Consider the following 144,179-nt stretch of genomic DNA (forward strand, 5'->3'; position numbering starts at 1 on the left):
ATTTTTATATTGAAATTTTTCATGAAATTGAATTATGATTATTTAAGCTTCTTATTAATTATTTTTTTTTACTTTCCACAGGTTTTTTTTTTTTGAATAATTCTACGCTTGTTCATGCTTTAATATAAAATATGGAAAAAATTAAATTTCCAAAAACTTACTTCCAATCCTAATACACAATCTTGGTATGGCAAATCTCCTGGCAAGGCATCAACTGATAATTTTCCTGAGCTCAACATGACATCACGGAAGTTGATTGGCGCATAGTAGACTGTGCACAAGTCTTCCTTCTCTTGATCAACGTTATTTCTGCAAAAAATGAACAAATTTCAGCAATTTTCTAAATTTCAACTTGAAAAACTTACAAATCCATCGACAATGGTCCTTCAATCCATCTCAAACTTGCCAAATCTCCCTTTGTCAAGGCATTAACGTAAGCATGTTCGACAGGAAGTGTTGGAATAGCTTTTTGGTTCTTCAATCTCAAGTGACGGAAAGTTCCCCAAGCTCCATTTTTGTAAACATTTGAGATAAGATCCTTCTCAACTTGCGATTTGTACAATTTTCCATTGAAATCAAAGGCTTCCGAGACCTTATCTTGCACAAAATAGAGACGTGCAAATTTGCCGCCAGCTTCATTTTTGATGCAATTCATGAGACCAACAGCTCCGAAAGTTTCTTCGCCTTGCACGACGATGTAAGTGTAAGTTTGGGTTTCTTCAGCAGTTGCCAATGCCTTCTTAAGGTCATCAACCCATGAGAAATTCTTCTCAGTAATGACAAGTTTTTGCGTTTTTCGTTCGGACAAATCTTGGCGAGGGCGCAAAAGTACGAAAACTTTTTGATCGCACGTTTGAGACATGACAACTTGTAAATTGTTTTCTTTGAACAATGAATCGCGCTTTGAGGCATTTTGATAAGCTGTTGCTGATTCTTCCAACAAGACGAAGCATGTTTCTTTGATCGAAGCTACAAGTGCTTTTAATAATTGGGATCCATTAGCGCTTGAAAGAACATCATGACCGATAGCGAGATGACATCCAGTCTCAAATTGATCCACATTGTCGTCCTTAACAACCAACTTGACACCACTTTCGGCGAAAATTTGTGTAAATGAATCACTTTCTTGTCGTTGAACGACAACAACTTCGCTCGATAATGTCGGTTCGCTTTCGATAAGGTCTTGAACTTGCAATGCCAAAGTATTTTCCGCGGATTTATCGTACGCAACTTCGACAGTTTTGAATTTCAAAGCACCTGAACTGTTCTCCAAAGCAAGATGGACAGCTACTGATACGGCATGTTGCTTCGCGCGATCATTATTTTCGCACAATCCCTTTTGATTTTCATTTGGAACGAATAAATATCGCTCCAATTTGGGGGATGTTTGTGTTCCCGATCGACGAGGAGCCAAAGCGCACTTCATATGACGCATTTCAACACCGCCAGCTTTGATAACATTGATATCTTTGTACATGTAGACCGGAATGACGCAATTTTCGGTTGACTGACATTGATTTATCCAGTTCATGTGTTTCTCCGGGTTGATCGTGACACGACCGATACGCGTTGGAAGGTACAATTCACGTAAATCCTTGCCGAGAATACTGAATTGCAACATTGTATCCATGAAACTGATCCAATTTCCTTCCCATTTGAGTTCGCCCAAGTTGCCACATGAATCGGCTTTCGTTACGCCACGGAAGAGACCTTGATAGTCATATCCACGTAAACGAAGTTCTTTGTAAATGTCAGAAGAATCGAGTTCAATGTTGACTTTATCCTCCAATTCCAAAGGTTCCAAGGGAAGTTCTTCTCGTTCGATGTCTTCGGGCACGTAAATTTTGCCGGAAACAGCCAACGTTCCACTTTCGCAAATCTCAAATTGTCCCGTGCCATTAAAGAATGTAATTCCAAACTTCACAGAACCCTCTTTCGGCATAATTGTGGCACGATGGAAGACAACGTTCTCCATCACGACAGCAGCTTTGTCCAAATTTTGGTTGTGCATCTTGGCAAACATGCGCCAAACGAGTGTCATGTATCCCGTTGCCGGGAAAAGAACACGACCATCAATTGTGTGACCCGCAATGAAGGCATCTTCATCTTTAGCCAAGTTTACGTCAACAACTGCTTCGCCGGATTGCGTATCAGATCCGAATTTGGCGAGGAACCATTTTTGCGAGTGATCCCATTTGATCAGGGAATTCAACATGGGCGTTCCATTGCCAACGGGATACGAAATTTGTCGGTATAACTTCGAAACGAGAGGTTGAGCTCCAGCTGCGTACAATTTTCCGAGGTTGGAAAGCAAAAAGGTGACGTTGTCATCACTGCCGCGTTTCATCAAACTCAAGTTTGTGGCTTCCTTGCCCAAAGAACGCTTCAAAATTGCTTGCAAAAGTCCGTGAGGAGCGATTTCGATGCAAATTGCATTTTTGGGAATGTGTTGCAGCGCAGAGTGGAATAATACGGGCGACAATAGATTGTTGACGTGATAAGCGGCGGAGCTTTGTGTAGCGAGAGGCGTGTTCCAAGATGATTCAGGGATGCTCGAACTGATCCAGCGTGGTGTGCGGTTTTTGGGGTTCGGGATGATTTTGTCGAGAGACTTGCGGAGACGAGGCGCAGCGTCAGCGATGTATTTGCTGTGGAAAGCCATGCCGGAGGATTTGACTCCTTTGGCGAAGATTCCTTCGGCGGTGAATTCTTCGACGACTTTTTGAACGGATTTTGGGGGTCCAGAAATCTGTTGAGAAAAATTTTGCATTAGAAATTTTGATCGAGAAAGCAATTTTTTTAAGTCGATATAATAGTTGAAAATGTTTTGGATTTTCTTTCGTCTAATTTTTTGAAAAAATTCTTTTAAATCTCTCGAAATTGTTAGATCTTGAAGTAAAAAATGTTGCTCTATAAATGAGCTACAAAGATTTAGGAATCAAATTTTAGTTTAAAAATGAAGTTTTATACTTTTAAATGAACACTTAGCTCTCGAAATCAACTTTTTTAGATCTCAAAATGAACAATTTCGATCTCGAAATGAACTTAATTTAGATTTTTAAAACAAATCAAAACTTACCGTAACACTGTCTTCACTGTTATGACAAGCTGGAATAACATCTTTGGGCAAGCGTTTGTGACATTCTTCCCATGAAAGCCCAACAGCAGCCATAGCACCTTCCGACAAATTTGTATCCAGAATGCTTCGTCCTCTCCAATAAGCAGCTAAAACTGTTTGTTCAGGCGTAAAACATCCATCAGCATAAGCACAACCCAATTCTCCAACACTGTGACCAACCATGCCATCAGGCGTCATTCCAACGTGTGTCAAAACATCCGTAAGTGCAACTTGAACAGCTGCAATTGACACGAAAGAGTACAAGATGTTATCAAAACGCGATTCGTCACTTTTTGTAAGGATATCAACGAGATCCAAGCCTTCTGGTTTCAAAGCTTCAGCACACCGATGAATGCTATTGCGAAAAACTTCGACTTGCATTAAGTCTTTTGCCATGCTTGCCCATTGGGATCCCATTCCGGAGTAAATGTACCATAATGGGCGTTTCTCATCTTTGCAATCCAAGACTTCGCGTGTCACTGTATCACCTTTTAGCAAGGCATAACCTCGATAATAATGCGCTGAAATGGCTTTCGAGTGAATTTCGTTCACCAAACCGAGGAATTCTTCATCATCTTGATGTTTCGCAGCTTCATCCAAAATGGTTTCGATCGCTTCTTCGGTACGTCCCGAACAAACCACGAGTTTGGGGAAATCATCTTTAGGCGTAACGACTTTCGGTTTACGATGCGATTTGAGGATGACATGAGCATTAGCTCCGCCGAAGCCAAATGAGTTGACGCCGATAATGCCGCCTTCCCATTTGAGGTTTTTATCGACGACCTTCATGCGACCATCGAGTAACCCATGCAAATCAGGGTTGGGTTTCTTGAAATGCAAATTGGCGGGAATGACACCTTCGTTCATGGCAATCAAGAGTTTCGCGAGTGAACAAACCCCTGATGCGGGTTCACTGTGACCCATGTTTGACTTGACAGACCCAATGAGCAAGGGTTGTTTGCGATCCTTGCAGAAAAAGTCACAAATTGAGTTGACTTCTTGTGGATCTCCAACCTTCGTGCCTGTTCCGTGAGCTTCAACGTATGTGACTTCACTCGGGTTCAAACCGATATCTTGATATGTTTCGCGAATGAGACGATTTTGCATGTCGCCACTGGGATATGTGATGCCTTGCTCCTTGGCGCCATCCGTATTTGTTCTGACATTTAACACGCTCGAGTAAATACGACGCGCATTGACAGCACGTTGCATAAAAATGACAACACAACCTTCAGATCGCACATATCCATTGCCACTTTCGTCGAAAGCTTTGCAGGCGCCATCAGGACTCAACATGCCCAAACGTTTGAATTGCAAAGACATTGTTGGTTTCAAAATCAAACCAGCTCCAGCAACAATCGCAGCATCACAACGTCCCAAACGCATATCTTCAAAAGCTTGCGCCATGGCAAACAACGAACTCGAACAAGCGGTATCAACGGCATAACTGGGACCCTTTAAGTCAAATGTGAATGACAAGCGATTTGCGAACATGGCACGAGCGCATCCCGTGAGACCATAACCGTTGACCAAATCTGGATCGCCGCACCAATATTGCTCCGTTTCCGAGTTAGAAACGCCGATGTAAACGCCCGTGCGGGACCCACGGATTTCCTGAGGATTGATGCCAGCATCAATGATGGCTTCGTGTGTGCATTCAAGCAACATACGAAGTTGAGGGTCCATGCATTCGGCTTGTTTTTGATGGATGCCGAAAAATTGGGCATCCAAGTTCTCGAGATCTTCGTCCTTGATCTTGCCAATGCGCGTTGGCAGATCGTGCAAACCAGCGGGCCAGCGACGGGGCTCGTCATTCACCATATCAACGCCATCGAAGAGGTTTCGTTTGAATTCTTCGATGTTAGAGCTCTCGGGGAGGCTGAAATAAAGAAATTTTCATGTCAAAAATATTTTAAGGTAAGTTTATACAAAAATTTTTATAGTTACTAATATGAAAATTTAAAATTTTTTAAACAATTTTTAAGAAATTTTGTCATTTAAAGAAATTTTTTTTTAATACTTCTTTAAAAAGGGTCAAAAATTTGTAAAATTTATGATAAGTTAAAAAAAAATTATTTAAGAATAGTTTTACATAACAAAATGAAATTTATTTAAATTAAAAAATAAAACATTTTTTCAAATTTTTTTTTTCAAAAATTTAAGATTTTGAATTTAAAAACTGTGTTAAAAAAACTTAAATTTCAACAAAAATTCGGAAATTTTTTATATATTACTTTATAAGCGTGAATTTTAATTTTTAAAAAAGTTTTTAACTTACCGGCCAGAGAAGCCCGTAATGCAAATGTCATCCTGCGGAGCCCGTGGCATGTACCGTCCAGCATTCGTCGGGTCCATGCCGAACATGGGATGTTGTCTGTTGTCAGATGTTACGTCTTCGAAGCGAGCAGGCATGTTGCTGTTGTTTCCTTGAGTGCGTCGTCTTTGTTTGTTTTGTCTCCGTTTGCGCGAAGGAATGATTGAAACCTTATTCACTGAATAAGGTCACTTGATAAAAGTACGGGGGCTTTGTGGATTCTGCGGAAAAAAAAGAGAAATGTGTCTATTAGACTTCACGTCAACTGCGATAATGAATTTGCGTAAATTTTCAATCATCACGTTTTCTTATCACCGGTACAAATCGAAACACGTCATAAATTGCTGTTTTTGTTATTTACAGAATGTCAATTAACGACACACCGCTATAACTGAGGATGTCAGCAATCGATCCCTTATCTCACACAACTACAGCAAAAACCTTGACGGGATTATCAGCTAGTTGGAAAAGTTGCGATAAGCAAAGGTTGAGGTGTGTCAAGGACATTGGAGTGGCGATGGATTAGAAAAATTCATCCAAAGGCAATAAAATGGCAATGAGGCTAAAAATCCAAGTTGGAACAAGTAAGTAAGTATAATAGAGATTTTGATAAAAAGATACTTAAGAAATTTTTTCATAGATGCTTAGGCTTGTCATCATATCAACTTTCTACATATCTTTCAAAACTCAAGCTCACGAGGATAGAAGGTCTTAAAAATCTTTAGATATTTTAAAATAACCAAAAATAACAATAATTTTACGAAAAGATCGAAAAATTCGAAATCTATGGATATTCTGTAATTGGGTACTGTTTGTTTGTGTTTCTACTTGCTGGCTTTGCCAGCCATAAAATAAAATAAAAATATTCTGATGCTGATTGGAGAAGAAATTTAGACACAAAAAGAATCTATCTACAAATTTACAAATTACGACTCAATCTTCATGTGAAGCTGAAAACATTACGTTGTCAAACCTAGTCAGCTTTCTAAATTAATCAAGGAGTTTAAACCAGACCAGAAAGAAATCGTGATCAAAATGGACAACCAAAGTGCAATTGATATTACAAGTTCAAATGGTTTCAGTAACAAAACAAAACACATTGACATTCGATACAATTTTCTAAACGTCAGATTCAGAAAGTTTTCCATAATTTCGATCTCGAACATGCTCGATAATAGTTAACTTGCAAACGCTTTACGTGCAAAAATCTTCCATTACAACCGCAATCGTCAATATTTGATCAGATTTACACACAATAACAATCACAATTATTTTCGTAACAACTTCATAAAAATAATTAGCTCCATGATATCCATTCATCAATCATAAAAAAAAACCTATTACGTCTGATGTTGTCTGCAAAACTACTTGAAATGCGAATCTCCGGACTAAAAATAACTTCTTTCGGAAAAGAACCACAAACAAACCTGTTGCTGTCAAAGCAATCGAACAAAGTAATTTAAAGTACATTTTTTTTTGTTAAATTTTGTTCTGTAACTGACGTCAATGAACACAAATACGAATGTTAAAAATTATTTGAAGAGCAAAAAGTCGCTCGTGGTTCATGAATACATATTTTTTTGCGTAATCTACACATTTTTTACAATGACGACAACAAAATGCATACTAATAATATTTGTTCTTGGATGATGTTACGTTTTGTCTTTGTCACGGTTTGCTAAGAACAAGAAGATAACATTTTTAAACGTCAGTTGTTTTATCATCAATCCGTTATGTCGATGCTTACCATCCTCAAGTAACATTTTTTGTTTTGGTTTTTAAAAACAAAAGACCTGGCGTTGTCATTCGGTAAATACTAGTAAGTAAAGCTCAATGAGCTTCAATAAGATAATTGCGCAGCAACAATAACAACTACCTATTTTTTTTAAAGTGAAAGCCAAACCGAATATTTACCAAGAGATTCTTTCACTTAAAAAAAATACTTTCGAGCGGTAATTTTTGCAAAGACTCGACCAGATACCTTTTTTATCTAGATACGAGCGCATTTTTATCGTAACTGCGTAGTATTTTGGTTATACAAGCAGCTACATTGTAAACAACTTTCTTTTTCCAAAAAAATGCGCGGCATTATGAAATGAGCACTAAATATGACATACTTGTCGTTTATGACCCCTAATAGCGCAAAAATAATAAACGAGTTCGCATGAACTTAAAAAAATTCAAGTTTAGTTTCTGTCTGTCAGAAAAAAATATTAAATAAAAAAAAATAAAGTTTGCTCATTTATATTTACATTTATTATATCTATTTGAGAAGCATTAACCAGTTACAGATACAAATCGCATGACGTAGATACGAAATTGTTCTAACAGCCTAACTTCAAGCTCAAATAGCAAAAAAAAAGTAGACCCGGTTCATTTTTTATTGTCCGCATGTTAATCGCGTTTTTTGTTTTCATCTTCTATTCTGATAAATTTCATGTTCACGGTTAATGACTACTACTATTGTATACGTAATAATTTCGCATCTTACGATCATACGTAAAACACCGGTTTATATACAACGTGGCTGTTTCTACATTCGAGTATACTGAGAATTAATATCACCTGATTCTTTCACATACAAAAGTCTATCGACACTCAGCTTCCTTGCGCATATGTACAAAAATACACACCTTTCTAAAAAAAAATCCGACTTGTTCATATGGCATAACAAAGAATGTAAATAAATAATAATTCATAATAATGATATAGTAAACGTATTTTATACATTATTTTATTGAAAACGACGTAATACCCGGTGAATTTGTCATAAAAAAAAAACAACAATTCGATTAAATCATTCAAATGTCGTGTAAATAACTGCAGTCCGCTGTTAAGAAGTGGTCTAGTGATAAACATTTGATAGTCTGATAAGGAATTTAATTTGACATGCAAAGTAATTTAAAGAGTTGATGACTGTATTTGATGGCAAATAATTTGCTGGAATTGTGATGCAAGTAAAGTATCTGAAAAATTCTCGGAAATGTCAAGAATTTCTAAGGTTTTTCAATTGCTGTTTCAAAGAATTTTGTGGCTTAACTGAAAAATTTCCTCATGCTGTATTAAAATTTGCTATGAATGGAATGACATTCTTTAACAAAGTAAGATTTTATTTTAAAAAATAATTTTTTATTATTTTTTTTTTTAAATTAAAATTATTTAATTAATTTTTAATGAAAAAATTTCCTTTTTTTAATTTTTTTTTATAAATTCGAATTTTAATAAAAATTTTATTTTTTTTTTTTTTGATAAAAATCAAATCAAAAATTAATTAAATTTTTTTAAAAATTCTTGATTAGATACATTTTCAATGATTTTTTATTTTTTCATTAAAAATTAATTTAATAATTTTTATTAAAAAAAATATATAAAAAAATTATTTTAATCAAATAAAATCTTAGTTTGTTCAAGAATGGCATTTCATTCATATAGCAAATTATTATTGATGTAAAACTTCAAAAAAAAATAGCTTTCAAGGATTTTAAAGAGCTAAAATCAACTTTGAATCAATTAATTGATCGACTAATTAATTTTGTTAATTTTTATTTCCTACAGCTCGCAAAAAAGTGATCCATAAAAAAATCTCTTTACTTTGTCTTTGCCAAAACATTTTGCTACGTCACCAGCTAACGTAATAATTTTTTACTCTCATTGCTTATTAATTACTATGCAAATGATTCAACTTCGAGATTAGGTATTCTCGTTTAAGAAATATCATTGACGTTCTACAGGTTGTATTACGCAAAACTTTCAATATCAAACACAAATAAAATTTTTCCACAGAAAAAAAGCTATAAAAATAATGAATGGAAGACACGTTAACCAAAAAACGAATTATCTCACGATTATATGCGAAAAAATTCGAATTGCACTGAGTTGGCATTATTCACTCAGATGCCAACAGCGAAAAAATTGAATTGAATTTTCTTATCACTTGGGTTTTTGATTAATACTCTAATATTGCATAAGAGTACTAAAATTTAATCTTCTTATTTAAAAAAAAAATTGTACACATCACAACGTGACAAAAAATTATGCGGCTTTTGTAAATTTCATTTAACATAATTTCTATTATTGATCAATTAAATTTCATTTTATTCCGCAATAATAAAGGAGACATTTACCTTTTGTATTGCTTATTACTTAATCTTTACAAATTTGTCTCAATTACTCGTTTGAATAGCGTTTATCATCATTTATTTTAATATTACGCATGTAATTTGCTTTAGAATCCTTGATAACGTGATGGATGAATATTTCCGCATAAAAGTTAGATTTATAGGTTTACATCGAAAATCAAGGCAAAATTTAATTAATTAGTAATTTTCCACACGTTTTTACTGATAAAATAAATAATTTAATTATTTTAACTATTTTAATTAATTTAATTTTAATAATTTATTAATAATTATTTTTAATTTTTAAAAAAATATTTTAAATATTTTAAAAAATTATTTCTCTTTATCAAATATTATTATTATTAATTATTTCTCTTTGTTTCTCGTTAATTTTAGTTATTTTTAATGATTTTTAATTAATTTTAATACTTTTAATAACTAAGGAAAAATTATTTTTAATTTTTTGAAAATAATTTTAATATTTTAAAAATATTTTTTTTAAATTGATTTTAATTATTTTTTTAATTTTAATTATTTTTTAAAAATAATTTTAATTATTTTTAATATTTAAAAAAAATGTTTTTAAATTGATTTTACTTATTTTTTAACGAATTTCGATATTTTTAAGTATTCTCAATAATTTTAATAATTTTTATTAATTTAAATTATTGTGATTTTTTTTTCTAAATTAATTTTAATATTTTATTTATTTTCACAGACAGACACTTTTCACTACCACTCAAAACGTATTTTACGAAAAAAAAATATTTATGCTTACCTTCCTAACTAAGAATCCTTGTTACGTCGTCGTTCTAAAGTTAATTTAATCCAAGTCTATTTTTTTTGTATAAAAAAATTTATACAAATCACTATCACTTTTTAGAAAGAGAGTTCTTTATTTAATGAGCTTCTATAAATATAATCACTTTCAGTTAATAATTTCTTTTTTTTGCTTCTTTTTGTCACTTTTTTGCAGTATTTTTTTGTGATGTGATAAATTATTATTAGAAATAATTACACTAAATCATGCGAGATTTTTTCTGTACTTTTTTCTTGCAAAGTACACTTTTTTTGTCAAGCTTCCTTCTTTTTATTTTAATTATTTATTTATTTTTATTAAGGAATTAAATCCGCACGCTCCTGCAACCAAATAGAAACTGAAATAAAATTGAAAATGTTTGATGATTTTGGGTTCTATAGCAAAAGTGTATCGCGTATATGTACAATGGAACATGCATCGTGAACGTGTAAATCTACATAGAAGTGAAATGATCGTATGATTTCGTATCGGCTGATGTTCTCTTGCATCTACGAACGTACGGCTGGCGTTTCGCGTGAATGATGTGTAGGTCGTGTTTCTTCTTTTTTTTTGCACTAATATTTTTTTTCTGTTTATTTTTTAACTCTGATGGTCAATTGAAAGAGACTTGGAGGTAATTAAGGATACTACGAGAATTGTTGAAGACACAGTTTCCCGGTGAGAGTGTGACAAATGCGTGACTTTTTAAATTAATGACAACAAAGATGACTCAAGAATCGATTTGTGTTGCGCCATACAAAACAGTTTGAAGCAATTTTTAGACAAAAACTTACCTTGTTGAGTAATAATTTTACGTTTTTCTTTGAATATGACACTGGTCAATTGATTTTATTTTGCTTGAAAAGAGTGAGAAACCGCAAAAGGATATTTTAGTTCGGTACTTTCTGTCAGGTTGTCAGTAAAAGACTGAATTTTTTCTCCTTTCGTACGACAGTTGAGCGTTTTCCGCACGGTAACTCACAATTGTTGTTGTTGTTTTTGTGTCTATGGTTGCTACTATCACTGGAAAATTGTCTTGACCTTGAAAAGATTTTTTATTTTTTTTTAATATTTTTTGCACAGGATTTTTTTAAATTTAATTCTTATGTTTAATAAAAAAAATAAATTTAAAAAAAATTAAAAAATTTATGTGAAAAAAATTTTTTTCGCTCAAAATTAATTTTAAATTAAATAAATTTTAATAAATTAAATAATTATTTTTGTAATAATTTAATTATTGAATTAATTAAATAAAGTTGAAAAAATAATTTAAAAAAAATTAATTTTTAATGCAAAATATTTTTTTCTCAAAAAATAATTTAAAATAATAAATTAATTAAATAAATTAAATTAAATTAGAACTAATTAAGAAATTAAATTTAATTAGTTGAATAAAAATATTAAAAATTAATTTTTCAATATAAAATTTTTTTCTCACAAATATAAATTTAAAATTTAATTTTAAAACTATTTTTAAATGTAATTATTTTTTTTCTCAAAAATTAATTTAAAATTACAATAATGAAAAATATTAAATTTAATTAAAATTAATACAACTAATTTAATTATATTATTAATATTAAATAAATTAATTAAATAAAAAATGCTAAAAAATAATATTTTTAATATAAAAATAGGATTCTCTCTCTTAATTTTGTAAATAACGTTGACGACACTCATTTGCACGAAAGTCACTCAAAATCGCTCTCTTCCATAGTTTTACTTAGTATGAGGACATACATACAAAGGATACAAAAAAAACCGTTTTACGGAAAATTATGTCAGCTGACATGACACACATACATAAAACGACGACGTAACTAACTAAATTGTATAAAAATACGGAAAACTGGCAGCTTTCATGCATTAATTATTATGCGAGGAGTTTAAAAATAGGAAGGACATGAGTCGTTCACCTCAAGGTAATTGCTTCATACGAAAAAAAAAATAAATGTGAATAAACTCTTTCCTAAATTTTTTATGTCATCACTTATTTGATTTAATTCAGCAACAAAATAAAAAAAAAAGAAATCATTCAAAAAAGTCGTAAAATTTTTCTATCACTATGCGCGTTGTTGTTCGTTGATGATGCGAGCTTATCTTGAATTAAATTCATTTTTTTTTGCTCAAACAATTTAATGAATTTATAAAAAGATCAATTTAAACGGGTATTAGACGTATTAGATAATTTTTGTATTTTTGTCGTATCGTCTGATTCTTGTCTGTTCGGTTTGCAACCAGTTACTTGGGTAGATAGAAAGATGTCATGCAAGTTGCATGTAGATTAGCGTAGATTGTGAACATCTGTTTTGACTATCTTTTGTGGGATAGTCTATCTTGAAGTGATTATCAGAATTGATTTGCCGGTATATGACAACGGATTAATAGAAATTTTTTTGATTTTTTTTTTTAATTAATCTAAGCAAGGTCATTGATAAGAAGAGCGAATGTGGAGTTAAGAACTGAAAAAAGTGAAAAATAAAAAAAATAAGAAACAAATTTTTTTTTTTAATTTTTAGTGTTTGATCAAAATTAGCATAAAATGAGTCATAATGCAGAATTTTAGATTTTTTTTGACATTTATTAGTAGTTTGACAAGGTGTTTGAAACGTGTTTGTGTTTAAACTTTTATTTTAAAAAAATGCAATAAAAACTCGAAGAAACAAATAATTTTATTTTAATTTAATCGATTTTAAAATTTAAATAAAAATAAAAAAAAATCTTTCTTTATGATTTTTTTCTCTATCTAACAAAATTTTTGTCAAGAAATATTTTTTTAAATTTTTAAAATTTTTGGTTGAATTAGGTAAATAAAAAAAATGAAAAAACATTTCTTTTACTTTGATTTTCATAAATGAAATCTTAAAAATATAATTTTTAATTTGCAAAGAATTATTTACAAATTATTTAAAAATAAATTTATTTAAATTTTTTATTTATTTTTAATTTATTTTTTTTTTAATTTTATTAATTCATAATTTATTTGTAAAAGATACTCCTAGATTTATTTATTAATTAATTAAATAAATTTTTAAATTAATAAATATAATTTAATAATTTTTTTTACTATACCTATAAACTAAAAAATATAAAATTTATTTTTTTAGATAATTATACAGAAAAAAAATTAAATAAAAAAAATAATTGATAAAAAATTAAATAAAAAAAATTAAATAAAAAATTGAAATTAAACTAATTTTCATCTCAAAACAATTTTTGACATAAAAAATTAAACTAAAAAATTTAATAAAAAAATTTAAATAAATAAAATTTAAAAAAAATAATTTCAGTTTTAATTATAAAATTCTCTTAATTTTTTTAATACATAAAAATTTCTTTATTACATAAAAAAATCTTTTTAAACGTTATCTCTTCAAATCTGTAAAAAAACCAATTTCCAATAGATTAAAAAAATAATAAATCAATAAAAAAAAACTCCGTCACTGCCTGATATTCCTTATCAGCGGCTATGCAACACATAATCGTTATCAGTCACAAATTCACGTACAAAGCGAGTGAAAAGTTGTATAAATTGTATAATAAATATCAAAAATGACACATATACAAAGCACGACCGTGACCTAGACCAGCGAGCGAGTGATTCCTCATCTTTTTTGCGTGAATTTATATCAGCTGAGCAAATAAAAAAAAAAACTTTTTTTTTAATTTTTTTTTTGTTTTATTTTTTTTATATTTATATATTTAACAATAGGTCCAACATTACACAAAAAATGATGTTCTGTAGTGTTTGTAAGATATTTTTTCTGTTATTTTTTTAGATGATTTATTTATATGTATCTTTATTTATTTTTATTTTTTTTTTATTACAACTATACAACTATATATTTTTTGTAGACCGAACAAAGTTTTGGAAATATTTTTATTTTATTTTAAATTTTTGCACAGAACTGTTACAGTTTATAGTAGGAGAAAATGTGTGAGTTAAGAAATTTTTTTTACGAAAATATTCCAAAACTTTGTTCATGTCTGACGAGTCATTTATTATCTTTTATTTTATGTTTTTTTTAAGGTAAATGTATATATTTATATATATATTTTTTATATATTGTAACGACACAAATAAATTTTTTTGCTCCAAACTCTGCTTCAACGGTCTTTTATTAAATACTTTTTTTATTATTTACTTTTTTTTATTTATTTTTTGTTTGTGTTTTTTTATGAGGGGCAGGTTTTTTGTCTTTTATATATTTTTTTTACTAAATTTTAAGTAGATTTTGTAATAATATATTTCTAACGGTTTTTTGTTCCGCAAACTTAAATTTTTATTTAATTCGAAAAATAAAAAAAAGAAATAAAATGGCAAATTTTTAACAATTTCAAAAAATTTAAACTAATAAAAATTAAAAATATTTTTTTTGCACATCAAATTTTAACGGGGACACTTAAAAAAATAATAAAGCGTGTCCCTTTTATTTTTTTTTACATTTTGGGGGAAGCACGAACAAATTTTTATAAAAATTTGAAGCCCAGCTTCGAGGTGCGGACAACATTTGTGCATCATTGCTCACTAAAAAAAAAACATAAATTCTTCAATAAAACTAAGGAAATCTAACATATTGATCTAAAGTTGTGTCGATTTTTGTCGTCCTGTTAGTTTGTACTCGGATTTGGATATTGAAACATTGTTGTGCGATCTAAAAAAAATTAATATTTTGTTAAAAAATATTTTTTTAAAGGAATTTTAGTGAAAAAAACTTACCGGAGCTGTTAGAGTGAATACTTGTTTTCGGTTTAGGTGGCAATTTGGGTGTAGATGATTGCATATTTGGATCGTTCGGTGATGTACTGGAACTAAATAATTTTTTTTTAATAAAATTATTTTTAAAAAATTAATTTTAAAATTAAAAAAAAAATTAAATTAAAAAAAAATTTATTTTTAATTTTTTTTTTAATTTTAAATTTTTTGTTATTTTTTTATTTAAATTTAATTTTCTTCAAAAAATAAAAAAAAATCTTACCTCTGCCTTCGGTGGCTGACTACGGGGGGAGGAAGTTGTGGAACAGATTGTTGTTGAGCAACACAATTGAATTTATCACTCGACTCGTTATTGTTACTGCCGCCGCCGTTTCCGCTCAAAAGGAGATTCGGTGAATTTGACGCGGATCCGGGGCACGTGCTGTTTCCGCCGCCCGCCGAATTTGGCGTCATTTGTGACGTCGATGTCGATGGCGAGGGCGTTAGCGGCGCACTGCCCAGATTATTTGTCAAATTCTCTTTGGCGGCACGTTCCATCGCGGAATTTCGACGCAGCATGATGGTACTCGTGGATGGCAGCAACAAACTGCTCTTGCCCGTGCCCAAGTTGTTGTGCATCGAGAGATTTTCCTTGGTGAGTCGCGTGCTTCCGTATGTGCGAGGCGGCAATGGAGGTGGACTTTTATCACGAGGTGGCAACTGAAATGAGAGAAAATTTATTAGATTTTTTCTTGAATTTTTATGAAATTTTAAGTTTTTATGAAATTTTGAAAATTTGAATAATTTTTTTTTAAATTTTGACTTTCACTCAGTTTATTTTTTTTTATTTTTGGGTGTCAATTTTTATACAATTTAATAAATTTTTTAAATTTAAAAAATCATGAAAAGTTTATGCAAAAATTTTAAAATTTTAAAAATTTTTCAAATGTAAAATTTAATTGATTTTTTCAAAAATTTTGTAAAATTTTTCAAATAAAAAAAATAATTTACAAAAACAATTAATAAAATTTAACAAATTAAATAATTTAAAATTAAAGTTTAAAAAATATTTTAAAAAAAAATTTAAATATGATTTTAAATTTTGAAAATTTTAAATTTTTTTTGAGTAATTTTTAGCAATAATTTTTTAAAATTATTTTTTAAAATTTTTTTTAATTTAATTTTTAAAAAAAATTTTATTTTTTTTTTTAAATTTTAATTAATTTTTTTTTTTTTTTTAAAAATTTGAGTCTTTTTAAATTTATACAATTTTTAAAATTTTAAAAGAATTGCTTCAAAACTTTTTTTATAAAATTTTTAATTAATTTTTCGATTTCCAATTTTTTTTTTTAATTTTTAATTTTTTTTTTAAATTTTTGTTTTTTTTTAATTTTTTTTTTTTTTAATTTTTTTTTAATTTTAAAAAAAATTTTAAAATTTTTAAAATTTTTTCTAATTTTTTTAAATAAAACATTGAATTTTTTTTAAAAATTTTTTCAAATTATGATAAAATTTGATTTTTATTAAAAATTTTTTGATTTAAATTTTTTTTAAATTGATATTTTTTTTTAAATCTCAATTTAGATTGAAAAAATCATTAAAAATTTTTTTCTTTTAATTTTTTTTTAATCAAAATGATTTGTTTTCAACTTTTTATGTATATATTTTTTTTTTTGAAATTAAATAAAATTTTACATTTTTTCATTAAAATTAGAATAAAAGCCTTACCTGTGGAGCATCCGGTGCCTGTTGTACATGATGTGATGTCTCAGTTTTCTGAATGCGTGTCGTTTGTCTAGGCGGTAACGGAGGCGGATTATGACTACTGAACTGATTTTGTGCGACATGCGGCACATTGACATGCGGTGATATCGGAATTGGACCTATGGAACTGTTGTGGTGGTTATGCGGCGGATCACAACTAATACTATTGTTATTGTTATAAATACTCGTGTCGCCCGCCGACGTCGGATATTGCATGAAGAGTTTCGGGCTCGAGGGATTAAAGCTCGCTGCAGCACTCCACGGAGACATGCCGCCCGTTGACGACGACGCCGAAACGTCGCCCGAAGCCGTGTCTTGATGCTGCAAGAGTTGCGCCTCCGACACCGACGACGATCCGCTGATTTTGCGCGGACTAACGACGGGGGGCGCTTGCGACGGCACGAGGATACCGCCAACTGGTAACACAGTCTCTATTGACGCGGAGGAGCAGGAATTTTCCTCGTTTAGCGAATCGAGCCCCTTGTTGCTTTGCAGTGTGCCACTTCGCCCGCCCGACATGTAACCCGAGTCGGAGTATCGCGGACTGAGAATCGGCTTGAAATTTTCACCGCCCGTGAAACCCGGCATCGACACAACGCTATTGGAGCGTCGAGGAACTTCTGGAGGACAAACGCCCGTATGACTACTGCCGCTAATGTTAATTGTCGCCGACGAAAGGAGAGACACGGTATCGCCGTCGCCATACGCATTCGGCGAAATTGTGTTCAAACTCACGTTGGATTGCGACAAGAAACTTGAACTCGCTGACGAACCGGCACGCGTATGATGAGGATGGTGATGGTTGCTACTCTCCGAAATCCGAACGTTTGCGAACACGGAAAAGTCGTGCGCCGACAAATTTGAGGGCGGCGAATGTTCGGGTTCGCTCGTGGGACCGCGTGGAATGAAGGGAGTGATAGTTGATGTGGATGTAGAGAGACCAAGTCCGCTGCTCGAACTGATGCTTCCGCTACTTTGACTGTTGTGACGATTACTCTTTGTGTGACTTGGCTTGATGCCGGGCGATTTTAAGCTGAGATCGGGCCAACGACGTGGCTAAAAAAGAATAAAAAATGTTTTTAAAGGAATTTTTAGGATTTTTTTTTGAAAAACTTACAAATTTCTGCGGTGCTTTACATCCACGAGGCTCAAGTCGTAAGCTCTCTTTATACAGGTAATTCTGTATGTCAGTGACTGACTTGTCTTTGAACGGGTCGAGAGTCTCCAAGAAATTCTAAAAATACAAAAAAAAAATTCATTTTATTTCGTTGAAAAAAAAGAAAATTTTTCAAAAAAAAAAATATTTTTAAACAGTCGATATTAAGCAATTTTAAGAAAAAAATAATAAAAAATTAAAAAATAAAAAAAAAATAAAATTTATAAAAAAATTAAAAAAAAAAATAAAAATTAATTTTTAAAATTTTTATTAAATTAAAACAAATTAAAAATTTGATTAATTAATTTCTTGAATTAATATTGACAAATTTTTAAATAATTAATTAATAATTTAAAAAAAAATAATTAATTAAAATATTTTTTAAATTATTATAAAAAATAGATTTTTATTTTAATTAAAAAAAATTTTTAAATAAAAATAAATTTTAATTTTTTTAAAATATTTAATTAATTTAAATTAAACTATTAATTTTGAATTTTTAAAAACCAATAGTTTTTTTCATAGCAATTATTGATAAAAATTATTTTAAAAAATAATTTAAAATTGATCAAAGTAGAAAATAAATTAAAATAATAATAAATTTCTCAAAATTTATAAAAAAAAAATTAATAATATTTTTAATAATTTTAAATAATTTTTGATTTTTTATGAATTAAAAAAATTATTTAAAAAAATTGAGAAAAATTTAAAACTCACCCTTATCTTTGGATCAATTTTCAGACAATACGGTTGATTTTGATATTGTTGAATTTCTCCCGTAATTTCTGCCACGCGACGCCTCTTCGAAAAATTAATCAAATCCGTGCCCGGCAAAAAATCCGGATTCCCTTCCTCAATGTGCAAAATATTTGTCAAATACATCCCGAAAAACGGAACGCACGGCGGATTAATAGACCGCAACTTGTCTTGGTACTTGCGAAAGTGATCGTTATTGAGTTCCTGACACTCCAACAAGCAGTTCTCACAGCGTTTCGACAAACCTTGGAATGTTAGTTTGAGACGATAGACAGAGGCGGACAACATTGCCGACACTATCGACAACACACCGTTGAAATTGTTCAAATCCAGACAAACCATCATCACTTCTATTGCACGTGAAACGATCGCGACGCGTTCGTCGTAGTTCTCCGCTTCGATAATGGACTTTTCGATCCATCGTGTGAACTAAAAGGAAAATTTTTTGTAAGTAATGATCGATAAAATAAAGAGGAAAGGACTTACGTTAGTAGTGTGTTTGATTATTTTTAATAAATTCGGACTTGTAGTTTCCTTCTCTTTTTTGGTCCACACAGATCCAACCAGCTCTGATGGTTTTACCTGAAAATAAATATTAAATTTCAATAAATTTGATCCTTGATTTGTGATAAAAAAAAATATTTAATTTTTCTTAATTTTTTGTTTGAAAATATAAAATTGTTATTGTAATTGTTATAAAATTAAAATGAATATTTGGCAATTCTTTTTAATTTTTTTTTTATTTCAACTTTTAATTTTTTTACAAAATTGTAATTTTTTGTTCAATATTTCGTTAGATTTCTTTTTTTTTTTTTTTTTGAGGAAGTGAAAATATTGAAAAAAAAATTTTTTGTCGAAATAATTAAATTAAATCCAATCATTAAAAATTTAAATTAAAATTTATTGTTTTTCATGCAAAAAAAAAAAATAATAATAAAAAATGAAAAAAAATTCTAAATTAAAAATTTTGAATAAAGAAAATTTTTAATTTTTGAAAAACAATCAAAAAATTAAAAAATAATTTAAAAAAAAAAATATTTAAATATAAAAAGAAGAAAAAAGAAATATAAAAACAAATAAAAATTTATCTAAACAATAAATAAAATTTAAGAAAAAAGTATTTCCAATATTTTAATGGGTAAATAAATAAATAAAAATTAAATTCTTTAAAATTATAAAAATAATTTTTTTAAATCTAATATTGAATTAATATTGTAAAAAGTTACAATATTAAAAAAAAATTAAATTAAATTTTTTCATTTTAATTTCAACAAAAAATTTATTTAGTATTTTTTCTAAAAAAATAAACAAATTATTTTTTTTTAAATTTAATTTTTTAAACCTTTTTTGTGTTGTAAGAATACCTAATTTCTCAAAAAATAAATAAAAAAAAAAAAAAAAATAAAAAATAAAATCTCAAAAATTAAAAACTAAATTTAGCAAAATGTGGAAAAATTAAATTTTAAAGCTAAGTTGTTAAAATTTTTAAATTATTTTTAAATTAAAAAAAAAAAAAATTAAGGAAATTTTTCACTCACATTTTTGTACAATTCAAATTCTAAAAGTGTCAGTTGACGTGCAAGTTCCAACGGGTGTAATGTCAGTAGGTTGATTTCGTTGTCGGGGACTTGTAGATGGTGTTCAATGGCGGGCGGACTATGACCGAATGCGAACGTTATTTGTCTGTGATTGTCGTCACAAGCATCATTCTACAACAAAAAAATTAAATTTTAATAATTTTCAAGAGCAAAAAATTCAAAAACCGTTTTTTACCTTTTTCTTTTGAATGATCCGCGACACGGAATCGACCCACTTACGCATCGACTTGCCCTTGATGGTATCGAGAAAATCCAGCAGCATTTCCAGCAACTGCGGATCCCTCTCGAAATCGTAGTAATGATGATCAACCCAATGCCGCAGCACGTTCAGCACGCGAAATTGCACCGGCTGCACATATTCCTTCTTGTAGCGTTTCCAGTCTTCGCGTTGCAAGTTTTTATGCAGCTTTTCCGTTTCCACATCGCCCGAACTGCCGTCTTTGCCCGTGCATTCGGTGTACACGAGATTCGGTTCGGGTATGTCAAAACGCTCGATCAGCAGTTGCAAGAGATCGCGCGGCGAGCAAAAGGAGCGATATGTCGTAAGGAAAGTGCGCACAAACATCGGATCCGCATTCATATGGTAGGTCAGTCGTTCCACGAGCTTCACCAGCGTCGCACCCTTAATTAATGGCACACTCGACGAGCCTTCGCGCCCCTCCAGCACAATGTTGCTCGTGCTATCGGGCACCGCAAACTTGTATAATTCAGGACTAGGTAATTTCAGCGGATGCTTCTTCTCTATCTCTAACAATATATCTCTATCTAATAATCTCTCTAGCATTGGTTTCGTGTTCAGCATTATCAAATCAGCCATCCAATCACATTTATGACTTGCATTCTTGGCAATTAGCACGACGCTCTGCGGATCGCGCGGCGACACCTCGAACGCGTGTTTGAGGTCTTCCGTGTCGGCACGATCGATAATTTCGGCGCGTCGAATGTAAATCTTCTCCTTCAACCGAAAGTCGTAGTTTGTGGTGCCGCCTGTCACGCCGGGTCTCCGATTTGTGTTCGCCTTGCAAAGCACCAAAAGCCCGTCAAAGAGAAAAACTTTGCGTTCCGTCATCCTTTTCCCGGAGGACATTTTCGCCAAAGTATCTTCCCGTATGAACTCGTTGCAATTTTGGCCGACATCTTTGTCCCAATGCTCGACAGTCTTTTCCATTTCTTTCGTCTTCTCCATGGCGAGTTGTTTGCGGGTGCGCGAGTTAATCCGTGCCATGCTGTCTTTCGGCATCGCCGACACAATTGCCTGCAACTCGATTTGCAGCGGCTTGAGTAATCCCTGTACTTGTTCGAAGCTCTCGCGATCCTCCTGCGACGGACTCAGCTGCAGCAGGATTTTTATGTAGTCCAAATATAAAAAAGCGTGTGCGATGGGCCCCAGCAGCAGCTTCGGCAGGTAATACTTGACTGCCAATCGAAATCCGTGGGCAGCAGTTTGCAAGGAATTCGCCTCCGGTCTCTCGAGTAAATTAATTAGTGACTGTTTTGCTGCTTCCGAGGTGACATCACGACTGTATTTGATGTAAACATCGAATTCCGCAGCTTCGGCGAGCTCTTCGAAGCAACTTCCGATGCAGGGGGCTTGTTCCTGGGACATTTCAAGCACGTCCTCCAACGAGCCAAGTAGCGTGACAGTTACTTCGTAAATGTCGAGGATGTTGGAAAAAATAATTTCTAGTTGGTCTTTCGAGTGGGGAAACACTCGCATCAATTCCTCGCGAAAAATTCGGATTATCATGTGAAGGTCGCGCTGATACTGTTTCTCCTCGTTAATGAGCTCCTTGACAATTTCCTCGTAACTCAGGCTGGCACGTGGCGTCGTCGGCGGCAGCGGACTGGGAGATAAACTGTGATTTTCGCCACTTTCGCCTTGGTAGAACATATCCATGAGCACCTTATCCGCACACATTGCCAACTCAATGTCCTCCTGCGAAATTTCGTCATGCTTGATGTTTCGCACGTAATTCCCCGCCAACTTTAAAATGTCGGCGGAAATGTATTCCAGGATCGCCACAAGGAAAAGTGACACGGAACTGTCGATTTTGTACTGCAGCACGTCCTTTTGCAGTATCGAGTGGATTTTGTCGAAGGGCAGCACGAGTTTCTTCTTTTTGCTCTTGTCGACGGTTTCGCGGGCCTCATTTAGGGCCCACTTGTCAATCGGGTTCGGAAATGTCTTCTTTACGCGATCTTCGACGTCCTACGGAGGAGACACAAAAACACAAAGGTAAAATGGCGACGAAACATTTTTCGCTGCAAAATGCACTTGCCTGGATTGTGTGGGGCGGCGGCTTTGCCACCAACATCGCCAACAGTCGCAAACAGAGTCCCTCGACGTAGCACACGGCATCATCTTTGGCCGAGAGCTTCGGATGGACTTGCTCCAACACCTAAAAAACAAAAAAAAAAAAAAACAAGAAGAAAGATTTCTGTGTGAGGCTCTGTGCGCTATACGAGATAATATTTTTGCAAAAAAAATCAAAGAAATCCCGATTTTTCCCTTTTTCCAGAGGTTTGAAGACAAAAACCCATGGAAAAGGAATTGAATTTGCGTGGAAAGGGCAAAATTTAGGGGATTTTTCGCGGATTTTCGAGACAAAAGAGAAAAACTCACTTTCTTCAGCGACGCTATGAATAATCCTTTCCATTTATCAATGTTCTCGAGATCATTGTAATTACCACCTTCTGCCTGCAATGATGCATTTTGACTATGAAACATACTTTTTACTTAACACTTAGACGCTTAATTTTTTGATTTATTGAAACATTTGACGAGCCATTTAAAACACAGTAAGACATGAATCACCGATGACAACAACAATCATGACAATCGAAATGTCACATGAGTTCCAATTCGTGCCGCATTTCCGCTTTGGTGGCGCCAAACAGGATATGACAAATTGAGACGAATGAAATTGATAAAACAGCTGATCGGCACCAGCATGCAAAAAATAATTCCTGCCGGCCCCAGTGAGCATGGGCAGGAATTATTTTTTGCATGCTGGGGCTGCTCAGCTGTTTTATCAATTTCATTCGTCTCAAAGCATTTGGAGTACTGTATTACGACGAACAACAAACTCCGAAGCCGTGGGTTGTGATCGCCGGACGAAAATTGAATTAGCGTACTCACAAATGGATACCCCTGGCATTTGGCGATCACAACCCACGGCTTCGGAGTTTGTTGTACGCCGGATCACAACACATCTGTCAAAGTGACAGCAGAAGCCGTTGAGCTCGCATTGTATTTTTTACGCGAATTTTTTATTTATTTTTTACGCGGAAATCGAGCATTTATTTGATATATTTTGTACAAAATGCCCCTTTTTGGGCCCATTAAACGGACTTATTCGAAGAAACAGAATGCAGTGACGAATGGCGGCAAAGAAAATGACTTTGGGGAAAATCAAGCGCCGAGAATCAACATTCAATTCAATAGCAGTTTCGAGGACTCGCTGCTGTGGAAAGATTCCTTTGATAGGTTGCTGGATGATAAAAAGTGAGTTTTTTTTATTTTTTTTATAAAACTTCTTTTTAAATAAATAATATTTTAATTTAAAAAAAAAATAATTTTTAATATATTTTGTGATAATTTAATTTTAAAATTCTGCTTTTATTAAATCAAGATTCAATAGTTTAATTGAAATTTAAAATTAAATTATCACGAAATAATTTTTTTAATTTAAAATTTTAAAAATTATTATTTTTTTCATCAAAAGAAATTAAAATTATTGAAAAAATAAAATTATAATTTTTAAAATTTTAAATTAAAAAAAAAATTGGTAAATTTAAAAATAGAATTTTATGAAAATTTAAATATATTGAAATTTTTTTTCAATATTTCATTTAAATTAATTTTATTTTTTTGTCTTTTTATTTTTAATTTTTTAGTATACATTTAGATAAATTAATTTAATAAATAATAGGTACATAAAATTTAAATTAAAAGTTAATTTAAAAAAAAATTATTTAATGAAATTCAAAATTTTTATTTTAAAAATCTAAAATTATTTAAATAATTAAAATTAAGAATTTTTTGAAATTAGTAAATTTAAATTTTTTTTTCAGTTTTTTTTTAATTTATTAATTATTAGAATTTTTATTTTTTATTAAATTTTAATTATTTATAATTTTTTAAAAAATTAAATAAAAAATTAATTTATATAAAAAATTAAATAATTTTTTGAAAATAAAACATTAAAGAAAACAATATTATTTTGAATTAAAATTTTAAATTAAAAAAAATTACATAAAAATTAAATAATTTATTAACTTATTTTATTTAATTTAATGCTTGAAATAAAATAATTAAACTTTGAAATTAAAAAAAAATATTTAAAAATATTTCACTTAAAATTAAAAATAAATAAATAAATATATTTTAAAATTAAAATAATTAAAAATATAATATTTGAAATAAAAATTGAATAATTTAATTAAAAATTAATTTAAAAAATAATAAAAATTACATTAATTAAAATGAAGAATTTTTTAATTTAATAAATTTAATTCTTATTTTTCATTTAAATTTTTCATTTTTTTATTTAAAATTTTAGAACATTTATTCATTTTATTAAACTTTATTTTATTTATTTTAATTATTTTTTTTCTTTGATTTTTGTAAATTAATTTTTAACATAAAATAAATAATTAATTTATTTTAATATTTTTTTTAAATTTTATTTTTTAGCGTTCTTCGTGAAAAACGAGTCATCAAGAAAAGCGTCAATGCCAGCTACAATCGCGACAGCAGCAAAGAAGACTTACCCGAACTTTTCGTACGCGGCAAAAATGGAAAACGCAAAACTTCCAAAATAAAAGTGCCAAAACCGCCTGCTGCCCGTAAACCGCGCAAACGAAAGAAACCCACTCACATCGCGATCGGAGATGCTGTCGTCTCAACACCCGTTGGCGGCAAAAAAGCCAAAAAATCCGACAATCTCGTCTTCAACTTGTCCCCAATTGGCCATTCAAACATCCGCTTTGCTGAAATTTCGCTGAATCGAAGCAATTTCCTGTCGCCCCATTTGAAGAAAATCGCGACAAACAACTCTAGTCGGTTATTTTTCAACCCAAAGCTGGTCAAAAAGATGGGAGAACGCAAGATCGAAGTGAATGTCGATCACGAAAGTATTAAGGAACTGATGAAATCCTTCGTGCAAGTTGCCAAAAATTCACAATCCGTACATGGCAAGTCCGTAATTGAGCTGAATCACACCACAGACGACGAAATTTTGGAAGAAGTCTTGAAACGAACGACTCCGGAGACGTTAATTCATCTCGCGCTTCTACCGCAAACGAGTGTGACGGAAGTTTTGGAGCAAAGTATCCGAAATCCGTCGTTTACACATGTCACACAACGTCGCGGTGGCAGCGGGAACATTTCAAGTACTTCAACGTTTTATGGTTTCAACGAATCCAGCGTTTCGCAACTTCCTTCTAGTCCACATTTGCAATTTGTGACGCATCGACGTACCAAAAGTAACGAAAAACGCGAGTCAATTCTCTCGGATTTTCATGGATTTAGTGAATCCGAGCTAAGTTTGAAGGATTTTACGCCAGATAGTGTCCGAGATTCACGAAACGACGTCACCCAAGCAATAAATTTGTCAAAATCTCACATTCCCGAACGGATTTCGTTGAATTATTTGAACAAAACGTTGCAAATTGTCGAAGAAGAGCTGGATATCACAAGACAAAATATCTTCGAACGAGATACGGCTGCAAAAACTGACGACGTGCCAATCATTCACATCGAAGATTCGCCGAGATGCATTCGAAATGACGTCACGCAAGGAGTTTTCCCTGAAAATTCGCTCCTCGCGTGCAACGAAACCCAAAAAATCCCATCCGACATTGGGACTGATGTTAGTGTGATACCAGCGACGCCCGTTCTTGTCACCAAAAGACGTACTTTGAGGCCAAAACCTCTCGTGCCCATCGAAAATTTATCTGTGATCGACTGTACTCCCACCGAAAAACGTGCCACGCGACGACTAACCCGCCGAAATGTCCTTTTTGATCGTGCTTCCATGCAAAATGTCGCAAAAAGGAAACCAATTGAACGCAAAACTGTCGCGTTCGATGATCCAAATGGCGAAAAATCACCTTCAAGACTGCGAGAACGAAAAACTGTCGCCTTTGAACCTCCGAATAACTTCCTTTCTGTACCGAGTTCGTCTCCTTCGAGACTTCGACAGCGCAAAACGGTCGCTTTTAACAAAGAAAAGTCGCCGGAAAGCCGAAAAACCGTCGCTTTTGACGAGCCAATGGAAGAAAGTCAGGTCGTAGAGTTGCCGTCACTTCAGTTGGCGCCGGGAAAATGGAGAAAATCGCTCGCGGCGTGGAAGAGAAAGACGTTGGCGATGAGCATTAATGCCACGAACGAGACGACAAATGTGACAAGACTGAGCAATCGAACTGACTTGAGTACAAAGAAGATTTCGGGAATGCGGAAGTCGGATGGAAGATGGTTGAGTACGAATGTTGGCAGGATGACGATACGAGAAGATGACGAGGACGAAGAAGAAGAAGAAGAAGGAATTCATGAAGAAGAGCAGAAAAGTGATCAAGGTAAGGATTTTTTTTTATTTTTTTTTGTAAATTTTTTTAAATCTTTGAAAGTGAATGGTTTTTTTGTTTGAACTTATGATGAGAAGTGTTGAATTTATGTGAGAAAAAAAAATCTTGAATTAAAAATTTTTGAGATTTTACATTCTGAAAACGTAAAAAAAGGAGAGAATTTTGCGAAATATCTTAGAAAAAAAATTTTTTTGACATGAAATGAAAATTTTTGGTATCATATCAATGATTTTTAGTAAAAAATCATAAAATTTTTAAGAAAATTTTCGATTTTTCAAATTTATTTTTCTCATTTTTGACATTTTTTTACGATTTTCTTCTAAAATTTGCTCAATTGGTTTAAAAAAAAGTCTTTCGTTTTTTGATCAAAAGTTCGATTTTTGTTAAAAATAAAGATTTTCAGTAAAATTTGAAAATTTTTTGTCAATTTTATAATTATTTGTTTAAAATAAAATTAAAAATTTTTATTTTCTGTCTGAAACTTTCGAAATTTTTTAAAAATTTGCTTAAATTTTATCAATTTTTTTAAAATTTAAAGTTTAAAATAAAATTTTTTTTATAAAATTTTTTGAAATACTCAATTTTAAATTTCTTTATTTAGATTATATAAAGTTTAAAAAATTAAAATTTAAATTCTTTATTGAATTGTTTGAAAAATCGACTTTTTTTGTGAATTTTTAACTGAGCTCATCTAACATTTTTTTCATACTTTGACCATTTTTCGTTTTTTGGTTAAAATTATCTGAAATTTGAGCATTTGTCAGAAAAAATTTTTAATATTTGACTTAAAGTTCTAAAAATTTGTGAATTTTTCGTATAAAATATTTTAAATTTAACTAAAATTTTAAATTTTTGATTGAGGTTTTTAAATTTTTAGGAAAATCTTTTTTTTTTGCCTAAGATTTTCAAAATTTTGATACAAAATTTAAATTTTTTGTCCAAAGTTGGCTGAAGTTTGTTCATATTTTTATTAAAATATTGAACTTTGTACTGAAATTCGAATTATTTTTCCTAATTTTCCTAATTATTTTCAAAAATCATTCAATTCTTGACTGAAATTATCTTAAATTTTAAAATTTTATAATTATTTAAAAAATTTTTTGATTTTTGATTTAAATCATAATCCTTGAATTAAAATTTGTTAAAATTTTGAATAATTTTCGTTGAAATTTCATGGAAGAGTTTCTTTAAAATCTTTAAATATTCACAGAAAGTCTTTAAACCCCACAAAAAACTAAAAATTTCACAATTTTTCAATGAAAAATCCTCGAAAAAACGAAAATTTCAAATAAAACTTCCCATTCCCGTCACGTGTGGCGCTAATAACACCCCCACTGCACATTCCATTACACATCGCACATCCCAAGACGCACAACTTTTCGCGTCCCCAGCTCACAATCAAATGTCGGTACGTGACCCAGCTCACAGAAAATGATTTTGTACATTGCCCAGCTCACAGAAAAAAATTCTGTACAAACACTATGCTCACATACGGGTTTCTGTAGCGACCAATCACGTCGCATACCCGCACATACAGAAATTTGACGCTTGGCTTGGGTGGCTGCAATTAGTAATTATCGTGCAAAAATCCCTTAAAACTCGAGGAAAACTTCCTATTTTCAGTTTAAAATTTTAGTTTTGTTTCGTAACAACCGCAAAATTACGGAGATCGCGTCCCAGAAACGCCCGAACTCTCAGTAAACAGTGAAAGAAAAAAAGGTTGCCTCAGCGCCATTTAAAAAAAAAACACACAGAGCAAACGAAAAAAATTCGAAACAAGTGAAAACACGCAATTCACGCAAAGAAAAGCAATTTCTCGCTCAAAAACCGACCAATTCGGGAAAAATCGAAAGCAATCTCGTCTCGAGGACAATTAAACTTGCAATTTACGTGTGGTGAAAGTTTTTCACTGTGTCTGTGTCCGTGTCGTATACCGAGCAGACTTAATTATCTAAAGGAATTACATTTCCGCAAAGCGAGCCAGCTAACAAACTAACAAAGCGATCCAGTCCAGAAATTAATTGTATGCATCTTAATTTCAACGAAAAAGGTAAGAAATTCTCGAATTTCCGCGAATTTTCGCATGAATCAGCAATGACGACAAAAAATTTTGAAGAAAATTCGTGTTTTGTGTGTGACGTTGTGATTCTCGAGCATCGATGGAGCAACGTGAAGCGTTACCTTGGTTTTTTTCATTGAAACCAAGGGCGGATTTGGGGGGGATCCCATTGCCCCCTCCTATTTTTGACCCAAAAACGACTGAAAAACTTAAAAAATTACAAAAAAAATTTTTTTTTAATTTTTTAAGTGCCCCTCTGGATCCGCCTCTGACCGAAACAGTCTGTCCTTTGTACTTTTGTTATAAAATTTTTCTATACGACGCTCAATGATCGACGTACGAGCAAGAGCAAAAAAAAAAGTACCTGGAAACCCGCGTCTACACTTAAAATGGCGTGTGTAATGGAATTTTTTGTTTTCGCAAAAAAAAAAACAATGAAATGAGGAAGAAATTGATTTTTTTGACGAATTTCCTTTGAAAATTTTCCAAAGTTTTTAATTTGAAGGCAATTCTTATCAGTAAAACGTGAGTTTAGATCAAAACTTGTTTATTTATTATTTTATTTTATTTTATTGACTTGTGGCTGTCATTCAAAAGTGCGTCAAATAATTTTTATTTCTGTTTTGAAAGTGACTCAAGTTAATCCGTATCGAAATAAAAAAAAAACTTTTGTACGTGAGGTACAAGTACGCGAATGCCCTTAAAGATGTAGATTGTGACCTGACATATTTAGAAGAGAGGTCGAGTAATGAAAAATTGAAGAAAAATAAAGGGATTGGGGACTTGAGCGTATTTTTTTGATTTTTAATTATTTTTTAATTAAATTAATTTTTTTTTTTTTTTTTTTTTTTTTTTTTTTAATTTTAATTTTTTAAATTAATTTTTTAAAAATTATTTTCGATTTTTTTTTAAATTTAAGAATTTATTTTAAAAAAAATATTTTTTTATATTTTATAATATTTAATTTTAGTTAAAAAAAAAATTATTTTTATTATTAAAAAAATATTTTTTTTTAAATAAAATTTTTTTTCTTTGTAATTTATTTTATTAAATTAAAAAAAAATATTTTTTTTTAAACAATTTTTCATATTTTATTATTTAAAATTTAATTTATTTTTTAATATTTGTAATTAAATATTTTTTTGTTGCTTTTTCGAGTTAATCTGATCAAAATTTATTTTTTTCTAATTTTTTTCTATAAATATTTTATTTGAATTAAATTGTACTTTATTTTTTTAAATTAAAATATTTTTTAATTTAAAATTAAATCATTTTTTTAGAATTTTTTAATTTAAAATTTTGAATTAAATTTAAATAATTTCTATCAATTTTACTAATAAATTTATTAATTTTTTAATTTTACAATTTTTTTTATTTTTTTTTAATTTTTCAAGCAAATTTTTGAATAATATTTCAAAATTAAATAAATATTTTTTTTTTATAATTTGATAATTTTTAATGCTCAGACAGACAAAAAGCTCATAAAAACTAAATTTTGTTTCGAAATGAATTAAAACAAAAAAACTAACGAAAGAAACTTAATCTAAAAATCATCTGAAAACGACGACGACGAACAATTATATAGAGACGAGATCACGAGAGTTTGAATGAAGAAGAAATGAAGTAACAGTGCATGGAACTCCGCATCGTACGATAAACGCTCAAACGAAGAATTATGATACAAAAAGGAAAATGAGAAAATGAGGCAAACTACGTAAAAAAGAGGAACAGAAAGAAATAATCACCACATCGTGATGCTCTGTTATTATTTTTGTGCCGTACAAACCCGATGTAACGATCAAATTGTAGAAACAAATCGAAAAATCATTCTACAGGTCCCTCATTTATTTCACGTTGCTCTCTCATTATTCGTTACAAATTCGTTCAATCTTATTAGAAAAAATGTTAGTTTAATCAGGGTTTCAATCAAAAAAAGAGAGATTTTTTTTTTATTTTTCAAATGAAGAATAAAAAGTTAATTTCGATAATCTGACGCGATGGAATGCGCGAGTAGATCGGTTTAGTGCGCATTTCGTAGCGACCTTGTTATCAACAACTTCCTGATTTGTTCTCACAGTCGCTCGTAAAACGTGAACTTTGCTCCAGAAAATAAATAAATTTTCTCCGGCGACCTAGTCGAGTGACAAGTGAGATAAAAGAGACGCTTGACGTGAATTTATGTCCGGTTAATGAATTTAGAGCAAGAGAATTACTTTCTTAATTGATGATTGAAAGATATTCAAACGAATATTACGCCCATTGAGGCAGATGCAATAATCGAAAATGTTTTAAGTGGTATGAAAAAGTATAATTTTCAATAAAAATTATCAGTTAAAGTTCATTTTACGAACTAAAGAGTTCATTTTATTAAAAATTTTGTTCATTTCGAGATCGAAAAAAATTATTTAGACCTAAAACTTTCTTTCGAGAACCTAAAGCCTTATTTAAGAGTTAAAAAGATTATTACTAGAGCTAATAAGTTCATTTCGAGATCTAAAAATTTCTTTTCGAGATCTAAAAATTTCTTTTCGAGATCAACAAATTTTTTTTCGAGATCGAAAATTTATTTTTTGATCAAAAATGATTTTTTTGATACGTAAAAGCTCTTTTCAAGATACAAAAGAGTTCATTTTACGAGTTGAATGAATATTTTGAGATAATTAAAATTAATTTAAAAACTTAAAAATTTATTTCGAGATCGAAAAATTTCATTTCGAGAACTAATTGGTTCTTTTTGAGGTCTAAAAGCTTTTTTTTTAGGCTTTAATGAATATTTCAAGTTTTTTTTGTTCATCAGAAACATGAACCTCTCATTTCGATAACAAAAAATTTGAATTCGAGATCGAAAAATTTTATTTCGAGATCGAAACAAATTTTTTTGAAGGTACTTTGTTCATTTCGAGAACAGAAAAATTTCAATTGAGAATTGAAAGTTTATTTCATGAGCTAGAAAATTCATTTTCAGGTCCGAAATTTCATTTCGAGATCTAAAAATTTCATTTCGAGATCGAAAAAGTTCATTTTAGAATTAAAAAATTTTAGATTTGAGAAAATTTGAAAGATTTTTGATTATTGTATCGGCCTATTTTGATCTAAATCGTGAATGTGTGTGACATCGATTCAATTTCCGAACAATTTTAACGTTTCTCTCTTGTCTTTTTTTCTCTTTTCACGCAGAATTGGTATTGGAGCCAACTACAGATGAAACGTGTAATTTGTCAGAATTATCGTTACGAGATTCAGAAGCAGCAGACTCTGATCAAGAACAAGAAGAAAAAGGAATCTTCCGCAGCAACAACAACGAAAGTTTCACTCGCAGCAACAGCAGCTACATTGATGAATCGCGGCGCCATCGTTCGTTATACCGTCGACAATTATCAACGCGTGCCCGCAAAACTAGCGTCTATGAGCGCACCAGTTTCCTCTCTGACGTCGTTGTTGCCTCATCGCCGCCGCTTCATTTCTTCCGTGCGTCGCCATCGGATGACCTCTTGCTAATTCGTTCGCACGTCACTGCGCGCGACGTCGTCCTACGACTCTGCAAGCAATCGCACCCTCTACCATTTGATGAGCTATATTCCGCGCAAACGCTCCATTGTTGCCGCAAAATCGGCGAAGGTGTCTACAGCGAGGTGTTTATGTACAAGAATCAGGGCCGTACCATCGTGCTCAAGGTAATTCCCGTCGAAGGAGATCAGCTGGTGAATGGTGAGCCGCAGAAGCGTTTCGACGAGATCCAGTCGGAAATTGTCATCGCGAAGGAGCTGAGTGACTTGAGGACTTGTGCCGACGACGCGGCGTACATGACCGATGGTTTTGTCGAAGCCGTCAACGTACGTTGTGTAAAGGGACGCTATCCGGACCACTTGATCGACTTGTGGGAGTTGTACGATGAGAATCGCACCTCCGACAACGACCATCCGGAACTCTTCAAGGACGACCAACTCTTCATTGTGCTCGAACTCGCCAATGGCGGACAGGATTTAGAGGCTTTTCAGTTTGATAATGCCCAACAATCGCATTCGGCTTTCTTACAAGTGCGTAATTTCCTAATTGTTTCCTTATTTTTTGATGTTTTATTGTTTTTTTTTATAATTTTAACCTTTTACGCTGGATGGGCGTAAGTCCAGTGCATATTTTGTTATTTTTACTTATGACTAGATTTACACTCATCCAATGTAGGGTGCGTTTTGTATCGTTTCCTAATTATTTTTTTGTGATTTTTTAACCTTTTTGTTCCTTTTCAGCTAATTTTTATTGTTTTTTTGTTGTTCAGTTGCTTTATTTTTGTTTTTGTCGGTTGGTGCGGTGAAAGTCTAGTACGTGTCTTTGCTCTTGACAGCTCATGACTAGATTTTCACTCATCTATCGATGAAAATTTTTTGCTTCGTTGATGTGATTTTAATTTATTTATGGTTTGTCGTGCTATTTGTTCCCTTTTTATATTTTTACATTTTAATTTTTCAAACTTTTTGTCCGAAAAAAAATTAATTTTAAATTTTTTTAGGAAAAATTTTTTATGAAAGAACTAAAAGTTTATTTTTAGGTTCAATTTTGATTTATTTTGAAAATTAAAAATTAAATTTTGAGATCAAAAAATTTAATTTCGAGATCTAAAAATTTGAAGTCGAGATCTAAAAGTTTAATTTTGAGCTAAATATTCATTTTTCAAAATCAAATTTTAATTTTTAACAAATAATTTTCATGTTAAGCTCTAAAAAAATTATTTTGAGAGATAAAAATTGAACTTCGAAATATTAAAATTTTATTTCGAGATCGAAAAAATTTCATTTCGAGATCTAAAATGATTTTTTGATATTAATATTAAATATTCGACATCGAACTTTAATTTCTTAAAAAAAATCATGTTTAGGTCTAAAAAGTTAATTTCGAGAGCTTAACATTTCATTTCGTAAAATTTAATTTCAAGATCGAAAAAAAATTTTTTTAAAGCCTTGTTTCAAGTAAAAAAAAAAATAAAAATTCAATTTTATTTTGAAAAATTTTGTTAAAAGACAAAAAGATTGAAATATAAATATCAAAATCCATAAAAAAAGACAAAAACTAATACTTTCCTTTCCCTCCCACAGGTCGCTATAACCTTAGCAATTGCCGAAAAGCGTCTCGAATTCGAACACCGTGACTTGCATTGGGGCAACGTTCTCCTCTCGCACACCGAAGCAACGCATGTTACCTTCAAGTACAACGGCAAAACCATTCAAGTGCCCACATTTGGCGTAAAAGCGACAATTATCGACTTCACCTTGTCTCGCATGGTAGCAAAGGGCGTTCGGCTCTACAACGATTTGGCGCACGACGACGAACTCTTTTCCGCCTCGGGCGACTATCAATTCGACATTTATCGTTTCATGAAAAGTCGCCTCGACAACTGCTGGGAACGCTTCGAGCCGTACACCAACTTGTTGTGGTTGCACTACATGGTCGACAAGCTGATCAACGGAGCGCGCTACAAGCACAGCAAATCGAAGAAACATCGTGCCGCCATCGACCAATTGATGCAACTACGTGATGAACTTTTGGATTACAAGAGTGCCGCTGACTATGTTGAATGCAATAACTAAAAAAAATTAACAGACACCAGCAAGCAACAAAAAAATTACTTCTCACACCACGGAATGAAAATTAACAAAAAATTATTATATTTATTAATCTTATCATCTACTAACCCAGAGAAGCAAAAAATAATATATATACACACGATAAATACACAAAAACTCATATATTAATGCAACTATATTTTATATAATTGTTAAATGAATGTTTATGATTATATTGCTATATTATATTGAAAAAGTATATGAAAAGTATAGGTTAAAGGGGCGAAAATACTAAATATTGTTAAAATACTAAAAAAATCACAAATTGAATTCTTTCTTAAATGCTAACACAGAATTAAAAAAAAAAATATTTAACAAAAAAAATTAATTGTAGAAAAAATGGAAGAACGACTTGTCGTTTTTTGCACTAATTGCAGAAAAAATCAGGAAATTTTCCACAAAAAATATGAAAAAGTTGTGTTTAGAACAAAATTATTTTTATATAGTTTACCGTTTTCGCTCATTTCTTCCTTTTCATTAGAAAAAAATTATTATTATTACTTATCAATACACGAAAAAAGAATTATTAAAAATTATATATTAACCAATAATAAATTAATGTTTGACGTGTTTAATCAAAAAAATACAAATAATCGAGTTTTATTTTTTGAAAAATTTTTTTTTCAGGTTTCATTCGATTTTTAAGGATCGTTGCTCAATTTATTTATTTTAGCCAACAATTTTCTAAAGCCTTGTTTCGGATTTAAAAATTTTATTTTAAAGAATTTTAATTTTTATTTCGTCTTATTCAAATCAATTTAGAGAATTTTCATCAATTTTTTACCTTTTTTAAAATTTTTTAACTTTCATGATAAATTGGTTCGTCTGTGATTTTCGAAAACTGAACTGGAAAAAGTTCATTTTCATGTAAAATTGACTTTGTGATTTTATTTTATCATGTGATTTTCGATCAAAAAAATTAGTTAGGAATTGATTTTTTTCAAAATTTAACTTGCCTAATATAGTTTTTTGCTGAAAAAAATTTTTTAAATTTTAGATCAAAAATGGATTTTTTTTATTTTTATATTTGAAAGTTTGAAGGAGGTTGAAAATTTATTTGTATCGAAAACTTGAAATTTTTCCTTGATTACCCAAATATAGAAAAATTTCATATTTTTTGAGATTTTGAGTCAAATTTTAAATAATTATGTTGAAAAAATTTAAAATGTGTCAAAATTTATACATTTTGTAATAAGAACACTTTTAATTGATAAAAAAAATTAAAAATATCCGGTATCCCGATAAAAATTTAAACAAAAAAAAAATCGGGTAAATTAAAGTTATAAAAATTTAAAAATTTTATTTATTTTGACGAAATTTTTCGCATTTTTCACTAAATTTTTTATTTATTTTAAATATTTTTGTTCGAAAAAATGACTTTTTCTATTAATTTTTTTATAAAGGTACTGAAAAATTTGTTTAAATAATTTTTTTGAATCTTAAAAATTTAATTTTCTATTTTTTTAAATTTTATTTTGTTTAAAAGGCGGAGGAAAAAATAAATTATTTTTAGAAAAGATTAAAATTTTTCTTAGTTTTTGCCATTTTTAGACTCAAAACAGCTTAAAAACTCATTCTGGATGTCAAAATTAAGCAAAAAAAAATTTTTTTTTAATTCATTCTATGTCAAAATTCTTAAACTTTATTCTTTATTTTCATCTTTTTGCACAACTTCCAGCTCCATCGGCAACTGATCGCCCCATCTACTCCGTTTGCCCAACTGATACGCTTGCTTGCCATGCTTTCCCGGCGTAAAGACAACTTCTTGCAAACACCCTTCCTTCGTGCATATCCGACAGAACGTATGCCTTGGCTTTGCTATTGTCGGTCTGACACATCTGGGCCACGCCACTGCCGGATCATCTTCTCTTTTGCCATTTTTCTTGAAAATTACGTACGAAAATTTGTCTTTTCGCGGCTCGTTTTGGTTGAAAAATGGCAACGGAAAGTATTTGACTTCAAAATTGCACGGAGATTTGTCGTTTTCGTCTTCGAAACGGGGACATAAGCCTTCTTGAGGGCACTAAAATACAGAAAATCCATTAAAAAATGTCAGAATTGATGAAATTTCAGTTTCTTACAGGAGCAAAAAGATATCCTTCACCTTGTTCATCGTCATCCCTCAATGAAGTAATGAAACTTCGTGCCTCATGTATCAGTTTAAAGCCGGTATTTGTGCCTAATTCGATGAGAACGAGATATCCCGAGCACCGAGCCCATAAATTTGCTAAAGTTTCAAGGCGAGCTTTTCTGTTTGGCAATTCGATCAGTGAAAAGGCACTCAATACCAAGTCGTAAGATGTCTAAAAAATTAAAAAAAATTAAAAATTGATTTTTTTCTTTGAAAAAATTAAATAATTACCGTTGGTGCTCCCAAAAACTGTCGATAAAAAACATTTTTCAGTGAAATTTTTTTATTTTCGTCACCTCCTTTGAGAATCAATTCCGCCAAATCGTTCATGGGACCCGACGAATCCACATTAAAATACTCATAAATTGTATTTTTCCAATAATTCGATGCAGCCCACGTGCCAGTGCCAACTCCCGAGCCAAAATCGAAAAAACTCGCAGGTCTAAAATTCGGATCGCGTCTTATGATTTCCTTCAAACAAGCATTTATCGCCGCATAATCTGCCGCACTTCGCGCGAATAAGTACATCCGAGACCGATATTCGTCAAATTCGAGAGCTTTCCACGCAAAAACTCGACTTTTGAGGATTTTTTTCGTTTCGGCATCGACATTCTTCTGATATCTCCGGAAATCGTCTTCACTCAGTTGCGATGTGTCAATGTTGAATTTTTGTTCGACCTCCAATTGAATGGCTTTCATTCGCGAACGGATTTCATGTTGTTCCGCAGGGGCATGACGCGCTTTGAGATAATTGTCCAGAAAAACTGCGTCTTTGGTGAGTTGTTTTGGCGGATGGTCGCCAATTACTTTTTCAAATGTCGCGGCAATGTGTTCAGGTAGCAAAGTAGCTTTCAGTTGATTCGCTCCCGGATGTTTTCGGGCTACAATTGTCTTGCTACTGAGATCTTCTGTGAGCTTTGCATCGATTACGGCTTTGACTTGTGGGCGATATTTGAGTTTTTGTGGCGGTTTTTGGTCTTCGTCGTCGTCGAAAGTGGGTTCCGAGGCAGAATTTGCTTGAGAATTCAAGGTAGAATTTGCTTGAGAACAATGCCGGATTAAAGGCTGCAAAGAAACATGCTTGAAGTTAATTTTGAGTTTTTAATGGGTTTTATGAAATTTTGCGGAACGACAACTTACTTGAAGACTCGGCCTGCGATAAATTAGGCGTTTGACGAACATGTTCGGTTAAATTATGCGAAAAATCACTCAAAATTATGCGAAAATCAGTTCAGAAAATGTTTTTTGTTTACCAAGGTACTTATAAAAAATTCCGTTGTGGTGCTGAAGGTGAACTTAAAAATCCAGTTGTGAGCCTCAGAGACAGAGATGTACCGTTATAGGGCTCAAATGAAGGAAATTTTAATTTTCAAAAGAAATTTTTGATAATTTTTCAGTAAAAAGAAAATTCATTCTTAGAAAAAAATCTTTAAAAAAATTAAGGATTTTATTAAATTTTCATCCAAATTTTTAAAAAGATTAAAAATTATTTTTTTACGATTTGCATTAGAATAAGATTAAAAATATATCTAAAAAAAAATTAAAAAGCTTAAAATTAAAAAAAAAAAGAAAATTTAAAAATTTAGAAGCTAAATAAAAAATGTTTTCTTAAAATTTTAGAAAGTTCAAGGAAAACTTTTAAACATTTTGAAATATTTTGACTATTTTTGAAAGTTTTTAATTTAAATTTATTTAAATAATTAAACTAAATTTTAAACTGAAAAAAAAATAAATGATTCAAAAAACTAAAAATTTGAAAAAAAATTAAAAATTTTACAGAAAAAATGAAAAAACTTCGCGCGTAAATTTTATTGAATCATAGTTTAGCCCAAAATATTTTAAAAATTATTTTCAAGAAAATTGTTCTAAAAATATTTTCAAAATTCAAGATTTTGAAACATTTTTAGGCTTCCTGATACATATTATAAAAAAATAATTAATAATTTTTCTACAAATTTAGATTTTTTTTCTCAAAACATACGAATTTTTTATATTTTTATAAAATACTTACCTGATAAAATAAAATATTCATAAATTTTTTTTTTCTTAAGATTTTTTTTTAATTTTCAAAATTTAAAAAACAAATAAGTAGTAAAAAAAATTGAACTTTAAAAAATTCTTAAAAAGTTCTAAATTTTTTCTAACTAAGTTTTTCTAAATTTTGATAAGAAAAAAAATTTTTTTGACCTTTCGGAAACTTTTTCGATATTGGGGCCTTTCAACTTTCTTTAAACTACGTCCCTGAATTTTTAAGACGAATGAAAGTGATTTAACTCCACACAATCCATATCAGTCCAAAAATAAAAACACACAAAAAATAAATTTTTAAAAAAATGTACCGAATAATCCGAACCCAAAAATTACTGAGAAGCACTTTGAACCTGTGCCCAGCAGCTGGTTACAAAACAAAATCCCTTCCTGACTTGACACAAAATCGTTATAAGGTCCAAAGATTGAACTACACGAAGCCGACTGATAAGGACATTTCCTTCTTTGAATCCGTTCTTCAAGCCCCGAATGTCCTCACTGACGCTTCTGAGACTCTCGGATACAATGTCGACTTTTTAGGTAAGAAATTCACGCAATTTTTGATGTTTTTTCACCTCAAAACTGTTTCAGGCAGCGTCCGTGGTCAATCCAACATCGTTCTGAAGCCGAAAACGACGCAAGAAGTTTCCGCAATTTTGAAATATTGCAACGAACGTAACATCGCTGTGTGTCCCCAGGGCGGAAATACGGGTCTCGTGGGTGGTTCGGTGCCCGTTTTTGACGAAATTGTTCTCAGTTCGACGCGCATGAACGAAATTGAGGCAATTGACGAGTATTCGAGTAACGAAAAAGCACGAAATCATCGAGAAAAATTACTTGAAATTTGTTATATTTAGATATTGTGACGTGTCAGCCGGGTTGCATTTTGGAAAATTTGGATGCCAAAGCGGGCGAACATGGAATGACGTTTCCGTTGGATATGGGAAGCAAAGGTTCGTGTAATATTGGCGGCAATGCAAGCACAAATGCGGGCGGATTGAGAGTCATTCGGTATGGAATGCTGCATGGTTCGGTGCTGGGCTTGGAAGTTGTCTTGGCAGATGGGACAATTTTGGATCTCATGTCAAATTTTAAGAAAGATAACACAGGTGACTTAAATTTTTGCTTAAAAATAGGATTTTTAGACCCAAAATTGATTTTTTTAGGATATCATCTGAAACATTTGTTCATTGGATCTGAAGGAACGCTTGGATTTATCACAAAATTGTCAATTTTATGCCCGCAAAAGTCAAAATCAGTGAATGTCGCCTTTTTTGGAGTCAAAACTTTTGAAGATGTCTTGAATAATTTTGTGAGTGCCAAACGTAACTTGGGCGAAATTTTGTCGGCATGCGAATTGATCGATAATGAATCGTTAACGTCATGCACTCAAACGTATAATTTGCAGTAAGTTTACCTTAAAAGACATCAAAAATGTAAAATTTTGCTAAAAATTATTTTTTTAAATTTTTTTTTAAATGAATTTTTTAGAGCAAAATTTAGTTCTAAAAGCTGAAATCAATTTTTTAGAGCAAAATTTAGTTTTAAAAGCTGAAAAAAATTTTTTAGAGCTGAATTTTGTTTTAAAAGCTGAAATCAATTTTTTAGAGCTAAATTTAGTTTTAAAAGCTGAAATCAATTTTTTAGAGCAAAATTTAGTTTTAAAAGCTAAAATAATTTTTTAGAGCAAAATTTAGTTTTAAAAGCTGAAATAATTTTATTAGGGCAAAATTTAGTTTTAAAAGCTGACATAAATTTTTAGAGCTAAATTTAGTTTTAAAAGCTGAAATCAATTTTTTAGAGCTAAATTTAGTTTTAAAAGCTAAAATAATTTTTTAGAGCAAAATTTAGTTTTAAAAGCTGAGATCAATTTTTAGAGCAAAATTTAGTTTTAAAAGCTGAAATCAATTTTTTAGAGCTAAATTTAGTTTTAAAAGCTGAAATCAATTTTTTAGAGCTAAATTTAGTTTTAAAAGCTGAAATAATTTTATTAGAGCTAAATTTAGTTTTAAAAGCTGAAATCAATTTTTTAGAGCAAAATTTAGTTTTAAAAGCTGAAATCAATTTTTTAGAGCTAAATTTAGTTTTAAAAGCTGAAATCAATTTTTTAGAGCTAAATTTAGTTTTAAAAGCTGAAATCAATTTTTTAGAGCTAAATTTAGTTTTAAAAGCTGAAATCAATTTTTTAGAGCTAAATTTAGTTTTAAAAGCTGAAATAAATTTTTTAGAGCTGAATTTTGTTTTAAAAGCTAAAATCAATTTTTTAGAGCTGAATTTAGTTTTAAAAGCTAAAATAATTTTTTTTTACAATTTTTTACAATCAATTTTACCTTTAAGGTGTCCGATCGACAACAATTTCCCGTTTTACATGCTCATCGAAACAAGTGGCAGCAACGAGAAGCACGACGAGGAAAAACTAAACGATTTTTTGGAGAAACAAATGTCAAGTAACAAAATTTTAGACGGCGTGGTTGTCAATGAACCAAGCAAAATTAATGTAAATATCAAAAAATTCTTAAAATAACTTAAAAATTATTAAAATTTCAAACATTTTAGAGCATGTGGCAACTTCGTGAAAAAGTCCCATCATCCCTCGTTGAAGGCACATATTGCCATAAATACGACATCTCACTTCCCTTGAAGAATTTCTACCAAATTGTCGAAGTAATGCGTGAAAGAATCGGAAATCATCCAAAATGTCGTCGAGTTACGGGCTATGGGCACATTGGAGACTCCAATTTGCATCTAAATATCCAATGTGAGGAATACGACAAAGATTTGCACAAAATTATTGAGCCATTTGTGTATGAGTACACGTCAAAATTGGGAGGCAGCATTAGTGCCGAACACGGAATCGGCTTTCTGAAGACTCAATATTTGCAATATTCGAAAAAACGGGAAGCTGTGCAACTGATGAAGACCTTAAAAAAGCTGTTTGATCCGAAAAATATTTTGAATCCGTATAAAGTGTTGCCGGAAACTGTTAAAGATTTGTAAAAAAAAATAATTATTTTGTTGTTGTTGACTATGAGATTTATATTTTTATGTAAAAGAAAATTATTTTTTTAAATTTAAAAAAAAAAATTTAAAAAAAATAAAAGTTTTATCTTAATTCCAAATTTTTAAAAATTAGAAAGAAAAATCTGAAAATTTATTGAATTTTTTTTTTATAAAAATTTTGTTTAATAAAAAATTAAAAAATTTAAATAATTAATTTGATAAAAAAATATTAGGCAGAAAAAATAATTTAATTTAATTTTTCATTAATTTTTTTTTTAATTTTATTAATTTAGCAATTGAAAACGAAATTTTAAGAACTTTTTTCAGTTTTTTATAAAATTTATTTTTAAGTTTAAAGCGCAAACTATTTTCAAACTGTCAAAATAATTCAAACTGCGCATAACTCCTATCAAAGCGCAAAGTAACCGGCGAGTCACGTTTCAATATTTTGTTTATTCATCATTTGTTGTGAAATTCTTAAAAATATAAAATTCTGTAAAAATGGAAAACATTAAAATTACCTCAGAAGAAGATCCTCGTGAAATAATGAATTCAAAAATAACCAATCTGTTGACTTCCGGGGTCCATTGTGATGTTACTTTTCTTTTGAAAGATGAAAAAGGAAAATTTTCAAAGATAAAAGCTCACAAATTGATTTTGTCTGCTGCCAGCGAAGTGTTTGAAACAATGTTTTATGGCGAAGTAGTGAAAAACAACGGAGTTAAGCAAGAAGATCAAGTGGAAATCAAAGATATTTCTGCTTTGATCTTTCAAATGTTGTTGAAGTAAGTAAACAATTTTGGACAAGAATACAGGTTATTTTGAATTTTTGCTTTTTAGTTTCATCTATGGAAAGAAAATTGAGTTTCCCAGTTTTCAAACCCTCGTTGAATTTTATGGGGCTGCTCATATTTACATCTGTATGGATGCCATGAACTTCGCTTCTGAGGCAATGCTGAAAACATTGAGTTTTTGGAATGCTCTTCCTTTTTTCGAGACTGCTGTTTTGTATGACCTTTCGTATTTGAAGGGTATTTGTATCGAGGTAAACAATTACATTTTCATTTTTTTTATTTCTGGTTTAATTAATTTAATTTAATTTTTTAATTTTAAATTTTAAATTAAAAAAATAAATTAATTTTAATTTTTTAAAAAAATTAAATTAGACCACTCCAATTTTTTTAAAGCCCAAAGTCTAATGAGACGAAATCACTTAACTTATGTTTTAAAAATTAAAAAAAAATGTTACAAATTTTTTTTTTATTTATTTAGTTGAATTGGTCTATTTTTTTGAGAAAAAATTCTCAGTGTAGATACATTAAAAAAAACAAAAATATCAATGGTCAAAAATTCAACGAATAGGTATATATCATTTTGTATAAGGCCATTAAATTTAATTATTTCACTTTATGTCGCCCCCTCCGATTTTGCCGAAAAAATTCAGGGGGAAAAAATAATTAAAAAAAAGGAAAATTTTTGACATTTTTTGGTACTTTTTGATTAAAAAACGATAATAATGTCCAGTAAAAATTAAAATTATATTATATATGAACTTAACTTGCTTTAAAAACGCATTATCTATCGAAAATTTGATGAAAAAACTTTTGAGTCATGGAAAATTTTTTTACTTTTTCTTAAATTTTTATTTTGTGAAATTTTATTAAAGTTTTGACTTAAAAACTTAAAATAATAAAAGTTAAAATTATTTTAATGTCTTCAATCAATGATTAACGTTCAAAAACGTCAAAAAAGGAGTAAAAAAAAATAATTTTTTTTTAATTTTTTTTTCTCCCCCCTTCATAAAAATCCACATGCGACATAAAGTGAAATAATTATGGTCCCATTTTGAAAAAATATATTTGGGACTAAAAGTTCGAAATAAATTTGGAGTGGCCTTAATTAAAAAATTAAAACTGTACCTACTTAATCTTCAGAAATTTTTTTTTAAAGTTTTTAGAATCTGACAAACAAAAAATCTATGGTAGAACGAAAATTACGGGTCAAAAAATTTTGCCACATATTTAAATTTTTGAACCCTAAATTTTTTTTTAAGTTTTATAAATTATAATTTTTTTCATGTTTCTAAACTTTTTATAATTCTTAACAGGTGTTCACCCAAGAAACAAGCAATATACTAAAATCTTCTGAATTTTTATTCGTGAGTCCTGATATTGTCAATTTCATTTTTAAACTGAAAAACAAAATTTTGGATTCGGAATTGGATCTCGTTTACGCACTCGAACGATACATTCATGTCAATATGAAATTTGACACTCAGATTGAAGAAAAAGTTCAACCAGCAATAAATTCCATTGATTTTTCGGCTTTACCTACAGATGAAATCGTTAGAACATCTTTGCTTACGACAGAGGCGAAAAAGGACTTGATTGATGGGAATATTAATAATGATTTGTCTAAAGTAGTTCCTTCCATTTCAATAAGAAAAATGGCTAGAAAAGTACATGCAGTTTATTCGGAAAATTACTGTGCTTTATGTCCAATTCAACGTAATCATTCACCTTGGGATTGTTATCATAATTCGGAATGGGCAGAAAAGATTCTCGAAATTTATGAAAAGTACAACCATACTTTCGTGATGGATTACAAATTTAATGATCTAAAAGGAATTTATGAATTATATCGAGAATATTGTAACTTTAATGAGAATTTGTATTAACACATGTAAGTTTTCAATAAAACTTTGAATTTGTCAAAAAAAAATAATAAAAATAAAATTTACAATTGATGATTTCAATTCGCTAAATAAAAAAGTAAAAAAAGTATATAAAAAATTAATAAACAATCCACTGTCAAATTTAATTTTATAAGAACAACTTTTTCAAGCGTAATCTAGTTAAAAATTTTTATCATCTCACGTTATCAGTCACTTACCTTTCCACGTTACAACAAAAGGCACAACACAAAAACTTTTTTCTTGACTAGCATTCTTATTTTATAATATATTTTTCTTTTTAATTGTTTTCCTAAATTTTATCAGTAATTTATCTCTTAACTTTAGTAAAAATATACAAACTTATGTTTAATAATAAACGAAAAGATAAAAAAATTACTATTTAAAAAAAATCAAAAAAATATATAAATATTATTCGAAATTTTTTTTATACAAAAATTATGCGATCTCCATTACTGAGGTAACATTTTGCTAAATAATTTTCATTTTTTTTTTTATTTTTTCTACAATTAAAAATTTTTTGACTAATGAAAATGAAGAGAAAAATTAGGTTAGTAAGTAGATATTGCGATAAATTATATAAATAAACATCAAAATAATATAAAATTATTTAATAAAAAATTAATATGGCTGTGTTTTTTCTTGCATTTTTTGTATAAAATACATTTTAAAAAAAAATAATAATAATTAATAGTTTACAAAAAATAGTGGATTTTTTCTTAAATTTAATTAATAAATTTTCAATTCTAATATCTTAAAAGCTACTAATATAAATGATGATGCTGTTTTGCGCCCGATAATGCATCAAATTTCTCCTCCCTTCGCGGACATCGGCCTTCATGTGTGATATAATGACCATAGTCACAATGAGGTCGCTTACAAATGCCACGAGAAATGCAACTAAAAAATATTAAAAGGTAAAATTTTGAGAGATTTTTAAAATTGAAATTAATCACAAACCTTCTTTCTTCCATGCTAAAATGCTCCTGCCCTTTGCGGATCATCTGGCACTCGTGCGACAAACATTCGCATTTGCAGTCTCCGTTATCTTCTAATACTTCGGTGAAGATACGTGGGCACTGGCACTGCTTTGGTCGCGTAATGGGTGCCGGTGCAGCTCTCGATGACGCTACGACAGACTTGAGAACACAATGGCACGACGTGTGATTCTCAAAAGATTCGAAAATTTGTCGACTTGTTCCATTTAAAGGGAAATTCACCTAAAAATCGAGAGAAAAAAAAACTATAATTGGAATGATGTTGTGCGAAGAATGAAAGGAAAGTAAAAAAGGTAAAATATAATGAGGTAGACACGAAAATAATGTTAAAAAATTAATAGGTGAAAAAAAAGATAAAAGCGATTTGTGGGCGTCAACTCATCATCATTGTTCAATACTTGATATTTTTAGAAGTCAGACACGGAGAACATGCATTTTAACTTTAGTTTGTTATTTTCGACTTATGACATGTTTGTAAACTTAGAGATTAAAAATCGTGATAACAAAAAATTATATTTTTGATTGACTTATTGGATCATCTTTTTTTCTCTCTAAAATTGTCAGAATATATCAATAAGAATCGGTTCAGTAATTATTTAAAAAAAATTTGTTTAAATAGAAATTTTAGGCTGTTACAATTTTTTGTTTAAGCACCCTTTTGAATTTTAAAATTAATCACCATGATAAATAAATATGGAGTGATGTCAGGATGTAGAGCCTAGATGAAGACATTGAGTCATAGACGAACTTAAAAAATCTTTGGTAAGTGAAAAAATTTATAATTTACTTTTAAAATTCGTGACCGGACATTTTGTCTACTAATTATATATTTATTAATATTTTTATGCTAAACGCACCTCAAGCTAATGTTTATTGAAGAAATCGCCTCCGTGACAAATGTCGAAGCTCTAACCAATCTTCCTCAAAGGACGGGTTCAGCGGAACATCAACCGAATCCAGAACGGCAATTTTTTATAATAACGAGAAAGTCAGAATGAAGAAAAATGCTTGAACAAGAGGAATGTACAGCGAAAGGATCGCAAGCTTATGGTGAGATTACTTTTTTTTGCTAAATGAAGCAATTTACTACCCCAGCCTGCCAAAGACATTAATGTGATTTTAATCATTGGAAAAATAAAGTAGAGAGGTAAATAAAGCAATACGCCGTTGGAGGTTGGCATTCCATGTTCTAGAAAACGTGACAAGCTATCAAATCAAAATGACACAAATAATTTTTAAAAGTGAAACAATGAGCAAAGTTTTTCTTCATAATTTCATTTTACAAATACGATTTGTGCAAGAATGTATGATCGAATTGTTGGTTCCTTAAAAGGAATAGTGATTTTAGAATATACCAAGGTCATAGGTTTCCCAAGTCCATAAGTGGAAGATATACAATTTTACAAATCTTTTCTATTCATCAATAATGTAGTAGGGCTTTTAAGATTTAAAAAAAATTAAAGCTGAAAATTATGTAGAATATTATTTCAACTATATTAAATTGCTGAATTTTAATTTACGTAAAATACTTGAAAAAAGCCATCAAGCCAAATATGAAATTCTAAGTTTTATCTACATTCTAGATTCGTTTGCTTTTAGAACTTTTAGAAATTTGGATCGGCCTAATTGAAACACAAAAACAAATAAAAACCAACATTAAATATTTCACCTCACCGAACAAAAGACAACGATTGTAAATAAAACACGTCTCTTTTTTCCATATTAAAAATAAAAATTTAAACGTCATAAATTCTCAAGTCAAATTTCATCATCTTAGATAAATACTACTCAAATGTAGCTAGTAGTAACAATAATAGGAGCACGCAAGATAAAACTTTGTAAGTATGTCCGTCTGGGTTGCATTGTCTTTAAAAGCTTTAAAAATTTAGGCGTACCCTTTGAATGCACTTCTTAAACACTTAAGTAGTTGTTCACTGAAAAAAAATCACTGAATGAACAACAAATAGAAGAAACGACGAGAGATAACCCGAAAAGATAAGCAAAGAGATGAAGAGGAGTTCATTGTATTGTCTTCAGTTTTTTTTTGCCGCTCATTTCTGGTAGTTTTTTGTGTATCATTTTTGTTGAAGATAAAGTCGAAAGTAGTAGGCACGGAGAAAGATCCAACGATAAGACTTACCATGAATGCAAGCTCAATCCATTCTTTGGTGTTTGCGACACACGTTTTGTCCACGGAAGGACAGCATGCGGTATCGTCACTACATCGATACAGGATCGTGCATCGTGGAGTGTAAAGTCTCGTAGGGTCTGTTGAGCTCGGGAATACTTGTGGTTTGGGGTCTTTGCAACGAGTTTCCATCAAGTTGCGTCGATAGTGATCTTGCCATTCTTCTACAAAGGTAAAAATTTGAACATAACCTCAATTTCGAAATTCATAGAAAATTTTCCTTACCTTTTCTACTGGCCTTTTGTGACTCCACGTGCATATTAAATTGCTTCCTCACATCTTGCCTCGTCCCGAAATTCCTAAATTTCAAATCCGTCAAGTCTCCTGGATTGTAATGCTCGTGCTGCGGCGGATCATTCTGTATCTGTCGTGTATCTTGCTGCAATTAAATTCAAAAGATGTTAAATGACGATTAGTTTAAAATATTTTTCAAAGGTGTTGCTCTGTGTAAAGAAGAAGTGCTTTTTGGAATCTAATCAACATATCATCAAGTTACAAATTTTTCTTATATTGTCAATTAATCATTAGGTTGGTGTCGCACGACAAAAGGTTTTGAAGGTGAATCTGTATTTATCTACAATAAATACAAATTTAAATGATGATGAAGATCATAAAGGTGGATTAAAAAATCCACCTACTCTAACTGAGGAAGTTGTCATTGAAAAAATGTCTTCAGTTCTCACAGAAAAGAAGAATCTTGATCGGAAGTGCAATGATTCACGATAAATTCCAACTGAATTCTTTTGAACAGGCATGTCTTGGAGTGCACAATTACATGTTTGTTGAATTAATGAATTATTAAATACATAAATACGCTGATAAATTCATGATTTGGGCCCTTCGTGATTTGAATATATTTTTATCTAGTTGGCCGTGACATAAATTAATTTTTTATTTTCTTCATAATTCAATAAATAAAAATATGTTTTTCTCGCAGGGTATTAAGAACTACTGCTTAGTTTTTCTGACAAATTATTTATTTACAAACCAGAGTTTTTTTTTTGTAACATTTTGGTGACAAATGACGTGAAACAGGTTCACGAACTTCACCTCATCAACATAAATTTTTGTTTTAATTTCAAAAATAACAGAACATTCTTTGTTTGTTTATTTTTGAAAAAAAATAATTTAAATGTCTCGAACTAAGCCAAGCTAATCATTGTTAAAGTCGTCTGCTTATTAATTTTTAATAACTGACCTAAAAATATAACCAAAGGACAAACATTTGTATTTTTTATGGTGAGTGAGTAATTACTACTTAAATTTGCTACCTATGTAATTTGTTTGAACATGTGTTTAACTCTTTTTTTTATGGATTAAAGGTGACACTGACACCGTCGCGTTTTATTTATGATAATTAATTACATGACAAAATAGGATAACCTACGAACGAGTTGAATGCTGGTCTCGTGGGAGAAAGAGTTGTTTTTTTTTTCAATTTTTTATTAGCATAAGTAGTGGAATGTTTTGACACATGAACAGCAGGATCGAGTAAATAAAAGAGGTACAAAGGCTTGTCAATCCTGAGCTAGAAATAATTGACGTTTATACACTCCCTCGTTATAAGGTAAGTTGTAATTTTAATAAAGCATTTCATTCACGTATTTCATGCAAATTAATAGGCATTAACCTTTGGTGCATTTCTGTTCCGTGTATGAGTTGAACTGGTTTCTTTGGAAGATTTGAGGTAAGATTTTTAATTTTTATCAATAAGTTTGACATTTTTTATTACTTATAGAATCTGGACCAGAAGACGTTGAAGACAACGCGGAGGAAAACATCTCTTCAAAATAACTTAATTTTTCAAATGAAAAATTCTTAAGAACGTTAGCCATTTTTGGAAATGTTAATGGACCAAAAGTTCAAAAAAAAATTATTCAGAATCTATAAATGCTTTCAAAAAAGCGAACATTTCCATATCACCAAAAATACATGTATTGTTTTCCCATGTCGAAGTTTTTGTTAAGAGATTTTGGACTTGGTTTTTTTTCGAACAAGCATCAGAAGCGATTTATCAAAATTTTAAGGAACACATCATACAAAATTTTCATATGTTTGATTACACGATACGACAGAAACAGGAATAAATTAAAGCGGCGGGTCAATTCAATTTTAAATATTAATTGTCTCACCTTACCTGTATTATGAGACTGAAGTCTTTTAATTTATTTTCAAATAGAGTGGGGTTAGCTGTTCCTTATCCTGTTATATCCATAAAAAGTTCAGAGCTCTCCAGTTCTCTGATTTCTCACCAATGCGGTGGACAGGCGTAGGTCAATTACTTTAAATTGTGTTAAAATGTTCTTTGTAAGGATCACCAATTATTGTAATGTGTGTTTTTATATAAATATTTATTTTAATTTTAATTATTAAATTTACAATTTATTTTAAACTAATTTTTAATGTTATTATTTTCACGACCTCCGTACGACTGACTGTTTTTTAGTTTTTGCAATAATAATTATAATTAAAAATATTTTTTTAAATTAAAATTTTACAAAATGAATAAGAAAAAGTACTTTTGAATTATTCAATTTAATTTAATTATTTGATTAATTAAAATAAATTTAATTTTAGTAATTCAATAATTTAAATTAATTAATTTGGTTTTAAATTAAATAATTCAAAAATACATAATATTAATAGGTAATTATTTTTTACTTCATATTTTTTTTTAATTCACAAAAAATTTAATTAAATTAATTTTTTTATATTTTTTTTTAATTTAAAAAAAAATTTGAATTATTTTATTTAGTTTATAATTTAAAACTTAATTATTAAAATTATTTAATTAATTTAAAAAAAATAAATTGTATTAAACTAAATTTTTTAATTTAAAACAATAATTAAGATTTTTCAAACTTAAAAGTTCATAAAAAAATTTGTCCTCTAATATTCAAAGGTCACGGGAGTTCATTAATTTTTTTTTTTTTGTAAAAAATTTCATGACACACCATGTTCTGTTTTCCAAAAAATATCAATCAACGAAGCGTATGTTTCAATCTAAATTACAACAAAAAATTGATAAAGTTGTTACAAAATGCATCAAATGCAACTATGTAAAAAAACTAATTTTGTTTTTATTAATTTTTATTGTAATGGATTAAGAAATACTTTATCTAATTAGTTCCAAATTCAAGAAATGCATTTCTTTTGTTCCATCCGGTACCAAACAAAAAATGAATAAATTTTTATGAATCCAATAAAAGTACTTAGCTCGCTTCTTTTCGTAGATTAGCTTGTTAGTTGGTAAAGTTTTTTTTTTTTTGAAGAAATGCTAACGAACAATGTATCGATTCAAACGAAAGTAAAGTAAAGTAAGTGAATGATGGATTACTGTGTGACCACTATGGGTTAGTTGCACTCCATAAAATGCATCGATATTATAAATTACTGTAAGTAATAATAATAGTTATATTATAGTGGAATCGCGTGATGAAAGCCGCTTTTATGACGCATTCTTTCTTTTTGTTTCTTTCCTTTTAAATCATTTTAACTTCATAACATGTTAACTATGCCCAACTAATATCAACCCATTAAATTTATAACGTGCTCAAAAAAGTTAAGGAAAGAAATTTCTTTCTTTTTTATTATTAGGGAAGTGAAAATGTCTCATGCCTTTTTCGACATTAGAAGCGAACGTTGCAATGAAGCAGTTACGGTCTGATTGATTGAAAAAAGAAACATTTCAATTTACATTTTAATACTAAAATAAACAATAAACAAAGAAGCGCCACAAATTACCTCGACTCCTCCAACGCCAAAAAAAATCATCAAAAGAGACTCATTGAACATCACAACATAAAATATAATTTGTTTATTTATTTATTCTTTTTTTCACAAAATAATTTATGCGAATGGCCCACATTTTCGAAAATGATTTTATTGTTGAAAAATAAAATGTTAATATGTTCCGGAATAAATTTCATGCCAAATAATGCGCGTAACATGCACTACTAAAAAGTAATTTGCATAAAAAGAGGCGATCCTTTAATTTATTTTCAGTTTTCGTGCCACATAATGTGAATTATATTTTTACACACAGCGGCTTGACCGAGTGAAGATCAAATGAAAAGTTATCTCTTTGATTTCTTTCTTATTATTATTTTCAAAATAATAAAATAAATAAATGCAACACAAAATAATGCATTGTTGTCAAACATTGTGCCATTGTTGCATACATGAGTGGAGATAATTGGTTCCGAAAAAATTTATCGAAAAAAATTTATATGGGTTGATTGTTTGTTGTCTTTACTTTGTCAGTCAGTCAGTGATGACACGCATGTAATACGCCTAAAAATGGGAAGTTAATGAGTTTTCGGTAACATAGTTGATAAATATTTATGTAAAAATTGTTCGATGTAACACTGATTTGCATTTGATGCATTTTGTAACAACTTTATCAATTTTTTGTTGTAATTTAGATTGAAACATACGCTTTGTTGATTGATAGTTTTTCAATAAAACAGAACATGGTGTGTCATAATTTTTTATCAGATTTTTTGGTTGTTTCATTGTAAATTTACTACTTTTTTAAATTATTCCAATAATGAAATCTACTAAATAAAAAAGAAAATAAATAAAGAGTTAAATTAAATCGAGCTATTCTATTATCATTAGCACTTGTAATTAAGAATTTTGTTACGTGTTTAACGATTAACTAACGGCGAAAGAAAATACATCATAGGAATCTGGTCTTAACAGTTTTTTCGCAAAATATCAAATTTAATTTCATTATTCCTTCAGCCATCAAGTACAAACAACGTAAATGAAAAAATAGTCCGAATTGCCTTCTGCAGATAAAACAGTTTCCGATTCCAAATAAAAAGTCTTCTCATCAAGTTTTATATTCTGCACTATTTTCCAAGTTTTGTCATCCTATCAAATAATACTATAAATTATTTTTTTTAAATTTATGAAAAAAGCTACTTCAAAAAAATTCTAATAGTGTTACATTAAATACTAAATATACTAAAAACTGGTAAATTGATCGAAAAATAGATGTTGACGGTTTTTCTGGCGTAGATTAAAACCGATAATAAGGATTTTCAATCAGTAATTTTGATATTTTAGGATTAATTATTTATTTATTTATAGATAGTTTTTTATTTTCGATTTATTACTTTTGGTTTACATTTTCAAGTCATTTTTTGTAAGAGTTTTCCGCATTGGCAACATTGTGTCAGTAGAAAATTCGAATTAGAAGCTTAAGATTTTTTTTATCGTGAATAAAAATTTATTTATTTATTTTTTTTGATAAACTCTCAATGAATTGAAAAATTTAACGTTTCTAAGTAGTTTTTCTCGGTTGAAATTATTTTTTGATAGACATGTAATGGCCAATGGTTTTTAACGACACTGGTCGTAGCAACCTAAAATAATTTTAATTATATTTAATTCATTAATTAATAAAATTGAAAAATTCAAAAATATTTTTTTAAAAATTACTTAAAGTAATTTATACAAAAGTTAATTTTATTTAATAAAAATTTTTACTGTAAAAATAAAAAAAAAATTAAAATTATTTTTAAAAAGTTCTACTAAACAAAATTCAATACAAATTTGTCGTCTAAGCGATGACCTACAAAAAATCCCAATTATGCAAAAATTTTAATCAAAATCCCATAAAACTAAATATTTCTCTGTATGAAGAAAATCACTCACAAAACAAATGTCTCGTGTACGTCATAAATTCAATAAATAGAAAAAAAATATTTGTAATGAGTTAACAAACATATTTTTATCGCTTCTCTAAACGTTTTATTATGATTACAACGCGCCGTCTCCAACATCTAAGTTCTCTGTTCAAAACTGTGTTGTAATAAATTTAACTTTATTCAGCATGTCGTTATTAATAAAACTAACAATATTTTTTTATGTTATTATAATTGAAATGATGTTTCATTTTAATTTCTTTTTATTCGAGTGAATTCCAACTGCTTCCAAAACTGCCTCCCCAAAAATATGTTAGACAACATTTATGGTAATGCCGTTAATGTGCAACAAAAATTAATTACGTTCCAGATTATTAATTAGATCATGAGAAGCAAATCTACATGATTTATTATGTGATGACTTTATTTTTAATAAATAAATTGAGACATGAAATTTTGTGACGTAAAATAAAAATAATATTGCAGTCACGAAATTCTTCTTTTCTTTTTTTTTCTATGAAAGCGATTGACTCATTTGCTTGGATGGCAAAATGCTTTCGCGATAAAATCGTCTCCAACGGCAATTATTGACCATAATTTAACACAGATGTTAAAAGAACCGCTCTGCTATTAGTGGCTTGGTAATCACTTCATTTTGTTTTTATTGCAAACTCGCAAATAATTTCCTTAAAAGGCAAAGTCAATCAAGTAAACTGCAGCACGTCCCAATGGTAGTAATAACCATTAAGCAGAATTTAGGTTTATCGAAAATTTAGTCAAGTGTGAAGAAAAAGATGAAGAGGAAGTGTTTGGGCGAATTTTCTTAAAAATTTTGCCTAGACGTGAGATTTTGTAGAATTATTAAGAACACATGAGGAATTTATATAAATATGTATCGAGTTAGGAGCAATCGTGACGAATGCAGAAGACGAAGAAGGTTAACACGCGTCTCGACTTGACTACAAAGCGATTATCGAGTGAATGCGCGAGTCGCTTGTTTAACGATATTGTTTAAAGAAGAACGTCAAGAAAAATGAATAACGTGCATTTTATGATCTTGTGTTTGTTCAACTTTTGAAACGTGTAGACATAAAAATTTTTCTTCTTCTCGTGTTTTTACTTCTCTAGTTGTTTGATGATTATTTGTGCATTGTTGCATTGCTGCGTCGAGTTGATGATTAATGTAATGATAGGCTCAAATAATTTACTGCATCGTTTGTCTTCGTTCTTCGGTATTGATATGTAATTGATACATTTCTTTTTGACTGGTTGTCGTTGCTTTTTGATGTTTTTGGTTTGTGATATGAACCAAATTAAACATTGAAGGTCAATTAAAGGTCAAATTGATTTTTTTACTCAAAAGTTAATGAAGTATTGATTTTTAGAGCTTTCTTATTACTAAATGTGTGACTTAAATCCTCTGAACTAAAGAATAATCGACTCATTAAGCGAAAAATGGGTCAGATTGATCCCTTGAGGAATCACATTGACCCCTCAGGAGTCAAATTGATCCCTTAAGGAATCAACCTGATCCTCTTTCGAGTTGGTCATCCGCCGATCCAAAAAGTTGAATTCTTCTAGAAATCACGTTGGTCCCTTAAGAGATCATTATGAACCCTTAAGAGGTGAATTTGATCCCTTCAAGGGGTCAGATTGACTTCTAAGGGATCAAAATGATCTCTTGAAGGATTCAACTTTTTGGGTCTGTGGATCACCAACTCGAAAGGGGATCAAGTTGATTCCTTAAAAAGATCAGATTGAACTCTCAATAAAATAAATTGATCTCTTAAGGGATAAAAAATTTCCTTAAGGGATCAATTTGACTCCAGAGGGTCAATGTGATCCCTTGAGGGATCAATCTAAACCGTTTTTGCCCATAGAGTTGTGAGGTATGGTTTTATAAATGAAACTTGGTTTTTCAAAATTAATATTTATAATATTTATTGAAACTAATTTTTATTGATGTCATTAGTATTGCGACCGTAGAGTGACTGAAGAAATTATTTGTTTTTGAAAATTGAAAATTAAGAATTTTTACTTCAAATTTTCAAATAATCACAAACAGAAATTTTCCTTTCTCAAATCGGTCCCACAAGAAACTACAAAATTCCCTCTATTCTAAACCACAAATTGCTTTATTTTTACGTTAAATTCCTTATTGATTCGCAATTTATAACATAATAATCATTACTATGATAATCACGAGTACTTCAACGTAACGGAACAGAATACCTAAGAATTGACGACAAAAAATATGCTCATTACTTTGTTCTCTGTTGTGACTTTTTTTTTCTTCGTTTATCCAAGGTACATACGTTAACGATCGGAGTTGCTGACATGGATCATGTTGAGCGTGTTATTGATTCATCTTCTCATGTCGATGTCGAACAACGAATATATGTTACGTGTCAACACACACTAAAATAAACAAATTGACGGTTGATGCTCAAAGTATGTGTCTTCTTATGCAATTTCGAGACAGCGATGCGTCGACATGCAGACTCGTAACAAAAAAAAAAGATCGAGTAATTATTAGTTTGGTTAAGTTCTGAGGCGATGGGTAACCTTACGGATTTCAACGATTTTTTATTAACGTCGCACATCAATCAGCGTGTCATCAATTGCCTTTGAAACGATCAATAATGTCTTGGCATTTGCATGATTTTTTCTAGTCAAGATTTTTTTTTCTGCAGAAGTTGGTTTTTTAATGCAGTTTTTGTGCATTATTTGTTCAGTTTTCAAGGTTTCGAATTTTTTTTATATTTTATGAATTTTATTAAAATTTTTAAAAATAAGATTCAAATTTTTAATCTGAAACATTTTTAAAAATAATTCAGAAAAAAAATATATAATAAATTAATTTAATTTTTTAATTAATAATTAATTTATTTAAATGTTTTAATTTTATGTTTTAATTCAATAATAAAATTTTAATAATTAATTCAATATTTTTAATTTAATTTAAGTTTTTTCAAAAATGTTTCATAAATTTAAAATATTATTAAAAAAATTTTTTAAATTAATTTTTTTTAAAGTTTTTAAACTTATAATTGATTTAATTTCTATTAATTAAAAAAAAAAATATTTTTTATTCTTGAAATTTTTTAGATAGCTTCTAAAAGTTAAATTACAAAAGTTTTAAATTTCATTTTCAAAATTTTTACTGATTATAATGGTACATTAATTTAAATAAAAATTTTAATTAATCAGATTGAATTAAAATTTTAATAAAAAAAATTATTTAAATTAATTAATAAAATTCAATTAATATTTTAATATTTTTTTTTTATATTTTTAGACAAACCTATAATTTTCTCAATGCATTTTCGTTACATTTGCTCATGTTAAAATATTTGACATTATTTTATGTTGTAATTATGTTGTGTGGTTACAACCTTGAATGCACTATGAGAACAAAATACCACACAAAAAATGTCTCTACTTTCTTCATTTGTTCAATTTCGATGCATTGCGGTTTAAAAATAAGATCTTCTATCCCGCCGCAGATAGAAGCATGACATACGCAGTGCGATAAAACACCACTTTACATGTTTTCAAAAAATAAAAAAAAAGTGTTTCTTTTGTAGAACACACACACACTAGAGCATACCCTTTGTTGACAGAAACATTTCATTATCATGATACAGATGTTAAAAAATATTTTAATGTCGCGACTTAGAACAATGTTTTTATCTGTTCGGTGCTTGAGAAAGGAAGTTACTTGAAAAAATGAAATTTTTTCATAAAAAAACTTGTTTTAAAACACCTTCGTCCGAGATTAAAACTACTGAGTCAGCTTGAAATTGGAAAAACAAGATAATAACTGATAATGAAATTAAACATAAACATGTTCAAGTTTGTACACAGAAGCATAATAATTTCTTGTATCATACTGGAACACATGAGAAAAGCATAAAAGACGTTCACTTGGTTGACTCACGTATATCGCGCGACTTTGTTATGTCATTATTAACATTTTTGTTCGACAAAAATTTTCTTTTTGTTCTTTATGCGGCTCTTTAAGCACTCAACAATCCTTGTAATTGTTTCGTTTTTTTTCTCTCTCTTTTGCGTTTTGTTTTGTCACATACTTGGCTTGATTAATCGCTTGTGACAAATGAAAGAGATTGGAGAATGTAATTGTCCTTTTCACGATTTTTTTTTTCGTTTCATTTCGTTGACAGCTCACCGGTTTTACCGTTTTTTACTTCATTTCAAGTAAAGTACCTGTTTTAAATTTTTTATGTGAAATCATGACGCGACGATCAAAAAATTATAACTTTATTATTATACTGAAGTAGTAGTTTTTAATATAAAAATAATAATACAGCAACCCACTTCATTTCTGAATTTATGATAATTTTATATGGACATAAAAATATACGATTATGTTCACACCTAATTTACTTTTTTTGAACATTTATGAAGTCACTCGATTTATGTTTTCTCATTGACTTGATTAACGATGTTCGATTTATTTTTAGGAAGTTTCATAATCGTAGGAAGCCAATACGAATTGCATTTCAGAAGCGTGTCAAATAAATGTCAGAAACATATTTCCAGGAGTGTCAAATTGTAAAGACAAAGTGATCGGTCATAAATAATTTTGCTTGCTGCACATTTATTGTCATTATTAATTATTACTTTTATTATTATTGACCTCATCAATTTATGGGCATTTTTATGCAAATCGATGACTAAATAGTAGAAACTTGTTTTTTCAAGTTGCAATTCTCCGGTTATTTTTAATTTATTTTATTTCACTTGGTCCTTAAAGATTATTAGCAACATAAAGCTGAGCTCATATTTGCTTACTTACAACATTTATCAATTCAGTGTCAATTAGTCAAATGACTTGGACATACAAATTACACAAGCATTTGTTTCAAGCATTTTTTTTTTGTTTTGCTGAGAGACTTTTAGTCACTGTTTTCGTTGCATTTGAATAACAAAGAAAACGCAAGTGTAAAAAATTGCACGGGATTCTGATAAAAAAAAAGTTTTAAAAGGTAATGGGAAATATGTTTGGACCACTAAAGCGTATTTTACAGTATTTTATAATATTTTAGTTATTTGGGTAAGATATATTTCTTTTTAGTAAATTTAACAGAATGTTTTTCTTTTTCTCATTTCAGGTTCCAAATAGACTATTTCAAAGAAAAGGACACTAACTTATTTATTCTGATACCAAGAAGTTGTGGTATTGATGGATCATCTCGTTTGTGGACAGCAATTTTTGGCGAAGCAAAATGCGGTATTTGATACAAAAAAAGAAAAAATAATCAATGAAAAAAAATTAAAAAAAATTTAGATTGAAAGCAAAGTTGAATCCTTTGAAACAAGAAACATTTTAGAGCCATTTCTTCAAAGTCTTTTGACATTGAAGTGGACCTCCTTCCCCATGCCTTCGTCAAACTTAACTAATCAAATGTAACACTTTCATTTAACTTTTTGGCGAAAAACAAAAACCAATGAACAAGAATCTTAAAATGGAAGAAAATGGAGAATCTTAGAATGGGTTTAAAGTATTTTCGGGGACAAGTATACAGAAAAGGAAGCGGAACATATGTAATTAGATTAGAAATTTGAGCACAAGACATACTTCTGTGATGTGTTATCTTGTTCAGAGCCAACTCATGAGCTCGAAAACTTATAATTAATCTAAATTTCTGGAATCTAGAAACAATTGATTAAATGCAATATAAGGAAAATTAATTTTAAACGACAAAGGTCTTTTACCAAGTATTTATTACAGTAGAAAGCTCCAACAGTCATAGCTTCGAAACAAGAAACTACTAAGAATTTTGATATTTTTAATTGTAGTGTTGTATGGATGCCCTACTTTAAATGTGACTTGTATCGTTTCGAATCCATTCAAAAGCAGTTTTTGTTGTTCTGCTTGCGTGAATTTGGGTGGCAGGATCCATTCAAACTGCACCGTTTGAATCTTCTCAACATGACGACTATTGAGGACCGCTTCCGAATAAATTACGTCACTTTCACTCATGACATACTGAGGTCCAATATTTTGTCGAGCGTCATAAAAATAAATTCGTTGAAAGGACATATTTTAGAAATCCGAGACCACTTCAACAAACAACTACAACAAGAAAATACTTTGATAATGCCCCCATCGTACGTTTGTTCTCAACTCACGGACAGACGTACCTTAAAAAGTTCTTAAAATCTTTCGAAATGCTCTTGAAAATCATTAAACATAAAGTAACTAAAAAAATAATGTGAGCAATAAATTGCATGTATTAGCATTAATCATTGTATCTCGAAGCAAAAGCAATTTTTTAATGTATCTCAAACGTCATTAAATTTTCCCAAGTAGAATTCTCTCAACAGTGATTCAGATAAGCAATAGCTAGAAGTGTCTATAAATTCTCTTCTACTTTCGTCATCAATATAGTTGATGTTTTATTTTTGCTCTTCACGCAAATAATGCAAATATCCATAAATTAGCTGACATAATATGTCAATCACATGAAATAGAACAAGAATTTAATCAGCTCGCAATAATTCTTTTGATAACTCGTTCCCGAAAGGAATTTATCTGATCTGATGTGTGTTTTTTTTCTACTCCTCCATAATTATATTGGATGTGACTAGCAGGTGAACTAGATTAGTAAATTGGAAATAAAACAAGCAAATAATTTACATTGACATGCAATACAATATACAAATATTCGATTGGTTTTCGTTAGACAGGATTATTTTTTTTATGTTTTATTGCAATAATGCGCAACGAACATGACACAACATTTCCGGCCTAACTCACTCGCGGGGCGTTACAACCTAATAAAATAAATGTGCATGCCAAATTTTCATGCTTGTAATAAAATGAAATTACACTTTAAGACAACAACCAAAAACCAATAACTTTTTTTTTCTCTCGTTTTACTTTTTTTTTCGCAGAGAGAGACCAGGTTAAGTCATTCAACGATGTTGGATGTGAGACGATGCGATATGGTCTGGTTGCATGTCGCTGTCGTAAAATATTATGTTGTTTCGCTGTTCGAATTCGATAATAATAAGTACACGAATATTATTATTCATCTGAGAGATCTGCATAAAATATTTATGTTGCTTTTTGACGCACACACCCATCCACTTGGGGACTCGCATGTTTTATGTCCAGTTTTTCACTAAGATGATATCTTTTCGTTTTTTTTTTATTTTTTGAAAAGAAAGTCATCTTTTACATAAATTTTCATGAAGAACCGTTAATTGAGTTTCGCACTACTTTCATTTCGCATCACACGAAAAAAATCTGGGGTGACGAAATACACACTTTTCCTTGTGGTTGATAAATTTTCATAATTATTATTGTTAACTCATGCGGTAAAAAGCAGAGGTGTATATAGTTAGCAGGTCTCGTTAAAAAAAAGTAAAAAATTATTTTATGATAAATTTTATTATTTTCTTTTGATTTAAGTTTTGGGTATTTTATGGGCGATAAAAGTTTGACCAAAATCATAAAATTTTGTAAAATTTTTTGAAAAATTATGAAACTTAAAAATTAATAAAAAAAAAAATCACTAAACTAAATTTCTTTTCTTATTTTTGATATTGTTTTTTTTTTGTAAATTAAAATTTTTTAATAATTTTTTTTTTTTTTTTTTTAAATTTTAATAACTATTTTAAACCAAAATTTTTCATTTTTTTCCAATTTTTAATTTTTTTGCAAAAAAAAAAATTTCTAGAATTTTCCTGCTATCAATTTTTAAAAATAGTGCGCCTCTGGTAAAAATTTAGAAAGAAAATTTAAGACACAAAACGCATTTTAACTATTTTTAAACACTTTGTAACACATATCAGTGTCTCGCAAAACCGCTGCCTGCAAATAAATGCAACGAGAAAAATAGAAATAAATTGTATGTAATAAATGTCTGAAGCTGCGCATGCAACCGGGATTAGATTATGTCTCTCATTCTCTGACTAATCTCGCGCAATATTTGCACGTCGAATACTTTATTTTATTAAGATATTTACACTTGTCGCCAGAATCAACACAGAAATTACGTAAATTTTCGCAAAATGTAATAATAATGGGTTACTTAAAATAAACTTCACTTGACTCATAGTTTCGTGAATGCGTCTTTTAAAAGTAGTTCGACATCTGAGACGATGTTCTGTCAAATATTTTTACGCCGTAAATTGATTGGCATTGACCCTTTTACCGCAACTATCTCCGGCAACAATTTAGTAGTAGATGAAATTAAAACAAATAACGGTTTAAACTCACAACATGAAGCAACAATATTTTTTGAGATATTAAATGATTAATGCGAACCTTTTCTAAAAAAAAAACAGTTTCTAACAAGAAAGCACATTGAATGACCTGCATCAAAGGGAGTGCGTTAACCTTTAAATTCATCATCTGTTTGTTTATGTGAATCGGATGTGAATATGTGGCTGGATTGGAAATACCGAGTAATTGCATGCGATCAGCAAACCAGACCTTGACTTCGCATGAAATAAGTTCACTATCAACCACCTTGAGCCATGCTGGATTAATAAAAGATCTCTAATTGAGATGTTTACTATTTATTTATACAGGCAAGTCATTATTAACTATTACTGCATGCATCGGCATCACAAGCAGCATCAGCATATAAATACCAATTAAATCATAATTTATATCTTTTACTAAGTAGAAAAATTTATTGCAAAATATATTGCCTCCTGCTAAATTGTTGCCGCTATTATTACCTGATTTCATTTATTTCATGAACAAATTGCCAATAAATTAATTAACAAATCTGGCAAATTGATTGATAGAGATCAACTGATTGAAATTTGTTTGTGTTTGCTTAGTCATTAATTAAAGGCAGAGATGGTTAACGTTTAGAACTTCATGGAGCTTCATTTTGTTTGGATTGGAAATCAGGTAAGTTTTTTAAAATTTCGAAAAAAATTTAAAAATTTTGAGTATAAGCCCTGGTTTGAGCTATTTTTTTTTTATTTATTGCAACAACAGGTTTAAAACCCTTGGCTACATAAAAACTAATTTTCATTTGGGGCGAAAAAGCCATTGGAGAATCCGCCGGCATAAAAAACCCATCTTTTCAAAAAACATTTATTCATAGTGTTTCGACATCCTTCTCAGAGTAAAGGTCCTGCATCCTTCTTGCGACGGCCACCGCTAATCAAAATAATCGAGCTAATCAAACTTATGAATCCATAAACTTACTAAAAAAAATTCAGTTTAAATTTTCATAGGTGTTTGAAAGTTCATAACCTTTTTTTTGAAGCTTTGACAATATTAAGTCTCTTCAAATATAATTAACTAAATATTGTTACTTTTTCACGACATGTCACACCCGCCACTGACTCCGGAGTTTATCAATTAAAAACCTATTCAACTTCTCAAACAAACACACACTTGACTAGCTCTTGACATTGTTATCTATCAATCATCATTCACCACATAGTCGGTACATGTTCCTTTCAAATGTGCGCGCGGCTCTCAATTAATTGATAGTCAGACGACTAAAAAAAGATTTAATTATCGTCTCTTATTTTTCCATTTATTTGCATGTGTGTTTTCATACTGCATCGAGGCATTGATTGTCGTAAATTGGGAGGGATTGATAAATTGTAATCTCGTGAGTCATTTGACTTTCAAAAAATTTTTCGTTAACTGAATGATTTGTGGGTGGTTCATCTAACAACAAAATATTGCATGCAATTTTCTTTTGTTAGGTGCACCTCGCAGCGAAACGGCATTCTTTTGAATATTATTCATCGCCAAATGAATTCCAAGTGTTCTTTTTTTTCACTCTTTCAATTAACTTTCTTCGCGAATTTGCATTTTTATTCATTATGATTTCTAGTTGATTTTCATGTAAATTGAGAATCAGCAGTCAATATTTAGACTTGCACTTGTATCGAATTTAAATTGATATGAAATTAACATGCGTTTAATTAATGTTTGTTTAAAAGCGTGTGTGTGGTCCGGAAATTTCGATTAATTGTGGGCCATTCTTCTTTAATTGTTAAAAATTGATGTTTCGGAACAAAATATTTTTTCGCGGGACACAAAGGTAAGATTTTTTTTATAATTTAAAGTAATTTATCTAAAATTTCAGTTTTTTTTTGCATTCCATAGGTACTCAAAGCTGCTTTGTATCAATGTAAAGAAAATTCAAAATGTTTCATGGAAGACGAAATGCTACAAGTTCTATTATCTCAGCAAAGACAAAGAACGGAAGACAAAGATTTAAGCAAATGTATTTCGAGAACTTGGAGATTAATGGTTTGCTTTTTACCTCTAGTAAAGTTGTCTCGTCAACTCCAATCAAATCTTCACTGAGATCCGTTAGCAGATTTGCGCAGGAATCATCGACAAAACCCTCCTCGCGCCCTCCTTGACGTTCAATTTAAGTATTTTGATGTCTTTGGTCGTCCTGATGAAGGAAAGTGGATGACGGCAATCAACGACGAACTCGTATCTCCCAACGAAAATGGAACTTGGCTGTATACGAAATTTCGGCATGTCAAAATTTTGAGCCTCGTCCCCGATTTTCTGATAGAACGTGTCAAAAAACAAGCTCTGCTAAATTTTGGCTAGTCCGTAGAGTAAATATTCATAGGGCAAGGGCTCTGAAGTTTTCCAATATTAGAGTACTTTCGGAAGATAGTCTGTGTGAAAAAGAACGCATAACGAGCGAAATGAGTGACTTTGTACGGGATGTCGGATCCCAAAATGAGTTTGTGTGAAGGAAATGCCGGTTTTATGATTGCGTTTGATCTGTTACCGTGTAAACGGCGTGTGTGCAAAATTTTGGAGTATGAACCTTCAGATTAAAATGATTTCCCAAATTTACTACTCAGTGGATGGATTGGAAACCTTTATAGTTTATTACAATGAGTAAGACTTAATGAAACGTGACCATATTCGTTTACGACAAAATACTTAGAACTAAGTTACATCATAATTGGATAAGGTCGGAGCCTAGTCTATAGCATACTTAGTCTTTAACTTTTCAAATTGACAAAATTGACATTTACATGCATTCAATTTAACATTTTTAGATTTTTTTGTTGTCTTTTTCAAGATCAAAATAAACGTCTTTCTTCATGAAATTTCTTCTGCGAGACATCAACTTTTCACAATCTCAAATAGGGAATGAGAACCTGTCTGTCAGAAAAACACCAACGCGCGCCGTTCAATAGGGCATTAAATAATTTGCAAAAAAAAACTGTTTATTCTCTCTTCTTCTGTCGACTTATTAATCGCCAGACTGACTCATAATAATAGTTTTACGACTCCATCATAGAACGATAATAATAAAATTGAAAGACGACTCTCTGTGTCAGTGTGTCACAAATGCAGCAAGCAAGCAATTGAAAGATAAGATTTCCCCTAAAATTAAGTAGTAACTTCCATTTAACAACAATAAAAAAAAAGTATTCACAAAAACTAGGGAATGCCAAATAATCTGATAACGTAAAATATTTTCGTTTTTAGGGTTCTTCTCTCTTATCAGATTAATGATTTCATTTCACTCCAAAACGAATAAAAAAAACTATTTCTGTAGAATGACGCGTCGTCGTTCGTTTAGATTAAATTCCGAAGCATGTACGACTTACGACTGACTGATAACGGAAACGTGAATCAGTTGAAGTGAAATGAGTCAAATCATGATTAATTACTAAAGTGGCGTCTTTCAATGTTGTTAGGTCAAATCGGAGGCCCTTTTATGGGAAAAATTGTTTCAAAGAAAGATGAAACCTGAGTCGCATTGTACCTTTCATTGATATTTATAGTTTTTTGATGAATTAAAAAAAATGCCATGAATGACGTGTTATATTTCTAATCGAATCGATTATATTCATATACGTGCCTTTTATTTCAAACTGTCATCGATAATTTGAAATATTTATTGTGGTATTATTTCATTTCTTGTTGTTATGTTTAGATTACGAAATGTAAATAAAAAAGGCTTGAGTATTGACTGTTGGTCATGAAATGCGCTACTGTTTCTATACTTTGTTATTTATGTTAAATATTTGCAGAAGAACTTTTTTTTCATTTATTTCGTATCACGACACGGCATCGAACGTGAATTAAATTCTCATGAATTAATTCGCGTTAGTTCCACCTCTCAAGCGATATTTCTGTGCAATTCTTTTTTGTAGAACAAACCATGACAATGGATGGTCTTGGACACCCGCAGACCGATAGGAGGCAATTTTTTTTTTCATTACCAATTCATTCACGGTCTTTCGTAGTCTAGGGAAAAAATGCATTTTGCAGGTCAATGTGCTAAGTGTGGTTGCTTCGATGTAGAGGAGGTAGTAAAATTTAAAGCATTTCTTTTGATGCATTTTATATTGTTACTTGCAAAAGCATAAAATATGAGAATTATCTTAAAAATTTAAATGTAAATGTTGTGTCTTGAGGCAGATTTTCATCCGCGCGCAAATACCGCGGAACCGAATTCGAAGGTGAATGTGTTAGGCAGGGATAGTTTTGAAAGGTTTTTGTCCTTTGAACGAGGAAATTTATATTTTTTATCAAAAAATTAATTTTTAATTTTTTGAAAAATTTTATTAAAATAAATTTAAATTCATAACTAAAATTATTTAAATTGAATAAATTAATTAAATATTAAATAAAAAATTAATTAAATAAAAAAAAAAAAATAAAATAAATTAAATTAAATTAATTAAAAATAATTAAATTATAATTATTTCAATTTAATTAATTAAATAAAATTAGGTACTAATTAAAAAGTAAGAATATTTAAAATTAAAAAATTAAATTAAATTAAAAATATTTGTTTAAAATTATTTTTCTAAACAAAAAAATTAAACAAAAATTAATTTAAAAAATTAAAATGTTGAAAAAAAATTTTTTTTATCAGAAAAAAAAAATTAAAGCTCATTCATTTTTCAAAAAATTCTTTAAAAAATAAAAACGATAAAAATTGTAAAGATTATAAAATTTTCTAATAAAATCGTGAAAGGATGCCAATTCAAATGCCTCACAGGTGAAACAATAGAAATCCATAAGTAAGTCAAGTAACTGTTAAAAAATTCTCTTTCTACTTCTTCTAATCCAACTTTAGGTTTTTTTAATCCCACAAAACCGACTGTCATGTGAACGTGCCAAAATCCCGTCAAAATATGTCGATTTTAAATTAAAATTCTTTTTAATTAAACAACATGACTCAAAATCAATAAAATTTGCATAATTCAACATGAAAGCATTTGGCAATTTAAATTGACTTGCATTCCCATAAAATCGACCAAAAAATGTGTAAAAACACTATCAGGCCTCAGCACAGACATTCCAATCAAAATCTATACTTTATCGGGTGTTGCCAGTGTGTGACATTCATTTGATTGCACCTCCAACACTGTGTGTCGTTGCTGCATGTTTTACAAGTTTTATGGAGATTGGCGCGTTGTTTGATAAATATTTTATTGCTTTTTTAATCTTTTAATTGCGTGCAACAATAAATAAATGATGATGTCGATCCAATCCTGTGACAATATGCAGAATACAAAAAAAAAACGGTAGTGAATTGTTGTCAGATATAAATTATATTTATGTCGCTATTTAAATTTATTGAGCTTCTCTTGTGACACTTGCTTCGTGATGTGCAGGGCGAATAGTTTGTAGCAATATCAAGCGATAATTAAAATTTATTGGGTTCAAAATTACGCGTTTCTAACATTCTTTCACAAGCGTGTGATAGTTCGCTTTGAGAGAAACGATTAAAAAAATGTAAGTGAAAAATTTGCTAGACAATAGAATATTATAAAACGTTATAAAAAACCTTTTTATGATAAATTAGGACTCTACCGACTTTAGCGGATTTATTAATATTTTTTAAGCAAAAATTATTTGTTTTTTAAAAATTTTTATTTGAAGTAAATTTTTAAATTTAGAAACATTTTATCAAAAAAATATTTTTTGAGCTTTTTTTGCAGTTTTAATTTATTTAAAAAAAAATTAAATGTTTTTCATAAATTTTCAGTCTATATAAAATTTTATTAATTTTTTAAAATAATTTTTCTCCAATTTAAGAACCTTAAAAGTTTTTTTTTGAAATCTTAAAAATAGTTTTAAAAAAATATTTTTGTGATTTTTTTAAATAAAATAAATTTCAAAAATTCTGAAAAATGTCAATACTTAAAATATTTTTTTTTAATAATTTATAAATAAAAAAAATTAAATTAAAATTTAAAATAAATTTATTAATTAAATTAAATTTTTAAAATTATTTAATTTCTAAAACTAAAAATAATATAATTTTATAAATTTATTTATTTTATCAAGCTTTTTTTTTTAATTTTAATTTATTTAAAAAAAAATTAAATGTTTTTCATAAATTTTCAGTCTATATAAAATTTTATTAATTTTTTAAAAAAATTTTAAATAATTTTTCTCCAATTTAAAAACCTTAAAAGTTTTTTTTAAATCTTTAAAATAGTTTTAAAAAAATATTTTTTGTGATTTTTTTTTTAGAAATTTTTTTAGATTTTTAATTTTAAATAAAATAAATTTCAAAAATTATGAAAATTAAAATAATAACTTAAAATAATTTTTTTAATAATTTATGAATAAAAAAAATAAATAAAAATTTAAAATAAATTAATTAATTAAATTAAATTTATAAAATTATTTAATTTCTAAAATTAAAAATAATATAATTTTAAAAAAATTATTTATTTATTAATTATTTTAAAAATTATTTTAAGCAATCGGATAGACAAGCCAAAAAAAACTTTTTTTCTGAAAAAAAATTCATTAATGCAAAAAAGCTCTCAGATGCGGAATTTGCAGCAATTACTCGGTTGCCACTTTGTCTGCCGGTTATTTAATCTAATAGTTAGCATAACAGTGGCAAAAAGGGAATTCGTATGTAGGTACCAGAGACCATAACTAAATAATTATCAAAACATCGTTGAGAGAAATAATTTGAATAAATTTATCTCGTACACGCTTAGGTTTCTATGCGAACAAAAATAATATTTTAATGGCCTTAATCGTGTGATAAATGGTTATTTAGACAATATTTTGTTTACGATACATTGTTAAAAGGCAATATGGCATCAATAATTACTTTAAAATGCATTACCCTTAATTCGTCTTTGATGCTAAATAAAATTTTTGCTGTGCATTGAACCTTGAGACTTTTTCATGGCGGATGATAGAGTTGATCAGATTAGCAGAGTTAATGGAGATAAGTACATTACCTTTTTAGCTGGGACGTATTTCTCGCTGCTGCTGCCGGGTTGTCGTTCGGGCGCTAGATATCCGTTGTCATAAGTGCCTTCCTCATCTGCCTGGAAATCTGCGTCGTCGTCATATTCGACATAATCATCTTCGGAAGGAGCTTCCGTGGTTGTCGTTGTAGTCGTCGTGGTTTTGTGGAATCTTTTGCGTTTCTTGTACTGACTTATTTCCCGTACAATGTCGTCAAACGTTTTCTCCTTGGCCTTTTGATAATGACTCGACTGGATGTTGCGATGGTTCCGCGTCGATTTTTGATCGTACCGCGATTTGTTCGCCGTGTTTGGGGGTCGCTTTGTCGACGACACGTGATAATAATTCCGATTGGTGTCGTATTCGCGCGAACTGAGGAAGTTGCGAACACTCTCGATGGGACTGCGCGTCGTAAATGCCTCGGTGGCGAGTTCGTGCGGTCGCCGATGATGCTGAAGATGATGATAATTCGAATGTGTTCTATTTAAAGCGTGATGCCGGTGATGTCTTAGTGGGTGATGTGTCGTAAAGTGATTTTTATTAAAATTATTTTTATCGCCATAAAAACTGCTTGAACATAAATTTATGATCGTTAAAAAGTAAAACAAGCATAAAATTGTTGATTTTTTGCCAGTACTTCGGGAAACTAGAGTTCCCGGGTCTCGGGTCGCTGTCATCATCTTCGTCGCCGAAGAGCATGCAATAATTGATGATCTCATTTTTCGTCGCGCTGTGTGTGTTTTGATTTGGGGCTGTCACTTGTTCAAACTTTAAATAATGTTTCGAATCATTTGTTCTCGCGCTGCTTTTTGTTCATGCCGCTGAAAACATCACTTTGTATGAAATTTATACTTGAGCGCTATATACCAAGTTGATAACCTCTTGACATTTTATTAATTAAAATTTAATATTTTTTTTCGAATTGAAAAATGTATCCACGGTCGAACGTACGTAAAATCACGTTTTCAATAAAAATTTTTAATTTTTTTCACATAACTCTTGTTCTTCTTTCTCAGTCATAAATCTAATTTAAGATGTCTAAGAATGACCATTTAATTGATTTTTATTTAAGCCTCTTATGTCACTTTAAAATTTTTTGCATTCACTTTTTTTAAATTTCTTTTAAAAAATATTTTTTTTTTTTGACACAAAGTGGGGGAATCCAAATTTCCCTCTGAATTTTTTTTTATTTAAATTTCTCTGATGAATTTTCTTTTAATCTTTTAGAAAAAAAAAATTTTCACAAGTTTCGTTACACGCATAAACTATTTATTTGACACAGATGTACAAATTTTCGGTCGTAACAAGTAATAAATTATTTTTTTATAAATATTTTATGAACTGTCTTCGCATTCAAGAATTTCACTTTTTAGACAGTGTTTTAGTTTTGCGAGACTTTGAGGAAATATTTTTTTAATTTGCTGGATTTTTTCTAACACGCGTGTTTAATTTTTAATTGTTTTTTTTATTGTTTTTTTTTTCAATTAATTTTTGGATTTTAAATTATTTTTTGATTTTTTAATAAAAAAAAATATTATCGAAAAAAAATTCGTAAACGCAAGTCGCACACACGTCTGCACCGGTTAAATTTATTTTTATAACTGACAAAGAGTGATACGGCATCGAATTTTTGTGTACAAGTCTGCAGTAAACGTCGTACAGGCAATACGAGAGACATATATAATAATTTTAGTATAAAAGACACACTTTGCTTACGGAGACCGGGAATAATACGAAAAAGAGTACGAAGCAAATACAGCGATTGCATATTTCTTTCATTCTGTGGTAGAGGAGTCGTCGGTGTGCGAACATATGAGAATTATTGTGCTACATGCTTGGAACAATAACAGAGAAAAATGTTGCGTGAAGAGAGAAAGAAAGTTTCTGGTTTGAAGCTCTCTTGCCGCTTAAAATTATTTTGAATTTCGGGTGAGTTCAGTAAGTGAATGCAACGTGATTAAAATGCAGATGTAGTTGAAAGTTTTTTTATTTTCCAAAATTATGATAAAAAATATTTAAAAAAATAAAGTCAAGACAAATTAAAGTTTTTAAGAGTTTATTTTTAATTTTTGAAAATTTTAAATAATAATTTTCTTCCTTAAAAGTTTTAGTCTTATTTTTAGTTAGTTTTAAGTTTTAATTTAATCTTTATGACTCGACGATTTACGCTACACTGACGATATTTATGACGTACGGCACAAGACTATGACAACTGCGGAGAGGTGCAACTTTGTGCCGTTTGATCAGCGACAGAATGCAACGTGATTAAAATGCAGATGTAGTTGAAGGTTTTTTTATTTTCCAAAATTATGATAAAAAATATTTAAAAAAATAAAGTCAAGACAAGTCAAGCTTGAAGCTCGAATCAAAAGATCAACGAGATTTTCGAGCTTTAATAAGAATTTCTTAAGAAAATTTTATTAATAATAATTTTAGATCCTTAAAATATTTCTACTGTTACAAATAATTAGTTATATTTGTAAAATATTAAATTTAATTTTTTCAAAAAATGTTTCAGAACCTAACTTTTTCCGAAAATCCAAGGAGGGAATAATTTGATAATAGTTTTAAAATATAAAATTATTAGACTAACATAGAAAAAATTAAAAAAAAATTAAAGTTTGAAATTTGCCAAAAATTTTCAAGTTTCAAAAAATTCGTTAGACATTTTTTAAAATTTTTTTAATAATTATTTTTTTAATAATTAATGCCGCTCCAAATGAAAATCAAAAATAAAGTCCGATGCCCCATTTTAAAAGTCGAAAATCCAATGAGGCAAAATAAAAAAAAAGTTAAAAATATAACCAAAAATGACCGTTTTTTGGTGTATTTTTATAATTTTTCAAGAAAATTTTTCAATTTATTCTAATTTTTGTTTTAGAAATCATATTTTATCATAAATTTTCTTCTCTAAAAATATTTTTCATAAAATTATTAAATTTTTTTTTCAAAATTTTTTGACAGTTATTTTTTATGAAATTTTAATTTTTTACTTAAAATGATCTAAAATCAATTTTAATTTAAAAATTACAAAGAAGATAATTAAAAAAACAACAAAAATGCTGATCAACGATCAAAAATTTTTTTATTATTTTAGCCTTTCTACAACTATATTCATTATTTTTTTTATTTTATATTTAAATTTCTGTATAATTTTAAAAATTTTTATTTTTTTTTAATTAAAAATTTTGAATATAACTTGAATAAATTTCAAATTACCGCATTTTTAAGAAAAAAAATGCGGTATTATTTTAATTAAATTACCAATTTTAAAAATTAATAAAAAATATTTTTTTTTAATTTTTCGAGTCAAAATTGAAAAAAAAAAGATTTAAACTAATTATTATGTTTTCTGCCACTGGATTTATTGACTCATCCGCTCATTGAGCAAACGAAATTCCTGGCTAAACATCCCAATGTACTCTTTTTCATTTTTTGTATAGTAAAATTTATAAACCAAGGCCCAATTATCTGCTTCCATCCAATATAACGGAATTAAAGCCTTAAGATCCAAGTCCCAATTCTTTCTGTCGCGTGGCACATATGCAGGTCCATATTCCGAGAATTGCGGTTGAAAAGGGCAACTATACTTTAAATCTTTCAAGTACCTGCGAATAGTATGTTTGAATATGCTATTAGGTCCAAAAAGAAAGTCACAAATCCTGTGATGATTTCTTATGTTTAAAACTTTCCACATTCCCGAATAATCTTGGTACGAAAATATTTCCAGAACTGACATGTCGTTCGTAATTGGAAGTTTAGATGTTATATTGCCCGTAATCATTTGAATTGTCTTGTTCTTGCGCTGAAGTCGCGTATAGCACTCGAACAAGGGCAGGGAATTGTCACAGGATACATTGTTGATGACCAGTTGAGTGATGGGAACTGCGGCTTCTGCCATGAAAATCCATCCTATGACGAGTGGAAATAAAATAAAATAAATTTTCATTATTTTTATAATTTAAAAAATTTTTTCTTAATTTTTTTTTTTTTGTTTAAAATTGGATCAAAGTAGGTTTAAAGGTAAATTACTTTTGACGTGATTAACAGAATTTTGCACTTTTATAATAGACATTTATCAATTTTGAATCGAATTTTCCTTCACGTGGAGGAAACTGATGCCATTTCTTCATCCATAAAATACTAATTATCGCTTTATAATCAATTGCAAAAGTCATCATTAAAGGTAATAAAAATTCAATCTGATTTCGATCTTCTTTTTTGTCATCACAGAATTTCCTTTACGAGATCTATGACTAAATTAACGTTCTAAATTTTATTTTTTTTCTTCTGTATCCGAAAATCTATCAATCTGAATTTTGAGCTGCCCTGAAAAACAGATCACAAGTTCCAAATTTTCCAAGTTTCCAAATATTATTCTGCTACTGACCTAAAGGTGGCGCTGCAATTTATTTTTTTCATTTCCGGCACCGATTTTTTCATTTCCGGCACCGATTTTTTCATTTCCGGCACCGATTTTTTCATTTCCGGCACCGATTTTTTCATTTCCGGCACCGATTTTTTCATTTCTTATTTATCATCAAATCATCATTATCATTTATAATTTGATGTTGAAAATTGAAGAATTATCATCAATTTTTTCATTTCTCATCGAATTTTTAATCGAAATAATAGATGGCGCAGACTGATTTTTTTTGATGCTATAAAATAATTTCAAAAGTGTTCTATAAAGGAAAACCGTTATTTTTTTATGATGATTTTTCTTTTTCTACTTTTTTTTACAGATTTCTTTCGAAGTGCGCACGTTTATTTTTTTTTCTTTGTATCTTTTTATTATTGTATAGCTTTTTATATAATTGAAACGAACCTTGAGAAATATGTAATGAAGTGAAAAGATTTTCTCGTCCTCTTAATGGTTGTATTAAACTGATGATTGTTTAGGATACTAAATTTTAGCCTTGCTATTATTTTTTTATTTTATATAATTTAATTTTAATTTTTATAAAATTTTAAAAATTTTTAATTTTTTTATAGAAAAAAAAAAATATAAAATATTTTTTATAAAAAAATAATTTAATTTGAAATAAGAAATAAAATTTAAATACTTTTTTTTGAATCGTCATTTTCTTTTCCATTTTCTTAAAATAAATAATTTTTCCATATCAAATTACTTTTCATTCATTTACTTAATAAAACGACCCTTAAATATTACCCTCATTTTTCCTAAAATGATTACTCACGTTAGAAAAAAATAACTCAAGTGTAAGTCTTAATGTTACATAACACATACAAGTTGATTGTCATTCGTACAACAGCAACAATAAAAGACGGAAAATTCTTTTATAAATTGAAAAAAAGTAAAAATAAAAATAACAAATCCAATAAAATGTTTTTTTTCATTGTGCGATGACATTTTTTATCCAAATAAAATTGCGATACGAAAAAAAGTATAACATGAGGTAATAAAAAAGTTTATTTTTTTTTCAGTATTTTATATTAAAATTAACAAATTTATCATGCCCTATCCAGAGATAGAGTTTTCTTAAAAAAATTAGGGGAGGAGAAAAAAATTTATCGATTTTGTGATTAACTGTAAAAGAGTCATTTTAAACGCATTTTTTGTCAAATTCCAACAGAACAAGTGTTTGAGTGATTTTCCATTGAAAATTCAATAAAATAAATAAGAAATAAAAATATTTCTCAATTTTCGATTAAATGTTACGAATTTAGACTAAACTAACAAAAACTGGTAGCAAAACTTAATTTATTATGTTTATTGAATTTGTTCATTATTTATTGTTGAATTTATTGAATATTTCTGAAATGCACTTTCTCGTTTCCCAGCTTTGTTTTTGTGGCAATTTGTTTATTTGTTTGCTTCAATTATTAATTAAACTTCTCTCTTCGTTTTATTTAATTTATTTAACATATTGCAAGTAATCGAGGGAGTGTATCATGACGATGCATTTTGTTTGAAAAATAAATAGAAACGATTATTTCGAGGCAGCCACAAGAAAATGATGGATGAAACTAACAACAAACTTTTGTGGCTTTCCAAAAATGATCGCAGACAAAAGTTATTGTTGTTATAAAAAAAAATTATGTCGATGTCCAACCTCCAATTTTCTCCCAATCATTATTTAAAAATCTTGTTACCTTTGTTAAGTGGCCCGCTGACATAATATTTTGACAGATATCATGCTTATTTGACATTTCTTTTGTGGCCTTTTCATGTTCTCTTTTCATCATTATCATTAAATTTTTTTTTTTTTTTTGAAAAAATTCACAAAAGCTGTTAACAAACCAAAATTATTGTTTGTATTTTTGATTAATTGAGGAAATAATTTACTTGCCTTTTTTATTGAAAAAAAAAAATAGTAAAACTTACCTGAATTTTTTTTAAATTTTTTTCCGTCACATGTCAGATGCCAAAAAATTAGTTCAAGTCCACACAGAATAAAATTTTAACAATAAAATCAATGCAACCAATGATTGCTCTTTCGTGCATTTAACAGGTTTGTGATTGACTTGATTCGTCTGATAATATGGTGATGAAAAAAACGTTCAGTGTAAACAAGTGTTATGATGCATGCGATAAATAATTATTTTCGATGCAGACAAAAAATGAATAAAATCTGGCTATTTTCATATGGTTTATGGCAAGGTCAGAGGTAACAAAAGAAAAGTTTTTGTAAAGTGTATTATTAAGTTTAATAAATGTTAATTTTTTAATAAAACGGAAGTAGGTCGTTATTATTATTTAATATTTTAAAGAGATAATTTTTGGTTCACTTTTCATTCAGAAAGTGGTATGAATCATTCTTTTGTGTCAAAAATTATTATTAAAAAATTAATAATTTTGTCTGAGTGAGAGTTTTATTTCGGTTCATGTCACGTTTGAACTGAATTTTTATTACAATCGATATTTTTCTTTATTTTTATTCATGATGCTCGACAATAAAATATTTTTTTCTCTTTTTCGTGTTTTGTTTAATATTTTTTCAATTCGATGACGTATTTATATCAGAAAAAAATTTAAGAGAAATTTAATTTTTTTTTTTAGCTTTTTTGTCTTTAAATATTTTTTTATTTTTAATTTAATATATAAATTTTCGTTAATTTTTAAAATTTTAATGACTTTTTTCTCATTTTTATTTTTAACTTAAAATTAACTTTAATTTATGACAATTAAAAAAAATAGGTTTAAGTTCATTTAAATTAAATAAAATATCAAAGTAAACAAAAAAAAAATAATTTTTTTATTATAATTAAATTCTATTTATTCTATAAATTCTATAAATAAATATATTTTTAAAGTTTAATAGATTTTTTCTTTATTTTAGTTTATATATTCATTAATTTAAAAAATTAAATAAGGCCGCTCCAAATTTTTTTCAAATTTTTTGTCCCAAGAACTTTTTTTCAAAATAAAGGGGGGGAAAAAATAAAAAATACTTTTTCATGCAAAATGACAAAATTTAAACAATTTTTCATCAATAATGAATATTTTAGTTATTTTTGTGGTATCTACATTGAGTATTTCAAGGTAAAAATTTAAATAAAAAAAATTCGTAAAAAACTGTCAAAAAATTTTAAAAAATAATTTTTTTGAAAAAAAATTTTAGAGAAGAAAATTTTTGTCAAAATACGATTTTAAATAAAAAAATTCTTATAAATTAAAAATTTTTTAAAAAATTTTGGGAAATTCCTTGAAAAAAGACCAAAAAACGACCAATTTTTATGAAATTTAAAATTTTTTTTTTATTTTGCCCCATTGGATTTTCTTTGGAAAATACTTTGGAAACGGGGCATGGGTCAAAAAGTTCAAAAAAAAATTTGGAGCGGCCTAAATAAATAAAAATAACTTCAAGAGACTTCAAAAGCTTTTAAATAAATTTTTTTTACAGCAAAAGTACCAAAATTATCTAGCAAAAAGTCAAAGTAGCTAACAAACAACAATAAATTGACACAAAAAAAAATAAATAAAAAAAACTAGAGGAATAAAAATAAGGGTCAGTGGTAGTTCTCAAAGAAAAAACTCACAAATAATTCAATTCCCCTAAAAACTCTCTACCGCACTGTCACCTAATCGCAACACAATGTAATAATAAAAATACATTCGAACATGAAACAATTTAAAAAAACAAACAGACAATAATTGAATTGATTTTCTAGTATGTTGTACAAATGTTGTAGCTCCGTACCGAAACTTCTACTACTCGTCGGATTATGTTTATCTGTTTCAACTTTACTATTACTACCAGCATTTTCTTTACACCATATAATATTCTCTTCTCGCACATAATAAAAAAAAGGTAAATATTCTGCAACTTTTGCCAATAAATAAAAATATCTCGCGGAACGAAAATATATAATGCGCAGAGGAGAAACGAGTTCCATTTATTCTCGACTTCTTCTTTTTCTTGCTGTTTTTTTTATCATCAGGCAAGGCAAGCTCATCATTTTATTTCAATTCATTTAAAATCGAATAAAATAAAGCAGCAGCTACCGAAACATTCTGGGCTGTCTGTCTCTTTTTAGCACTCTGAAATAAATTGCAATGGAAGATGCCTCGTTTTTCTCGTACACAAAAATATTTTTCTGCTTATGCTGCTGCGCGTTGTTATTTTTCGCAGTAAATAAGCTGGAGATAGCGTATGGAAGAAGGAAAACAAGAGAGAATGACAACTAACAAAAAAAAAATAAAATAAAAAAAGTTCAGGTTTTCAAGTTGAGATTCACTTCATCGTATTTTAAAAGTTTTTAAAGATTATTTTATTTTTTTTTTAATTTTTAAGCATTTAATTATTTAAGATAAATTAATATAAAATATTTAAAATTTTTTTTTTCAAAATTAAACTAATTTTTATTAATTTATGAATTAATTAAAAATTTATCAAATAATTAAAAATATTTTTTTTTATATTTTGAGAATTTTTAATTTTTTCCAAAATTGGTTCTAAATTTTTAAATTTTTTTAAAATAATTTTTAATTTTATTTTACGTTTGTAAAATTTTATTTTTTCTATTTTTTTAATCAATTTTTTTTTTTAATAAATTTTTTTTTTTCTAAATTAAAATAATTTTTAATGAATATTAAAATTTTATTTTTTTAAATTTATTAAATTTTTATTTTTTTCAAATAAATTTTGTAATTTTTTTCAAAATTAAACTAATTTTTATTAATTTATAAATAATTAAAAATATTTTTTTTATATTTTGAGAATTTTTATTTTTCCAAAATTATTTCTAAATTTATTTTCAATTTTTTAAATTTTATTTTGACGTTTGTAAGATTTTTTAATACTTTTCCATTTTTTTCAAAAATTTTTGAAAATTTTTTTAAAATAATTTTTAATGAATAATTTTAAAATTTTATTTTTTCTAAATTAATTATTAAATCAATTTAATTTTTTTCAAATAATAAATTTTGTAATTTTAAATTTTATAATTTTTTTTTACAAAATTTTATGAATTTTTTTAAATAACTTTTTAAAAAGCATTTAAAACTTTAACAAATGCTTAATTGAGAGTATTTCTTTATTTTTGAGATTTTATGAAATAAAGCTAATTTTTATGGTTTATCAATAGTTTTGGATTTTTTTTTTGGATTTTTATAAAATTTTTCTTTTCATATTTATCAAAATTTTATGAATATTTTAAGAAATCTTAGAAATAAAAAAAATTCTGAATTTCAAGATTTTCAGTATTTTTTTTTATAAATTTATCAGACATTCAGTACATAACCGCAATTTTCTCCGAAATGCGGTAAAAAAATATTTGTAAGTGAAGTGATGGTAAATGTTGAAGTTCATTTGGAAAAAGAACGGAAAGTCAAGGAAACAAACAAATAAGTGTTCATGTTAGCTGTTTACTTGCTTCGCTTCTTGTATATTTATGTATGTATGCCCTATACTTGTGTTTGTATGACCGCTACACGGTTCGTGGGCAATCTTGTTTAATTTAACAGTAGCAGCCGGTTTGACGCTTGGTGCTTTGCATTATTCATGATGCGATGATAATAATGATGGCAAAGTAAAGTAAATAAGAGTTTTCAACTTTCAACCATGTTCATTTTTTTCGTACAGAATTAAAGCAATTAGATTCGAAAATTTTAGTTTTTAGAGGAAAAATGTTGTCCTAAATCTGTGTCGTCCTGTGGAAAATTTTTGTTGGATGACATGAAAAAGGATAAGGCACGTTTTGTCCATAGCATACAAAAAAAGGCATTAACACTCGCCTTTGTTCCATTTGCCAAGCTAAATTATACCTCGAGATTATTCTTTCTCATGTTCCTCTTCTTCATTCCATTTATTTATTTTTTTTGTGTGTGCCTTATGTACGAAGCCTCATTTCTGATTTTGTGCATTTGTATGGGTACGAAACCGGTACGAGAGAGCGAAAAATACATAAAACGACGAAACATTGACTTCATTTTATTCCGCATGCCGCTACAGACGTGTGTGTCCAATCAGAAAAATCACACATGGTGTCAGTGTGTGCGTGCGCGACAACGATGAAATTTTAGAGAAAATATGCGCGCGAGTGTGCGAACGAAAGAGACGACCGGGAATTTCTCTTCTTTATCGATATTCTGGAGGTGTCTCGATGGGAGGAGCTACGGGTTTTGCATTTGTATTGGTATGCTGCTCTATGGGGCTCTATACGAGATTAATTTTATTTTATTTAGTTGAACAAAGTATATCGAGCGAGGTAGAGGTACATTCTTAATTAACGTTGGTATTTCAAAAAAATATTAAAGTGATCGGTTCGGAATAAAAGAAAATCATAAATTAAAAATAATCAGAGTGATTTTTTTAATTAAAGAAAAAAATTTTGAAATAAAATATAAAACTTGAAAAAAAATTAATTGAAAAAAAAAAAAAATAAAAAATTTTAAAAGGCTCATTTTGTAAAATGTTGCTGAATAATGACTGCAATAATGCCCCAATTGTTATCCCAAGCATTATCTCACTTTCCGCTTAATCACTTGGTAAAATATCAAACGAATCCTAGCGAAAAGTGTTCCGATGGTGGCATGTCTCCGTTATCAGAAATTCACTCCACGTCGGTTGGCACGTCTCTGAAAGAGTCCCAACATCCCGATAACTTGGACCATTTACGCATCTCGCCGAACAGCAACAACAACAATAATAATAACATTAGTGAAAATAGTGTTAGCAATAAAATAATGGAACGTGATACTTCCGGGCACGAAAGTGACAGTGACGTAAGTGTCGGGCAGGAAAACGAGTCTGACGATAGCCCAATGAGCGTCAACACGAACGTCACGAAGGAGAATCGGCGTCGTGATAGCGTCGATTTCAGCGAAGAAGGTGTCAGCAATGATTCCACGCGTTTCGCTTCGCAACTTTGTAGTCCTCAGTCCACAGCTCCGTCATCGGCGAACGAAGAACCTCGCGTTCCCACAATTTTGCGACCTAGTCCCACACGACTTCACGAAGAATTTCTCCGAAATTCACAAATTTACGCCGAAGAACTTATGAGACAGCAGATGAGTCTTGTGGCAGCTGCCCAAGCTTCCACATTTTCCACAACAGCGCAGCTTTCGAAGCTCGTGACAGCTCGCACCTTATTGGAGGAAAAAATGGGCTTTCGACCTACGGCATTGAGTAATCGCCCATTAAATCCCATTCCAGATCCCTCAATTAACTTCAGGGGCATTCACAATCACTTGAACGCCATTTCGCAAATAACCCAAAATCTAGGTGCTTCAAATACGGAAAAATTTACATCGCCAAGTCCTTCGGATACGTCGCAATCGCCGCCAGTTATGCACACGCCAATTCACGCGAATCACGCCATTCATGCGGCCGCCATGTTCATGAATAACAATCTCAAGGATCACTTGAATCAGGACAATCTCAAGTTTAGCATCGATAATATTCTCAAGGCGGATTTCGGGAGACGCATTACCGAGCCGCTTATGAAGCGAAGTGGCAAAGGATCTGCGGGAAATGCAAAAAAGAGTCAGAAACAAGAAGAATTGTTGTTGAAACAACAAATGGCGCGACAAAATAAGAGACAATCGCCACCGATGTCGCCGCAAAGTAGTGTTGGAGATCGCTCGGAGGGAGCTCCGATGGATTTGACGGGAGGCGAAATGGATCGTGAAAGCAATAAGAGTTTGTCGCCATCGCCGGCGGCGGGACAAGGCTCCTCTGGTGGAGGCGGAGATGGAAAAGGACCTATTGTATGGCCAGCTTGGGTTTATTGTACGAGGTAAGTTTCATTTTTATTTTTTTTTATTCGCAAAAAATTTTAAAAAAATTCTAAAATAAATATTTAAAGATTTTAAATAATTTTTTAAAATAGATTTTATTTAAACTAATATTATTAAATATTATTTTTTATTAAAATCATTTAAATAAATTTAACTTTTTTTTATATATTTTATTTAATTAAACTAATTAAAAAAATAAAATTTTTAATTCAATATTTAAATAAATAATGAAAAAAAAATTAATAAATAATTAATATTAAAAAAAAATCTAAAGAAATTACAAAAATTAATAATTTAATTTTTTTTAGATATTCTGATAGGCCGAGTTCTGGTAAGTCAAAATTTTATATATCAAAAAAAACAAAAGTATTCGATATCAAGAAATTTACACCGAACATGTACTTTACTTTATAAACGCGCAAAAACAAACAAACCCCGTCGGTTTAATTTTAATTTATTACACATTTTTTCTTTAATCATGTTTCTCATGTACAAAAATTCTTCATTTAAAATTTTTATTTTCGGCATTTTTCGTTTAAGAATAAAATTGTTTTAAAATTTTTGGTCAAAAAATGTCACTCGATACATATATTAAAACATTTTTTATGACTTTCGCATAACGATTTAACAAAAAAAAATAATATCTTAGACTGAAAAGCCCCAAAGTTCTCCCACACACATGTACGTTATTGCGTTTTATGGTTACCCGCAACCCACAAATGTTTTAATGTATAATGGCTAAGAAAGTCATAAAATAATTATGTTATAAATTAGTTTTTACTAAAAAAGAGACAAGTTTGTGTCGGATTCCTAGTGTGAGATGGAGCTTAAAATATGTAAAATAACTCTTTTTTTGTGATAAATTGGTTGTTTTTCTTGTATTTGAATAAATTCTAAACTTGTTATGCTATTTTGATAAAAAGCTATTAAGAAAATCCTTTTTAGATAATTTTCCATTTTAATTTATTTAAAAGGTTTTTATTGGTGAATTATGAGACAAAATAATTTATTTTTGGGGATGAAAGCCATTTGTGGTTTTTTCAAAAAATTAATGGATAATTTTCGGTTAATAAATAATTAAAAAACAATAAAATTGCACCCAAAATTTTAAAACAATAAAAAACAGAATTAATCGCCTCATTATTGTTCGCATCATCTTTTGAGTCATCATCATCATAAACGAAGTGAATTTTAATTAACATCATTTACATGAGATTTTTCGACTGCATGTGAACTTGTGTGTGTTCTCAACGAAAAAAAAATCCATAAAAATTATTATTATTATTTTTAATAAAAAAGCAACAGAAAGAAAGAGAAAAAATAAAGAAAACTTGTGTTTACCAATTATTAATATTAGTAACATTTTAGCACCTACTAATTGTTTTTCAACATCGTTCAATTTAAATAAACAAGAAGCAGATAATTTGTTTACCACACATCGCTTTTTTCTCTACACTTTGTTTAATGTAAAGCAAAGCAAATTTAACACACATACACAGATTCTCGATCGAATATTATTTAACGTAGAGTAGACAGACGCATTGTTTCTAATCTGTTTGTTTTTCTTTTGTGTTTGTTTTGTTTTTTCTACAGTGCGATATTTTTTTTTAATAAATGAGCGTTTAAATAATTTCTTTCGTCTGTTCGTTTTTGAACAAGAGATTTTTTAAAAATTTACTTTAAAATTTTTTTTGAGATCCTTGAAAGCTCGTTATTAACAGAAAAATATCTTTCAAATGTTACATTGTAGCTTACAAAAAAATCAGAGGTGTAACTACTGAGTTACAAATTGGAACACAAAAAGTGGAAAAAAATTTTTTTTTTGAAAAGTTAAATCTTTGCTCTTAGTTTTCAGATTTTTTAAGAGGTTAAATTTAAAAATTTTTTAAGGATTTTTACTTACAAAAAATTTTTTAAAGATTTTTACTTACAAAAAATTTTTTAAATCATTTTGTGAGTGAATTTTCTTCTGAATTTTTGATTTTCGATTTTTCAATTAATTTTTTCGATTAAAAAAAATTTCAAAGGAACCCAAAATTGCAAATTTTTTATATTAACGGACCTGCTTAAAAGCTTCCTTGCCATGAGACCAACAACCAACTGCCACTCAATAACTATTTAAAATATTTTTAATTTGAAATTATGTCAATAAGTAAAAAAAAAGAGTAAAAAATTATTTTATTAAATACCTCATAATACTTGACTGACGAAAAAAGAATGCTTTTAAAATGTCCCGATACTACATATATGTGTCGCGTCGTCGTTGTCGTAGAAAGAGCGACATTGTCATTCACAGAACGACATATAGGTACAAAAATAATATTAAATACAAAATCATGCAACAATGCAATGCCATGTTCTTATTAGCTTATGAGCTCCGATATACTACTGCAAGTCAATTAAATAAATTATAACTTAATTTTAAGTCGCTCGTCGGGATTGTATCGCATTTCATTTTTCAATTGAAACGATAAATACACAACTCCGTCACATAAAACATTGTAGTATTATCAAGCTCTCTTCAATCGAGGCGAGCCGATTATTATTGTTGTTATTTATTTTTTAAAAAAGTTGCTGTCGTCGTCGTCAAATGCACAATGGAAAAGCACATGAGTGATGTGTGACTAAAGTGAATTGTAAAGTAAAATAAAATAAACAAAAATCAAAATTGTACAATTAAATAACTAACTAAGCTCTCTTTTTGCTCTCTCTCTATCTCTCTGTGTGTCTCGTAACTACTTGAAAACTCACATATGGACTTAACTTGCAACATATATATGTTTTGATTTGTTGAATAAGTTGTTGATGTAAGACAAGAAAAGCAGTGTTGTTTGCACAATTTAATCGCGCACTGCCACAACATAATTAAAGTATTTGTGTTCGGATTAGCTGATATGGTCTTGTGAACAAATCATCGCTACTTAATTGCGTTAATAACTGGATGACAATGTTATTATCTCGATCTCAGAGACAGACACTGTGGGGCAAGAAATAAGTAGTGTAAGAGGAGATTGATCTAGAAATGTCAAAAAAAATGTACATAAATTAACATGATGATGAATTACTATTATTGAGAAAAGAAGCAATAATTTTATAACAATTTTTTTCTGAGGAGGTCTTGCAAGCAGTTTTGAAGGAAATACTTAATTATGAAAATGTTTTTGAAGACATTTTTATGTATTTTTCGTTGTTTATGATGACGACGAAAGGAATTCCATTCAAAGCTCATTGGAAGTCATCAAGATTTCATCAAAAAAGAATATGCAAGTTTTTAGTCAGTGGCGTAGTTGAAAAAGTTGTAAGGGGGTTGTTACTACTTCTTCATTAAATTAAAATTATATCAGTTTAAATCATTCAAGATCTTTTAGTCAACAAATTTTCTCGAATAAATAAAATTGAGGTTCTTTATTTTTATTCACATTAGTCGTTTTCTGAGATCTTTTAAATATCTTTATGGTTATTTAGCTTAAATTTCATAATATATCCAATAGAAAAGGTTCTCTAATATTTAACTTTTATTTTTCCAATGAATCTTTGAATATCCAAGTCTTGTAGTTTTTCATAACTGCATTAGTTTGTTCTCAATTACAGTTTCTCAGTTTTTCTCTAATATGAGAAAAAGTCTTTAATAAAATTTGTTTGAGCAATTAATCTGTCCTCTTTGTTTGTAAATATATTTCGAGACACGAAAGTATTATTCTGATAAAACAAAATTGCGACTTAATTTTTTTTTTTTAAATCAGTCAAATTTTATTTGTCAGTATTTTTTCATAAAAAAATAATATTCATAGTTCAGTTCAATCAGTGAACATCATCGGAAAATTTTTGCAACTATCCCTGGTCGTGACCAATACTAATTGCTTTACGTAGCGCCAAAGTTGAATAGCAAGAGCAATCAAGCCTTTGAAAACTCAGTCTGCGACTTCGGATTTTCTGGACTACCATAATGCATCATGCCAGTGCGTAAAAAGTGTACAAAAAACTTAAATAGTTCAACAATTACTTGCTTTTACCTCATCCTCACCTTTTATCAAACGAGCACTAAGTTTTTACTTGCTTTCATCTTAGCTATTTTGACTAGGAATATCTCCATATTTGAAACAGTTACCACACTACCAGAAATAATTTTTGTTGTTCACAAGAAAGCTCACTACAATGCTTGATATTTCGTTTGCACATTTTGCACATTTGGCTTGTCTAGAACCTCATCCTCACACTTCCTACAGAAAACCACGAGGTACATTTATTCGAGGTACATAAAAAAGTATTTAATATGGTTTTTAAAAAATGCGCATGTAGAACGAAACTGTAATAATTAAAATTTTAAAATAAAATTCCATAATAAAATTGTAATATAGAATTCAAAATACTTACCAGATTTTTCAAAATTCAAGTTGTACATATTTTAACCATTTTCCACAAATTTTATGACAACACCTATGAAAAGTCCCCCCATCTTAACTACGCCTCTGACTCTTAGTGATGAAGATGATGACAAAGACAGGTGTCTCATTTTCGTATCAAAGCACTATCTTTCCTCAAATTCCAATGCAAATGATCAACTTTTTTTCTTCAAATTTATTTCAATGTATAAATATTTGACGAATACCTTACAACAAAAAAAAAGCGTAACAAAAAAAGTTACTCCAGTTTTAATCTTATTTATTTTATTTTTATTTGTACATCAATTTTCGTTGTTGTTCGTATAATAAACAAATTAAAATATTTGTTTGAAATGTGCATGAATTCACCAGAAGCGATTGCCTGACAAAATAAAGGATCAAAAGGATAAGAAAAAAAATGTTTATCTTCAATATTTTATCGAAACATTTACCCAGGCAGAGCAAAACAAAGTAAAAAAAACATTAAGAGAGAACAAGAACAAAATTTATCGAGTGCCCACTGGAGATAACCCTCAAAAATTTACTTTCGATACTAATTAATTGAATATTTGCTAATAAATATGTTAAAATTTTTTCTCTTGCCAAGTTACACGAAAAAAAAAATATTTAATTTGATACAAAATTCTATAAAGTCGCTACGATGACGACAACGACGTTGTAAGAGAGAAGCAAAAGCAAGCAAGGAGAAAGAGAGCGGTACTTGAAATGTTTTAATTTTTATTTCGCTTTTTCGCCTGGGTGGTCTGAGCCTATAAATCTTTTCATCTCTGTTTATTTTTGCTTTAAACGGGCAATAAAAGCAATAATAATATTAATTCCCTGATGTATCATTTACAAGTGGGATACCATTTAATTTTAACGACGATCTGCATTAGAAAAAAAAATATTTCGTTTTTTTTACTGTTTCTGTGCAAGATGATGAGAAGCAAGAAAAAGGATAATTTGATTAAGATGTCATTTATTTTGTTTTTGGCCTCCAGGGACTCGATGTGATATATTGCTTTCAAGTAGCAAAAAAGTCTTAAATTTTGATGCCGAAAGGATTTCAAAAAAGACACAAGAAAAAAATTGAGACATCAAAAAAAAAACTGAGAATCATCGAAAAAATCAAACAAATTCTTTGACTTTGGAATTCAAAGGTGGTCTTAATAACTTTATTTTCGCTCTGTTACTTGTTTGGCTTGAATTGATATTATTACTACTACGCACGATCAATATTGTTATGACTTTATTTTTACTTCTATTGCTCCTCTGTAGACGAGAAGTTCAAAGAATAATGAATCAATATTGGAATAATATTGATATTTCCGTATTTTTCGCTTTACGCAGTGTGTAGTCCAAGTACTGAGACAAGGTCGCTCGTTGAACTAAAGTTAACGAGAAATTACTTGAAACAGCTGCTGTCTTAATAAAAAATTAATTTTAGCGGGTTTTAATATTTTTAGTAAATGTTCCAATATTTTAAAATAATTTTTAAATTTTATAAAAAAAATAAAAAAAAAATCAAATTTATCATTTTTATACTCCTCATGAGAATAAGGTATGTCAATACGGACAAACGGACAGTACAAAATTCTAAATTTATTTTTTAAATAATTTTTTAAGAAATCTTTAATCTTTAAAAATTTCTTTTAGGGCAAAATTTATAAAAAAAAAAATAAAAAACAAACAATATCAATTTAAAAATTTAAAATAGTTGAAATAAAATTTTCGTACTCCTCAAATCAAATTATAACAGACAGACATTTTTTTTTTAATTTTAAATTTTTTTTAAAGACTTCACAGTAAAAATAGAAATTTATTTTTATGATTTCTGATCAAAAAAATTTTTTTTAACCATTTTCATTCATTTTTATTTTATATCAAAAAGAACTTTATTCTTTGCTCGATCGTGCTGTGCTCTATGCCCACTCAAAAAAACAATTTGTCTCTTTTATAACATTTTTTTCTTCTTTTAAATCAAGGTACACGCGTGTTCTTGACGACGATGACCACATGCACTTAACAATAGAAAGAGATAATATTTTGATGTCTTTATTACGAGACATTTCTCTTCGTTGCCGCATCGTTCTTCATCATTTTTATAAGAAAACGATGTGACAAATTATTCCCGAAAATTCTTTATTTTATTTTCTTTAATGACTGAACAACTTAAAGAAGAAGAACCGAAAAGCACTGAAATTAAAGAAAAATGACAAAAATGCATTTCTCAAGAATAAATTATTGAGTTGTTGTTTGTTGTCGTTTTTTTTTTGGGAGAGTATCAAATTCTTCACTTATTTTGTGTGATTTTTTTTTTTGGGCGACGACCATGATATCGGATACTTTGCGAAAAACAGCAATAAATTAGAAAGACACAGAAAAAATGTTAATTTGAGGAATAAATAATAATAAAATTATTCGTTGGTGACCTCGGAGACATCTGTCAAAAATTGTTAACAATTACTGTAATTACTTTATTTTCGCGTGGAGGCAAGTCTGGCACAGTGGGCTTAAATTGAGTCATCTTGAAAATTTTTTTAGTTCAATTTTTTTTTAAATTTTAAGGAAAAATCATGATTTTTAAGGCTTTTTTAAAGTTTTGGAACACTAAATGCTTGGTTTGGATTAATTAGAATAAATTTTCATTTATTTTTTGGAATTTTTCTGAATTTTTGGACCACCGTGCGTCTTGGTTTGTATTTTTAAACTGCAATTAAGTACAAGCAAGCCGTGTTGTCATCATAATTGTCCCATAAAACTTGTTTATTTTTATTATTTCGCTCTATGTTCAGTTGACACTTACCTCACGTTGCAATCGCAGGCAGCGAATTTTATTATAAAATATACAAAATCAGACTCAATTATTTAAAAGGACAAGACAAACACACACATGAACGTTGACATTATTAAAATTTTCACACCTCATTAGCAAACAATTCAATTGAAAAATAAATAATAATGTACCTCGTTCGCTTCTCTCTCAATTTAAATAATAATAAAAATCGCGTTGCCATTCGCTACATTCCGACATTAACACGATATTCTACATAAATTTTACATCAGAATTGTCATTTATTGTTTATGTGGCAAAAATGTAACAATGGAGGCTTATAAGGCAATCTCGCGCATAAAATAATGAGAAAAAAAATGGAAAAAAAATCCTATCGATCAACGGTGAACATTGAACTCGATTTCAATCGAATAGCTGATGCCAATCCAAACGAAAAATGCACTAATTTTGCTTCCATCGCGTCTTTTACCGCAGCAGATAGATAGACAGACATCTGAATCCGAAGACAGGTTGAATGACAGTGGTCTTTAATAATTGGCATTTGTGTTTTTGTGACAATTGACATTGTTTTGTACACCATTTTTTATCGCTATTTTCGAATCGTTTCTCCATTTTTCTCAAGCTTTTTAAGAAAGTCTCATAGAAAAAAAAACTTAAATCTCCGTGAAAAATCAAGAAATTATTAAAAAATAATTTTTTACCTGAGAAATTTGTCAAATTCGTTACTCCCCCTAAATATTGTGACTCGGAACGTTTATTTGTTGTGACTTGTGTGAATTATAGGATAGAATTAATGTTTTTCTTTTTGTAGTGTGAAATATCACCTTAGGGCATTCATTCGGGATTTCTTCAAAGGCGGCTGTCTTTGTGCTGCGGATTAAAGTTGAACACAAAAGAGAGCAAATCAGTTCTATTTTTGTGTGGAAGTAGGTAATGTAAACAGTGTTGTGAGAGAAATTTAGAAGAAAATGAGATCAGTTTGAATAATTTTATGGATTTTTGAGTCAAGGTTGTTTCCGGTGACTTTCAAATGGAAAAAAATCGGATCAAAATAATTTTTCTAAATTTTAAAAATATTTTAAATAAATTAATTAATTAAATTAAAAATAAATAAATAAGGAATTCAGTTCATTAATAAAATTATTAAATTAAAAAAATTTGAATTAATTGTCTTGAACATTTTTTTAAAACTTTTAAGTTATTATTCTTAAATTTCTTTAAATGAAAATAATTTAATAATATTTAATTAATATTTTATAAAATAATTATTAATGAAAATATTCAAGAATTACATGAAATACTAATTATTGAATTAATGAAAACTATTTTTTTAAAATAATTCTCAATTTTTGAATAATAATCGGATAGAATTGATTCAAATTTTTTTTTTTTGTCAATTTTCAGATTAAAAAAAACTTTAAAAATTTTTTTATTAAAAAAAATTGTTAATAAATTTAAAAATAAAAAAAAATAAAGATTTTTAAAATTAAAAAAAAAATTAATTAAATAAAATATATTTTTTTATTTAATGAAATTAATATTAAAAATTGTTAATTATTAATCTTTAATACTTTTCAAAACCAGAAAGTTCTTATTTTTTAATTTTCTTTAAAAAAAAATATTCTGATTGAAAAAATTTGAAAGTTAAGTTTTTATAACTTTTTTTTTTATTAAAATTCGAAGTTCATTTAAAATATTTTAAAAATTCCTAAACTTTATATTGTAAGCTTTCATAGATTATTTTAATAATTATTTTTTATTTTGAAAATCACCTGAAAATTAAAAAAAAAATAAATAAATTTAAACTCCACTGATTAAAGTGTAAATTTTTAAAAACTTTATTAAATTTAAACTTTAAAAAAAATCCTTATTTAAATTAATTTAAATATTTTAATAAAATTTTTTGATTAATTAATTTTCAAAATTCAGTTAAATATGGTTTTCATGACAATATTTTCTATAAAAAGTCAAATTGTGACCCAATTATTACAAAAATATTTTTTTTTTTCGTAAAATCAAATGCATTTTCTCATGAAATATTTTTTTCATTGATGACTTTGTCTCCAAGACACATTTTTTTTCTTCACACTAAACGGCTCATTAAAGTCTTTCTTGTTGTCTAGCTTTTTATAGACAAGACGAACATCAACTAATTAGTGCGATTGTAATGTATGTTGTTTATTATTTCAACGCGTTCATCAACATTATTTCAGTTCAACAAAAGAAAAACAAAACAAAAATAAATAAACAGATGTGTGTGTCTTCGCAAGAATGAATTTTGTGGAATAACGCAAAACAACGTCATTCAGTGACTTTTTACAGCAGCTACCCCTTTCGCTGCCAGTGTCGACTCAAAATTGCATGTCTAATTGTTTCGTCTAATAATAATTATGTGCTCGAAGGAATTGTCATGCATTCAGACTTTTTTTTTGCTGCGCTCATTCATTCATTGCAAAAGTTGCCCATTTCTGTTAAATTAAATGCACGTACAATTTTTGCGCTGCATCGACACAAATCCACACACACTTTGGGTGGTCTAAAATATCAGATGTGTGGTCTTTATTAATAATCGAGCTACACGCGTACGACGAGCTACGTGCCGTATAAACGTTGTCGTCAACAGTCGTCGACGTCGCTTAACATGTGTAACGTTGTCGATCGCTGTACGAGACATAATTGAGTCATTTTTTTTTGTGTTGAATATTTTTACGTGTCTATTATGCTCTCATTGTGGGTCAAGTCAAAACATGTATTATTGTTGCCAAAAAAAAAAATAAATTTGTTGTTGTTTGACCTTAACAATCACTTTATTATTTTTTTTTTGGCAAAAATTAAAAAAAAAAATTACTTGACTTCTTCACTTTTGATCATTTTTCATTCATTGACTGGTGTGTGAGAGTTTTTTCGGCGATAACATCTCCCAACGGCAGTTTCTCTGAGTCATTCTTAGAAAATTGAGACATAAAAAGAGACGGAATAAAATTTAAAAGATAAAGCAGAGAACGACATAAATTGTAATTTGAGTCACTTTTGTGTTGAATAGTTAAAGCTCGTAATAAAAAGGGATTTATTAGTCGAATGCAACGAAAATAATAAAAAAAAATTTATTAATGAAATAAAAATTAAATAAAAAACGGTAGCATAGCGCCTTAATGTCTAGGCCGATAGAGAAGAAAAAAAGGTTATTTTAAAAAAAAATTTGATTTGGGATGAAGATCACTCCTTCCTTCCCCAAAAAAAAAAAGTTGATTAATAACTCAAACAAAATTAAATCAAAGGAATTCGGATCGAATAAAAATTTGCAAGATAAAGGAATTTATTTTTTGACAAAGTATTTGCTACTGTATTGATGTTGGCAGCAAATTCTCTTTTGTGCCAAAATAAATTTCGACATAAGCAAAATTTGATAAAGTAAAAAAAATATAAATAAAGTGGATAATTAATGATGGTCCATTTAATCACACATCTTTGTCACATCTCTACCGTTGAAGACATAAATTTTATGGTTTTAATTGAGACCACCTATCAAATGGCCTTCACGAAAAAATCTTTGTGGATGATTTGCAGGAGATTTGAATTTTTTTGGCATAAAGGTTAGTTCAGGTTGCTTAAAGCAATTAATTACACGGAGATCCGACAAGTTTAGACATTTTTTAGTTGGAGATAATCGATCAATATTTTTGAAGGGAGTCGTATAACAAGAAGTGATGACAAATTCTTTTTAAAGTGGATCATAATTCATAATTTTTTTTGACATTGAACATTTTTTGGTTCTTGGTTTGAGCGCATTTTGAATTTAAAATGTTGCAAAATTTAAATTTTTATTAATTTTTTTTTAATTAAAAAAAAATATTTAAAAAAAATAATTTTTAATTAATTTAAAACTAAAGTTCTTTAAAAATATTTTTTTCTAATTTTAATGAAAATTAATTAAATAAAATTAATTAAAAATATTGAAAAATCAAAATGTTTTTTTTTTGTTTTCTTTACTGAGTCAAAAATTTTAAAAAATTAATTAAAAATAATGAAAAGTGAATTAATTTTTATTTTTAAAATTTTTTAATTAAAAATTAAAAAAAAATTTAAATTTTTATTAATTTTTTATTTTTTTTTTAAATTAATTAAATTTTAATTAATTTTCTTGTCAATTTTCAAAAAAAAAGTGAATTAATTTAAAGATATTTTAAATTAAAATTTATAATTAAAAAAAATAAATTTTTTTTTAAAAATTTAATTTAATTTAGGTATGTTATTATTTTTTTTCTTTTTTTTTTAAATTAAATTAAATAAATTTTTTGACTAAACAGTTAATAAAACATTTTTTTAAATTTTTTTTATAAAAATTCTAACTTTTAACATTTTTAACTTTTAACAGACAGACAAAATTTTTTTTTCATAACTGGCACACTTCAATTTTTTTTTTAAATTAAACCTTTTTCAAAACCACAGTAGCACATTTTTTCATAACAAAACAAAAAAAAATATTTTTTTTTAAAAATGATTCCTTTTAAAAAGAATTTACCTTCAATAAATTTTTGAATGCCCTTTCATCATAAACACAACAATAATAATGATGGTTTTAGGTGAACAAATGTCATGTTATAAATTTTATATGTAGAACAGGTTGCTTCTGTATTTTTTTCGTTAATATTATTTATTTCTTCCATTCTCCTCCTCGTTGTCGTCGTTTGTGGTTTTAAAAAAATAAAAAAAAAAACCAAAAACTATGTCTGATAAATTATTGTGTCATTTAGATGAACGAGAAGTGATAAGAGACCTGAAGTAACATGTTATTAGTATAATGTTTGAATAATTAGAAGGCTGCTGATAAATTGCGGCGTCCATCATTTGGGAAGTCGCTTATTATCTATAATTACTCAAAACAACTTGTTAATTGAAAAAAAAGAGAGACAAAAATTTGTTGAAAAAAAAAATTCATCATGACAGAAGCCGAGCAATCATTTTATTGATCAAACGTGAGTTTTTGAAGTTGGGAGTAGCGGTGTGAATTGTGGGTAGGAAAAATTTTTTACACACATTTTTTTTTCTTGTTTCATTCATCGTAGACGACGACGACATGCAACAACTCTCGTTATTGCATAACTCATTTTTATAATAATATCAAAATTGAAACTAGCTGGGGTTTGATGTCTGTATTAGGCAAATGCCAAAGTTAAAACCCCAAAGCTTGCACCGAGCAACCATCATGGTTATTATTTTGTTTATGATTTAATGGAAGTTTGTGTGTCGTGTGAATTGGCAATTTCTCGTGTGCATTGACGTGATTTTCATAATTTTTTTTTCTCTTTTATGTCAAAGAAATGGATTTTCTTGCAAGTCGAGCTGGTATGAAGTAATTATGAGGAGGACTTGTAGTTAACAATTACGTTGTTTACGTTCGTGTTAATGAAGTTAATTTTGCATGTGATTTTTTTTTATGTGAGGGTGTTAGAATACTTTATTGCATAAAAATTACATGACTGGCGAGACTGGCGAATTTACGCTATGTGCTAATTAAAAAACATGTCTCCACGCAAGACTAAAGAAAGTTGAAAGAATTTTCCAGTGAATCATTTCTTTTTTTTTTTTGAATAAAAAAATTAAATTAAAAAACTGCTTAAGACTTTGGGCTCAATCCTTTTAATTTTTTTTTTCATAATTTTTTTTCAAATGTTAGAGATTTTAACTCAGAAGCTACCTTGAAAAAGATGTTTATCAATTCAAAAAATTTCAATACATAACGAGAAATACCTTAAGAACTCAAAATTATGTTGAAAATGGTTCAATTCGCAAGACCCCCAACAAACATAAATCTCAATATCGTGCTGCTTATCATAAAACACGCATCACGTCAAATCAACAAACAAAAAATTCCTGACTACTGATGTAATAAAGCAATAAAACCATTTAAAACATTAAAAGCCTCTCATTTATACAACCATGCCATAAAATCATTAGCTGATGGACCATTACTGCCAAAAGTATAAATCAAATCGTCATAATTTGTCTCTCCATCTGACATATAAATAAATAAAAAAAAATCTAAATCGCCTTCTCAGACAAATCTCAGGCAGCAGCAGCAACAAAGAACGAAATCAAACGCTAAATTAATCATTTTTGGCAATAAAAAAGAAACATTCCATAGCATCAAGCAACGCATAAGTCAAAAGAAAGATTTAGTAGTAGTCGATGTCGAGTAACAACAACAAACAAACACACAAGACGAGAGAACGCAGATTATTTATTTACCACACATCATTTTTGCGTCTCGCATCGGTTCGATTGTTGCGCGCGGTCCACATCATTGATCGAGTTGCCTTATCTTTTTGTCTTTATTGAACATTCTCCCGAAAAATAAACCAACAACACACCAGCATCAAGATAAAAGCAGAAAAAAGTGACGTCATGACATAATAAATATATGTGGACCCGACTACTGACTTCAATTCAACGGAGAGCAGCAACAACAACAACCGAAACGACGACGACGACGACTGTGTACGATAAAATGTTGAAACTAATGAAGACATCTTATTTAATAAAGCAATCATCTTAATATCCCATGAACAATCTTTAAAGGCATACGTGTGCTGGATACTGAAATAATAATAATAATAACAAAAAAAAACATCAACGGAGAGGAGAAAAAATATGTTAAATGAAAAGGTTGTGTTGTGATAAAGCTCTTATGAATGAGGTAAACCAGGGACGTGCATCGCAGGGGATACTTCAGAGAGATTAAAAATTTTTTGAAAGAGTTACAAACGAACAGAAACATTGACAAGGAATTGTCAGCTCTGGATTCGTTTTTTAAGAACTAAGAAAAAAGGAACCAGCAGCTAAGATTAGCTAAGATTTTAGGAAAAAAATATGGACTCCAGAAGACCACCTTTGAAATTTTTTAACCCGGTTACGAGTGAAAAGAATTATATCTGAAATGTTAGGAGCTCTTTTTGCTAAAACATTTCAAACTCTGCACTTTTTATAATGAACTGGCCACTTGCTTTTTAAAACTAGAAGATGTACTAAAATGCCTTCTGTCCTTTCTGCATTTGTCGTTAAGTCGCATTTCATCTTTCATATTCTCCGGCTGCTTCGAATGTTACAAATGTTTCAGGTCTTATTAGTTAGGCAACTACATTATCAGACACAAAAATTTTGCTGTTGGAGCTCGAAATATCTATTGTACAAAAGTAATTACAATTACTACAATTGAGTTTGCGATGATGTTGATAAACACACATTTCTTTCCCGCATTGGAAGTTAGTCTGACATATTTCTGGTTCTCATGATTACTCCCGAATTTCTCATCATTTTCAAGTATTTGTGATGATATATGTAGTTAATTATAACAGGATGGGTTTTTTATTATTTAGCTATTTTAAGGCATAAAAACTTACCTGGATGAATTTTCTGCTAAAAGATTTTATTTAGTCCAAATTTCCTTAAATCCCCTCAAAAAACTGCGCCGCCACTGCCTGTTCCGCTCTCCGCTAGAAGGTATATGTTAGCTTTATTTCAATAAAGTACACACCGTATAAACATCGATATTAAGGATAATCAAGAAATTGTACAAGCAAAAGCATTTGGGAGGTCTTCAACTTCTCTTTTCTGCCTTAATTTCGTTCAACGGAGAGAAATAAAAAAATACTCTATTCAGTTTGTTTGCTTTTCGTAAATTTGATGTTTTTTATATGTACTCTGCTTCAACATACAAATCCAGATTTATCCATCATTCACTTGTACGCCGCAATGTTGAAACAACTTTCAATCCGATCAATCTGTCTGTATTTGTTTAATATTTGATTCTTTTATTAGAGTTGAGTAATAACGTGTGTTATTATTACTCATTATTGTTGTTGCGCGATGTGTTATGAGGATTAATAATAGTATTAAAAGGGAGTCAATAAACGTTAAAGCATAAATAAATACAATAGAGTGCGCGTGCTTCAAGAATTTTTACGTTTTTTTTTACATTCTTTACACGGCACGAAAATAAAATAAAAAAAAATCAAAAGTGGCGTTAACTTACTTGTCAGAAAATCAAGTTGACATCCGTGTTAAAAGATTACAAAACTTTGCCATTTTTCGTCAACTCTCTAGAAAAATTTATCCACAGCTGAAACTTCAGGCAAACGAAAAAAGGGGTGGTGAAATTTCCCCCAAGTTTCATTTTATTTCATTTTCATTTACAACTCAAGCATTTAATAGGCGTATTATTACTCTAATCTACATTGTGCCAACAACAAACATTTTCTTTTCGAATCTTACCAGAAGAAAATGTGGAGAAATAAATTTGTGTGTCTAAATTGAATAAATATAAAATGAGGAAAATATTAAAATTTATGATCTTGTTAAGTGTGGATGTTGAACAACTCACAATTTTCATGGGGGAGTGAATAGCATTTTATGCGATTATTATGGAGTGCGTATGTTTATTTAAGCGCACAGTTAATGTGGTTGAACATTCAAGATTAGCTGTGATAATATTTTATTAGATGGAAAATATGTTTTTTTTTTCTTTTTGTTTTACGACATTTTTGTTTGTAAGATTTACCTACCTGCCTTGTTTAGAAAGGTAATTAAAATGCTATAAAAAGTGTCGTATAAATTATATTTTACTCGAGTTGAGTTAATGAGTGAGCAGTGGCGTAGTTCCTGGAAATTTTGATAATGGGCTTTTTGAGGTAAGAGTTTTTAAAAGCACAATTAAATTATTTTTTTTGAATTTGAATTAATTTAAGAGTTATTTCAAGTTATATTGACAAATTGCGAAATCTTAAAATATTTTAGTAAATGAAACCTAGAGATTGTTATAAACTTGTAAATAGTAAAAACATGAGCTCTGATTGATTTTGAAGACTATGTAGTTGAAAATTCGATAGTTTTTTGGAGCTTCGTGATGATTGTGAAATAGGAATGGATAATTTGGAAGCAGTATGTATAATACTATAAGAAAATCCAAATGGAAATATCACAATAGAGAATATGCAGAACAAGAAATAACTTGTAACCCTTTAGACGCAATAATTGAGCAGTTTTCAGCAGGTCTTGCTTGCGCAAAAGCTCGTATATTACTGATCAACACTTAATTATGCCAATGTCAACTGGACCCTCTGTCTCGTAAACAGAAGGTATAAAGTTTGTTGCTCACAGTACCAGAAACTTCCCGTGTTATCAGTTATTGCAAAGTCTTTTGATGTGGTTAAAATTTAAGTAGTTGGTGTTGCTATAAGTCAGTATCATTGTTGCTATCAGCCAGTACATTGCAAAGAAGTATCATCTGTTCCAGAATTGTTTTTTTCCTAAGTTATAGGGAGATAAATGACTTTTTTAACTTTCTACCCTAAATATTTAAATAGAATAGAAAAAATTAAAAAGTTAGCTTTGTACGATTCTTAACTTTTGAATTTTTGATTTCTAATTTCTAAAGCTAAGCATCAAATATTTTAAGTTTTTTAAAGTCAAAAATGTGTTAATGACTTACCTAATAATAATTTTCCATTATTTTGTAAAAAAAAATCGTCCCCATTTCGATTCAAGTCATCTACGCCTCTGTACTTTTTCATCACCAAAATTACCCAGAAATTAGTCATTACATCAATTCAATCTCCAAGATCAGCTTCAATAGAAATCTCGCTTCGTCAGCTAAACTGATAAATTGCTTGAATAATTGCGTCTAAAGCCGTGTCACAAAATCTGAGGTATCATTGTCATGTCTAGCTAAAAATTTATTGGGAAAAATATTATTAAGCATATGATTAATGTTCGATATTATAAAAAAAAAGTTTGACTGACTTGTATATAAATACAGATTTTTTTTCCTCTCTCGCATTTTTAAACGCAAACAAACATTTTAATAGCCGTGTAAAATTGTATTTATGATAATTTATTTATATTTCATATTTATATCAATCCGGTAAGCCCGAGTTACGTACGTGCAGTCTATAGCCCTCCATTGACAAGTACATGGGAAAATATTTGAGTTTTATTTAAAAAAATACCTTATTCGATGTTTCCGCAACAACAGCAACAACGTTCATTCATCAGTTGACTCCCATTTTTCATCTCTCCGATTATTGCTGCTACTTGCTGCTATTGTGTGCTACCAACGAGCGCATAAAAAATTATTATTAATAAAAAGAAAACAATCAAAGCAGACATTAATATTATGACAATGAATCACATAATAAAGAGACACTGCGCGACCAGAAATAATAAAAAAAATTAATGATTCGGTATCGTTCAATCTGCGTTGTTGTTGTTGTCTATTTTGAGTGGGAACCAAAACCGAAAGAAAAAAAAAAGTTTGATTAAGAAATTAAATTAAAAATGAGAGAAAATTTGATTTCTTTGTAAAATCCAAAAACCACACAACGAACGAAGCTATTTTAGGCGTTGTTAAATGACAATAAAAAACAAGCACGAGCAAATAAACAAACAAACGGTTCCTAATAATATTTATATAAAATAAATAATTTATCTGTCCAAACAACATAAACAGACAAAAAAGATTAAATGTACCTTTTTTCTCCTCTATTTCTCTCTCGCGCTCGTCTCTATTTTTGGGCATGACACCTACGCCCTTTTGCTTAATGCGACATGATTGCTTGACTATTTCGGAATTTTTAATGACTTTATTTGAACCATCATCCACAACACTCTTTAATCGGCATCTAATGTGGCAGTTTAATGGTCAAGTGATGTATGGTACATCAAAGAGTGTGTGTTTTTTTTGTTCTTTGTTGTCCGTTATTGAGTTGTAGAATGAGATGAAAAGATTATTTAGTCATCAATTAAAGAGTGAAATGAACTGTAAATTTGAATAGCGATTTTTTTAAGTTAGAAAAAATTATTTTTTTAATTAAAAAAAAAATATTTTCTATTCTAAAATGTTCTAAAAATTATTTTTTTAATTTTAATTATTTTTAAATAAAAAAAAAATTAATTCAAAATTAAAAAAAAAAAATTTAAATTTAAATAATTTTTTTTTTTAATTAAAAAAATGAAAAATTTAAAAATTATTTTAATTTTAAATTTGAAATTAAAATTTAAATTATTTTTTTTCAATTTTTATTTATTCAAATTTAAAAAAAATATATTAATTTTAAATTAAATTATTTTAAATTTTTTTTTTAAATATTTTTGTTTAATTTTTAAACAGCATTAATAGCATTTATTAAATTTTCTTCAAAATATTTATGAGAAAACTAATTTTGGTTCAAAATCCATCAAAAAAAAGATTTTTCTTATAATTTTTATTCAAAAATTTACTCAAAAAATTACTTACCGATCAAAAAGTAACAGATAGACTTCAAAACTCTTCACTCAGCTACCACAAAATTCCATGAAATTCGTTAACTCCATCATATACTTTACTGATGCTCAACTGATTAAGTTATTAAGTTACCTCAACGTTGTGCATCGTACACTGAAAGCACTCCGCGTCTATTCATAAAAGTGTAAAAAAGTTCTTGAATGCTCATTCAAACGCAAAGTTGCACCACAAAATTTGTGTTATTTGTTTTTATTAGAGAACGAGAGAATTTACATCCGAAGATTCTTGAATAAATAAGACCTTCACACACATTTTTTTTTCGGCTCATCTTCAACTTGTACGTCGAGATACGCAGCAAGATGATAAAAAAAAGTTGTGTGTAAGCATGAATGAATGAATGAATCAACAAGACAAATAACAAACATATAAGCAAAATAAAATGCCGTGAACATGCTTAATTGGGCCCCCCGTACTGGAAATATACGTGTGCGGTCTTTTATTTAAAATATATATATGATGATGGAAAAAAAGAGTTGCGTTTAGTCGTTAAGAAGATGCAGTTTTTCATTTCGCGCACACACAAAAAAAAAACGGCAAGTGAATTAAGCAATTATACAAAGCGATTGCTCTAATTGCAATAGATTTAAATGATGATAGAAGAGTAAGTCCCTCATTTTTTTCTGTTTTATGAAAAAAATTGAATAGAATTGTATAAAAATCTGTATAGTGAAAGTAAAAGTTTGAGCAATTGTGGTTTTGTGGTTCGCGATCATTTTGATACGATTCTTATTATGACTGAAAGTGGCTTGATGGGATTTTAATTGATGCTGGTAATGACAACGAATGATCTAGATATCATTCTACATTGAAGGTAATTTTTTTCAAAACCAGTTTTAAAACCGGAACCTAAAATGGGACAATTCTGTTCCCTTAATTGAATTTTTATGATAAACTCTCAGAAGTTTTTTCCATTTTATTTTTGTTGTGAATTTAAGAGTTTTTTTTGCGAAAAACAATTTGTAAGAAAAATAACTGAATTAATTCCTTGGTAATTTCCTCTGCCTTCTAAAGCTTTTAGAAGCCTTAGAAACTTCTTGAGTTACTAAACTCACTTCCGAGATCACTTGGTGAAGATAAAAAATTAAAATTTAAGACAAACTTTGGACATTTTTAAAGAAAGCTAAAAAATTCATAGTATGGAAAAATTAGAAAAATGTGTTAAAGGATCTTAAATCTCATTTTGGATTTTCTAACAAAATTTTACTTTAATAAAATTTTATAAAGAAAAATTATCCTATTTTATAAAGAAGATGCCCAGAGTTTATCTTAGATTTTAACTTTCTGTGATCTCGAAATTAATTCAGTTATTTTTCTTTAAAAATATTTTTGCAAAAAAAACTCACAAATTTGCAAAAAAAAATTAAATTGAAAAAACTTCTGAGAGTTTGTCATAAAAATTCAATTAAGGGAACAAAATTGTCCCATTTTAGTTTCTTAAAATATAATTGACTTTTTACTTATTCTCAAACTTAAGCTTAAGTAAAAAGTCTATTAAGTCAAAAGATTTTTTTATTTAATTTTTTTAAGTCAAAAGTTTTTTCGGCCCTGTTTTTTGAGACCAAAAAAAATTTTCAAGGCATGGATTAAAAAAACTCACCTACAGTTTGGAAAAAGTCTCATGGTATTTTTTGCTTCTAAATCCTCATAATGGGGCGCCAGCAATTAATTAAAACAAGCTAAAAACTGTTTTATACAAAAAAAAAACTTCCAACCGTACAAATCCAATTTCCACTTTTATCAACATCCAACTACTAAACCAACTGAATTATTTGTTATAAAAAACCCACTCTATGCCAGCGAAATTGCTATGGAAATATTTTCACAATTTCATCTGTCAACTCAATTGAAATTTAATTAAATCCTTCATGTCATTATATAGTTGTAGCACGTATCAAACTTTTTTTTATGTTTTCAATAATTGCACATAACATTTCAACATTTCATCTAGCACCATATAAATTACCTTCCTTGATATAAAAATGTAATGAAAAAAAAATCCTTTCCTATATCTCCAACACTTCTTTTTTTTTTGTTCAAACAAAAAAATAAAACATCAGAGGGTGGCGAACATTTTGATTCGGTAAAAACATACGTTTACTTTATCTCTTAAGTAGGGAGTGAAGGGCGTAACTGATGCGAAATTTATTAAATTAAATGAAGTAATTTGTCCCGAAGATAGTCGTTGAGTGTCGAATTGATATCAACTTCACGGAGGGACTGTAAAATGTCACTTTTATCTACCCCTTTGCATGCTGCTCGAGATAAAAAAAATCTCGATATTTGTCACACCATTAACTGTTTATTTTTTGCGCAAGTGTCAATTGTTGTCGTCGTATCAGGTGCTTGGTTGGCTGGTTGGTCGTTCAGCTGGCAACGAAGCATGTAAATTATGATTTAACTACTCTCGTAAATATCGTGATTACGACGCAGTCATCGCAAGACTTCAAATTACCGCTTCCGACATGTTTGCTTTTGCATATTTTGTGCGATAGAGCAATTATCTTGCTAATTAAAAATGCAAGGAAATTTACAAGAAATTTTTATGCTAATCTAAATGAAGCATCTAGAAGTAAAAATAGAAGAAACATGAATTTAAAAAAATAATTCTAAAATAACCGCATTATCTCACGTATTAAAACCATCCAACCTAATTCATTCCACGTCATTAACTCCGTTTCTTATCAGGCAACGACACGCTTAATTCGAGCTCGGAATTGCGAGCGGGAAAATCGATATCATCATGCCATCACCGAGAATTTGTTGTTGGCTCGAAACACAAAATAAATTTTCAAATTTTATTACTTTATTATTTAACGCATGATCAATTTTATTTTTGGGTACGAGCGGCTTGCGAGTGAATTGTTTGTCGAAAAATTGACAAAAGAAATATTGATATCATCCATTTTCATTCAATGAGCGGCAATTCAGTTGTTGTTGCTATTATTATTGAGAACGAAATTGATTTTGCTTTCTTATAAATAAAGTAATTTTTTGGTTATTTCAAGAAATAGAAGTGAGTTGTTCACAAGTTCATAAAAGAGAAATCGAAAAATAAAAGCAAAATATTTTTTAAATAAAATAGATTTTTTTTAACAAAAAAGATTTTTTTAAATAAAAAAAAATACAGTAAAATTTAATTTTTTTTTACTTTGATTAAAATTTTTAAATAAAAATTAATTTATTTTATTTAATTTATTTTTTATAATTTATTAAATTATTAAAATTAAAATTTTTATTAAAATTTTCATTTTTCTTAAATTGATGCTTATTTGACGTTTCTAAATATTTTATTATTATTTAAAAATTTTCAAAAATCTATTTTTTTTTTAGATTATTGTTTTAGAAATTTATTATTTTTATTTTTGAATAAAAAAAAATTAAATAAATTTTAATCCTTTGAAAAAAAAATGACCTATAAAGGGTTAAACCTTATCAAAAAAAAAACATGACATTTTAATACAAAAGTGAAAATTTTTTTTTGTTTTCCATTAAAGACAAAATTTATGCCTTACAAAAAAATCCGTGACAAATTTTTCTTTAAACCCTCGGAAAAAAATCACAAAGGGTAACAACAAAAATACAGGAAGGTGAAAAACTACCTCCATTGTATGACAAAGCGACATAAAAAACTTGTAAATTGAGTCTTTGGAATTTATTGATTAAATTTTCTTGTACAATCACGACGACGGAGACGGTAATTTTCTTGTTTTTCTTTTTCAATTTCGAGGCTTTCGCAACAAAACCCAAAATCAATAACAATTTGTAGATTATCCTCGTCGTCTTGATTTTTTTTATCGGTTTCGTATGACACAACAGAATTTTATGTCTTTCTTTAGCAATTTTTTGTTTATTTATATTGCTCGGAAAAACTGACAACTTGATATCGAATACCTTTTTTTGTGTCCTTTCTATTTTTAGATATTTTTGATTCATGACTTTATTAACGTTTTTTTTGTTTTTTTTTCTCTTTGCAGGAAGAAGTAAGTAAAACCAGCCGATTTTTAACGGAATATGCATTTGTGCAGTGATAAGTACTTTTCTGTTAATTTATTTGTCTAAGTAATGATTATTATCGTCGAGTTGGCAGAAACGTGTTTGCAACAATATTTACCACTTTTAACACTAATTGACATGTAAATTGTCATACATTTAACGCATTCACACTTCCAAAGAACGTCGTTGTCGTCTCTCTTTTAATTTATCCAAAGATATTAAGTTTCACCACCGGGATTATTTTTTCCACACACATTATGAGAGTCATGAAACGAGATGCAAACTCTGATATTGGCACGAAGAAGGCAATAAACCACATTTTGACATGTGAATGATTGTTCGTTGTTATTGATATTACCTGATGGTGGTTTGGCTTGTTGGATTATTATGACATTTAGACCCGAACCAGACCGTAGTTATGAAGAGAATAGTAATCGATTTCATACTCTCGTGACAGCCTTCAGAAAATGGTTTTCAGACATCAGCTCTGTACTGTGCAAAATTTGTGTATCGTAAAGTAAAAGAATCTGCGAGATGTGAAAAAGTTTTTATACAAGTTTCTAAGGTTAAAAGGCCAAAGATAGAAGTTGATTCAAAAGCCTATAGAATTGAATACGAAGTTCATAGAGAATAGGTTAAAAACTATTGCAATCAACAAAAATTCTGAGCAGCAGCTTAAACATTTACTTTACTTATTTTAGGTTAAGTTAGGTTTGAGGATGCATCACCGCGGTCCGAAGACCTATTGTGATCATATTACTTATTTTACTTTATGCCTTGTCTCTTGTCCGAAGACTCGAGTCTGTCCTCATGTTGAGCAAAGACAGTCCACGAATTCTCGCCATCTGGTTTGTCTATTCGCAAGATCTTTCAGATCTCAGAGGTTAGTTAGTTGCCATTCACCCTCTCTGATGAAAATAAACATTTACTTGGAAAAAAAGATTTTGGCTGCCAGAACCCAAACTGTTGATGGTATCGTCCTGAACTATTGAGTGACTTTTTTGTGATAAAATATCCATATGGCGTCATCCATTAATGGCGTCGGCAAAAATAGGGCATTTTTTGACCCCCACCCCCCCCTATAATCGTAAACCGTCGAAATTCAACAACCCCCCCTAATTTACGACGTGTTTTTTAACATGACCCCCCCCCCCCCTCACTGAAAAGGAAATTTTTAGTACCAGTTCAAATTTCAATGAAAGCTCGTGAAAAATTTGAAAAAAAAAACTCAAATTAATGAAAATTTGAAAAAAAAAGATTACAAAGTCTGAAATACTTCAAAAATTATTTTAAATAATTCAAAACGAAAAATTTTTAAATCGTGAATATGGCATATTTTTACGACGTCGTACATTTCTGTTTACCCCCCTCCCCCCCTCGTAGGAATCCGACGTAAATTTGATGAACCCCATCTACTATGATTTGTCTCTGTAACGAATTCCAACCAGACAAGATTATTCACCGATTGCGAAACATCAATTTTTCACACTGCCAACGACACCATTAAAACAGCGAGAATTCTCAATTATTCACGCATTCACAATAATTTCATTAGACAAATCCAGAACGCGTCCCGTCTACAATTTCGCTGTCAATCGATATCGTCTTATCCACACAAACACTCTCTCTTATCATGCTTGTGGTGTTGATTGACTCATCTTGGCTCGATATCTATTTTCCATTGAACGTTTAAAATTAATACAGAACACTTCAAAAGTGAAACAATTTTAATTAAAATATTTCAGATTGGAAATTCAAGAGCAGTCGGATGATTTCGCACGAGCAGCGGCATCTAAAGCTGCTTATTAGAGACATTTTCTGAGCTTCTTTTGAAATATTGTACTACAAAAATTGCATATCAACATTCAGCTAGTAAAATGATACATTGAAATCAGAGGTTCACTGCTCGCGCTTTAATTTGTTCTCTGTCGTTCAATTAAAATAATCGCAAATATTTTTTAAAAACTTTTTTTTGTTTGTTTGCGTTCGTTCAGCATCGAAAAGCATTGAAGAGACATGATACAAATTTAATTAAGCTATAGAGAGAGACGAACGGAGCAGATCAAATGCGTGAATAATCGTATTTCGTTTCAATTTTAAATGGTACACGGAAGTGCTGTATAGGTACCAAACATGTGATTAAATTAAAATAATTTATATTGTTAAGCATGTGTAATTTATTTAGTTCGTAATTATCGGTGATTTAATTGCTCGGAGTCGGGTGACAAGCCGATCGTTTCTATAGAGAGGAATTTGACCTCATACCCTCATGAATTTTCATTTTGTGTCCTTTTTCTATTGAAAAATTTTAAAATTTTCTTGAATGTTCATTTTATGTTTTCTTTAACAGAAAAAGAAGGCAGAATGGGTTCCTTTGTTTTTTCAATTAAAATTCATGGAGAAAAGCGTGAAGAATTTTAACTTTTCAGTTAAATATTAAAGAAGAACAAGAATAGCTTAATAATTACTTTTGTAAAATTTTCTTTTTAAAACTGTTAAAAATTTATGTTTCGCAACTTAAATTTTTAGCAAAATAGTTTTTAACAAATTTTCGATAACATTTATTTTTTGGAAAGAAAATTTTTGAAATTTGCTAGAATTTTTATTTTTTAAATAAAAAATTTATTTTTTAAATAAAAAATTATTTTTTAAATAGAAAATTTATTTTTTAAATAAAAAAATTATTTTTTAAATAAAAAATTTATTTTTTAAATAAAAAATTTATTTTTTAAATAAAAAATTTATTTTTTAAATAAAAAAAAATTTTTAAATAAAAAATTTATATTTTAAATAGAAAATTTATTTTTTAAATAAAAAATTTATTTTTTAAATAAAAAAATTATTTTTTAAATAAAAAAATAAATAAAAATTATTTTTTTTAAATAAAAAATTTATTTTTTAAATAAAAAATTTATTTTTTAAATAAAAAAATTATTTTTTAAATAAAAAATTTATTATTTAAATAAAAAAAATAATTTTTAAATAAAAAATACTCTTTAAGTAATTTATAACTTTAAATTTTCACAGTCTACAATATTAAAATATTCTGTTCACAAAATGATTGTTATTGGTTTTATTTAGACATTTAAAGATGCTTGTTTCATCCTCCTTCAAAAATTTCTTCTCCAGTAATTGTTTCACAAGTCAAGAAAACTGTAATGTCATTATGTGGTATATTCCTACAGAGGAAAAGTTGGTTGTTGCCACTTTTTATTACTTTCGAAAGCAATTTTGTGGCAATTGAGACACCCTTTTTAAGAGCACTCATCGTCTTGATTTTCGAGAAATTTGAATATTATTTGCTTAATTTGCACGCCAAACAGCACAAAAAGCTAAAACTAAATGACTCATGTTGAAATAATTTCCATTCATTGTTCTTTAATGAATTCTTTAGGGTTGTTACAAATGATTGTTTCAGTCGCTCCCTTACTCTCTTCGCATCGGTATCAATGTCAAATGCGAGTGAGCGAGCAAAATCGTCTTAAAAACTTTGATCACTTTTAATTAGATTACACCTGTCAAGTTACTTGATATGACTCCATATATAAAATGTTAATTAAAATATTGCAGTGACAATCAGTGATCGTGCCTGTTCCAGTCAGATAATGAATGACTTGAGAGCGCATTTTTGCATATTAAAAATAAATTTAAATATGCAGGAAAAAATGTGTGATTATCAAATCAATTTGCATACTTAATGTCTCATTTTTTTTTGCTGTTGTTTCAACGTTAAGTGAGATATCTCTTTTTGCATTCACATCTAACACCTAATCATACAAGTTTTGCAAATCAGGTGTTTTCAGGTTGTTTTCGTTTGAATTATTACTTGGCAAAGTCTTAGCAGAGATGAATTTATCTAGACTGCATTTAAATAGTTTATTTAACGAAGAAAATTTAATCGAAGAAGATGTCAATTTAAATTAAAATTTATTCATGATTTATTGCTTTTGGAGAACTTCCGAGACAGTTTAATTAAATGGAAATTTTTTTTCAGGTCCACGAATGAAGAAGCCAAAGAAACCTCCTTCGGAAAAGGGAAATGTTACGCCTGAAGATAAGCGTCCTCGAACAGCTTTTAGTGGGCCTCAGTTGGCAAGACTCAAGGTAATTTTTTAAAAATAATTTTGAAGCAAATTTCAAAAATAAATTGATTTTTTGAAAATTTAAGTTAATTTTATTACCTAATTAATTTAAAATAAAAAAAAATATTTAAAAAAAAATAATTTAATTTAAAACAAATAAATTTAATTTAAATAAAATTTATTAAAATTTTGTCCCCTTTTTATTTAAAAAAATTAATAATATTTATTTAAGTTAAAAATTTTATTTAAAATGATTCAATTTTTTATTTTTTTAATTATTTTAAAATTTGAATTTAAAAGTAAAGAAAAATCAACAAAATCTCCCAAAATAAAAATTTTTAAAAAAAATAATTTTGGTATGACTTTCAAAAAAATTTTTCCAAATAGAATTTTTTTTAAAAATTTTTCAAAAAAATTATTTTCAAAAATTTTTGAGATTTTTTAATAAAATTTTGGTTAAAATATTTTATTAAATTTAATTTTAAACAATTAATTTCGAAATGTATTAAAAAAAAAATATAAATTTAAAAAATAAGATTTTTAAAAATTAAATTTAATTTAAATATTTATTTATAAATTTAATTAATTTATTTTTAAAGTAAATCTTTTCAATTTTTTAAAAATATTTTTTTTAAATTATAAAAATATTATTTTCAAAATTTTTTGAGACTTTTTTGGTTTAATTAATTTTGATTAAATTATTTTAATTTAAAAATTTTTTTTAATTAAAATTTTAAATAAATATTTTTCATTTTTAAACATTTTAAACATGAATTACAAAATTAAAATAAATTATTAAAAAAAAAATAAATTAAATTCCAATAATTTTTTTCATTACAGCATGAATTCGCTGAAAACCGCTACCTAACTGAGCGCCGGCGACAAGCTCTATCCGCCGAACTCGGTCTCAACGAGGCTCAAATAAAAATTTGGTTCCAAAACAAACGCGCCAAAATCAAAAAATCCACTGGCCATAAAAACCCTCTTGCCTTGCAACTCATGGCGCAGGGTCTGTACAACCATTCTACCGTACCTCTAACACAGGAAGAGGAGGAGCTGCAAGAACTGCAGGCGGCAGCGGCTGGTAATGCGTAGAAACTAACATTAATCAATTGAATAATAAAATCATAAATTAATGAATCAATACTTAGCTAAAAAAAAAAAACGAACTGATTTAATTTAAAATTTCTTTTGTCTCTTTTTTAATTGTTCCACTGTAAAAATAATAAAAAAAAAATCGTATAATGACAGATATTTTATTATTTATTTCCTATCGATAAACAAAAAATTATTGAATTTACTCATGTATTGTAATTAAGAAAGAGTGTTAAGATTATATTAAAGAAAAAAAAATTATAATAATAAATTAAAGTGCTGTGATATAAATCATTGAGAAATATAAATAAAATACAATTAAAATTAGAACTCTTGCGTTGTTATTATTGTTATGAATATTTTCAAACAAAGCCAAAAAGTAAGTACGTGTCTATTTTGTGTATCGAAAAGCACGCCCAGCACATTTGCACACACCAAAAAGTAATTATGATCGCTCGACAACGACGCTTGTTCGCAGCTTGGACCGAATTTTTAAGTAAATAAATTACCGTTTGTAGGAGTTGGATGTAAATTAAATGCATAAATTTTCCCATTAAAGTGGTTCAACTATTTAAATGACTCTTTTAATGTGCTGTGTGTGCCTCCAAGTTAGTAACAGGACACATTTTTCGCAAGTAGAGAAATGGCATAAAATTAAATGGACAATGAGGAATTTTAATGAAGGGTAAGTTTTTATTTTCTTGTTTTTGGCGCTTTGAGAATTCTACCAGTTTTTTGTAAAATTTATAATGAGAGAAATTGAAATTTATCGGCCAGGTAACGTAAATATGCGGCGCGTTATTTCTCATAAAACACATAAAAAAATTATACAAATACAGATAAAGCTCATAAAAAAAACTTAAATGTCATTTAACCTAATCCGGATAATTGCTACAGCTTGAAAACATTTTTTTTTTCTCTCTTTTGATACATTTTATTTCACTTTTTTATTATTATTTCAAAATAAATCTTACATTTATGTATTCCAGTTAATAAATAATTTTCCACATCATCCCATAAATGGTAGCTTTTATCTAGCGGCTCGACTTGGCTCAACTCTATTACTATTCAGATTCCTAATTGAATTGAATTAATTTGTATGCGGATTATTGTAGATCAAAATGCAAAAGAAATGTATTAGTTACGATTATGTATCTCTAAATTGCGCTCTCACAAAAAAATATATGACTTTGTGGCACATTTCAAGTAGTTATAAATTTGTAATATAAAGAAAATATCATGATTAATTGGTTAATTATGCAATCAAATTCAGGGATTATTGATTGGCTTTTAGCTTTCGACAATAATTGATAGGTTTAACTTCAAAATTTTATATTGAAAACCACTGAAAGCTTAGTTTGGAATCAGACCATAAATCTCAAAAAGTGCTACAAAGAATCGCTAAAGTGACAGCTTTTGGACATAAATTCATATATAATGAAGAAATAAATTCACCTACGCAATTTTTGTGCAGGATGAACAAAATAAGTGCTTCTAATATTTGTAAGAAGAATTTTTTGAACAAACAAAGGATTTTTTTTAATAATATATTCAAGGCAAGGAAATGAAAATATTATTCATTTAACAAAATAAAAAAAGTTCACCAATAAAATTTATTAATACAATTTATCAGATTTAAACAAAAATGGTGCAACAATAATAATAACAATATCTTTAGCTTTAGCTTGTGCATTTATATTAAATTATAATATTTACGCGCTTCGATTATAACAATTATATGGGAAATAAAATGAAACGTTATACTTATTTATTCGTTGAACGAATGTATGTGTTTGTGTTAAGTGAATAATATTAAATTAAATATATAAATATAATAAAATGAAGTGCGCGGCAATGTTTTATTGTAACGCACTAATTGTAATCCAAACATGGAGAAACATTGAATTTTATATTATTTTCTACAGTTATCGACATATTATAATTCAGAATATATTTATTAAAAGTGTCTAAAAACAACTCTTTACACTAATTTATTTTGTTGCGATACAAACTTGCAACAATTTCTTCATTTCCTTTTAAAAATTTTTGTTTGTATGATTTTTATGATGTATTTAAAACAAGATTTAAGCACGAAGGAATATATTATTATGATAATTTTTTACAATAACGCTGTGGAAAATTGATTTTGTATTATTATTATTAATATTAATTAAGTTAAATACAAATAAATGGATAACTGTGTCTTGGGTACACTGTTAAAAAATGTTTGTGAGAAATTTTGTAACTGCCCATTGTCGTCTTTTGACTTTCTTATTTTTTTCAATTTTGATTAAAATAAGAACAATTTTCCACTTTTATGTTTTTTTTTTCAAATATTTTTAGTTTAGAGAAAAAGCTGATTTGGAATTTATTTTGCAAAATTATTTCTAAAATGTCAAATCTTTACTTATTTTTTTCTATAGCCCAAAATTTGAAATGTAAGTGGACTAATAAGTTTATTACTGTGTACAATGAAAAGAATAAATTTTACAATTCTCAGTTTTTTCAAAATATCTGACAAAAGCGTATCCTTAGGTTTATTAATTTGAAAAATTTAAATTTGAAATTTTATGAAGAACTGTTACTGTTAAGATTACAAACTTATTATCGTTGATTTCTTCAATGACTTCAAAAGGGTCAACTTATAAATCTTCTAATCTTCCATGTAATAAAAAAAAGAGAGAGATGCGTCCCAAATCTTCTTTACCAAAGGTCGCTGGTAAGTCAAAGGCTTTGTGTTGCTTAATTAAACTTCTTTATTGTGTTTCACTGTATAAAGGCTGGATTCAAAATTTTAGCGTCGTTTATGATTAACTACAATCTTTACAGTCACTATGGAGAATCCTTCCTAAGACACTTCTATTAATATAAATGCTTGGGCTTGCTGTATGGGTCTATCGGACATATTATCGACTGTAATTTTAGACTGTTTTGTTCGAAACTCAGTTTTGTTTTTCAGATGATTGACAATCCTCGATTGTAGTTCGAGCTACATAGAAATAAATTGCTATACGAAACTTATCATATTATCATCAAAGTTAATTAAATGTTTTTACAAATGTTAGAATATTGCTTCTGCTGAAAAGGTTAAAATTAATTAAGACTAATTAAAAATTCTACAGTTTCAAAAAAAGTCAATTAAGTTTCCATAAAACTTTACTTACCTCACAAAAGTTCAAATATTTAGCCTCTCATAATTTTTTTACAGTGTAATCGACAATTTTCTTTCGCTCTCCAATTTTATGTGAGATCGTTAAATACATTATTCTCCCGAACAAAAAGATCGATCGTTATATCCGTAACTAAAGGACTTCCTTCCTCTCTTTTTGCCAAGGACCAAAAATATTGCAAAAAAGTCCTTTCATCAATCTTCAATCGTCATTGTTGTTAATCAAAATCAATCACAACACCTCTTTCTCCTGTGCAAAATACAACAAAGTCCATTGATCCATTTCACCATGACAACTCTGTCTCCCGTATCTGTACCGTGCCACAGAAATCATTGTGCAGAAATACAAACATTAAGTCGTATTATATGTCTACTTTAAAATGTTACCGATATATTGCATGATTTTTTTATTTATTATTTAACTGCGAAAACTTCGTGTGTGGTCTCTGACTTGAGATCTATAGTCGCTTTCACACAAGATATTTTGCTCAATAAAATTTTTACTATTATAGAACTAACTAGTTTGTAAACATTTTAATAGTAGTAAATACGCTAAACTCACAACAAGCTGCGAATGGAAGAAAGGAGAAGAACTAAACTCTTTTCAAAAAATGTACGGCAAAAATCTCCCTCGAAATCGACTATAATTCCCATTCGTAAAAGAAATATCTGCTAATGTTCATATATATTAGCCATTTGACATGCAGATGAGATATTATTATTATTAATGCTTTTTTTTTTGTTTGTTACCGTGAGATGAAAATAATAATAATAATAAAATTGTTGAGGTAAGGTAGTTAATTTATCAATAAAACGTTGTTTCGCAAAATCAATTTTCGGAACGAAACGAAGATCGAGACAAAGATGAGACGAGTACTTATTACTTATAACTCACTTATATGATTCAATTATACAAAAAAAATAACTTTTTCATGAATGAGTAATAATATCTGCCAATAATATTGATTTCTTTATTGTCACTTACGTAGAGAAGGGAATATTTAACTGAATTTCCAGATGTTCCTTGTCTCACCACAATTAAAGCTGTCATTTGGACATCATATAATTAACCATCAATGAAAGACTTTTAAACTGTATCGTGTGTGTGTTGGAGGATGAAAGTGTGTGGTATTTAAATGAATTCAATTTAATACTTAATATTACAATTGACTGGCATCAATTATTTATTGGAGACAACTGGTTTGAATCTAATATATTTATTGTGACAGCAATTGAAGAGAATTTGGTATCTCCATAATAATTTTCATTAAATCTGATTAAATTTTAATGACTAATTATGAAATTAAACATATTTAGTTGTTTGAGTTGATGGAGTGGATTTATTTTTCAATTTTCTCACAGTTTTTCCATCTGAGGTTTTTCAAATTAATTTTCAAAAAAAAAAGTTAATGATACTTTTTTTTTATTTAGTGCTTTAAGAACCTTGGGAACTCTATTAGTTTTATTCGAAAGCTAAGGTTTAATTTTTAGATGACTTTCAAAATCATTAAAGCCTAATGGGTCTCAGATTGTTTTTGTTTATAAGTCTTTCAAGGATTCAAAAATCTACCAAATGGTCGAAAAAGGAATCAAATTATCCTCTTAAGCGGTCACATTTACCCCATTGGAGTTAATATGAGCCCTTAAGAATCTCAGTGGGACGAAATTACCTTTTTTTTAAGGCCCTGGGGTCTTGAAAATAAGGCCCTCAAGTTTTTACATGGAGAAACTCCGAAATTTTAATTTTTTTTGGAAACATTTTTTTTTTCATTTTTTTTATTTTTCAAAAAAATAAAAATTTCGGAATTTCTTCATGTAAAAGTTTGAGGGCCTTATTTTCAGGACCACAGGGTCTTAAAAAAAGGTTATTTTTCGAAGAACTTTCAATTGGGGCATCTTCAATTCGACTTCTTTGTACCAAGTTGTGTTCCATTAGTTCATAAATTCATCCAAAACTGCCATATAAAGTTATTCAAGAGCTCCTTAAGGTCTAAAAAGTTCAAAAATCGACATTCGATCTTCTCAGACCTCAAAAAGTTCTTTTAAAAGAATTTTGGATGAATTTAAGAACTAAAGGAACTCAGCTTTGTACAAAGAAGTCGAATTAAAGATGCCCTAATTAAAAGTTCTTGAAGTCTTTGAATCCTTGAAAGAGTTATAAACTGAAAGTTTCTCTTATATTTCAAAACTAAATCTCAAAATATACTTACCAGACAGACCATTTGCAAATCGCCCATCTTCCACATTTTCATTAAAACTGCTGTAGAAAAAAGTTAATTGGCCATAAGATTTTCCGTTTTAATGTAGCAAACTCCATCCACTAATTACTGAGCAATAAATCATCTGTAAATGCTTTCTTACACTCGAAACGAGAAAAAAATGAACACAAAAATTAATGGAATGGTGTCATTTATTTCCCCATCATCATCATAGAAAATTGTCATCAAAGTTAAATTTTTCTTTTTCTTCGAGTTTTTAAAATCGAGACCGAACAATAAAAGCGTATGCGACAACTGACAAACGAATAAGTGAAACATTTATTATTAGATCAAAGAGAAAAACTTACCCGAAAAATTTATCCATGAAACTGTTTTTTGTATTAATGAGTAAGAAGCACGAGCACGATAAATACATCATTTTTCGTTGATTGTGCCATATTGCGCAGATCGTAGTTGTTTGTACTTTGAAATCACTTTTAAATTGGTGCAAATTTAATTAATGTACGCAATTTAATGATGTTGATGATGCTGTTGATGAGTCTGTGGTGTGAAATAAATAAGATCGTTTATATCGTTAATTAGTTTCCTTTTAGTTTTTTTTTGCGTTTATTGCAAGTGTTCAAGTGGCAAAACACATGATGATGAGAACGACGAGAGACGGAACGAACGCAGAGGGAGAAAAAAATCAAAAGAAACATGCAACGGAATAAAATTGTTAAAGAACAAACAAGACAAGCTGTTAATTAGGGACCACCAATTTGACTGTTAGTTGTAGTTTTGCTACAAATTTCCATAATTTTAGTTTTTCTTCAATTTTTCAGATGATGGAAAAATTATTTTTTAATTAAAATTTCTATTTTTGAACTTTTGATCCCTCATCTGTCAATACAATATTTTAGTTTTGTTTACAAATTTATTTTTAGTTGAAATAAAAATCAACAACCTCGAGCATCAACTGCAATTTGAAAGCCAAAGTCAACCACTCTGTGAGTTTCTTTATGTGCAACCGAAACAAAAAACATTAAAAATGCCAAAAGATCAACCGCAATTAACACATTTGCGCAAGAACACACACATCGCTTCTATTTGGGTGTCATATTTCTAAGTCTTTCGCATCAATTAATTTCTTGATTCATATCACACTTTAATTTAATGCAATATACTCGGAACAAGGAACACCGAAAATGACACAAAGTTTAATCATAAATCTTTATTTTCATGTTTTTCTTCGTTTTTCTTTCGTTTGCTCAATCTCCAGAATGTCTGTTCGTGTATTTGCTCATAAAAATCGTCTTGGTTCTTTTTGTGAAGTTTAAATCAGTGATGGTAAAAAATTTAAAAAAAAATCTCGTCCTTTCAGTAATTATTAATTTTTTTTCAGAAAATGTGCAATTTTTAATTTTTTTTACTTAAAAATGTGTAAATTAATAAATTTATTTTACTTAAAAATTAAATTTTAAAATTTTTAATTTAAAAAAATAAATAATTAAAATAATTTATCATTTTTAATTTAAAAATAAAATTTTTTTTTAAAAAATTAAATTTTAAATTTTTTTAATTAAAAAAAAAAATAAATAATTAAAATAATTTATTATTTTTTACATTTGATCAATTTAATAAAAAAATGAAATTCATTAAAAAAAATTAATTTTATAATTTAAAAATTCTATACAACAAATTTTTTTTAAAAAAACTTTACGATAAATTAATTTAATTTAAAATCAAAATAAAAAAAAAATTAATTTATTATTTTAGAAAAAAAAAATTATTAAAAAAAAGGTTGAAATAATTAAATTTATTTTTTTTTAAATATTTTAAAAAATCTACTCACATTCCATCACTGAAAACCTCCGATCATGCCTCGCAAAATTAACTTCGCGATACCATCTGCTCTTGATTCCGCTACCGTTGATGATGATGACGACTACGATCATTCGTAGTTGATAAGCCGGTGCATTTTATTTGATGCTGAAGCTTGTGAAATTTGATACAATTGTGACGCACAGCTTACGGCACTCCTCTCAATCTCTCTTTTTGGCAGAAAGTTGGCTAAAATTCTTAAAATTTAAGTAAATGTATGACAAAATATTTGCGGTATTTATTAAATTTGATTAAGAATGTTCGTTGTTGTTCTCTCTTTTTTTGTTGTTTACAAGAAATCATCAAAAGCCTTAGGGCTTTTGAAATATTTTACACGACAAATGTCTCATTTAAAGTGGTTTAAAATTAATTAATTTAATGTTTCACTAGAATTAAGATACACTTTTTTAACTCGTGTGTATGGAATTTTTTCGATCATAATTTTTTACTTTTTATGAGAAGATATTTATCTTTGGCTCACAAAAACCTTCCTCATTTTTTAATGAAATTTTTAAACTAATTGAGAATTAATTGCTAATTTTTTAGCAAAATAAGAAAAATAATTTTAAATTAAAACTATTAAAATTTTTTTAGAAGCTTCTAGCTAAAATTTTTATAAAATCACGGACAGACAAATTTATAAGTTCAAAGAAGTTTCTTTTTTTTTCTTATAAAATCTATGTCATAAAACAATTTTTTAATGTTTTTAATTAACCTTTTCATGTATAAACATCACCTCGTCATACCTGAAGGTCGTTAAATAAAATTCTAAAGAATCGCTTATGAGATAATTTTGTGTATAGATGAATTTCGGCAATAAAAGAAATGATTGACTGATGACTTCATAAGCAACATTGTTCCGTGAATGACGTTCGTGGAATGGAATGGCTCTAAAGTTATTTTTTATTTCGTTTTTTCATGCGATAAAAAAAAACTCTCGAGATAAGAAATCAACTAAAAAAGGGTTAATGACAACTATTACCTGCATTCCACACCTAATTCCAACCGCTGCCCTGATTAACTTCTAGTTCCGATAATCTAATTAATTTCCGACAATTCTTTTCATTTACAAGGACCGAAAGGAAAAAACGAGGGAAAACGGACATTAATTTTATTCGTAATTATCTGGAATCATGATTTGCCTTATCCACTTTTCCATTTCGAAATACACGAAAAAAAGAGGTAAAAATATTTGTTCGGTCAGCCACATCACTCAAGTATAATCATCAAAGCAATCAAAACTGAAGAAAATTGGAAAGCCCGCCTATTTATTATTATAACATTACTATACCTTTTGGCCTTATGGTAAGTTACTTTGATTTGCGTGCAGTAGGCAATAAACATGAACGCTTTAATTTAATTACTTTAACACCCTTCCATGTTTTTGTGAAACGCGCGCGCGGACTTGAAATGCGGATGACTTGACGTTGCTTACGGTGCTATTTCCATAAACAATGCAAGGTGATACGTCAAAATGTCTAGATCGTACGGTTTGTGAGTCCTGTCCGATTGTTTCGTAACGACCAATTTTCTGAAACGAGAGTCCGTTCGATTAACGAAATTAATGATTTCTTTTCTATATGATTTTTATTGATTGGAGATTTTGTCGTGCGATAATTAATTTCCGTCACAAGTGCTTGTGACCTGTTCTAGATCCGATTTGAGTATTTTAGTTGATAGATGTGTGACACGCATATTATATTGACCAAGCCTTTCAACAATTTCCATAAAATAAAGGCTTGAACGCATTTTTGTCATCAATTAAATAATTTATATAATGAATTAAATTGCATTTTGTTGATCGTATCACACATCACTTCAAATATTTATGATGTGAAAAGTTCATGTCTCTCGCAAACTAAAAAAATTTGCGAGTAATTACTTGATTTCATTAAATTAATTAATTTTTATTTTATATTGTTTGAAATCGAAATTTTAAGTAATTTATAAAAAACGGCAAATAAATATTAGAAACGTACCTATTGGATATTAACATATAAAATGTTGATAATAAAAAAAAAATTGAAAAAAGTCGGATTTTGGATTAAGAGATAAAGTTTTAAATGCCTTATCCAAATACTCCAAGTTTCAAAAATTTTTTACGTGAATTTCATAAATATAATTAGCTCCTTGTAAGTCCGAATTATTTTATAATTCATAGAAATTTTGTGCTTTCTTATATCTCTTCATTTTATAGGTTTAACTTCCTGTCTCAGACCCTTAAAAAGCAATTAGTCGTCAACCTAGAATGGGCTTCTCTTCTTGCGAGGAAGAATCTCGATAGTACAGTGAGCATCATCTTCAGTTCTTTCAAGAACGAGTCCCATTCGCATTGAGGATCTCCCGCCGCTACCAATGGCAATAACAATCTTACTGAATCTTTGGCCCTTCACCCTTGGTTAGGTTCCAAATTTGCTTCATATTTGGTATTTGGTGAGTTATGTCACATAACTTACATTATTGACTTTCGTAGAGGAATCTAGAAATGTTTAGAAGTTTCAACCGATTCATATTATTTTTTGTCTGTTTATCTTAATTTTCTTATAGAATTATCCGTATGTTGTTTGATATGATTTGAGATACTAAAAGCAATAACATTTAATGCAAAGTGTATTCTGCCAAATTGAAACTCATCATTCGTTATAAATTTATCAAAGCTTTTGATTCCGGAACAACAGCTTATCTTGTATTGTATAATCTTATCCTAAAGAGCAAAAAAAAATATTTTCAAATCACTGAAGAAAATTTAAAAAAAAATACTTATATACTTACCTCGCACCATGTCTCCTAAAATTTTCCTTGCTGCGAAACACCAACTCTTCACAAATCACTAAAAATAGCAGAAACTTTATTAATTCAATCTACTCTCAGTTATGCGCTCAGATTATCTGTTCAATATTAGGCAATTAATTGCACGAGAGTGCAAGTGAAAAAAAAACCTACAAATGTCTACAAATGACGCAAAAAATTATGGAAAAATCATGTGTTGTGAATGAATGTGCATGTCAATCGAGGTTGAATTCTTGCGTTAAACGATTGAGTTGAATAACAAATTAATTTTCACAAATGTCATTAATATATATGATGATGATGATGAAAAAAAACTGCAACTACATTATCGCTCGTCATGATCTGGTCTCTCTCAAGTTAATTGTAAATAAATAAAATGTAGAGATTTCCATTTTTGTTTGAGACACAGATCGATAGAGCTTGAAGTGACGATTGAAATTGAATTGAGAGACGGGGAAAAAATATATGCAATGAATAATAATGAAGATGATGATGTGATACAAAGTAATCTAACGTAAAATCTGACAAATAATTATCATAATTAAAGTAGCAGTACTTACCAACGTTGCATGATGACGATGTGCAATCAAGGTGAATGTCCAAGTGATGAGTCATGAATTCAAAATTTCTGCGGCTCTGCCATAAACAATAATTAATCTGCCGGAGATAAGAAGTCCACGCATTGCGGCTGAGGCTCGGCAAAGTGTGAGAGACACGGTTTTTATGTTTTTTATCAAGCGACATTGATTGCGAGTGTAACTTTTTTTCTTGCTCTTACAAAACTTTTGCGAATAAATAATATTAAAAGGCATAAAAATAATAAAAACGATACCACTTCTTCATTTCTTTCTCTTCGCCAATTCTGCATCATATACCGTCGACGTGCACGATGTACTTCTCTTAATTTCTTTCTTCTTTCACAACTTTATCGCATTTATATAAATATACATTTAACACAATATTGTATATGGTGCACCGTATAGAGCTCATTTGCCGGCTCGTTTTGCACATCAAGATACTTTGCTGCTGCTGTTGTTGTTATTGCTCTTGCTTATAGTTAGTTACAACAACAACAAGTACACGACACATATAACATAAGTAACTACAACAAGGTAGACCACCCAAGTAGTTTCGGTTGTTACACAAGCAAGAGCGAGAGCGAGAGAGATGAAGACGAAGCAAAACGAAGAAAGGATTAACGATTGACTCTTCTCGTTGTCCACGTACGTTCAACACTCACTAATGTTTCTATCTTGCAGCATTTTGCGATAGTTGATACATGCGCGGCTGGATTGACTATGTACTTAAGTAATTTAAATGTACTTATTTTTTATGCATTAAATGATGAATATTCTTGTCCAGGAATGTTCAGCTAGGGGACACGACACTTGAAACTGTCTTGACTTGAGATGCCGAGTTGAAAAACGATTAAGATCACATCGATACTTGATTGAATTAGATTGAAATGTACTTTTTCTTACTGGAGTCTGGAAAACTTAAGGCAACATTTAAGGCTGTCAGTATAGAGATTACAAATAATTTACTTATCTACTTGTGTTTTTGTGCTTGTTTATTTAGAAGAAGTAATTATTTTAGAGTTTTGCGTGTTTCATTTAAAATAGAAAATAGATTTGTTCGAGAGTTCATAAGAATTTTATACTCCAATCTATAAATTTACGAGGATAGATAAAAATGGATAAAATAAAAGCATTAGAAATATTCTTAATATTTTTTCCTAAATTAAAGTATTGTTTGTTTAATTTTAATAAAAATATTTCACTTTTTACAAAATTTATGATACTAACAAAATTTTTCGTATGATCATGATTTAAAGATTTTTTGTCAAGTTAAATTCATTATTTTTTTAATTATATAAATGTATATTTTTCTTTATAAATTTTTCACAAATCAAATCAATTTTCACTAAAAAAAATCTAAAAAATATAAAACTTTAGACTCTGGCACTAATTTTTACTGATAGTAAAATTGTAACAATTTTTTAAATAAGATTTGCGAAAATTAAATTAATTTTTTTTTAATTTTAAAAATTTATTAAATTTTCATAAATATTTATATAAATATTACAAAAAAGTTATAAAATTAAAAAATGCTAATTTTAAAAAAAAATACTTTTGCTTTTGTTTTTATTATTTTTGAAAAAATATAAAAAAATGTAAATTACTAAAAATAAAAATTTATTTATACAATAAATAAATATGGAAAAAACAAAAATTAGTGTTCTCCCTATTTTGTTACGTAAAAATATTTAAATTTTATGAAAAATTTTGTAAAGAAAAATTTTTAAAAAATGGGGAAACTTTAAAATTTAAAAATTATTTTTGATAAAATATTAAATATGTATAAAATTGAAAAAAATTTTTTGAACAAAAGTTTTGAGATTTTAAAAAGAAAAATTATTTTTTAAATAATCTAAATTAATTAAATCTTATAGTAAATATAAAAAATAATTGGTGGGAAAAATTTGGTTCCTTAAAAAATGAAAATCTATTTTTTTAAAATTATTTGTTTAAAATTTGCAAAATTTTATAATTCATTGGCTAAAAATAATTTAATGTTATAAAAAAATAATTTTTTCTTTAAAAAAAAATTTTTTGTTTAGTATGTTGCACCGCCACATGTGCCGAAATAAAAAAAATAAATAAATAGTAAATAATAAAATGTAAATAATTTTGTTACGCAAAAAATCAAATTTTTATACCCAGATCTCAAGTTTTTAAAAATATGTTTCTTTTGGCTAAATTTTGTTGGAAAAAAAAAACTATATTTTACATAGAAAAACTTGAAGAAAACTGAGAAAATCTAAAAAATTAAAATTATAAATTTAAAAAATACCTTTTCCTTGAAATTTAAATTGATTTAATTATAAATTTATTTTTGCTTTGAAATACAAAAATATCAACAGGTAGAACAAAATCTCCTGGTCCTCAAACTTTTCATTAATTTCAAAGCAAATTCTTCAAAAAATCCCATAAAATAAAAAAAAAATTTCCAACTCATTCACTTACCTTTTCTTTTAGAATCCAATCCAACATATGTCCCGACAACTCCTTTCAAAATAATCATTACTCATACCTCTTTTCTTTTTAAATGTTATTATTATCAGTAAGTATTTATTGTTTTCCAAAGAACAAAATTAATTTTACCAAACAATACCCCTGAAAGCCTAAATGGAAGCAACACCATAATGATAATGATAATAATAATGATGAATCATCATCACAAAAATTACCTCCGATAATTTATATACTTACTGTAATTATTTCTTATTTAATTAAGCCTCATTTAAAATATTTTTTTCCGAAGAACAAAAAATTATGAATTTTTTTTTCGCATGATTCATTTGCATATTTTTTATTACTTTGTATTTTTTCTCGATACATAATAATAATATAATATACAGGTAGTTTTTTTTTGTTTAAAATTTACTTTTACAATATTAATTACATATTTGTACATTTTTGACTTGCTATATATATTAAAGAATATTTATTTATATATTTATTTAATAATATAATGTATTCTACTATCTAGAGTCTTTTTTGCTAATGATATTGTTAAATACCTCTTAATTATTAATACTTCTTTTTCTTCTTTTTTTATAATAATTTATTATTTTTTTTCAATGTTTTTATTTATAGGCAACAATTTTTCTTGTTTCGTATTCGTCCATTGTTGTTTTTTTATTTATTTTTTTTCTTTAGCATCATTTTATACGCTTATTTTTTTATCACATGATGATGACGCTACTTTTCTAGTGTGTTCTAGTGTTTCGTCGTCCAATTATTTAATTACTTTATATATGTTAAATACATAAAATAGCGCTGCTGATCCATTTCTGCGTTATTTGTTATTAAAATGATGAGGATGATTATGATAATTATTAAATTAAATGTACTTGCATGACATGCGAACGCGCGTTGTTTGCTGCTTTTGCACAGAGATAATTGAATTATTTTCTATAATTAATAGTCATTATATGTATTATCATAAACATCATATCTATTAAAATTTGTAATGAGCTTGCACGGCGACGACAAGAACATCGTCCGCGAACTCGGGCGCAAAAGAACGGGAAAAATGTCTTCTAATACATTTAAATAAAGTATGTAATGATATAATTTTCCTCTTGCAACGTGCACTTTGGAGCATGTAACAAACTAGCTCGCAGATAATAAAGCATGACCATATTAATAACATAATTAAGTGTTCTTTTTTTCATTAATAAGCATATCATATCAAGAGCGCAAGAAGTGTGTTAATTATATAAATTTGAAATTATTATTGCACCAGTTAGTCTGTCTAAGCAAGAGACCAACTTTTTTTTCTAAATCTACCGTTTAAATCTAATATTCACTGGAATGTTTGTCATTTTTTTGTAAACTTATTTACATTTGAATGCAATTCAATTTTTTTTTTTTTTGTTAAAATAAAACTTAAACTAATACATACACTTTTCACAGTTCGCCGTTCATGCGTCGTTCCAATTCTTCCTCTTCGGGAGTTAAAGGAACGGTAGAGTGATTGTATAAACCTTGTGCCATGAGTTGCAAGGCAAGCGGGTTTTTGTTGCCAGTGGATTTCTTGATTTTGGCGCGTTTGTTTTGGAACCAAATTTTTATTTGGGCTTCGTTGAGCCCGAGTTCGGCGGAGAGAGCTTGGCGGCGACGTTCTGTGAGATAACGGTTTTCGTTGAATTCGCGCTGTAAATATAAAAAAAAAAATAAAGATTTTATTAGTTTTTGTTTTGAAAATGTTATTTTTAAGCAAATTTCTTAAGTTTTCTCAATTTTTCTTAATTTTTTAAATATTTAGATTCTCAATAAGAAATCTTTTAGTGAAAAATAAAAAAAATATTTAAAAATATTAAAAATTTTAATTAAAGGAAATTTTGAAAATTAAAATTTTAATAAAATATTTAAAAAAAATTATTAAAAATTATTAAAAATTTAATTCTTTAATTTTATTGACCAAATTTTTACATTTTTAAATAAAAAATTTAAGTTTTTTTTTAAAGAAAAATTTTTTTTAATTTTATTTTTAATTTAATATTTTGAGGTAATAAAAATATTTGAGCAAAATAATTTTTTTCTATATTTATTTTTATTTATAAATTTATTAATTTATTTTTAATTTATTTATTAATTAAAAAGTAAATTTATTTTTATATGTTTTATTTAAAAATTTATTTAATTAAATTTTTATTTGATTATTTTTAAATAAATAAAAATAAAAAAATATTTTAAACTTAATTTAAAAAAAATAATTAAAAATAAATCATGAAACCTACCTTAAGTCGTGCTAATTGTTCGGAAGAAAAGGCAGTGCGTGGTCTCTTTTCATCTGGAGGCGCATCCTTTGGCTTTTCCTTTTTCGGGCGGCGATAACGAGGTCCTGTAAATAAATAAAAAAAAATTTTTATTAAAATTTATCATAAAAAAAATAATAAAATTAATATTTTAATGATATAAAAACAGGACAAATGTTCATCTTGACTTGTCTTGACTACACTTGATGACTTTAACATTTCACCACATTAACCACACATCCAGTTAATGCTCAATTTCACTTATTATTTATTTTTTTTATGTTGCACAATAAAAAAAATTACAAAAGTAATAATTGTGCAATTTAATTTCTTTTTTTGACCTGAACGACTTTGCATGACAGAAAGGCAAACAAAAGCTGTGGTTTTTGCATTCATTCATTTAGTTTGGCCTTTGGATATTTTTTTTTAATAATTTTTTTTTTTGTCTTTGACGTCTTTATATGAAAGTTTCAGAGTAAAATGTAATTAAATATTTCCGATAAAATTTTTAAAAAATATTTTTTTATTAAACACCTCATCGCGTATTTTAAATTTTCACCGTCTTTTTATTTAACGTGCCAAAAAATTACGTCTATTAGCGAAAGATGTTTATCGGAAAAAAAGCAACGTCTATAGTAAGCTAAATACTTAATTGATACCGCAACAAGATTATAGTAATAATAATAATAAATTTATAATTCAATTTATATTTACTATTCACAATGTACAGCAAATAACAACATTAAAAGTAAATAAGGCACGAATACTCTCCTCTAATGGTCTAATCACTTTGCTGAATTGCCTCCTCTACGGAGTAACAACTTACAACATATTATAAAAATAATAATAATATGCATCGTGAATGCATGCAATAGCCGCAATGTGCCGCATTTTATTATTATAATGCAAGAAACATGCAATCCTATCTTCCATATGCAATTTTTTTTATTATTTTTATATATTTACTGGCATCGTTTATTTTTATATTTTTCGACTCGTAGACAGTGTAACAAAAAAAAAACATTTTTTTAATAGAAAAATCATTGTCGTTTTCTGGTTTGTTACAATTTTTGCGAGGCAATTTTTTGCAGCAACTCCTCTTACTCGCACTTAACGTTTCATTCAATTTGTACTCCAATTTGCTACAGTTGTAATTTTCATCATTATTTTTATTTTTTTTTTTATTAAGAGTATTTGTTGTCTCTTATTGTAAATAAAATAATAATACGTTGGCATGAAAAGTCAAATCAAATCATTAGGGAGAAAATTGTTGTTCAACTACTGTGTGCGGTGTCCCCGCAAAATGGGGACAAAAATCATCAGCAAAATAACTGAATCAATTTTGCGAAATGATTAAGTAACGGCATGCATGGAAATTGAATAAAAAATAATTTTGCATGAAATTTAGATGATTTGCTGTTATTAGATTGGAATTAAGTTTAAAAGCTAATATTTGATTGGTATTGTTTAAATGGTTCTGGTGAAATGTTTATTATTGTAAAATACAAGCAAAATATTTTTTCTTGCTAAATATTTACTTGGATGAAAAAAAATATTAAAATTTTATTTTAAAAAAATTATTTTAAGAAAAATCTAATAAATTTAAAAATATATATTTTTTTAAAATTTAATTTTAATTTTTTTAAAGATTTTAATTAAATAATTAATTGTTAATTTTATATTTTATTAAATTAAAAAAAAAATTTAAATTATTTTACTTTTTAAAATTAAAAAAAAAATTAAATTATTTTTTTTATTATATAAATTAAAAATTTTTTTAATTAAAAAAAAATTATTATTTTATTTTTTTAATTTTTTAATTTTTTAAAAAATTAAAAAAAAAGTTTGACCTTCAAATGACCTTTAAATTGATACATCAAAAATTTTCGACAAAATTGTAAGTTTTTAATAGTTTTATAAGCAGATTGAAACATTTTTACATTAAAAACTGTGACAGTGAATAATTTTATTAATGGATATCTCAATTTAACAAAAAAATCATATTGCGTAATTTTAAGTTTAAATGATATTTAATGACCTTAAATTTGGCAAAAATTGTAATTTTATAATTTTTTAGTAAAATATATATATTTTTTTTAAAACAGTAAAAAATAATTTAAATTTAAATCAAAATAAAAATAATTTTTTTCACAATAAAAAATGTACAAAAATCAAAAAAATCACAATTTAATTTAAAATTTAAAATTTATTTCAATTAATTCAAACCAAGCAAAAGAAAGAATCTAATTAAAAATATATAAAATTTAATGAAAATACATTAAAGAAGCTCTTATTTAATACTTTTTAGTTCACTTTTAAAATAATAGAAAAAAATACCTTTTATAGCAATTTTTTCCATTTAAAAATTATTGACGCTAGATTGACGCGTAATCGTCACTCCAGTCAATATCTCACATTATCATCTCAAAAAACGTCAAACTAATTAGTTTATCAAGATGATGTCTCCACTTTTTTCCCATCAAGTGCTATACTTTTAATGATTGCTAGAACGATTATCTCATGGCTCACAATTAGTCGATAATTGGTCGTTAACGAGCTGGTAGCCTAATCGGATGATAATTGTTTGGCTTTGTTTTCAATTTTATCTAATGTTTAAATAAATATTTGATAAAAGTCATTTTAAAAAAAAAACGACGTTGTTTACTCTTCGTCGTCATACTTTGTCATGATGGAAAATTGGTAGTAATTGCATTTGTTGTTTAACATCTTTACACATGTTTTGTAAAAGTCATTCAAATGAGCTCCATTATTATTATTATTATATATATTTTATAAGTTGGTAATTTTATAGTAAAAAATTGACAAAGTAAATAATATTAAATTGCATTTTGCGGCATGAATGTCCATTTTATTTGTATGAGTCTCGCGAACGAGGCGACCGGTCTAGAAATGGCAATGTAATTTATTTTTTTTACGAATAACGAACGTATTTTAATATTTAACAATATAAATGAAAAACACATGTTTCGTTGTTTGTACTTATTATATGCATACATGTACTTAATAATGTAAGCAATAAATCAAATTAGTTTATTTATTCGAATAAATAGCTATAATGGTTGTTTGAGGAACACAATTAGATTGAAAACTGTTGAAAGTTTGATGAAATGTCTCTCCGATATTATCTTACATTTTTTTTATTGATTTTTTTTTATTATGAAACAATAAAAAAATTACGATTAAAAATTATTACCGTTACTTTTGCACACCAATGGCGTGTTTTTATTTTAATTTAAGTACTAGTGGACACTTTTTTATTATTATGAACACTCTCCAATATAATTTTACGAAAATTCCGAAAATTAATAATAATAAAAAGTTTTGTTGTTGATTGGTGCCGCAAAAAACACCAAAAATAATTATGTACTTTTTATTATCATATACTTTATGGTCAAAAGTTATAAAATAAAAAAAAATAAAACCGGGGATATTAAATGTACTTTTTTTTTTGGAGTAATAATGACTTTGGTGCTCGACAACCGGTGACACCATATAATTTTAAACTGGTTACCATTTTTTTTCGTTCGTTTGTCACGTCCCTCTTTTATCTTATTATCAATTCCCTGCGTTGTTTTACAACTTACTTGTTTAATGGGAAACATTTAAAGCAACTCAAATTGTCGCCTCTTCAGTGAAATTTAATTATTTTTTGATAATTTCACGTTTTTTTTATTCGTCATTATTTTATCATCATGAAATAAATTGACGCGTTCGTGTCATGTAAATGAAAAAAAGTATATTAAAAATCCAATCGAATTTTCTCTTGTTGAAATTAAAATAATTTAACTTTTTTTTTATTTTCTCCCAATAAATGACTTTTAATTTATTGTAGAGGAGGACCCCATCTGAATAAATAATTAATTAAAAGCGATTTTTATTTTTTTTTTTTTTTATTTTTTTGTCATGTCACCGGAATTTGATTCGGACATTAAAATTGAATTTTTTCAAGAAAAATGTGTAAATCAACACTTCAACATTTATTTTAAAGAATAAATGTAATTTAATTGTTCATCATCGCAGTATCAGTATAAAGTATCTTGCATAAACTGAACATCATTTCTCAATCAAGCATCTGTCAGATTATTAATATCTTTCAATTTGTTTACACATATCAAAAAATAAAATAAAAAGTAATTTTTTTTGTTTTGTTTAAGTATTGTATATATTTTTTTTTCTTATTTAAACAACAATACAATGGATTTTAATGCATTTTTTCTTTTCTCATTCGTTATCGGGTTCAATATTTATTGTTTATCTCAAAAAAAAAATTTTTTTTGTTTATTTTTTTTTAACAAGTCAAATTCTTGGAGTAAATTGATTTGTCAGTTAATTTTTTTTTTAAACAATAGAAAAAAGTGTTTAATTGCATCCCGTTGACAGGTAAGTGATTTTTTACAAAAAAAAAAAAAAAAAAAAAATTATTTATTTAAAGAAAAAGGGATTGACGCATCTCATCAACTATTTCTTTATCACTTAATATATCAATTATTTTTTTTTTAAACACACGACAAAAAAAATTCCTCCTTCATTTAATTTTTGTATCAAAAAATCAAATAGCTTGTCATTATTGTTATTGACTTTTTTTTTCTACAACAAAATTTCCACGAGTAAAATAAAATACAAACAATTATAAATAAAAAATGCGATTAAAGGCCCCCTTGTTCAGTAATATGTTATTTGTTGCGGTTTTACTTGTCTCGTAGAAAATAAATACAATTGTAGTTCCAATAAATATCAATAGCAAATTATATCGTACCACAATTTAAATTGGGAAATGACTGAAGTTACGTTTTTTTTTTCTCTTTATTATTATATTAATCTAGTTATTGTTTGTTTTTATTGTCTTTCGTCTCGATTTATTTGTTTTTTTTTCTACTAATTTTTTATTTATTAACATTGGGAATCATTATGTTCCATCCAAGTGATTCGATTTAAAGCAATTATTATCATGTAATTTTTTTTTGTTCGGGAATAATAAATTAATTAAAAAAATGTTGATGGTTGAACATGTGTCTAGTTGTTTGATGTTGTAATGAAAAGTTAATTTTATTTGTTTTTTTTTTATTTTTTTTTTAAATATAAAAAATAATTATTACCGATTAATGTCAATTTTGTAAAAAAAAAATGATGGGCAATTGTTCAAAATTAAATTAATATTTTTTTTTTATAAAAAAAATTTTTTTTTTTGAGGAAGTGTATTATTGGCTATTATTGACACGCTATAACGACCATTTTTTTGTAAGTAAATTTTTTTTTATAATTTTTTTTTTGTACTTGTAAATTATTTTGCACAATTCCTTGATAAATTAATGAGAATGATAATTGAATTAAATTAATTGCAACACAAAACGTCAAGTATTGCATAAAAAAACATAAAAAAATCGCAGTATAACAATAATAATGATAATAATTAATGCGTACATGTCAAAACTAATTTCGAAGGCAACACACAAGTGAATTCCATGCCTAGTTTACTCCGTAAAAGTGCATAAAAATTTAATTGAGTGGTAATTTATTAGCACTCGAACATTCGCATCACATCACTGACACTCCGTTAATCGGACATGCCAACTCGACGCAATGCGAAACGTTAACTACCACCTGAGTGAAGTCATTCAAGATTGCTCAAGAATCGAAAAAAAAAAGAAATCAACCTTTTTACCGCAAAATCATTCTTGCTCTTTTGAATTTTTAATGTTGATCCTGTTGTGTCATAGTTTGAACAATAAAACAACAAAAAATCTCCGTGTGTGATGTTTAAACAAATATTTTTTCCGCTCTTGGAGCTTTTTTGTTCATCTTCTTCTTCTTCAATTTTAACGGAATAACATTAAAAGGTAAATATTTTTGTTTATATGCACGAAAAAATATAACAAAAAAACCTTTTCACAAGTACACAATAGAAGAAGGTAAGAAACATCAGGACACGTTTTGGAACAAAAAAGACGCAGGACGCTCTTGATAGGTGTTTGTAATGTACCGAAACCGAATTTTTTTTATGTCTCTTAATTTTTTTGTTGAATAAAAATAGCAAAAAAATAAATAAAAATAATTGAATCTTACCTGAACTGGGACGATCGGAATATCGCGTACAAAAGACCTGTTAAAAGAAAGAAAATTAATTAAAATTTTAATTATTTATTTTTAAGGAATTTTTCGATTAAAATTTATTTTAAATAAATTTTATTGATTTAAAAAAAAATAAAAAAATATTTTTTTGAAACAATTATTATTTTTTTTAAATATTTAAAAAAACTTGTAAATTAATAAAAATTTATTTTTTTTTTAATTTTTTAAAATTTAATTTTTATGATAAAATATTTTGCTTGGTAAAAATTTAAAGATAAAAATTATTTTTTTTTTAATAATATAAAAAAAAAAATTGGCAATTAATTAATAAAATAAAATGAAATTAATACTTAAAAATATAATTTTAATAAAAATATTTTCAATCAATTTGGCATTTTTAACTAATTTTTGAATTAAAATACCAATTAATAATTTAAAAATTGAAAAAAAAGATAAAAAAATTTAAAGATATAAAGATAAATATAAAAAATAATGTAAAAAAAATTAAAAAAATTAAATTACATTTAAAAAAATTAGAATTTTTATTTTAAAAAAAATAATTAAAATATTTTTAATAAATTTGGTATTTTTATTTAATATTTAATTAAAAGATATTTAAATAATGTTGGATAAAAATTACAAAAAAATATTTCACTATTTAAAAGTATTTAATCAAAAAAAAAAAAAAAAAAATTAAATAAATTTAAATAAAACATTTTAAATTAAAAATTATTTTAAAATAATATAAAAAATGATTTTGAAGTTAAATATTTTTTTTTATTTTAAAACACTAAAATTAATTTTTTCAAAGCAAAATATAATAATTTTTAATTTTTTTAAATAATTTAAAATTTTTTTAAGTTAAAATTTAATTAAATAAATTAATTTTTCAACACTTACCCATGCAGGCCACATCGAAGTCTCGCCATCCCCCTTGGTCGTACTTGACGTTTCCGACTTTGTATCATCGGACGAGTCAACGGTATCCTGAGCACTTCGTTGCGATGGCGCAATCGGTGGCGAAATAAGGGAACTTCTATCGGATTTTGGTGAAATGCTGGCATTGCATGGCGTCGTCGGACTCGGTCTTCCAATTTGCGACACCGTTTTGCACAAATTACCCAGGGGCGGCGTGCATTGCGGAGGCTTTATCGTTGTTTGGTGTTTCTCTTGCTGCTGCTGCAACAATTTTTGCGTAAATTTCTTGTGACTATTGAGGATTTCCTCGTGAATCCGCGGATACGACGAAAAATTATTCAGCAAAGTTTGCTGCGTTTGTTGCTGCTGCTGCTGGTGCTGATTAATTTGCGCTTCGAACGCATTCGAGATCTTTCGACTGTAATCGTTGTAGATTTCGGCGAGACGGAGATTTTGCATCAACGCGGGATGATCCAAAGGCAGACCCGGATAGGCGTGCGGCGGTATTGAGGGAAATTGCATTTTGTGCATGGCATGCTCTTTGATGTCGTACGGGCGGAAAAGGTGATTTTTGCGGAGAAGTGGAGGACTGGTTTTGCCGAAACGGTCGCTGAGGATGTTTGTGATGCTGAAACGGACTGGCGGCGATTCCGGCGTGGATTCGGAATCGTGACGCGTTTCTTCGTAGTCATCTTGTTCGGTTTTGATGTTGACCGTTTCGACGTCAATTATGCATTCTTGCTCGTTGTTTGTTGGTTCGGGCGAGTTTTGATGTTGCGAAACCATGTGCGCCATCTCCGTGTCGCTAGATGTACCAGTGGGCGATGAAGTAGATGAGGAATTGTTGTGATGGTTTTGATGATGATGTGGACTGTGGGGCATCCTGTGCGGAGGACTTGTGGCACTTTGGGGACTGCAACGGTCTTCCAGGGCCATACTTTAATTTTTTTCACTTAAATTTTATTTTTTTTTTTCTTATAAAAAATTTTTAATTGTATTTATTTTATTTTATTTTTGTTTTTAAAAATTTATTTTTTATTTATTTTTAGGCCCGAAATATTTTTCACTTAATTTATTTTTTAAAATTTTTATTTTGATTAAGTCAACACTTGATAAGTTAATTAACTCTTCAATATTTTTTTTTTCAAATTTATTTTTCACGATTTTTTTCTCTTTAATTTAGATGTATGACCGAACGCATTGAATGTCACCTGTAATCTGGTATCATTACTAAACGCATAACGAAAATGTAATCAAGCAAAAAGGTACACACGAAAAAAAAAATGTGTGTAATTTTCTTTTTCTTCTGCTCTCTTTTCTGCGTATACACGCCACAAAAGTTGTCGTATGACTGACAAGCTGCCTGTGTATGGTCCGGGTACAATATGTGAATATTTTTTGAGCTCTCACTCAAACTCTTCAATTACTTACAGAATGACTGAATTTAGTTGTATCTCTATTTGTTTGTTCAAAAAATTATTATATTACGTGTGTTAGTGCGCCGGCACGGAATTTCTGTAGCGCATACACGAAAAATCAATTTAAACATCAAAATGAGACAGGACGTAGAGAGAAAAAGCGAGACGAAACATACGGCGATGGCATGCGAGTGACGGAGATGCGACGATTCCATAGCGAGTACGAGAAAAAAGCAAAGCAAACAAAACGAAAGGTTTTCAAGTGGGCTGGGCTCGTACCGATCGTATGAGACTGTCATGTATCATGCAACTCAATTCATTCAATTATCCGAGAGTGCTTCTTCGTTCGTTCTCCTTCGTCCGTGACATATCCTTGTTCTCTTCACTCTTCCTCACTTTTCCAAATCAATTTTTGAAGGATCTCTCTTTCACGCATTTTTGGACTTTTGATTGAAATAATATCATAATTTAATACAAACCAAAGTAATTAGGCGATTTATTTATTAAAATGTCACTTTTTGAACGAAAACATTAAAATTCATTAACTATTTATATAATTAATAAAAATTAAATTAAATTATTTTATTAATTATTTATTATTTTAATAATTTTTTTAAATTTAATTTAATTTATTTTTTTCTTTTATTTTTTTTAATATTTTTTTTTTTAATATTTTATTAATATATTTTTTTTATTTATTAAAGTAAAAATAAAATAAAAATTAAATAATTAAAAAATTAATTAATTTCAACATTAATTTTAAATTATTTTAAATTTAATTTAATTAATTAATTATTTATTTTAATAAAAATAAAATAAAAAATATTGTTTTAAAATAAAAAATTAATTTTTATTTTTATTTAATTTATTATTAACTTTATTTTATTAATTCATTATTTAATTTTAAAAATTATTAATGTTAATAATTATTTTAATTTACTTTTTTTTATTAGTTAATTAATTAAAAATTGATTTAAAAAATATTTAAATAATTATTTTTTTTAAATTATAATTTTTAATATTATTTCATATCAAAGTAGCGCAAAGAAAAAAAATAAAAAAAACAAAGGTGATAGTTTTCACATATTTTTAACGCTTTTGTTCGAATTCAAGTTCAAAATTCGAAAACTAAAAAAAAAATTTTGTCTTGTCTTGAAATCTTGAATAAATAAATAAATAATTGTGTGTTTCTTCTCTCTCCGCATGAAAACATTCCGCATCGTTCCACAAGATATACAATTTTATTTATTAATGTTAGCTCTTTATATTTTTCGTTGTTCGTGGAAGAGTTCGATGCGTACAAAAAAAAATAATATTGTTGGTTAGCGAAACAAATTAAGAAATTATTTATTGATTATTAATTTTTTCTCTTCCATATTTTGCCTTTTTGCTTATTTATTATTGCTAGTTTATTATTAGCTGTTTCTGATTTACAATATTGAATGGCATGACATGGCATGGCAGCTATGATTGTGTTGTAATAATTGGCAGAGTATGTATGAATAATTAATTTTCTTGTTTATTTTTGTAAGCACAGCCAGCGAATATGAGCGAACGATTGAATTGTGAATAATATAATATTGGACGTGTCATGAAGTTGTTAGTTTATGGATTAAAGCGACAGACGGTGGTTCAGGTTTGATTTTAAGTTTTAGTTGATTTGCTTCAAAAGTTATTTTTTTTTATTTTTTTAACGTTCTGAAAAATTTTATACTCATATTTTAAATTTTTTTTATTCATAATTATTTGAAAGATTTTTAAAACTTTTTAATTTTTTTTTATAAATTTTCGTATATTTTAACATTTATAAAATTTATACCTTTAAAAATTATTTTTATATAAATTTAATAAAAATTATAAAAGTATTTATAAAATTATTCTTTTAAATTAAAGTTATAACTTATATAAATATATTAAATTATTTTATTAAATAATTTATTATTTATAAATTTTATTTAAATTAAACATTTCTTCTACTTAAAAGCTTTGATAAATTAAGAAAAATTAAATTTAAATTTTTCAAAATTATTTTTAAAACTTTTTCCTAATTATTAAAATTTTTTTATCTGCTTTTACTAAATTATTTTATCAAAAAAATATTTAAATTTTTATGAATTTCAAAATTTTCGAAAATATTCTAATGAATTATATACTTTTTTTTTAATTATTTAAGTTAATTTTTTACAAAATACATCTAAAAAATTTTATTTGACAAAAAAGATAAAAATTATAATAATTCTTGATCAAAATAAACAAAATAGTAAATATTCTAAAAATTCAAATTCTATTTCTTAACTGAAAAAAAAATCATCCATTTTTTTTAAAATTAAAACACTCAGAACCGTTTTTGAATCAATCAACAAAAAACACTTAATTTAGCAAAAAGATCGTTCCCCGTGTAATTCACGACATCAAAACCCGTTTCATGCATGATCTCTGATCCCTCTGATGTTTTAATATATAAAAATTGACAAAATTTATTCATTGAGAAGTCAATCTCATCATCAACGTGATCCGCACCAAATCCAATTCTATCAACACAATTTGCGTCGGTTGGCTGGCAAAAACGAGAAAAAAACTTAATTCAAATTCCTTACCTCTTTTTACAAACAACACATATAATAAATGATAAAAAATGATGTCTGTTTCAGTTAATTAAGCGTGAGTATAAAGCTTAATTTACGAACAAAAAAAAACTTGAAAATTGATATACAAGCAAAATGAAAGCACTGCCACTATGGCACCATTTTCCTCCAAGCAGTTTTGAAAGCAATTGCTTACTCTCTCCTTCTCACTCTTTTTTATCTTCTCTCTCGCTCCCGCAAAACATACTCCGCCTTATTTTATGTTTGTTATACAAATTGGCTTAATCTTTATATTTTTTCTCCTAATAATAATAAAAGTATAGATTTTCACAAATCAATTTAAAAAAAAATATAAATAAAAAATGAGAAAAGAAAAAGTAAATCAATATATATGGAGAAACAACAACAAAACAGATATTAATAAATCTGTTAGAAATGAGAAAAAAAATACCAATCGATTGGTTTGTTACGTTACGTTATAATATAAATTTATTCCCAGTTGGATCAAAATCATGCCATATATAAAATTATCATTAATCTCTTATAAATGACCGCAGTTAGCATACCTTGGCTATTTACTTGACAGTCACATGTCGATTTATATGTTAACGTAAAAATGATTTGTTACTTTCGTATTATTATAAGTTTATATTAACATATGAATGTATAATATATGTTGAACGAACTTTTACTAATCGATTAAAATTGATTTTGAACATGTTTTAGTTTTTGAATAAAAATTCTTAGTTTTATTTATTTATATATTAAAATGAGTTTTAAAATATAACTTTTTTTTTATTTTAATCAATAAATAAAAAATTAAACTAAGAATTTTTATTCAAAAATAAACATTATTAATAAACATATATTTTGTAAAAATAATAAAATTTTAAATATTTTTTTTTAATTTGAACTCAAGAATATTTTTTTATTATTATTTTCATTTTATACTTTTTCATATATTATAATCATATTATTATATTTTATATACATAATTTTTTATATACTTTAATATTATATATATTTTTTTTAAATATTCGAATATAAAAATATTTTGACATTAAACATAATTCACGTCAAAGCTCATATCAAAGCCAAAAATCTTCTCCGTTTTATCATCTATTATTTTTTTTGAGGGCGACATGTGATTATAGAAGATTAAGTGACTACTAATGTTGATACAACAAAGCAGTAAATTTATTTCATTATTATTGTAATTTTCCTGATATAAATAAAATTAATCTAAAAAATATAAATAAAATATATGTAAATTATATTATTATTTTATTTTATTATTATGATCATTATCATATAGATATTACTTATTATACATGAAAACTGTTTCATTGGCTATCAATGTTCCTTGAAGAATGAGATTAGAGTGTTTTTTGTGAGGCAAATTAGTCAATATGTAAGTTGAAGTTGGTATAAAAAGCGACTAAACATAATATAATATATAATTCATAATATAATAATAATAATGAAGAGGGAAGCTTAAATTTATTACTTTTCAAGTTTTTTATACGGTAACGTACCCAAAAACAACCGAAAAATGTAATGTAGAGCATTATATATAACAAAAAATTGATTTACGACTAAATTTAAAAATTTATTTTTTGTTTGATAATAACATGGTATACTGCGTTAATTAGTGTTATAAAAGAAGTTTATTTATGTTTGACGACCTCGGAGCCATTTTTCGTATTTTTTTTTTCTGAGAACTAATTTTTCGTGGTAGGGTTGATTTTTTTCTTATTTAAATTTTTAAAGAAAAAAAATCAACCATAAGGTTAGTTTCATTTTATTTTTTATAAAAAAAAAATTAAGTCGATATAATCTAAGCTTAGCTCCAGAGTTACTTAGCAACACACCTCAAACGATGATGATAAGTTTACAAAAATAAATGCATGACACTGAGATAAATGTTGATTTTTTTTTATCGCCTTTCATTTAAAGTAGCAGCTAAACATAACGGCAATGTATATTTTGGATGCCGCCGTGTAAAAATGTGTGAATGTTGTTTTGTGTAATTTAATAAAATTATATATTCGCCTCATCATGCAAAAGCGTGCCTTATCGCATTTGAATTTTTCAACAATTTTAACACCATCGAGTCACCGAACGAAGCGTTTTTAAACGCAAATTATACATAAAATATAATATAATAACAACGACGAGTGTACTTACTAATAAGAAGCACAACCACAAAAAATACACATCGGAGTACTATACATTATATTATAATAATAATAAAATGGCAGCATTGTTTTATGCTCAATTTACAAGACAAGTAGTTAGTTGTTGTACCTCTATTTGAATGTATAAACGACGACGACGACGATGTTGTATTTATTTTTTTTTTCATGCAAAATCAAGCAAAAATGTGCTGCTCGTTTGTATATCTGGTTTAAACAATCAAAAAAATATTCTTTCTGTGTACTTTAATTTATTCCAACTCTCTTTCTCTCTCTCGCTTGCTTTGTGTTTTGTGTCCTTTAGACCTTTTTGGTGAGGTTGTGCTCTAATTGAAAAGAAAAAATTATTAAAAAGTTGTCGTTAGAAGAAGATATTAACGTTTTTTAATTTTTTTAACCACGTGACACACATTGTTTTAAGCCCAGATTACATTTAGAAGTTTTCGTCCCTATGCACATTATAAATTCTTAGACCTAGTAGCATTTCAAAATTGAACCTTAAAACCCATCTTCTAAGGCTTAAAATTTGATATATTAAGTTGCTTTTATGAGTTTAGAATTTTAAACCACGTGACCATACATATTAATTTTTTGGCCCATTTTTCATACTTATCAATGTTTTCAATATTTTGAACCCATAATACATTTAAGATTTTCGTTCCAATGCTTATTATGTATTTTTATACCCAGTAAGATTTAAATATTTGAAGTTTTAAAAGTTTCGAATTGCAAGCCACGTGACCTCATATATTACATTTTTGCTCTGCACAAATTTTTAAAGTATTTTTCACCAAAGTTATATTTAAAATATCTTTCCCGAATAACATTTAAAAATTTTGAACCCACATTGCATTTAAAAATTTCAACCCAATGCACATTTTGAAAATTTTAACCACGTGACTTATAAACTGACCTCCATTTTTGCTTAAAACCGCATTTTTCTCCGTAATGCAGTAGAAATAAAACAAGAAACGCGTGTAATTAATGTGATTGTGTGAGAAATATATCGCGACGACGTTCCAATTATTCCTCTCCCCCATCGTCGCAATCGAAAGACATCGCTACGTATTTTCGCATGTATTTACCTCATAAATTTCAAATATAATTTATTTTCCTTAAGCACACAATCATCACAGCCATTATTATTACTTTTATTGTTATTTTAAAGAAATGCGGTTTTTGTTGCTTCATTTTCCAAGCGAAAAGGAACGTTGTCTAGTCAGCCAGCCCATTATTTGATTATATCCTTATAACGTACTATAAAGTAACAAAATAATAAATTATTTACGGGAGGAAATTAATGTTATCACTTATCGAAGAACTGCATGCACCGCGATAAAATATTCCTACTTTTGTACATGATAATTGCATAAACATTGCAATCGCAAAGTGGAATTAAGTCGATAACTATGTTAGAGATATTTATCTCAGATAATATTTATGTAATCGAATAATTTTTCAAATGTATGAAATTCACGTTTTAAAATCTTAGATATCTTTGAAAAAAATCAACTGACCCTTGTTCATTAATATGAGCGAGCGAGAAAGAAAAACTAATTAAAGATTTCTTTCAAACTAATCTCTATAAATAAATAAATAAAAAAAACATAAATAAATACTTACATTACTCGGCATAGAGACGTATCATGTAATAAATTGCCGCAATAATAATAATAATTATTATGATAAAAAAAAAACATTAATTAACTATCAGATAAATAAATGCTAAAAGATCTCGTTGATAATTATTATTACTATTATTATTGAATTGTTAATGAGTAAACATTGCTTAGCGTACTTGCACTTATTCGTCACCAAAGCTCCCTTTATGTAGTTGTTATTTATTATGTGATGATAATAATCTGTGTTTGTGCCTTGTGCTTCTTTTGCATGCATATGCGTGTTTTGTGACCAATCGATTCGACCGACAGAACGTCATCTTCTTCTTATATTACTTTATTGTTTTTTTAGAGCATCAGGTACATTAGCAAGCTGCAGAAGACAAAAAAATAACACATGAAATATAATATTTTGTTGGGATAAAAAAACTAAATATAATAAATATGTCCGTTGGATGTTGTAAGTTGAAGTTGCAAAAAAATGTATAAAATGAAACTAATCGACATAATTAGTTTTTGCTTCTAGATCGGGTTTGATGTCATTTGAAGTAACTGTTAAAAGGCATTCTGGTGACATGAAAATGGAACTCAATGGAGGTAAGTCTGTCTGTTAAGTTTTTATGTTTTTAAAAAATTAAAAAGATAATAAAATTTTTAATTTTTAGGATGTTTCATTTACTTTACTTATACGTTTTACTTCATTTAATATAAGCGAATATGATAAACTTTATACCAAGTCATTGAATAGAAAACTTAAAATTATTTTGTTTCACATGGTATATCGAAAAGAAGGACATTTTGAGCAGTAGAACATGACGTCTTTCGGTCTTATATCTTTGGACGAAGCAACAATGAAGCTCTATATAACAATGTACCAAAAAACCATAGAAAGAGAAATGGTTAAGATCAGTTTAACAAGAGTTATCTTAAAAGCATTAAAAACATCTTAAGAAAGAATTTTCAATGAGCCGGTTTAAAGCAAGCCAAATGGCAGAGCTGAGAGCAAGTCAAGAAATGTGTATAGAACTAGCTGCTGTAACTGAGTTCTAAATTTATTCTTTTAGCACTTGAAAAAACAACTCATATCCATATCGAAATGAAAAAAACTTGCTATTTCGAAATCTGTGAAAAATTTAAATCTTATAAAAATCATAGCTCTTTTTGTCACTCATGTCACAACATTTTTATTAAAACTCAAACTTGTGGTTCTTTAGTTAATTTACCAAAGTGACTTTGTAAATTATTTAATTTTATGAACAAATGATTTTATTTCAAAGTTGAGAATTCTAAAATAAAATTGACTTGACTTAAATTTCTTCATAATAAATAGCAAACAAATTAAGATAGAATAAATGTATAACCAAAAAAGCGCTCACGTAAAAAAACAAGCTAAAGGAACTTTTTTAAAAATATTTTAGTTAAGACGATTTTCTTTTATCAGTTACTTTATATTGTCGTCTATACTTTTAATGATTGTTTATAAATTAAAAGCAACCATGTTTCCCCCTTTTGCATTTTTTGTTCTTCGTTTTATAAATAAATATATTACCGTGACAGGTTTAATAGTCATTGAAATAGCCAAATGTCATTAAAATATAGTTCACCATACACACCGCGACATTCCTCACTCACAAAGAAAAGACGACGACGAATAATCGCTCTGTGTTTCTGTGTTGCGGAGTGGATAAAAATGTAATAAAGTTGTTTTTATTTGAAAATGCAATTTAATATTGTTTTTAATGAGTGTGCGTGCGTGATTGCCAAGTAGGTAGTCGTTTGTGTGATGCGATCATAAATATAAAATGGTGTGTTGAAGTGTAAAGTACTCCTTACTCGAAGCGCACCGTTGCAGCAAGGTAGAAAGGTAATATGATGGCTAATTGATCACATATAAAATATTGACAGTAATGATACAGTATAAATTAAGATTTATGATAAGAAATCTATAAAAATTTATATATTTTTCGTCGTCTATATTTTCTTCTGACTCATTTTTCATGTGCAATAAGGCAAACCCGGACTACCGATTCCGCATCATTAAAATACTCGCGCATATTGGTAATTAATTAAAATAAATGTTCACACCACGTTGCGGTTCACAGACGTGAAAAAATACTTTTTACAAAAAAAAAATCAATATTGTCTTTTCACCCATAAAAAAGGTAAAACACAAGTAATTAACCTGAAAAGACGAACGGAAAAAATGTTTCCAATTCAATTCATTTTACACCTGAATTTAATTATTCAAAAAAGGCAGCTACTTGTATTTTTTTTTCTTTAATTCATCGAGACAAGACAAACACAAAACCATGCAACTTAGCCTTCCAACACTTTTAATTAAGTCCAAGTAAATATCGCAAACAGTGGCGGAAAACTTTTTTTATAATATAAATAATTTTAAAAAAATTCAATAAGATATTTATTAAATAATAAAAAAAATAATTAAATATATTGTTAATATTATATTTAATTTTACTAAATTATATTTTAATTATTTTTATAAATATTTATTAACTTTATTTTATTTAATAAATATTAAAAAAAAAATAAATTTAAAATTAAATATTTAAAAAAATATATTAAAATATATATTTTTTTTTTTTGAAAAATTAGCTAAAAAACTTTACCAAATTTATTAAAATTAAGCAATTAAATTTTAAAAAAATAAAAAATTTTTAGTTTCAAAAAATTTTTTTCTCCGCTACTGACTTTAAAGTTCATAAAAGGGTCCCATTGTTTCATTTTCACTCTGCGAACTCTCTACTGTTAAAAGCAGGCATTTGTGTCTGTGCATAAATCGTGTTATTTGGCATGTTGTTTACACATTTAAACGTCGCTCGCTCGCTCGGACAAACAATCAGTAAGTAGTTCTTATACATTTTATTAAAATAAAGCAAACGAGAAAATATTTTTTTTCGGTTAATTTACTTATTTTATATATGATGTAATGTGCTACTGGTTGGTGTGAGAGTTAGAGCTAAATTTAAATTAAATAGTATTATTGAAAGTTATTTTATGCAGAAATTCTTCAATATTCGTGAGAACCTTTAAAAAATATCAACATAAGAAAAGAAAGAAAAAAGGACTTTAAAAATCACGCTAATTAATTTTGATTTCGACACACAATGAACACGATGTTTTACGAGAGATTCAGGTCCGTGGCTTAAGAAAAATTATTTTATTTAAATTAAAAAAAAATTATTAATTAAAAAATTATATCATTAAAAAAAATAAGTAAATAATAATTATGTTGCTCTGTAAAAAAAAAATCTCGTCATCTCTTTTCTCACCACAAACACAACCAATAATAACAAGAAACCGAAAAAATTGAACATAATCGATCAGAGGAACAAGATTCAACCATGTTTATTTTTTGTTCCTTTTCTTTTGTTTTTTTTTCTCTCCGTGTTTTCACTTGGCGGAGTTGCAAGTCTTTTTGTTTTGCAAATAATCATCATCGGTATCACCAGTCCACGAGAGAGAAAAACATTTAAATAATAATAAAAAGCGTGCGATTCAACTTGGGTGGTCTGATTCATTTTTAGCAGCCTACCTTTGCTTTATATATTTTTATATTTCTTGATTGCTGATCATTATTTTTTTTTGTGTTGTGAGTTTCTCGCGCTTTACTTACCTATATGCAAATTGTTTGTGGATCGTTAATTTTTTTTTTACGAGAGGTGAACATTTATTTCTACATGCATGAGATTGTTATGACATTTGACGTCGTGGTCACAAAAAAAAATAAATCTCGTTTTAAAAGAGGATTAATTAATTGAGTTATACTGAGAAATATTTCTGGAACACCTTTTTGATCGATGACTAAATTTTAATTTAATTTTTTTTTTCGCAGCGGAAACTTTTTAAGTTCAAAACGAAAAAAAAAATCAATAAAACACGAAAAATTTGTAAATAAATATTTTATCAATCAAGCTGCCCTAACAAGCTGTCGTTGTTAAATAATTATCTCTTCTGTTTGTTAATGTTGCGCACACGGCTGTTTATTTTAAAATTTTACTGTCAGTCGCTAATTCCACGATAATAATTGCCTTATTTCAGTTTAACTGACATCACGTCAAACAAATAATAATAATAAAAAAAAGAAACGTGAAATGAAATTTATTAATAATACTAATAAATCTATTTGTGAAAAATTTTATTGTTGCGAGAATTATGTGAGGCATAAAACTCTTTTGATGTATTGTTTGTTGTGACAATCGCTGTTCATCAAAAAAATAAATTAAAAAATAAATCTTTGAAAAATCGGTGGAGCGATGAGCGATGAGAGTACTTTTTTGATCTTTACAATTTATTTATTTAATTTATATTTTAAATTTTTTTTTACATATTTTAAATAATTAAAAAATTTTTTTTTTTATTTTAATAAAAAGTCCCTCTAATTATTCGTTAATTTATAAAACTCCTAAAATTTGTCTGAAAATATATTTTTGTAAGCTTTTAAAAATTTATTAGCATCTTTTCATGGAGATTTTTTCTTGATAAAAAAAATTTAAAAATTTTTCTCTAATTTGCTAATTTTTTAAAAGCTTTAAAAATTTAATTTTAGACAAATTTTAGGAATTTTATAAATTTAAAAATAATTAGAAGAATTTTTTATTAAAGTAAAAATATATTTTCTCTAATTTATCATTTTTAATCATTTTATAACTCAAAACTGCTAAAAAATTGAAACTGAAAAAATTTTTTTTCTTTGACATAGTTTTGTTTTGAAAACTAAATCAAGAGAAAAACTAAATCAAAAACTATGTCAAAAACTGTGTCAAAGCAATTTTTGTCAAATCTTGCTCCAAATGGATAAAAATTTGTCAGAGGGCTCTAATTTATCATTTTTAATCATTTTATAACTCAAAACTGCCGAAAAATTGAAACTGAAAAATTTTTTTTTCTTTGACATAGTTTTGTTTTGAAAACTAAATCAAGAGAAAAACTAAATCAAAAACTATGTCAAAAACTGTGTCAAAGCAATTTTTGTCAAATCTTGCTCCAAATGGATAAAAATTTGTCAGAGGGCTCTAATTTATCATTTTTAATTTTTATCTGCCGAAAAATTGAAACTGAAAAAATTTTTTTTCTTTGACATAGTTTTGTTTTGAAAACTAAATCAAGAGAAAAACTAAATCAAAAACTGTGTCAAAGCTGTTTTTTGTCAAATCTTGCTCCAAATGGATAAAAATTTGTCAGAGGGCTCTAATTTATCATTTTTAATCATTTTATAACTCAAAACTGCCGAAAAATTGAAACTGAAAAAATTTGTTTTCTTTGACATAGTTTTGTTTTGAAAACTAAATCAAAAACTATGTCAAAAAACTGTGTCAAAGCAATTTTTGTCAAATCTTGCTCCAAATGGATAAAAATTTGTCAGAGGGCTCTAATTTATCATTTTTAATCATTTTATAACTCAAAACTGCCGAAAAATTGAAACTGAAAAAATTTGTTTTCTTTGACATAGTTTTGTTTTGAAAACTAAATCAAAAACTATGTCAAAAAACTGTGTCAAAGCAATTTTTGTCAAATCTTGCTCCAAATGGATAAAAATTTGTCAGAGGGCTCTAATTTATCATTTTTAATCATTTTAT

At 28.2% G+C, this 144,179-nt stretch overlaps 9 protein-coding genes across 10 annotated transcripts in view; 4 read left to right on the plus strand and 5 right to left on the minus strand.

The window, feature by feature from the left end:
- Window positions 1-11,262, minus strand: part of LOC134830204 (fatty acid synthase) — a 15,109-nt gene extending 3,847 nt beyond the window's left edge. Inside the window, exons 1-6 of the mRNA XM_063843608.1 lie at window positions 11,144-11,262; window positions 10,329-10,707; window positions 5,397-5,653; window positions 3,080-4,997; window positions 366-2,749; window positions 162-309 (exon numbers count right to left, since the gene is read on the minus strand). Of these exons, the coding sequence (XP_063699678.1) occupies window positions 162-309; window positions 366-2,749; window positions 3,080-4,997; window positions 5,397-5,530 (4,584 nt within the window). The 5' untranslated portion in view covers window positions 5,531-5,653; window positions 10,329-10,707; window positions 11,144-11,262. The remainder of the gene's footprint in view (window positions 1-161; window positions 310-365; window positions 2,750-3,079; window positions 4,998-5,396; window positions 5,654-10,328; window positions 10,708-11,143) is intronic.
- A 3,277-nt stretch (window positions 11,263-14,539) lies between these two features.
- Window positions 14,540-23,104, minus strand: LOC134832586 (protein son of sevenless). The gene is made up of 11 exons (XM_063846663.1): window positions 22,943-23,104; window positions 22,599-22,718; window positions 20,495-22,528; window positions 20,260-20,430; window positions 19,208-19,303; window positions 18,683-19,150; window positions 17,927-18,043; window positions 16,774-17,865; window positions 15,329-15,765; window positions 15,070-15,161; window positions 14,540-15,004 (listed from the first exon to the last, which is right to left on the minus strand). The coding sequence occupies exons 1-11, from the start codon at window positions 23,045-23,047 to the stop codon at window positions 14,961-14,963; spliced, it is 4,776 nt and encodes a 1,591-aa protein (XP_063702733.1). The 5' UTR covers window positions 23,048-23,104; the 3' UTR covers window positions 14,540-14,960.
- Window positions 23,105-23,555: 451 nt separating this feature from the next.
- LOC134830465 (uncharacterized) lies at window positions 23,556-35,145 on the plus strand. The gene is made up of 4 exons (XM_063843965.1): window positions 23,556-23,824; window positions 25,016-26,898; window positions 32,144-33,003; window positions 34,057-35,145. Exons 1-4 carry the CDS (start codon window positions 23,643-23,645, stop codon window positions 34,546-34,548), a joined length of 3,417 nt encoding a protein of 1,138 aa, XP_063700035.1. The 5' UTR covers window positions 23,556-23,642; the 3' UTR covers window positions 34,549-35,145.
- A 931-nt stretch (window positions 35,146-36,076) lies between these two features.
- Window positions 36,077-37,973, minus strand: LOC134830935 (methyltransferase-like protein 17, mitochondrial). The gene is made up of 4 exons (XM_063844553.1): window positions 37,856-37,973; window positions 36,947-37,780; window positions 36,666-36,887; window positions 36,077-36,607 (listed from the first exon to the last, which is right to left on the minus strand). Exons 1-4 carry the CDS (start codon window positions 37,895-37,897, stop codon window positions 36,227-36,229), a joined length of 1,479 nt encoding a protein of 492 aa, XP_063700623.1. The 5' UTR covers window positions 37,898-37,973; the 3' UTR covers window positions 36,077-36,226.
- A 1,020-nt stretch (window positions 37,974-38,993) lies between these two features.
- Window positions 38,994-41,855, plus strand: LOC134829469 (D-2-hydroxyglutarate dehydrogenase, mitochondrial). Its single transcript, XM_063842544.1, has 6 exons — window positions 38,994-39,283; window positions 39,335-39,544; window positions 39,601-39,852; window positions 39,910-40,150; window positions 41,081-41,240; window positions 41,300-41,855. The coding sequence occupies exons 1-6, from the start codon at window positions 39,049-39,051 to the stop codon at window positions 41,738-41,740; spliced, it is 1,539 nt and encodes a 512-aa protein (XP_063698614.1). The 5' UTR covers window positions 38,994-39,048; the 3' UTR covers window positions 41,741-41,855.
- A 185-nt stretch (window positions 41,856-42,040) lies between these two features.
- Window positions 42,041-44,461, plus strand: LOC134829470 (BTB/POZ domain-containing protein 6-B-like). The gene is made up of 3 exons (XM_063842545.1): window positions 42,041-42,528; window positions 42,584-42,788; window positions 43,851-44,461. The coding sequence occupies exons 1-3, from the start codon at window positions 42,245-42,247 to the stop codon at window positions 44,418-44,420; spliced, it is 1,059 nt and encodes a 352-aa protein (XP_063698615.1). The 5' UTR covers window positions 42,041-42,244; the 3' UTR covers window positions 44,421-44,461.
- A 459-nt stretch (window positions 44,462-44,920) lies between these two features.
- On the minus strand, window positions 44,921-70,072 carry LOC134832587 (uncharacterized). 2 transcript variants are annotated; one of them, XM_063846665.1, is made up of 5 exons: window positions 68,495-70,072; window positions 47,847-48,000; window positions 47,574-47,782; window positions 45,396-45,655; window positions 44,921-45,335 (listed from the first exon to the last, which is right to left on the minus strand). In XM_063846665.1, exons 1-5 carry the CDS (start codon window positions 69,221-69,223, stop codon window positions 45,200-45,202), a joined length of 1,488 nt encoding a protein of 495 aa, XP_063702735.1. In that variant the 5' UTR covers window positions 69,224-70,072; the 3' UTR covers window positions 44,921-45,199. The 2 variants fall into 2 exon arrangements, with proteins under 2 accessions (XP_063702735.1, XP_063702734.1); XM_063846664.1 differs by having other exon boundaries at window positions 47,574-47,785.
- A 9,323-nt stretch (window positions 70,073-79,395) lies between these two features.
- Window positions 79,396-108,393, plus strand: LOC134828559 (homeobox protein invected). The gene is made up of 5 exons (XM_063841534.1): window positions 79,396-80,708; window positions 81,018-81,040; window positions 103,198-103,203; window positions 107,211-107,320; window positions 108,139-108,393. Exons 1-5 carry the CDS (start codon window positions 79,396-79,398, stop codon window positions 108,391-108,393), a joined length of 1,707 nt encoding a protein of 568 aa, XP_063697604.1.
- Window positions 108,394-122,906: 14,513 nt separating this feature from the next.
- LOC134828560 (segmentation polarity homeobox protein engrailed) lies at window positions 122,907-131,701 on the minus strand. The gene is made up of 4 exons (XM_063841535.1): window positions 130,748-131,701; window positions 129,842-129,878; window positions 123,740-123,843; window positions 122,907-123,152 (listed from the first exon to the last, which is right to left on the minus strand). Exons 1-4 carry the CDS (start codon window positions 131,699-131,701, stop codon window positions 122,907-122,909), a joined length of 1,341 nt encoding a protein of 446 aa, XP_063697605.1.
- Window positions 131,702-144,179: the final 12,478 nt, after the last annotated feature.

This window comes from Culicoides brevitarsis, chromosome 2 (genome assembly GCF_036172545.1).
Source record: "Culicoides brevitarsis isolate CSIRO-B50_1 chromosome 2, AGI_CSIRO_Cbre_v1, whole genome shotgun sequence".
NCBI lineage: Eukaryota > Metazoa > Arthropoda > Insecta > Diptera > Ceratopogonidae > Culicoides > Culicoides brevitarsis.

Excerpts from the sequence above, each read along its gene's own strand:
- LOC134832586 (XM_063846663.1), bottom strand. The coding sequence starts at position 23,047 with ATGTTTCATAGTCAAAATGCATCATTGCAGGCAGAAGGTGGTAATTAC. Across the intron at positions 22,529-22,598 it reads CGCCGCCCCACACAATCCAG|GACGTCGAAGATCGCGTAAA; the intron begins GCAAGTGCATTT and ends TCTCCTCCGTAG. Across the intron at positions 17,866-17,926 it reads GTAAAGCACCGCAGAAATTT|CCACGTCGTTGGCCCGATCT; the intron begins GTAAGTTTTTCA and ends ATTCTTTTTTAG.
- LOC134830465 (XM_063843965.1), top strand. The coding sequence starts at position 23,643 with ATGCCCCTTTTTGGGCCCATTAAACGGACTTATTCGAAGAAACAGAAT. Across the intron at positions 26,899-32,143 it reads AGAGCAGAAAAGTGATCAAG|AATTGGTATTGGAGCCAACT; the intron begins GTAAGGATTTTT and ends CTTTTCACGCAG. Across the intron at positions 33,004-34,056 it reads CGCATTCGGCTTTCTTACAA|GTCGCTATAACCTTAGCAAT; the intron begins GTGCGTAATTTC and ends TCCCTCCCACAG.
- LOC134830935 (XM_063844553.1), bottom strand. The coding sequence starts at position 37,897 with ATGTTCGTCAAACGCCTAATTTATCGCAGGCCGAGTCTTCAA. Across the intron at positions 37,781-37,855 it reads ATCGCAGGCCGAGTCTTCAA|CCTTTAATCCGGCATTGTTC; the intron begins GTAAGTTGTCGT and ends GTTTCTTTGCAG. Across the intron at positions 36,888-36,946 it reads AGTTTTTGGGAGCACCAACG|ACATCTTACGACTTGGTATT; the intron begins GTAATTATTTAA and ends TTAATTTTTTAG.
- LOC134829469 (XM_063842544.1), top strand. The coding sequence starts at position 39,049 with ATGTACCGAATAATCCGAACCCAAAAATTACTGAGAAGCACTTTGAAC. Across the intron at positions 39,284-39,334 it reads ATACAATGTCGACTTTTTAG|GCAGCGTCCGTGGTCAATCC; the intron begins GTAAGAAATTCA and ends AAACTGTTTCAG. Across the intron at positions 40,151-41,080 it reads ACTCAAACGTATAATTTGCA|GTGTCCGATCGACAACAATT; the intron begins GTAAGTTTACCT and ends TTTACCTTTAAG.
- LOC134829470 (XM_063842545.1), top strand. The coding sequence starts at position 42,245 with ATGGAAAACATTAAAATTACCTCAGAAGAAGATCCTCGTGAAATAATG. Across the intron at positions 42,529-42,583 it reads ATCTTTCAAATGTTGTTGAA|TTTCATCTATGGAAAGAAAA; the intron begins GTAAGTAAACAA and ends TTTGCTTTTTAG. Across the intron at positions 42,789-43,850 it reads TGAAGGGTATTTGTATCGAG|GTGTTCACCCAAGAAACAAG; the intron begins GTAAACAATTAC and ends AATTCTTAACAG.
- LOC134832587 (XM_063846664.1), bottom strand. The coding sequence starts at position 69,223 with ATGAGATCATCAATTATTGCATGCTCTTCGGCGACGAAGATGATGACA. Across the intron at positions 48,001-68,494 it reads AATACGTCCCAGCTAAAAAG|CAAGATACACGACAGATACA; the intron begins GTAATGTACTTA and ends ATTTAATTGCAG. Across the intron at positions 47,786-47,846 it reads ACAAAAGGCCAGTAGAAAAG|AAGAATGGCAAGATCACTAT; the intron begins GTAAGGAAAATT and ends TTACCTTTGTAG.
- LOC134828559 (XM_063841534.1), top strand. The coding sequence starts at position 79,396 with ATGACTGCAATAATGCCCCAATTGTTATCCCAAGCATTATCTCACTTT. Across the intron at positions 80,709-81,017 it reads GCTTGGGTTTATTGTACGAG|ATATTCTGATAGGCCGAGTT; the intron begins GTAAGTTTCATT and ends AATTTTTTTTAG. Across the intron at positions 107,321-108,138 it reads CTCAGTTGGCAAGACTCAAG|CATGAATTCGCTGAAAACCG; the intron begins GTAATTTTTTAA and ends TTTTCATTACAG.
- LOC134828560 (XM_063841535.1), bottom strand. The coding sequence starts at position 131,701 with ATGGCCCTGGAAGACCGTTGCAGTCCCCAAAGTGCCACAAGTCCTCCG. Across the intron at positions 129,879-130,747 it reads CTTCGATGTGGCCTGCATGG|GTCTTTTGTACGCGATATTC; the intron begins GTAAGTGTTGAA and ends TTCTTTTAACAG. Across the intron at positions 123,153-123,739 it reads AACAATTAGCACGACTTAAG|CGCGAATTCAACGAAAACCG; the intron begins GTAGGTTTCATG and ends TTATATTTACAG.